General features: G+C 34.8%; 2 protein-coding genes across 2 annotated transcripts; both read left to right on the top strand.

Annotated features, from left to right (window-relative positions):
- Window positions 1–30,830: 30,830 nt before the first annotated feature.
- LOC149190405 (uncharacterized) lies at window positions 30,831–35,042 on the top strand. Its single transcript, XM_089410504.1, has 2 exons — window positions 30,831–31,551; window positions 31,948–35,042. The coding sequence occupies exons 1-2, from the start codon at window positions 30,831–30,833 to the stop codon at window positions 35,040–35,042; spliced, it is 3,816 nt and encodes a 1,271-aa protein (XP_089266630.1).
- Window positions 35,043–79,539: 44,497 nt separating this feature from the next.
- Window positions 79,540–134,915, top strand: LOC149190404 (L-type lectin-domain containing receptor kinase S.4-like). Its single transcript, XM_089410502.1, has 4 exons — window positions 79,540–79,648; window positions 133,743–133,978; window positions 134,077–134,561; window positions 134,606–134,915. Exons 1-4 carry the CDS (start codon window positions 79,540–79,542, stop codon window positions 134,913–134,915), a joined length of 1,140 nt encoding a protein of 379 aa, XP_089266628.1.
- Window positions 134,916–144,179: the final 9,264 nt, after the last annotated feature.

The following is a 144,179-nucleotide window of genomic DNA, read 5'->3' as shown; positions in this document are numbered from 1 at the left end:
TTAAAAGAAACCATATCACCTAAAATCACTTTAAATTATCTAAGATGATAGTTGGTGAATTTTGAAAGCAAACGTCACTTTGCTACTTATTTTGTATTCTCTAAATATATTTCAAATGTAATTCAATTTTTATAATTAGAAAAATTTAAAGTTAATTTATTACAATCAACATAGAATATTTCTTTTTGAAATTTGTGCACTTAACTTGTGTAGACATTGATTTATGAATGGGAATGTTCGGTACAAGGGTTGGAATTTGAGGGGCATTTTTCTTTTCATGGGGCATTTTGTTTGTCATGGGGCATTTTTCCTATCAAATATGTTTAAAAAAATTTCATGATCGATTGTCATGTGTTTAAAAATGTGTAAAACATATTTTTGACCGTTCTGTTTTTTAAATAAAAAAACATATTTAATATCATATGTCAAGCCCCTGAAGGGTACCACCACCTGGACATGTTCCTATCCTACGTCATAATGTCCTACGTGGAAGTTGGAACAATGAAAATGTCATTTCAAGTTTTCAAATCTAGTCTACATGATCTCTAAGTTTAAACAGATCATTTAACAATGGCACGTCATAGGAGTGTTTGATCCTAATAGTTGAAAAAATGGCACTAGCAACTCGCTACACTCTACTACAGTCCAACACATTTATTTGTTCAATGTTCTTGAGAGATACAGAAATATTTTCCTTGGTTTATTTGATCAATGAAGTTACTTCTTAACGACTGTAATTCTCTTATTCACATAAGTGCACACAATATGATCACTTGACATTCCACAACACACAAAGTTATGTTAAATTAGGTGAGTCCTTTATTGATTTCATGGGTTTGAAATGGAGTTTGAGTGATGGCATTCTCACCATCAGCCTCTCATGGAATAACATTATGTCATGTAGGAGGTTTTCGTAACAAGACAATCTCATTTGTTAAGAGCTTTAGTTTCATACCTAACATTGTTGCTACATAAACTATCATAACATCAATACCATCCAATGTCTTGACAACTCAAAACCACAACTACTCATATTTTTATTTTCTTGAGGAGTTTTCCACCAATGTGAAAACCCTAACATAAGCCTAGAAACTTCATTAAAAAATTATCTTAATCGGAAATGAGAAAAAGTATTTTTCGGGATTAAACTTATTAGTACTTCTGCAAATTATGGCCATGTTATAGATGCATGCCAGTTGTTTGACAAAATACCATAATCAAAATTAAATATTTCTCCATGGAATGCCTTGATCAAAGGATATCCCATGCACGATCGCTATGGCAATGCCCTTGGAATCTATTACCAAATGTGATCATAGGAAATCCTCCAACCAAATTATTTCACCTTTCCCTTTGTTATCAAAGCCTATGTTGGCATGGTAGCTCTGCAATAGGGCAGGACATCAATGATTGCATTATTAAAAGTTAGAGAGAATCTAATATTTATGTGGGAAATAATTTTGTAGACATTTGTACAAAATGTGGAATTTAAGATGATGCATGCTAAGTGTTTGACATAATTTCACAAAGAAATGTTGTGTCATGGAATGCCATCATTGCTAGATATGCTCAAAATGGGGAAGCCAGTGAAAGTGTTGCAACTTATTCCATAGATGCAAGTGGCTGGCATGAAACCCAAATTTGTTGCTATGACAAGAGTTCTTCTTGCATATACCATCTTATCAGCAATACATCTAGGAAAAGAATTCCATAGCTACATGAAAAAATATAGGCTTGGGTTTGATATCCTTGTTAGGAATTCCTTGCTAGGCTTGTATGCTAAATGCTGCAACATTGGATTTGTGCAACAATTGTTTGACAAAATGTCAAAATGAAATTTAAGCTCGTGGAATTCTATGATTGTAGTTATACCAAAATGGGAATTGCATTGAGGCGTTCAAATTTTTTGATTAAATGAAAGTATAAAGCATAAAGCTAGACTCGATAACTTTGAATGTTATGATATTAGGGTGTTCCTAGAATGGATATCTACATTGTTAAAGATAGCTAATTACTCCTGCATAGATAGTTATCTAAAATTAGAGAGTCAGTTAACTTATTCAAGTTGAGTCAAGTCGAGTTAAGTCATATTTTGGGTAAAGTCAAATTTAGTGTGTGTTTGCATGTTGAGTTATTTTGGGCGTGTCACTAGTCGAAAAAATTTAAATACCCCTCGTTGGGTTCATTGTAGTCATCAAGTTTTGTGTGATCAATAGAAGAGTTGCAACTCGTGTGTGTGTGAAATTTTGTGCCTTTCATCCTCTACCTTTCCAACAAATTGGTATTTGTTGGCTTGAACAACTCAACCCCAGGTTCAGAGTTAGCTACACTAACCAACGAAACCCTTTATCACTGGCCCTTTCGGCAATGATCTTCTCGCACAGACCACAGTGTCACTCGAAGAGATATTAGGGGATGTTGGAACGAGGTTTCTGCATCTATAAGGATTATGAAGTGTGGTTCTTGTCTTATAGATCTATTCCTGCGCTATGCGATCCTACTTAATATTATACTGTATCTGATCTATTCATACAAAAATACCAATTTGCAGATCTAACACTCTATCGACTATGCATAAATCAATGGACCTTAATTGTAATTAACGGTAACAACATTCATATATTAATTCTAATCTTATATCTTACTTGCGCAGCACAAAAGTAAATAGTATTTGCATAAAGTAAAGTATAAAATGCAAGTACAAAAATCTACCTTCAAAATCTTCTTTATTATCTTGAGATATTCACAATTACAATCCTTCTTACCCTGCACACACAGCTGAAAACTTACCAAAGTATCCACACGCCCATCTGCAAGAGCCTTCCCGTTCAAAATATTCTTTATAGTCTTCATATTTTCACAATTACAATCCTTCTTACCTTGCACACACAACTGCAGGGGCCTGCGCACACAACTGTGGACTTACCAAGGTCTCTACGGACACAGCTGCAGGAGGCCTCCTCTTTGCTATAACATTGAGAGATATGACAATTACAGACCTATAAACACAATCAAGTTTATGATCTTTGACTTAATAAGACAATCCTTTATATATATTTTCCTCTTACAATACCATGGTCTGCAAACCATGGGTGAAACTCAAAACATACAAGTTAATCCCATAATTTTGCAAAATAATGGGCTTTGACCCTCCCTAAATCCCCTATGACTCCTAAAACACTATGCGAAACACATTCCTCTCCTCAAAATGCGAGCTCTTTACAAACATTTGACAAAACATTAACCTAGGGGGACCCTACCCAATAGTATCAGAGTGAGGTTATAAAGAGCTATGAAGAGCAAATTAGTAGTAATTTGTGAGTGAGAGAAGAGAAATATTTTTTGTCTTGTTTGATCTATAATTCACCTTGCAATGGTACATAGGGCGTTGTAATGCACAAGGGCTCAACAGTGAGTTGCATTACAAACTGTAAACTTACTACACTTTGCAATCACACAAGTTTCCTTTGTCATCAATGGCGTGAGAGAACTAACACAGGTCTTCTTATCATATCAAACAATAATATGTGGCCTCAATACATCACAAGCCACATCAATAAAGAAGAGATCATTATTTTTTAAAATACCAAGCTGAAAGCATATCATATGGCAAGTTAATAGTCATGTGTTAAATTGAATTCTTATTAAATACGTGAATGTTTTTTTTTGAAAAGATTCTTTTTAAAAGGGAGTACATTAAAAAAGGGTTTGTTAAAGTCTTTTCAAAAGGGGTTTTGTAAGCCTTATTAAAAAGGATTTTATAAAGACTTGTGAAAGGGTATATTAAAGGTTTTTTTTTATTAAAAAAGGCATTTTTTGAAAGGGCTTATTATAAAAGTATTTATAAGAGGGCTTTGTTAAGAGATTAAAAAAAAAAATTAAAGGAAGCGTTTTCATTATTATTGGAAGAGAAGAGTTTTTTTGAAGAATATTGTTTTATCAAACTTCCAACCACAATTTCCTCCATTTACAAGGAAGGATTATGATGTGTGGGCCACTAAGATGGAGACCACATTGAAGACTCATGATGTTTGGGAATATGTCATGGATGAATTTCCAAAACCTAAAGATCAAGAAGCTAAATGAGCCCTCAGTAATGTAGAGAGGGAACAATGGAAGAAATACAAAAAGAAGAATGCACAAGTGTTGCAACTTATTGAGCAAGGAGTGGACCGAGAAGTGTTCAGAATATTATGATCACGTCTTCAGCAAAGATGTCATGAGATAATTTGGTGACAAGCTATAAAGGTATGACCAAAGTCAATATTGTTAAGTTGCAGAATACTAGAAGAGATTTTGAAAGTCTATAGATGAAGAAGACAGAGGACATTGATTCATTCATGAATCGGGTGATGACTGCTGTAAATCAGTTAAAAATTTATGGTGATGATATTAAAGATCAAATAGTGGTTGAGAAGGTCCTCAGATCTTTGTCTACTAAATTTGATGTTGTGGTAGTGTCCATAGAAGAAGCCAAATATTTGGAACATTGAAAGTTGATGAGTTTATGGGATCACTTCTATCCCATGAGGCAAGGATAGACAAAAATAAATATTCCACCTTGGAAAATACTTTTGAAAGCCGGGTTTCTATTTCAAAAGATAGAGGTCAAGGAAGAGGTAGATCGAGAGGCAGAGGATGAGCCGGAAGACATGGTGGTGAGAGAGATGGCAGAGGAGAAGGAACATAAAAGTGGAAGAAATAATAGAAGCTTCAACAATAATAAAAGAGTTGAGAAATCAAATGTGAGATGTTATTATTGCAATAAATTTGGCCGATATGCTCTTGATTGCAGGAAGAATATAGTTGAACAAGGAAAGCAGAGAGATAATTTTACTATAGAGAATATTGACTCTATGTTCAGATCTTTCCACGCCATGCATGAGCCTTCTGATAATGTGTGGCTATTAGATAGTGGTTGTAATAACCACATGATAGACGACAAGAATTTGGTTGCAAACCTAGATCAATCTGTGAAGACAAAGGTAAAGTTGGGAATTGACAAGACTGTGGATGTAGATGGGAAAGGAGTGGGAAACATTATGTCCAAGAAGTGGGAGTCGAAGACAATTTCAAAGGTATATTATGTTCGTGGTCTCAAACAAAATATGATTAGTGTTGATCATTTGATGTAGAAGGGATACATAGTTACTTTTCAAGTACAAGAGTGTGTTATATATGACAATCCAAGGACAAGAGTGTGTTATATATGAAAATCCCCCAAGAAAGTAGTTGATAGCAAAGGTGAAGATGATGAGGAATAAAATCTTTCCTCTTGTCATGAATTACAGTGATCAAGCCAGTTATTTTATAGTTGCTTGTTCTAATGATTACTAATTATGGCACCTTCGTTTTGGACACTTGCACTTCTCTGGCTTAAGATTTTTCTAGTAGAGTTACATGATTAGAGGTTTACCTCCCATCAAATACCCTTCTAGTACTTGTGATTTTTGCATCTTGGGAAAGAAACACCATGAGAATTTTCCAAAGGGAGTTGCATACAAAGCAAAGCAGCCTCTATAGTTGGTTCATACAGACTTTTGTGGACCTATTAGGACATAGTCGATTGGTGGAATTTGTTAATTCCTCACTTCCATTGATGATTATAAAATAAAGGCTTGGGTTTTACTTCTCGAAGCAGAAGTATGAAACTTTTGCAAATTTTAGAGAATTCAAATCCTTAGCAGAGAACGAGAGTGAAAGAAAGATCAAGGTATTGAGATCAAATAGTGGTGAAGAATATGACTCGAATGCATTCCATGATTACTGCAAACAACATGGAATTAGAAGGAAGTTTACAACTAGATACACACCACAAAAAATGGTGTAGCAAAGAGAAAGAACATGACAATTGTGAACATGGAAATGAGCATGTTGAAATGAAGAAACTTGTCTAATGAGTATTGGGCAGAAGCAATTGCTTGTGGTGTTTATGTGATAAATAGATCCCTTACCAAGAGTGTGATGAACAAAGTACCAGAAGAATCATGGTCAGGTATATCTTGTAGTCTATATCATCTTAGAGTGTTTGGATGTGTATCTTATGTACATGTTCGTAAAGAGATAAGAAACAAGTTGAATGAAAAAAGTTAAAATGCATATTTACTGGTTATAGTGAGAAATTAAAAACCTACAAATTGTATAACCATGTCACCAAGAAGACCATAATCAATAGAGATGTTTTTTCAAAGAAAAAGAGTCATGGAATGAGACTATAGACAAGAAAATTGATTCAAGAGTGCCACTATTGGAAGAAGAGGATGTAGCAGAAAATGAGTAGCGCGGATCACAAGAGCATACACCAAATAGAGTCATGCCAATAAGGACTCCAAGGTATTCTGAACAACATGGATCTTTCAGTTGATCAAAAGATCAAAATTCTCCTACAAATCAATCAGGTGATGAATCAAACAATGGTAAGAGAAAGATGAGAAGTCTGAAATATATTTATGATGATTTGAATGTTAGTTCAAACTTTGCATTGTTGTCATTCCAACTTCTTTGTTTGAAGAGGAAATTAGAGATGAAAATTGGGTGGAAGCCATAGATGAAGAAATTGAAGCTACTGAAATGAATGATACTTGGGATTTTGTTGATTTTCCAAAAAAAAAAAAAAATTAAAAAAGAAAATTAACATAAAAAAAAATCCCATTGTTGTAAAATGGGTGTACAAGACAAATTTAAATGAAAAACGTGAAATTGACATATTTAAAGCAAGACTTGTAGAAAAGGATTCTCACAACAACCAGGAATAGCTTTTAAAGAAACTTTTGCTTTGGTAACCAAATTGGATATTGTAAGAGTAGTCTTAACCACAATAGCTCACAAAAAGTGGAAATTATATTATATGGATGTGAAATAAACCTTCTTGAATGGAATTCTAGAAGAAGAAATTTATGTGTAGCATCCTCTAGGATATGAAGTTGAAGGAAAAGAAGATAAAATTTACAAGTTGAAGAAAGTGCTATCTAGACTCAAGCAATCGCCTAGAGCTTGGTATAACATAATTGGAAGTTACATGATCAAGAATGGATTTTTCAGAAGCAACATTGAGCATCCCTTCTACACAAAGGTAAATAAGCATGGACAGATTTTGATTGTTTTCTTATATGTTGATGACATGATTTATAATGTTGATCTTGATTTAGATGAATTTAAAGCAACCATGAAGAAAGAATTTGAGATAAAAGATCTTGGTCTCATGAAATATTTTCTTGGCATAGAAGTTGAGAAATCTAAAAAAGGAAATTTTATTTGCCACAATAAACATGCCAAAGATTTGCTGAAAAGATTTAGGATGGAAAATTGCAAGTCTATCCCTACACCAGTTGCAACAGGTACAAAATTAAGAAAGGATGATGAAGGATCAAATGTAAATACAACTATATTCAAAATATTGGTTGGCAGCCTCATGTATCTCACAGCTATAAGACCATATATTATGAAAGGAGTGAGTTTGATTTCTAGATTTATGAAGACTCCAAAAGGCTCACATTGGAAAACAGAAAAAATATGTTTTAGATACATACCAAGGACAATATATTGTGGCAAAATGTATGCAAGTACAAAGAAGAAGGATTTGATTAAATATACAAATAGTGATTTTGCAGCCAATTTGGATGACAGGAAGAGCACCTCTAGTTATGTGTTCCATCTTGGTTGAGGTGTGATTTCATGGGCATATAAGAGGTATCCTATTGTGACACTTTCGTCAACAAAAGAAGAATATGTAGCAGAAACATCAGCAACATGTCAATCAATATGGTTAAGAAGAGTATTGGATGGACTCATGCAGAAACAACAAGTATCAACAACAATATATTGTGACAACACCTCAACCATTGCACTATCCAAGAATAGTGTGTTTTGCCAAAAGTACAAGCATATTAATACAAGATATAACTTCATTAGAGAACTTGGGAGTAATGCAGAAATCCACTTGAAGCCTTGTAGATTGAGTGATCAATTGGATGATTTATTCCATAGAATTAAGGAGTGTTACACTGAAAAGGAATTGCAAGAAGAGAACTTCAAGCAAAGCATTGCATTGGGATGATATATTAATGAAGGGATAGTATATTAAAGCAGTGTGTTCTAGTGAATATATAAGATAACAATATCTTGAAGAGAATATTTGGTGATTACATCATAATAAATTGGGTTGAAAACCATAGAAAGGTAGCATTAAGAAGTCATTTGAGGAGTAGCATTAAAACGAATACAAAGGCTAACATCTAATTAAAGTGTGCTTATAGACTATATCCAAATACATTTTGTTTTTGCATTTAATTGTAGTGGATTGGAGGAATATATCAAATTTGGTGGATGGATATCAAAGTGTGCTTATAGATTATATCCAAACACATTTTTTTGTTGCATTTAATTGTGATGGATTGGATGAATATATCAAATTTGGTGGATGGATATGAAAGGAGTGCATGGACAAATATATTAAATGTGTTGTGAATTGGGAAATTTAACATAAGTAGCATTAAATTTCCTAATATTTATTAATTTAACCTCCATATACCACATAATCATATTCATGTAGATATTAATGTAGTCTATTATAATGATTAAGTTGTGGTATTAATGAAGTACATTGCAAGGATTATCTTATGATATAACAATCTGTTGTTTTATTAATAAATAAGTAAAATGATTTTAGATTAATTTTAAATATGAAAAAAATTAATATATAAGAATGTGTTGTTTTAGAAATTTAATAATATAATTTTAATTTGATATTTCTGGATTCATTATGATTGACTCAACAAAAATTTGTCAAATTCCAACCAAAATTTCTAAAACATCTAGGTTTTAGACAACCCATTAGAAATATTTATAAATATATAGAGCAAAGATAGTAATATAGTTTTAAGATTAATATCAACCTATATATCATTATTTTTTTAAAAGCAGTGAAGACATATAGACTTAATTGTTTTAGAAACGCATTTTCTTAATGGTGAAGAACATTTAAATTATAATTATTATGATTACTCTATGATTAAAAATTACATTATTAAATAAGAAACACCATCTTAATAAATATTAAGAAATTCAAATAATTAAAAAAAATATAAATATATAAAATTATGTTGAAAAATCTCACAAACTTAAAACATACTACATTTTTTATTATTCAAATTTCCCAATATTTATTAATTTAACCTCCATATACCCCATAATCATAATGAGTGGTTAACATTGAATAAATTACAATTTAATGTATAATTATGACAATGATTGTGAGAGTGCTTGTCTTATTGCAATGATGCATGTCACTATGCTTGACTTATTGCGACGATGTTTGTGAGGCTATGACATTCGATAAATTTTTGTACCATTCCAATGTGAGAATATTAAACCTAACATATTAGTAAACACAAGGGACTAATAATATTATAAATTGAAGGGATTAATAAACCTAAAGGATTAGTATTATAAACTGAAAGGATAATGAACCCATTGTTTCACTATGGCTAACCATAGTTGATTATATTTGTCCATGTTCACCATGTCTAAACATCACAAACTATGTTTTAAGTATGGTTGACAATTATATGTCTATGGTTTACAATTGTGTGATTATGGTTGATCTTGATTGACCATGGTTGACCTACATTTTCCATGGCTAAACACAATTACCCATTGTTTCACACCATACTTTTCTATCATAGATTATGATTATGAATTTTGACAATGGTTTACCACATTCAATCATAAAATACATTAGTTGATCATGTTCAATCATTCTAATATTTAATATTATTATCATTAACTTTAATAACTTTATTATTATTGTTAATTTTAATATTAATCAATATTAATTTTAATTGTTAAACTTTATTATAAATATCAATAAACCTTTAATAATAATAATATTAACTTATTTGTTATTACTATAATTATTATTAATTACAATATTAATATTAATACAATATACTAATATTACTATTTAATATAATAATATATTAAATATTTATTAATATTCACATACTAATATATATTAAATTCTAATATGAGGTATGAGTAGAGACATATTTATATAACAAAGTATAATAATACTTAACATATTAATACTATGAGTATACTAATATTTAATATAAATATTTATTAATATTAACTTTAAAAAATATTATTATTATTATTATTATTAATAAATTTAATAGTAATTATTATTATATATTAATATTAATAATAAGATTTAATTAGTATTAATATTAATAACATTTAATTAATATTAATATTAATTTTAATAACAATGTTAAAATTTATTATTAATTTAAATAAATCTTTATTATTAGTGTTATTATTAACTTTAATAAGTATTATTATTATATGATTATGAATGGTTATGTTTTACAATTGTTTCACCATGGTTGACCATAAACGATTACCCATTGTTTCACACCATACTTTTCTATCATAGATTATGATTGTGGATTTTGATAATGATTTACCACATTCAATCATAAAATACATTTGTTGATGATGTTCGATCATTCTAATCTTTAATATTATTATCATTTTATTATTATTGTTAATTTTAATAATAACTAATATAAATTTTAATTGTGAAACTTTATTATAAACAACAACAACAACAACAACAACAACAACAACAACAACAACAACAACAACAACAACAACAACAAATATTATTATATTACTATAATTATTATTGATTATAATATTAATATTAATATATTTTTAATTTTTAATATTAATACAATATACTAATATTATTATTTAACATAATAATATATTAAATATTTATTAATATTCACATACTAATATATATTAAATATTAAATGCTAATATGAAGTATGAGTATAGAAATATTTATATAACAAAGTATAATAATATTTAACATATTAATACTATGAGTATACTAATATTTAATACAAATATTTATTAATATTAATCATAAAATTTAATTAGTATTAATATTAATAACATTTAATTAATATTAATATTAATATTCACATTAATATTAATAGTTATTAATATTAACTTTAATAACAATGTTAAAATTTATTATTAATCTTAATAAATCTTCAATATTATTATTATTATTAACTTTAATAATTCATTATTGTTATTGTTATTATTATTAACTTTAATAAATATTATTAATTAATCTGTAAGTAATTTCATTCTACTACAATGATTCTAAAAGCAAACATAGCAGAGAACTATTATAGTTAAGGAACATAGGAGAAACGAATAGACCACAATTTCAAGAAATAACAATAAAATAGTGGAACAGTCATGACAAATCACCTCAAAAATAGGGCCTGCTATATTTTATTCCAGTGCAAGACCCACTGAAAGCCTTGTGATAGCGAAACAACCATTAAAACTTGCATAAATCCCAGAAGAGCAAGGGATTGTGTTATCAAAGAATTAATTTAAAGATAAGAGACAATATTAGCACTGGAAAGTAATTTATAAAGAAAAACATTGATAATGTCCATGTTACGAAAACCAATAGAAGGTTTCTAGTGTTGTCTAAGCAGGTAAACATTCATAAAAACACGCTCGAATGAATTTGATAGAAGGGTTTCCAGAATCCCCTCCAACACAAGAACAATAGAAAATTACATTGCGGTTTTCGAAAAAGAAAATAGGCAATACAACTATATACATACTACGCAATAGAAGAGTAGCAACTATCAACATTTATAGCTTGTGAAATAGTAGAATTTCAAATAAAATATTTGTGCCAAAGGTAGCTAACAAATACAATCAGTCCAACAAATAAAATTAATGAATGCGAAGCTTTACCGCTAAATAGAGTCTGATACCCAGAAAGGGATTTACAAAGTTATGCATTCACCTTAAAAACATTACACCATGAGTTCTCCGCTTCAAGTTGATGGATTTTAAAATCAAAATAACCACAGAGTCTGTAACAACTTACGGTCATCACGGTGAAACTCACATAGCCGGTAAAATGTCGAGGACTCTGTTGTCACAATGGTGAATTGAAAAGATCCCGAGCGTTCTGTCCAAGAGCTGAACCATCCTGCATTAAAACAAGCATAGAAATTAGACTAAGGAATCTTTGCATTTCGAAAACAATTTTCATGGAAAAGAACAGGGAGGGGTTTGATAGAGGATGTCACCAATGATGGGTACTTGTTTGAGTGTCGAACCAAGCAAGGCAATACTCTCCATAGCAAGATGCAAACTGACGACAGGCTACAGCAACCCGAAAATGTAGTTCACTCTAGTAACAAACCCTGAAGAGTCTGAAGTCGAACTTGTAACCATGAAAAGAAATCCATAGGTAAGATTTCCCTTACCAGAAAGGAGGCTACCCATCCAGCCCGTAGACTAGGCGAGCACTCAGTAGTGATACCAAATGACAAATTTTCCTTTACAGACCACACTATGTCCATCAAGACGGAGTTCTGGCCGTTTGATCTGGAGGAGGACCAGAGGCTGTAGATCAGACACAATTTCCCGCATGAGGACTACAACTGGAGGCACCAAGACATTCACCTCAGAAGCAAACCATAGCCCTAGGGCGATCAACAGCCCGAGAACCATTAATTCCACCGTAATGTTGAGTTATGGAAGTTTGCATAGTTAATACGAACAAGATATGGAAGGACTGCGAATTGCAGTAAAACCAAGTATTGGTACCATAAAGGCTCATATATGAATTTAAATAACTCCAATCCTCAGGGTTCACTGACATTTAAAACAAATATGTAATTATTGTAAATTGAAAACCATAGATTAGTTATATATCATTTTGATGCCAACTGTATTGATAATTTAAAATTGTTTTATGATATTAGTACTTCATAAATATTCAAGGGTTGTAACATTCATATTGTAAATAGATTTTTTTTTACTATGGGTTATTCTAATTTTGGGTGTGTGACATGTGGTATCAGAGCACTTAGGTTACCAAAACTGAGGCCTCTGGAAAGACAAGAATTGATAGTATTTGTGTAATGTGCACAACAAAGAACCAGGAACAGGCATAGCTACTATGAGAAGAATGGGAACCATACCGCATTGGACTGTGAGAGGACCAAGAGCATCAACATTTTAGGAGACGAATCCTGAAGTATGGGTGCAGCTGGGAGAAGAACCGTGAAACACTAATCCCATGATCTTAGAAATTGTGCAAGAATTAAAGGCAGAAATGGCTCAACTTCGGGTAGATAATGAGCGACTGATGCAGGAACAAGAAAAGACCATGAAAAGCCTGTCAAATAAACAGAACCAGAGACACTCAATTCCTAGTCCTGAACATGGAAATATGACTGAAGAACACAAGTACCATACAGAAAGATCATAAACTGAAGGTGGTAAAGAAAACCGAGAAGAAGAATTTGGAAATGCATCAGAACACAACAAGCACAAGAGACAAAAAGTAGAACTTCAGGGGGAATTCCGAAAGATTAAGCATCCACTTTTGATGGCGAACAGGAGGAGGTAGCGGAATCTTGGCTCATTAACATGAACAAGTATTTCCAGCTGTATGAATATGATCACAATCTTAAAGCTTGATTGGCAATCTTCCAGTTGCAGGGAAAGGCCACCTTATGGTGGGAGGAGGTAAAGACAGTTCGTGGTGTAAACGAACAAATCATAACTTGGAATGAGTTTCAGAATATTTCAAAGAAAAGTATCTAATTGAAATATTTTATGATGAGAAGGCAAAGGAGTTTCACAACCTTCGTTTGGGACAATTATCCATAGATGAATTCATAACCAAGGTCACCTCCTTGCTGTGATACGTCCCATACATATGGGAAGAAAAGGCTAAGGTATAGTAGTTTGTCAGCAGTTTGCCACTATTTATGAAGGAAATCCTTGAGTTCGATAACCCAAAAAATATGGATGAGGTCATACGCAAGGCTCGGGTATGCTATCAGCAAAATAAGTAGAAAAGGGAAAGAGGAAAGAAATGGAATGAAAAGAAAGGGAATAAATTCTCCTATGGTCATAAAATAAATAAAATTGTGATCAATAAGATTCCTAGAGGACAGATGAATAGAAATCCACCCATATTCAAAATCCCCAGTGAAACCAAGACTAATGAACAATTAGTAAGGACTGAAGTGGATATGGCAGCCAGACCACCAGTATAGTGCTAGGGATGCGGAGGGCCTCATTATTTTAAAAAATACCCACATCAAGGGGAACTAATCAGGTAGCACAGGTTCAAGAGGCATCAACAGTCGAAGAAGTGGTAAGAAGCATGCAAAAAATCAATGCTGCTCTTGAGGACCACCAAGCAGAGTACCAGCCAACTATGATAGAGTTTGATGGTAAGATCTTCAACCAAACTGTGTCTATTTTAATTTACCCTGGAGCTATCTTAAGTTATGTTAGCCCCAAAATAATAGAACAATGCAATCTTCAGACTGTTAAGATTAAGAATTCCTAGCTAGCACAATTGGCTACTGGCACCAAAAGAAGACTGTTGGCCAAGGTCAGTAATTGTCTTCTACAAATAGGAGGACAACATATTATGGCAGACTTAAATGAGCTACCCTTAGGGTCATACAATGTCCTCATCAGTATGGACTAGTTGGAGAAACACTAGTCTCTCCTTAACTGTAAAACTAAAACCATTAATTATATGGATGAGGATGGGATAAGGCAGGAAATTCAAGGGATCATAAGACTTGTAAAGCCGAGTCCCATGACAGCTTCCAAATTGGCCAAACGTATCTAAAAAGGGTGCCAAATTTATGCCATTCAAGTAGGGTATTTTGATTCCAAAGAAAAATATGCCGCCATAAAGGATATACCAATAGTATAGAATTACCTAGATGTATTTCCAGAGGAAATCCCAGGACTTCCACCAAAAAGCGATATAGATTTTACAATTGAATTAGTGCCAGGAGCTACACCTGTATCTCAACCTCCTTATCATATGAACATACCTGAATGAACAGAGCTAAAAATGCAATTTCAAGAATTCCTTGACAAGAAATACATCCGACACAGTGTATCACCTTAGGGAGCCCAATACTTTTTGTTAAAAAGAAGGATGGAACCATGCGAATATGTATGGACTACCATCAATTGAATAAGTTAACCATCAAAAACAAGTATCCCCTACCTTGTATAGATGAATTATTTGACCAAGTAAAGGGGGAAACCGTGTTCTCCAAGATTGACCTTCGATCGAGCTATCATCAAATTAGAATCAAGGAAGAAGATATAGTGAAAAATGCTTTTAGAACTCGTTATGGGAATTACGAGTTTGCGGTGTTACCTTTTGGGCTAACCAATGCATCAGCAACTATCATGTGCCTTATGAACAACATATTCCATCAATATTTAGACAAGTTTGTGTTAATTTTCATTGATGATATTTTAATTTACTCACAGATGGTGGAGGAACACAAGGAACACCTCCGGATTGTTTTACAAGTTTTGAGAGAACACCAGCTGTATGCCAAATACAAAAAATGCGACTTTTCTAGGGAACAAATCCAATATCTCGGTCATGTCATTACTAAAGAAGGAATAGTTATGGACCTAGAGAAAATAAAGACCAGAATGGAGTGGCTAGTACCAAAGGATGTGGCTGATATAAGGTAATTTATGGGCCTAGATGGGTATTACAAGCACTTCATTGAAGGTTTTTCATTGGTAGCGTACCATATTACCTCATTGCAAATGAAAGGTAAGATATTTAAATGGAGTATAGAATGCCAAAACAGCTTTGACTGACTTAAACATTTACTCACCACCTCACCTATATTAAGCATCGCTGATCCAAAGAAATATTATGTGGTGTGTACTGATGCTAGCAAAGAAGGTGTAGGTGGTGCACTAATGCAAGAAGTTAGAGTCAATGCTTACAAATCCAGAAAGCTTAAAGAGCATGAGCAGAGGTACTCTGCCTACGATTTGGAACTAACAACAGTTATTCATGCCTTAAAAATGTGGTGGCATTACCTATTCAGTAAGAAATTTTTGCTAATGACTGACCATCATAGCTTGACTAATTATTTTAAACAGCCCACCTTGAACACGAGACAAGCATGCTGGGTTGATTTTCTGAGTGGGTTCGATTTTGAAATTAAATATCTAAAAGGAAAAGAAAATCATGTTGTAGATGCACTAAGTAGAAAAGCTAACTGTTTATATGAAATATCATTTAGTGAAGCACAAAACACATTTAAGGAGAAAATTAAGGAGGCAGCAATGCATGACCTAGAGTATCAAACTTTGTGGCAGCAAACAAAAATTCTGAACAACAAAGCACAACAACTTGGGTATGAAGTAAACCAAGAGGGTTTGCTGATTTATAAAATAAGAATGTATGTACCCAATATAAAAACCATTAAGGATTTAATTTTAGATGAGTATCACAAGGTTCCATATGTCGGCCATCCTAGATATCAGAAGTTGATAACAACTCTTAGAAAATAATAGTTTTGGCCCGGCATGAAGAAGGAGGTGGCTGAATTTTTGGCCCACTGTTTGGAATGCCAGCAAGTTAAAATAGAACACTGACATCTAGCTGGTTTACTCCACCCATTACCCATTCCGGAATGGAAGTGGGAAGTTATTTCCATCAATTTTATAACAGGCCTACCCAGGTCAAGAAAACAGAATGACTCAATCATGGTGGTCATGGATAAGCTGAGAAAATATGCCCACTTCATACCGGTACAATCTACTTATAAGGCAGTATAGATTGCTAATATATTTATGCAGAATATTTTCAGGTTGCATGGAATACCGAAGGTTATAATTTCAGATCGTGATGTAAAATTTACATCAGCATTCTGGAAAGCCTTGTTTGAAGGGTTGGGTACTCAACTACATTTTAGTACTTCTTACATCCTCAAACGGATGGGAAGATAGAGCGAGTAAACCAGGTGGTGGAGGATATGTTACAGTCTTATGTAATACAAAATCCATCTAAGTGGGAAGAATACTTGCATCTTGTAGAATTCTCTTATAACAACAGTTATCACATTTCTACACAAGTGAGCCGTTTTGAAGCTTTTTATGGGCGTAAATGCAGGACTCCCTCAAACTAGGGTGGTCCGTAAGATAAGTTAATGTTCGGGCCTAATATGTTAGCATAAATGGACACAGATAGGTGTCCCTCTTATTGGAATTGAGCACTTCAATCATTTTACTAATTAAAAAAAATTGATCTCGCAATTTAAATTTAAAGATGCCAGTATATTCTCGTCATTGCCACAATATCAATGGGTTGAATTCACACCACTAACTTCCCTGCATATCTAAATCGCATGATTAAACCTTTTTTAAATTAATTTTTTACAAAGCTTCATTAAAAATTTACCATACCATTTTTTAATTGACACCTACCAAGATTAACCATAATGGGAAGACTACAAAATGTAACACACACCTTACACATACACTTGGCATAGTAGTGGAAAGGTGTATTTCCAAATAAGATAATCATCATTTTCAAACTGTTGGTAACGTGTGTCCAGTTATAAGTAACAGGTGTCGGTAAGTTAAAAACTAACATAGGAAGGTAAAAGGCCTTTTCTATTAACAAGATGTTTAACACTTCTTTAAATTTCTTTGCAAAATACACTATTATACATTTAGTTAAAAAGGAGAAATTTTCCTTAATCTCTTTCTTATTAAGCTCGAAAACATATGTTATCATTTAATCTTTAATTTTTTCCCTAGCAATAAACTTTGTGAATGTAACTATATTCACATTCTTTTAGGATGAAAAGTTACAATGCCAATTAATTTGTATTTTTTTTAAGAAAGATTATTTCCAGTATGCATAAGTTTTTTTGGCATTCACTCATTTTATGAATCTCCTCATTTCAATTGACATTTAATAATTTCTTTTGTGTTGATTTATATTTTTCATTGTACCAACTATTACAAACTATCTTATTGTATATTTTTGTACCTATCATGAAAGCATTCCTTCCTTATCCATATCAAAAGATTTCATAAAATTGCATATATTTACACATAGGTAAATTTCACTATTTTTCCATAATTTACTTTATATATAATGTTTTTAGTAACTATTTTGTGTTTCATCTATGTTTAAAAGGAGAAATTTAACATTTAAAGAAATTTGAAAAGCTTATCCTTAATTATTAAATTCACAATTTAATTAAATATTCTCTTATATTATTTTCCAATAAATATAATCACTTTATACTATATACAAATAGCCCAGAGTCCCTCATTACTAAATTCACCATTTATTAAATATTATCTTATATTATTTTCCAATAAATATAATCACTTTATACTATATACAAATAGTCCATAAAGCTTTAGATAAACAATTATTAGATGCACTATCAAAACACTCCAAATATTAATTTATAGCAATTACTCTTTCTCTCTCCATGGGAATATGCATAGTTCATTACACTTATTCTAAATCGTTATTGTGAAAATAATCTGTATATTTGGAGCATATAAATTATGTAACTATAAAATTACTTCAAATATAATATAAAATATCATTAGATATTGAGATAAACTAATGATGAAATATTTTGAATATGTAGATATTGGAATAAAATAATGAAGAAATGTGTTGAACATGCATATGTAGATATTGATATATAATGATATGTCAATATATAATAATTTAATGACTATGAAGTTTTTAAGTTGTTCGAAAATTTAATTTAAAGGAAGGACAAATTAATTTTTAAGTTTATGGATGAACTAATATATTAATAAAAAATGATAAGGGATTTTAATTTAAGGTAAGATTAAAAAAAAAGAAAGGTTAAAGTTTTTTTTTTTTCCAAGGAAAAAAACGGTAACCTTTTATTAAAAAATTAATGAAAAGTTACACTAGCAGATGCAATGAAGCATTCAGTAATTGCCACATGGGCTCGCAACGTTAGAGGACTAACGTGCACAAAGAATAAGAGAAGAAAAGAGAAGAGAGAAAGAAAAAAAGGGGTGAAAACTTGAATTCCAGTTGTGAGTAAAACTCGCACTTCAAGTTTTTCTCCCCTTTTTCTTTTCGACCTTGCGCCACTCTCCCAGAGTGGGCTTAATCGAGGCAATAACTATCTGTGTTGTTTCATTTGGCGACCCTATTTCTTTGTCTGAGTCTGATGTGTCTGAATGATGCTGTCGTTTGATGCCTCCCATACTTTGATCCACGCTTATCATCTCTGCCTGATTTTGCTGGGTCTCTGCCTGATTTGAGTGGGACTGTGAATCCTTGTTGACTGCTATTTTTTCCTTCTGGTTCTCTATTTCAAATTCCTCTATGGTGGTATCATCCTCTTCTGTTTCTGTTCCTTCTTCTTCTGTTACCGACGAGGCTTTCTTTTCCGCGGCTCTCTTCTTTATGACATCGTCTATGTTCTGCCATCCTTTGGGCCTCCTTTGTTGTGGCTTGCTCTTGTTGGGGCTTCTGCATGCGTTGAACAGGTGTCCTGTTTGTTGACATCCCCTGCATCTGAATGCTGTATTCTCATAGTCCAATGGTTGTTTCCACTGAGAATTGTTAAAATTCAGGATGATGTTTTCCGGTAATCCTTGGCTAAGATCTATCTCGACACATATCCTAGCAAAGGTAAAGATTCCTTTTAAATGTCTCTCAGAATCAATCTTTAACATTCTTCCAAGAGTATTCCCTATGGCTGTTAAGGTCTTGAAGTGCCAAAAATGTATCGGAAGATTATGCAACCTTACCCATACTGGCATCCTTGATACTACCATAGTATTGGCGTCAAACTCCGGGAACCATGGGGTAACAAACAATCCCGCACTGCCCCAGAACCATGGTCCTTCACTGAGAATTTTTTCCTTTTCTCCTTCTCCGAGGAAGATGACTATGAAGAAACCCTTCGAGCATAGATGGATCTGGCAGTTTTTTGTCCAGACCGTGTGAATCCATTGGTACAAAGCATCTGTTCTAGGCCAGAAACCGTTAAATCTACAAATAACAGCTTTATTTTGTAGATCTGAGAATATGCATTTTACCTCTGGAGTATCCAGCAAGATGGAGGGGCTCTCTGGCATTTGATCCACGATATACTGCCCTGGAGGTATATTAACTGCTTTGGGTGCTTCCCCTTTTGGGGGTTCTTTCCCTTTGGCTGCATCGCGATAGTTGCCTGTAGATTTTGAGGTAGATCCTTTAGATCCGCCTCGCAATCGGTGATTGAGTATAATAGTTGAGTCTTTTGCAACCTTGTAATGCAGAAGGGTTTGATGATCCTGCAAACATATCCCAGAAAATATTAGAATTTGAAAAGCAACTGGAATTCCCAGTTTGTCCTGAATCTCTTCTTTTAGCTCCAAGACACTCATCCGTTCCCAGATCTGCACACAAACGTGTCTGCCTTCTGTTGATCTGATGAAGATTTGTTTCAGATCCGCTGTGTCTGCCTTGATCAGATCCCATTTTTCGGGTTGGTATTCTGGATCTGGCGAAGCTTCCTTTTGCTTCTGCCCTCTCTTCTGAAGTTCCCCAAATCCTTCCTACGCAGGGGGGATCTCAAGCTTCAGGACTAAGATCCCATGTCTAAATCTCAGCTCATTGCCATGGATCAGGGAGAAAAAAACTCGATCTGGGTGACAAGACACATTTTCAACGAGATCTACAACAAAAAATCCCGGATCTGAGAGAGGGCGCAGATCTGCAGCCTACAGACCCCTCCTACCTTTGCTCCATGCGATCTGAGCCTGGCATGTCCTGGTCTCTAAGAGCAGTGTGTCATTTTGACAAAACGCATAGATCCTTGAGACTGCAAACTCCACAGATACGCTGCCGCGTTGATTTGGAAAGTTTTGGGTCGATTGTCTGCGCCGTTTCACAGAGTATTCCTTTCCAGCGTCGTAAGGGTCAGCTCTTACTGTGGCTCCATACCCTGGTTTCCCTTCGGCCCATGCAAGAATCGTTGAACCAGCTGCGGCTGCTAGTAGATCTCTGCATAAACAATAACTAGCACTTGGATCTAGGGCAGAGAAAATATGCAGATCGCTGGCCTCGAGCAGCTTTGGACGCAGCAATCTGGCCCAGTACCAAGTAGAGGCTTCATGTTTTGGGTCTTCAACGATCCAGCTTCCATCCGTTCCAAACCAGCACAGATCTCTGCATAAACAATAACTAGCACTTGGATCTAGGGCAGAGAAAATATGCAGATCGCTGGCCTCGGGCAGCTTTGGACGCAGCAATCCGGCCCAGTACCAAGGAGATGCTTCATGTTTTGGGTCTTCAACGATCCAGCTTCCATCCGTTCCAAACCAGCGCAGATCTACAGTAGCCGCGGCGGCGCAGATCAAAACTTCTGAAACCCTAGCTCCGCGAACCGCCTCCATCGCTCCTCTCTTCCTCTCAAAGACATTGTTGCATTCTTAAAGAAAGGTTAAAGTTAATAGTGTGTATATTTTTAATTATTTAAGAAATTTCAGTGATAAGAGGGATAGTGTGTATATTATTAATTATTTAAAAAAATTGAGTGATAAGAGGGATAGTGATAGTGATAGTGATAGTCATAGTGATGAAAGATTGTTTTACCAATTTAAAATTTAGATATGAAAGTATAGTATATATATTTTTTGGATTTAATTATCTCCGAGTAAGATTATCATTCGTTTCAAACCATTGGTGACATGTGTCCAATTTGAAATAACACTGGTCAGTAGTTTCATTAAATTGTACATCAATTTCACCCTTTCCTGCTGTTAATAATAACTCCAAAAAATAGGTGTCTGTAGTTTCATTAACTTGTCCATCAATTTCACCATTCATGCTCTTAATAATAACTCTGCCACTCCATCTCTGATTATAACATGGAGGAATAATAGAATAACTCTGCCACTCCATCTCGGATTATAACCTTGAGGAATAATAGAATAACTCTGCCACTCCATCTGGGATTACAACATGGAGGAATAATAGCAACTTGAGAGTTTCAAATTGTCATTAAATATTTATTTTACTTATTATTCATTACCATTCCATCTATTATAAGCAAAGGCTCCGTGGATGCATGAATTTCTTAGCGCTTGGGTTGTTGGAATTGTTGAAGGATTACTATTGTTCGAAGGATTACTGGAATGATTTGAAGGGGCTTCTCTTGGATTCTATCTGCTAAGAAATGTGCACAATCTTTCATAGCCTTCCTTTTCTCTACCTAGTGCTTTTTCAGTGTTTCCTTCAAGATGCATTGGAGGAACCATTTTGGTTGAAAATGGTAATGGTAGCAGCATGAATTAAAATTCATTTATCATGAGGTGCACGAGTAGATGGTGATAGGGGGATGTGGGGAGGAATCGTAGTTTTATTTTAGAGTAAGTTTATTGTATTTTCTTGTTGTTAAAAAAAAAAATTAAACGAACAGAGTTGGCAATGCCTCAAATCTCCCCCTTTACATTTTGAAATTTATAATTGAGCACGTCTTTGGAGCATGAGAGGCAAACACAGTTGAGCCACTGTTTTTTTTCTGAGTGGCATCCATAAACCCTAACGCCTCCTCCATTCTAAGTGTGGCTCCATGGCCAAATGGACCCGGGTTCAAACTCGACACAACCCAGTGGTTGTACAATTGAGCCTTTCCCCTTACGTTCTCTGTAGCACCCTCATCTTCCATTGGCTGCCTCCTCGCCCAAATTTCAACACTATTCGAATCACTCTGATCGTCATCCACATTCTCACACAGTCGGCACACAGTCCTTCCAGGCCTCCTCCTATATCTTCCGAGTCACTCTGCAAGCATATATCGACCCGCAAACCCTTTGCCTCTCTTTCTGGCTGCAGCCATTTTTTTTGTGTTGCCTGATATTCTTTGCACCTATTGAGTTACTCTTTCCTTGGAAATAAAGAGCAGCTGGCTTCATACATGCCCTAGGATTTCATTTTATTTATTTTGTTTTTCCTTTTAAATAAGGTAGGTTTAATATCACTATGTTGAATTTGCATAAATTTGGAGCATTCTGTAAAAAAAAATTTGAGATCGCTAGCGAACTGAAATCAATTACAGATTTTAGTTTGAATTAGGTTTTAAAAATTATTAGTTTAAACTTTAAATCCATATCAAAATATTTCATATATTTACACATGGGTATATATCACTATTTTCCCGTAATTTACTTTATATATAATGTTCTTAGTAACTATTTCTTGTTTCATCTATTTTTAAAAGGAAAAAATTAGCATTTAAAGATATTTGAAAAGCTTATCCCTAATTATTAAATTAACCATTTAATTAAATATTCTCTTATATTATTTTCCAATAAATATAATCACTTTATACTACATACAAATAGTCCAGAAAGATTTAGATAAACAATAATTAGATACACTATTAAAATTCTCCAAATATTAATTTATAACAATTACTCTTTCCCTCTCCATGGGAATCTACATAGTTCATTAGACTTATTCCGAATCGTTCTTGTCAAAATAATCTGTAGATTTGGAGCATATAAATTATGTAATTATAAAATTACTTCAAATATAATATAAAATATAATTAGATATTGAGATAAACTAATGATGGAATATTGTGAACATGTAGATAGTAGAATAAAATAATGAAGAAATGTGTTGAATATGCATATGTAGATATAGATATATAATATCATAATTTAATGATTATGAAGTTTTTAAGTTGTTAGAAAATTTAATTTAAAGGAATGACAAATTAATTTTTGAGTTTATGGCTGAGCTAATATATTAATAAAAAATGATAAGGGATTCTTATTTAGGGTAACATTGAAAGAAAACAAAGTTGTGTATATTTTTAATTATTTAAAAGTTTTCAGCGATAAGAGGGATAGTGTGTGTATTATTAATTATTTAAAAATTTTGAGCGATAAGAGGGATAGTGATAGTGATGAAATATTTTTTTACCAATTTAGAATTTAGATATGAATGTATACTATATTTTTTTTTTATTTAATTATCATGAATTTAATTTTTCTATTATTAACAGTCATATTCATCGTGGAGCAAAAAAAATGTAGGATTATTAGTTACTTGGAAATGTATTAATAGCTCTTTTCCAAAAGAATAAGGGCCAACACAACCTACATCTTCCATACATTCTTCTAGCTTATCAATGTATATGCCAAAAAAATTAAGGTATAAGGTACACCCTTACTTGATTCCTATATAGCATTCAATTTCTTCCAACCAATCCTTAGTAGTCCTAAGTTTAACATCAACTCTCAATTTAGAAAAAATCATTATCTCTTTGAGCTTCTTGGATAACTTCATCTTAAAACCTATGCAAAAAAATAAAAATTAGGTATATAAAAGATAATTAAACAATAGTTCACTTATGTAATTATAAATAATGTATTTGAAATTTTAAATAACATTATTGCAAAATTATAAACTTTGAAAAATGAATGTCATCAATTTATTTGTAAATTATAATTATTATGATTAAATATATACCATTTAAACCTAATTTTTTCCCACCAAAAGAATTATGTTTGAGATTTCTTATGCAACCATGGCATCACTCTACATGGACCACTGAAGAAAAGGGATGGATTTTATATTTTAAAAGGTCAAAGTTCTTTAAAGGGAGCATTGTATGAAATTGAGAACTACACTAAATATCATAATTATTTTAACAATCGTTGTAATGTTATAATTGTTCATATTTTCTTAGAAATCTAATAGTTGTTCATATTTTGAATAATTGTGTATTTGAAACCATTCAAAGACAATATTAAAACAATCACAAAATATGTTCAATAAATAGTGTAAATCTAATTTTAAAATTTATTCCATAGAGTTAAGGAGTGTTACACTGAAAAGGAATTGCAAGAAAAGTACTTCAAGAAAAGCATTGCATTGGGATGATATACTAATGAAGGGATAGTATATTAAAGCAATGTGTTCTAGTGAATATATAAGATAGCAATATTTTGAAGAGGATATTTGGTGATTACATCATAATAAATTGGGTTGAAAACCATAGAAAGGTAGCATTAAGAAATCATTTGAAGAGCATCATTAAAATGAATACAAAGGCTAAAAGCTAATAAAAGTGTGCTTATAGATTATATCCAAATACGTTTTGTTGTTGCATTTAATTGAAGTGGATTGGAGGAATATATCAAATTTGGTGGATGGATACCAAAGTGTGCTTATATATTATATAAACACATTTTGTTGTTGCATTTAATTGTGATGGATTGGAGGAATATATCAAATTTGGTGGATGGATATGAAAGGAGTGCATGGACAAATATATTAAATGTGCTGTGAATTGGGAAATTTAACATAAGTGGCATTAAATTTCCTAATATTTATTAATTTAACCTCCATATATGGCATAATCATATTCATGTATATATTAATTAGTTCAATACAATGATTAAGTTGTGGTATTAATGCAGTACATTACAAGGATTATCTTATGATATAACAATCTATTGTTTTTTTTTTTTTCTAGTTAAGACTAACCTAAGTACCCACGGGGGATTTGAACCGGTTACCTATCGCAAGGAGTGCCTTAACAGCGCACCCATTCACCGTCAATCCAAAGCCCCGTGGGCACAATCTATTGTTTTATTAATAAATAAGTAAAATGATTTTAGATTAATTTTAAATATGAAAAGAAAATTAATAAATAAGAATGTATTGTTTTAGAAATTTAATAATATAATTTTAACTTGATATATCTGGATTCATTATGATTGACTCAACAAAAAATTGTCAAATTCCAACAAAAATTTCTAAAACATCTAGGTTTTAGACAACCCATTAAAACTATTTATAAATATATAAAATAAAGATAATAACACAGTTTTAAGATTAAGATCAACCTATATATCATTATTTTTTTTAAACAATGAAGACATACAGACTTAATTGTTTTAGAAACACATTTTGTTAATGGTTAAGAACATTAAATTGTAATTATTATGATTATTGTATTATTAAAAATTACATTATTAAATAAGAAACACTATCTTAATAAATATTAAGAAATTCAAATAATTAAAAAGAATTATAAATATATAAAATAATGTTGAAAATTCTCACAAACTTACAACAAATTACATTTTTTATTATTCAAATTTCCCAATATTTATTAATTTAACCTCCATATACCCCATAATCATAATCATGTGGATAACAAAATCCAAGTTTCCTACTAATTGGTAATGTCAAATCTTATGTGTGTGTGGCTGCTTGAGTGAGGAAATTTCGTGGGCTTCAATAAAAGTGTGTGAGGTATAATTATGAATATTTACATGTATATTGTTGAATAAAAATTTCATTGAGTAAACAACAAATACTGGTTTTAAATGTAATTGGTTGTTATTAATATTATAGGAATTTGGATAATGGATATGTGTAATATGGGTTTTAAATGTAATTAGTTGCTATTAATATTATAGGAATTTGGATAATGTATATGTGTTTAGATAGAATGTGTTAATTTAAATAATTAAATGTATTTAATATGTTATTGAGAATTGTTTAAACATTTTTTTAACTTTTATGAAAGAAATAGAATTATATAATTATATAAGAGAATAATGAAAAAAATCTTCTCATTATATTACATACATATTAAATAAGATATGGATTTCATAAAACTATATTATAAAAAGTTATATTAAATCTCTTAGTGTATGTTTTTTTCTAATTGTTGCATAAATTAAAAAAAAAAAAAACATTGTATAATAAAAATATGTATCAAAATAGATTAATTAAATAAAAAAATTCTTTTCAATTTTTTTCAAATAAACTTTAAATACCTTACCTAATATATGTTTAAATTCATGTGTTGTTAGATTTTATATTGTTTATAATTTGGCAAATATTGTTTGGAATTACAAGTAAATTTGAGTTGTAAACTCTTCACGATAAGAGTGTATGCACCCAAAACCCCATTCTAAACAATAAAAATTAAGATTGACTCAACAAAAAATTGTCAAATTCTAACCAAAAATTCTTAAACATCTAGGTTTTAGACAACCCATTAAAAATATTTATAAATACATAAGATAAAAATAATAATTCAGTTTTAAGATTAAGATCAACTTATATATCATTATTTTTTTAAAACAATGGAGACATATATAATTAATTGTTCTAGAAACACATTTTCTTAATTTTTAAGAACATTTAAATTATAATTATTATGATTAGTGTACGATTAAAAATTACATTATTAAATAAGAAATATTATCTTAATAGATATTAAGAAATTCAAATAATTAAAAAAAAGTTATAAATATATAAATTTATGTTGAAAAATCTTACAGACATAAAACATACTAAATTTTTTATTATTTAAATTTCCTAATATTTATTAATTTAACCTCCATATACCACATAATCATAATCATGTAGATATTAATGTAGTCCATTAGAATGATTAAGTTGTGATATTAATGCAGTCCATTACAAGGATTATCTTATGATATTAACAATCTATTGTTTTATTAATAAATAAGTAAAATGATTTTAGATTAATTCTAAATATGAAAAAAATTAATATATAAGAATGTGTTGTTTTAGAAATTTAGTAATATAATTTTAATTTGATATTTCTGGATTCATTATGATTGAGTCAACAAAAATTTGTCAAATTCCAACCAAAAATTATTTAGGTGGTTATTACACCTTAAAGGCTACTCCTTACTTAGGTGGTCCTTAGACCTAATCACAATTCACAATAGTTAATTATGATTCACATTACATACATAATTAAAACATATAACTAAAATAAATTCACTACTATACAAAACAAGTAGCCATGTGATCTTGAATCTAGAAAAAAAACCAAGTTGTTCCCCAACTATTTTTTATTAGTTAAAATTTCACTCTTACACAACCATTAACATTTTTTATCCTTAACACAATGGAAAATTGTGTAGTCCAACAAAAAGATAACATGGTGTTTTCTAGGCAATTTTTTGTTGGCATTATGAATTAGGTGTTGTCCTTCATGGCAACCTACCTAATGAGTTGTTCTTATTTGATATTATAAATATATTTGTAGAAACATTATAGCATCGATATTAAACATAGACCTTAATATAAACATAATTATAGGTTTACTAACATTAATAATCTTGGATTATAGAGATTAGGTTTAAAAAATTGTGGAATTGTGTTTGGTGTTGTAACAATGTTATGATCACTCATTTGATTTTATGCAATGTGTATATGTGAAGTGTTTTTGTATGTGTAAATGGTAAATTATGTATGTATGTTACTTTTAAGTTTATTCAACATTAAATTGTTTTTTTGATATCAAATGTGTTTTTTTTATTGTTAGGTGATTTCATTGTTTAATCATGGATCGAGCTATTTGGAGTTGTCTTCCATTCGTAGTTCTTGAATTATCTTCCTGTGGCTCCCTTCATCGATTGTGATAAAGTTTAGCACTGTTTGTAAGAAATGGAAGAATGTTTTTCAAAACCCTTCTTTCTTGTTACATTGCAAGAATGTCTCTATGAATGAATTTGGATTTCTCATTCCTTTCCTCAATAGTGAAGACAATTGTTTTGTTGCTCAATACCTTAATCAGAATGGGCACATATCTCAGTTTCATTTGCGATTCATAGATTCAAGATATAGAGTAGAGTGTATTGTTGAACCAATGGTGGTTTTATCCTTACCAACAAAATGCTCCCATACACACAACTATTTTGTAATGAATCCATTTACAAAGGCATTTAAAAACATAGGGCCAATACAAATTGGAGACTGGGGATTCTTTTCATTATTGGAAAATGTAAGGAATAGGAAATATGACTCGGTTGTTCTAAAACACATGTATAATAGAATGCAGTCTAAATTTTATGTTTGCAGTAGTCTTGATAGGGTATGAAAAAGGGTTTTTGTTCTATTTGGTGGCACTTATCTTCCATTTTGAACAGCCCATGGTCTAGTTCTTATGTGCAACTACAATGAAGTTCCTCTCCTATTATATGACATGATGGCTCGCATCTGTTTTCCAATAGATATTGATAATTCAACTAATAAACAAATGTCTCAGATGGAATTTTTTGCGATCGATGAGCCGATGAAGAGCTCTGCAACTGCATCCAAACCCTAACCAGCCGCCGCCCTGTTTTTGCGCCCTGCTACAGCCGTCGAGTCCTTGCTGGTCGTTAGCAATGGATATGGCGGGAGGAGGGGAGAGCTCTGCTCCCCCTCCAAAACATTCTGAGCACTCTGACGCCACCAGGCACACTCAGCATACGCCCCCTTCTGACGCCGATCCAGAACCAGGACAAGGTGCAAATCAGAAAGAGGAAGCAAGGACCCATACGGCCCCTACAGAAGAAGCAGAAGATGACAAAGAGACGCCTGCTAAAGCCAAAACGAATCAGCATAAGGTTACATCAGCCACCTGCATCCCAAAAGCAGCTGAACCCATCAAAGTGGACCTGCCCAGCCATCGCATCAATGGTGAGATCCAGTACATGCAAGACCATGCACTCATCGGAAAATTTTTAGGCTTCTGGCCAACGGAAAGGGCTTTACAAGGCTGGATAGCCTCCAAATGGAAACCCAAAGGTCAAATAACTCTGCAACTAGGACCAAAGGGCTTCTTCACTGCTATATTCCACTGTGTGGAGGACAGAGTGAGAATATTTGAAGGAGGGCCGTACTTCTTCAATTCTTCAGGCCTCTATCTCACTGAATGGAAGCCCAGATTCAATCCTGACAAGGAGGACTTCAGCTGGGCGCCAGTCTGGATCAGGATGTACTCCCTCCCTGCAGAATACTGGAAAGAAGAAACACTTGCAGACATAGGCAACAAACTTGGCACCTTCATCAGAGTGGCAGCTGAGACAAAGACTCGCAAGTACACCTCTTACGCCAGGATCTGCGTCCAGATGCACCTCACCAATGCTCTCGCGGATACGGTAAAGCTCTACCATGATGATTATGAATGGACTCAATCTTTAGATTATGAACACATTCCCTTTCGTTGTCGCAAGTGTCATGAGCACGGTCACCTTTTTCGTGATTGCCCCTTAAATGTACAGACCAAAGCAGCTGCTGCTGGCTCTGAAATGGACTCAGAAGGTTTCATTAAAATACCTAACCGCCGCAGGCATGCCAAAAAGAGCCAGCCAGCCATTGAAAGCACTCCCAAAGTGAACCACCAGAACAAATTCTCCGTTCTTGCAACGCAAGAAAATATAGGCCAACCCAGTTCTGATCCCCCTCACTTTCCCTCCCCGCCCTCTCCACCTCACTCTCGCCCAGATCCCATGCAAGAATCCGTCCCTGATCCAATGAAACCCACACCCAGTCCTGCCATGGAGAAAGGCAAATCCATTTCCAATTTCAGTCCCTCCTCGTTCTCCAAAGAACATTCCCCAGAGGCTAGCCAGCAGCAGGACACCGATATGGAAACCGATGTCTCTCTTGCCCTCAGGCTTCAGCAAGAAGAGGATGAGGAAGCTCTAGATGACAACGTTGATATGGTAGAAGATCAAGCGGAAGTCAATATTGATGGATTAGACATCTTCACACTTGAAACGGCATGCAAACAAAAGGAATACAACTCCATTCAACCCTGGCAGATCGACAAGCTGGAAGGAGTTCTAGCCAAGGCGCAGCATAACAAAAGCCTGGGAATCCAGGGAGGTAGCCCATGGGATGGAAAAAAGCTTCTCAAAGACCTCAAGAAAAGAGGACGGAAGACAGAACTCCAGCGCACAATAGCATTGGGGGAAATACTTATGGAATCGGGGCGATTCCCTAAGTTGACTAAATTCTACAAACCCAAACAATAGTTTCCATGAAGTTAATATCATGGAATGTGAGAGGATTCAACAGTCCCTCAAAACACAGAATGATCAAACACCTGATTCAGCAAGAAAAACCAACCATAGTTTTTATGCAAGAAACTAAAAGCACCACGGATGCTATTGAACGAATCCGAGGCAAAGTCTGGGCAGGAAGCAGAGCCATCTCTGTTGATGCTTCTGGAGCCTCAGGAGGCTTAGCCATCTTTTGGAACCCTCAGATAGTCACATTATACGACTTTCATGCTACACTTCATTTCATTCAAGCCTCATTCCATCTCATTGGCACTGGCATACATGGCCACCTCACAAACGTCTATTTCCCTCAATTAGTTCAGCAAAAGATAGAACTCCTGGAAACGATTGCTCACCTCAATGAAAGCAGACAATTCCCACTATGGATAGGGGGTGGCGACTTCAACATAATCACTTCACTGACGGAGAAACAGGGAGGCCGAATCGGGCTCGACAGCGACAGCGAAAGCCTCAAAGATTTCATTCGAACCAACCATCTCATGGACATCCCCACCTCTAATGGAATTTTCACCTGGACAAACAAGCGACGAGGCATACAACACATAGCCTCCCGCCTTGACAGATTCTTCCTCTCTGACAATGCAATCCATCTTGGAGGGGATTTTCATGCTTCCATTCTTCCTCAAGGAGGGTCGGATCACTGGCCAATTCTGCTACAATGGACCAGACCAGGCAATCAAAGCAACAGACCCTTCAGATTCGAGGCATTCTGGTTCACAAACGCCACTTTCAAAAAGGTGGTCCACGATGCATGGGCAGCCTACATTCCGCCGGAGGGTGCCAAGATGTATCAATTTCAGCAAAAATTAAAGAACCTGAAACATGTCCTTAAAATATGGAATCGCACAAGTTTTGGCAACATTCAGGAGAAGCGCTTACAACTAGAACAGCAAATGAATAAACTCCAACAAACCCTCATCCTCCAAGGCAGAACAGAAGAACAAGCACAACAAGAACAGGAATTATGGAACCAAATCGAAGAGCGCAGGAAGCAAGAAGAAATACTCTGGCGGCAAAAATCCAGAATCAACTGGCTCAAAGAAGGGGAGAAGAACACAAAATTCTTCCATAAGACCACCATTCAACGGCGAATGCATAATAACATAGCATTCATCAACAACCAACAAGGTGAAAGGATTGAAAAGCATGAGGATATGGAAAAGGAATTCACAGGGTATTTTAAGGAAATATTAACAGAGCCCATTGAAAACAGAGAAGCAGCCATCCGCGCCATCACACAGCACATTCCAAGCATAATTACTGAGGATCATAACAACAGATTACTACAGCCCACCACCATGCAAGAAGTCGAAGAAGCCATGGCTCAACTCAAAGATGGAAAAGCGCCAGGTCCTGACGGTTTCACGGCTAACTTTTTCCATGAATTCTGGGACCTCATCAAGCAGGAAGTCTGGAATCTGGTTGAAGAATCCAGAAGCATGCATTGGATTCTTCCGTCTCTCAATACAACTTTTCTAGCTCTGGTCCCCAAAGGCGAAGAACCCAACAGACCGGAGAACTTCAGACCCATCGCTCTCTGCAATGTGATATACAAGCTCATCTCAAAGGTCATTGCAAATAGGCTTAAGCCTCTCCTCCCTCTTCTCATATCTCAGGAGCAGACAGGCTATGTGGAAGGACGGCAAATTATGGATGGAATCATTCTTTCCAACGAGGTCATACATTCTCTAAAGATCCTCAAGAAACCAGGTATGATTTTAAAACTCGACCTCTCCAAAGCATTTGATAAGCTTAGTTGGAATTTCATCCAAAAAATGCTTCTAGCCTTTGGATTTAATGCCACATGGACCAGGTGGATAATGAACCTTATCACCTCCCCTAGCTTCTCAGTCCTTCTGAATGGATCCCCCTCTCCTCCTTTTCGACCCTCTCGTGGCATAAGACAAGGGGATCCTCTCTCCCCTTTTCTTTTTGTTTTAATGGCTGAGGGGCTTAGTAGACTACTCAAAGCAGCCACAGCCTCTCGCAAGCTTAAGGGCATCTCCATTCATGGCCTCAATCCGCAGACCCATCAACAATTCGTGGATGACACCATGTTATTTGGCCACCCATCCTCAAAAGAAGCTTCCATGTTTAAATCGCTCCTCTCCCTCTACTCTGAAGCATCCGGCACCTCCATTAACGCCTCCAAATCGCAGCTCTTCTTTTTCAATACCCCCCCCTCCACTCAAAGGAACATAGCAAGAATCCTGGGATTCACCATCTCTCATCTGCCCTCCAAATATCTTGGCGCGCCTCTTTCGGCCTCTGCTATTAAAAATACCTCATGGCAATCCCTCCTTGATAAGCTGGAATCAAAACTCTCTTCGTGGACCTTTCGTGCTCTCAATATGGCTGGCAGACTGGTCCTCATCAAGTCTGTCCTTCAAGCTATGCCGCTGTATCTCTTCTCCACTCTGGCAGCTCCAAAATGGGTCCTAAAAGCTATTCGCAACCTTCAACGAAACTTCCTCTGGGGCTCCTCGGGCAAAAACCGCAAATGGGCCCTCGTGAACTGGAAAGATGTCTGTAAACCCAAAACAGAGGGAGGCCTTGGGCTTCGAGATCCTCTTCAAAGCAACAATACTATGGGAGCCCGCATGTGGTGGAATTGGCTCTCCAAGCCTCACACACCTTGGGCTCGCTTATGGCAAGCAAAATACGCAATGGGCAGTCAATGGCAAGAACTAATCAGAATCAATCCCAGTGCCAAAGGCTCTCCAATCTGGAATGCGGCAAAGATACACAGCAGCTTCATACAGGATCATAGCTTTTGGGAAATACACTCAGGAACGTCAGCCAGGTTCTGGGAGGATTCGTGGCAGCAACTCCCCAAGCTGACTAATCTATTCCAGATGCCACTTTGGCAATTGTATATGCATCACGAAAACCTCATTCACGTGCATCACTTCTGGCAGCAAATGCCCCATCAAGAATACCGAACTTGGAGATCTGCCAACAGCTGGCAAAGAGACTGGGCAGGGGAAACATTCTCAGACTTGGACCAGGAACTGGTGCAACGGAAAATACGCCACTCTGACCAGCAGGACAAGCTCAGATGGGGTCACAGGCACAAGGGCACTTTTACCACGCAAGAGGCGCATCAGCTGCGCTACTCTAATAGCCAAGAGGTTCAAGACCAAATCTGGGCACGGGTCTGGCATCCTGGGCTCTGGCCCAAAATCTCAACATTCCTTTGGCTGCTCAGCAAGAGGCGTATTCTCACTTGGGACAACTTGCTAAAGAGAGGATTCGTCGGGCCCTCTAGATGCCCGAACTGTAACCTCCACACTGAAACAATCGGCCATTTAATGGAGTCCTGCCCACTAGCAAAGCAACTTTGGAAGCGGGTGGAGCACTGCAACAAAAGAGCAGCTCCACGGAGCGAAGATGTGACGGACAATATAAGGAACTGGGCCAAGAATCCGTTTCAATGCCAAATACTCAACTCCTTATGGGATCTCACTCCGGGTTTCATGTACTGGCTGCTCTGGAAAGAGCGCAACTCTCGCATCTTCAACAGCTCCTCCAGATCAATAGATGCCCTGTGGCTCATATACAAAAGAAATGTCCAGGAAACCCTTGCCATTCGAACCTGGTATGACACTGATATGCCAGCAACGCAACAAGAAAAGGATATCTTAAAAGCTTGGAATCTTGACCTTTCAGCCTTTGCAAAGGTCACCACGCGTCCCACCCGTGGCCCCACCTCTCCTTCCTCTTGGTCCCCTCCGGCTCTCAACTCTTTCAAGCTCAACTTTGATGGGGCGGCCAAGGGTAATCCTGGTCCGGCAGGCTATGGAGGAATCATTAGAAGTCACACAGGTAAACCCGTGCACATATACTATGGCTCTCTAGGCAAAGACACCAATAATGTTGCAGAAATGGAAGGACTTTGGCATGGGATCTGCTTCGCAGAGCAACTTCATTTCCTCCCTCTGGAGGTTGAAGGCGATTCCCTCATCCTTATCAATGCAGCCAAGAAAATCCAAGCAGGAAAAGCAGCAGACAAGGTAGCAACCAGCTGGAGACTCTTGAGTAGGTTGGAAGCCCTGGAAACAAAGCTTACAAATCCACATAGCCTCACCTTTCAGCATGTGCGAAGAACAGCTAACAAGGTAGCCGATAGACTGGCTAACCAAGGCGTTTCCCAGACTTCAACTCACTTCTCAGGACCCCTGGACACAGTTGAAGATGAACATCTCAAAAAAGAATGCATCACCCTGGTGCAACAAGATCTCTCTCCCCCGGATGCGGGTGGTCGCTAGACACTTGGCATACAAGGCTCGTCCAAAGGGCAGGTGTCCGCCCGGACGAGCCAAGCATGACGGAAGGACACACCATCAATCCACCAACCTGCAGCATTTAAGGAGGGGAGTAAAGGAGGTTGACAGAGGCGTCCTGTCGACATTCAAGGCGAGTCTTGAGAAGCGCATCATGGCGCTTCATAACAGCATTCTCTCGGACATTCTTCCGCCATTCCTTTCTGCAACTGTTTCGTTCTCGCCGGAGGTGACGGAGGTTCTGAACTTCGCCTGCCATTCTTGCCCAGAATGTGAATGTGGGTGTGTTGCTGCTGAAGAGTGGGGCAATTGGCAAGCTCACAAGCAAGCCAATTGCGCCTCTGAGAATTTGGTAACGCCTATCTGTCTGCGTCGTTCGTTCGCTCCTGTTCTGGCTTCGTTAGAAGGTAAAGGGGCACAGAGTTTCAGCTCGTATCCGCGTCTTTTGTCAGCTCCTGTTCTGGCTTCGTTAGAAGGTGTGGAGGCACAGAGTCTCAGCTCTCAATCAAGCATTAAGAAAGAGGGTCAAGGCTCTGCGGCCACTGCTCTTGGCAATTGGGAAACTCAGACCTGGTCTGGGAGTATTTCTGGGCCGACAACGTTGTTACATTGTGGAATTGAGCGCTCTGCTCATAAGACCAGCATGCATCGCAATCGCGGAAGGGGCAGCAGTGGAAGGGGAGGTTATAGTGGCAGAGCCCCCTCGACTTCTTCCTCAATTGAGGAAACCTCTGAATGCAGAAGGCCGAGGGGAAGGCCTCCGGGCAGAGGCAGATTGGGGGAACCTCCTGCGCGCATGGATTGTGGGCATACGGAACACCCAATGGTGAGATACCGCCTCCCCTGCACCTTAGCCAATTCTACTTTCTTTGTGACTGTCTCTGTGGAGCATTGCAGCAATCCCTGGGAAGATGAGGATGACAACCCTCGGGCCAACCCTCCGCGTGTTCCCGGGATTGTACCCATGGTGGATATGGAATTCCCTGCTGTTGAGATGATGCGGCCCTTACATGACCCGAGAGCGAGCCTGAGAGAGCCTGTTTGTGACTCAGGCGCTGGCCCAAGCGACCGTGGAGCGCGCAACCTTGGTAAAGCTATCCTACAGCCTCCACGCTGCAAGGCAGAAGATGATCCGCAGACCACTGATGAAGATTGACATGCCCAGCTCACGCTCCAGGTTTTACAGCAAGAATTTTTCTCAGTCAGCTTCCTACGCGGTTATATATGAGTCTGTCACTCTGTCTCTATGTAATGGTGTCGGTTTTATGTTATCTCGGTTCTGTGTCGATGTTCTTCAAGTGTTTATGTCCATGTGTCAGCTGCATGAGTGTGGCTCTAAGTCTTTATCCATGTGTCCTATGTCCATGTGTCCTATGTAATTCTGGCATGAATTCTCAGGCATCTACTGTCTGTCCTCGGACAAATTTTACAGGGCCGCGGCCCCGTTGTAATTTTCACAATGTAACTCTGCTCTTGCTGTAATATAATAGTTTAGTTTTACTTAGAAAAAAAAAAAAAAACAAATGTCTCGTTTTTGGTACCCAACATTCGAGGATTGCAATGATTTGATTGAGTACGAAAATGTTTTTGCAATTGCTCCCCATATGGATTCTATTGATGAGATTCCACCATTGGATATGGATATGCGTTCTTAGGATATTAGTATTCTTAGGAGTTCCTATAAATATTTCCATTTTATATACTCTCTATGGTTGTGGAAAATATTTCCATTTTTGTCTCTATATGTACTATGGGTCTTTATGGTAATACTTTAAAATTATGTTTGTATCGATCTTTATGATGTAAAATATTTCATATTTTTTCCCCTAAAGTTTTCTTATTTACATCTAAATGTGTTTCAATGTTATGAATTTTTCTTTGCTTACATAATTATAATTTCTATGAGTTATTTTATACATGTTATTTGTATGGGTTTTTGTCATTGATTCTGAAACAATGTTATATGTTTATGTACATTTTAATATTTGCATTTATATTTTGATAGCATATAATTCCAAATTTTTAGATATAATTCCAATTCATATAATTCTTAGAGTACTGTGTCCCAATAGTATGGGATTTGTTTTGATTCTAATATGATACATGGAAATTTAGACTTTTTTGTTTAATCCATTTGGAAGAATTCATATCTTTTTTTTGCCATTTTGAAAAATTCATTTTTGTTTTCAGCCATTTGGAAAAAGCCTTTTACATTTTGATAAGCTTATATGGTTGGAAAAAAATAACATATACACTTTTTATGTTTTTTTACGATTTCCAAAAAAAAGTTGTTCCTTTTTCATTCTTTTTTGTTTGTTTATATTAGATATTTGTTATGTTCCATGTTTATGATTCCATAATGAATGTTTTTTTATTCATTGTATACATGTCATCTGAAGGCACAAGCAAGTGTACAAGAAAATGAAATTTGTCACCAGAATCACGTGAGGGGTCTAATGAAAGTCATCGTTTACGGTATCAACAAAATAAGGATGCCTTAAATGAGTATAGGAGAGCTACATATCATAGAAAAATGAGTGAAGGCACTCTTGAAAATGATTTTATAATTCCTCGTAAGTAAGGTATTATGGATGATATAATGGAAAGAAAATTTCATGTTGATAGTTCATTATTAGGATATGCTCCTCATTAGCATAATCGTGTTGTTCAATGCTCTCCTGAAAATGTTCATAACATTGGGGAAACATCTTGCAATCGGGAAGAACTCCATATCGATAATGTGGATGCAAATGTCCACCCTAACCCTTCCTTGTGTCCAATTTCATGTTTTGATGGCCAAAGGTTGTAAAACATCCATGGTGGAGGTAATGATGACATTGTGTGTGATGGTTTGGATGATAGTTTACTTGGCCATTTGTTTGATAATTTGGAGCCAGTTGTTCGAAACATCGAATCTTCAAATCCCTCCTCTCAAAGTAATGTGGTCCCACAAAGAGAATCGATCATCCCTCATAGCATTTCATGTGGAACAATGGAGGTAACACAATGATATTTTTATTTTTGCTACAATAGTGGTTGTTTTATTACATTCCTATATTTACAAAGTTTTGTTTACTAAACTTATAAGTTATTTTATTCTCTTGGAATAGGATACAACTCGTTTTAATAGAGGTCTAGAAATTAATTACCAAATTGTTCCATCTACTAATCTGAGAAGTGAAGATGAAGCATTTCATAACCTTCTTGTGCATTCTCCTCGACGATCATATTTCCAGACTAATGTAAATTTTGAATGTTTTTGATTTTCTTTTCCTTTTTTAAATTTCTAGTTGGTTGGACATTGAATTTTATGTTTTTTTTTTCTTCAAACATGACACAACTCATTTCAATAGAGGCATACAAATTAACTTCATAGATGTTCCATCTACTGATGTCAGAAGTGAAGAGGAATCATCTCATAGCGTTCATCCACATCGCCAAACAAATGTAAATGTTGAGTGAATTTGATATTTTTCTCATTCTTTCATTTACAGTTGCTTGGACATTGTATTTTGTAACCTTTTAAGGAGAAACCATGATTTCATCTCATTAGGTTGGAGAATTGGAATCCAAAACATAAAATTGTAAAACTAGTGTAGATGTTCAATGTATTTGATTTCTTTTCCATTTTTGAATCTTTCTTTTTTGGACATTTAGTTTTATAATGTACTTCATTTTTTTGAAATAGGAAACAACTCATTTGAATAGAGGCATATAAACTACATCCCAAAATGTTCCATCCACTGATGTTATAAGCCAAGAGAAACTGTCTCATAACCCTCATCCACATCAAGACACAAATGTAAATTTTGAATGCATTTGATTCTTTTTCATTTTTTTCATTTATAATTAGTTAGAAATTAAATTTTATAGTCTTTTATGACAAAGAGACCTTTACATCCTCTCACATTTGCGAAATGCACACCATAAATTTGGAAATACCTTCTCATAGATCCATTCCACATGCTTCAAATTTGCAAAGGGAATCTCATGTTCCTGAAGATGAAGTACATGTTAGAAGAAATTTTACTCTTCCAAATGGTTTTCAACATGGTTCGTCCAGTAGAGATCATATTCATTTTGATGAAAACATGATTGCAGTGCATAAAATATTTCAAGCAAAGATAGATAGCTTGTCAGTTGTCCAAATGTGCCACATTTGCCAAGAATCATATCCCAGAATCCAAGTTTTGAAACATTCTGAAGGACCTGTTTTAGACGGTGTAAGAGTGAAAGAGGAGCCCATCGTTTTGGTCAATATAATAACATGGATCCTGGTGAGCAACCTCATATTTTAAGGTTTCTTACTCAAGTTGAAGAAATGCTAATAGCACGTTTGAATCTTATTTTGCAAGTGACACATGCTCATGGTGGGAAATATAAGTATAGTGGTCATACAATTAGCTTTCCTCAATATAGTTCTACAATTGTACAAAGTATTCCCCGACATGTTGAAGATATTGACTTTCTAATTGTGAGGAGACATGCCACTCAGTATAAATATTATGAATGTTAAGTCAAAAGATCTCTAGTGATGGCTGCATTTCTTTTCAAAATCCAACATGATCAATATTATCGAGATGTTGTAACTGACTATGATTCAGTGAATGCTCTGCCTGAAAGATCAACAGAGGTCTCCTCCATGCTTAAATTTGTTGATTATGATATTGAAGAATATGAGATCAATGAAACTAATAATGAAGGGTTGTCTGCTGAGCATTTTCCGTCTCATCCTTCTTCTTTTGTTACTCGCTTACCAAACGAATGAAGAGAAGTGGAAGAAATTAGAGCAATTCTTGATGAGGTTGATTCTTCAAATGTTCAAGACATGGATTGGCCTAGTATTGGAACCTCTCCAGTGAATGAATATAATACTGAGGACTTATTAGAAATGGAATTCCCAACATTGCTCCCACTAGTGGTGCTGATTGGTTGCAATCACGTATTTGTAGTGTTGAACTTCATCGGTATGCATTGCATTTTCTTAGGTACTATGATCATAGATTTTGAATCCATCCTCACTTTCAATATTACCTATTGAACATGATAATGCAGCATTGGAGCCAAGCAACTGTTGTAGTTTTTGCAAAGAAACATTTACATGATAACTCACCTACAACAATTGAAGAGTTGCATCACCAACTATCTGATTTACGAGATAATAAGTTGCCTGAGCATCTTATCCGGTCTGGTTCTTCTCTAAGAGGTACAAGGGCATACTAGACTAAGTGTCGAGATGAATTGATTGACATGATTACTCAGTTAGGATGTCCATCTTTATTTTTTACTTTGAGTGCAGCTGACACAAAGTGGACACAGTTGCATAACCTCATGCCCATACATTCACATTCTCGTTCTTCAAATGTGCATCGTATCAAAATTGATAATGTTATCCAGTACCCTCATATTGTTGCCACATTTATGCACCACAGATTCAATATTTTTCGAGAGGAAGTTATCCAAAAATATCTTAAAGCTAAAGACTTATGGTACAGGTTTGTGTTGTTGAATTTGGAAAGATATTCTTTGACAAATATGTATCTGCATGGAATCCACGTGACATAAATCATCGCAACATAATGGTTCCACAATGCCTCAATGATGACCCTTGCCTATTGAATATTGGTCATATTTTCTCTTGTAATCCTCATAATGATTACGAAGGATTGTTAAACTATGTCCAAAGGCACACAAAGTTTACTGTAGATTCTTGTTTGCAGAAAAAGGGCACTATTCTAACATGTCAGTACAATGCTCCATGGGATCTTTGTGATGAATCAAGATTGTTAATAGATGATCAAGGAAGAAAAAAATATGAGCCAGCAAGAAATGATGATAGACTTAATGTACATAACATTGACCTTATAACAATGTGGCGTGCAAATGTTGATTGCCAACCAGTGCTTTCTCGTTATGTTGTCTTCAAATATATTGCTAAGTAGGCATCAAAAGCAAAAAAAAGGTCTGAAAGTTATCATCATATGTTAACTAGAATTTCAAATTTTGTTGGCTCTTAGGATTATGCTTTATGTGCATATACAAGGTTTCTTGTAGAAATTATTGTTGACCGTGACATTAGAGTGCAAGAAATGTGCCATATGTTGCTTAAGCTACCTCTTGTTGTTTGTAGTCGAAAATTTGTTTCCTTAAATGTTGGAAGAAATGTTTTTAGGAAAATCTCAAGGGATGGCTTGCAGTGTTCATCCAAGAATACTTTTGTTCAACATTATCAGAAGAGACCTTTTTCCTTGAACATCTATCTTTGATAGAAACAACAAGATCTTGGACATTTGATAGCAAGCGTAAAGAAGATCCATGGAAGCCTATAGATGTTCATGCTATTGTTCAGGTTTGGCCACGGTTTTATTCTATTCCTGGTGAGGCTTTAGAGGAATTTGAAACCTTTTTTTGGACATAATTGCTCTTGTACAAGCTATTTTGTGACATTCCTACAGAAATTGGCCTTTCAACTAAAATTATTATTGAAAATTGGAGGAATTTTCGATATCAAGCATGTCATCTTGATTGACATCTATCAATTATAGGAAATATTGAAGATGAAGAAGATGACAATTTTTATAACCAGGAAATCAATCTTGAAGATGATTTTTAAGAATGGCAGATTTTCTCTCGCTTGGTTCCACCAAATGATGTGAATGTTTCTGATCTTCACACCCTTGGTCGAAGGGACTTTGATATATCCTTTGACTAGGAAAGTACAACTATTTCTGATGATGTTGTAGAAGAAGATATTAATTTTATAAGGAATGAAAAGTCAAGGGGTGATATTGTTGACCTTTCAAAAAAAACATTTGCATCTCTAGATTCTTTGTTAGAAAAACAACAACTTGATTTTGAAATTTTTTTAAGGCACTTTGTTCAATATGAGGTTCGTGAAGCTATTCTTATGATTGTTCAAGGCATTGTGGGCACTGGGAAGTCTTTCCTTATCCATTGAATTTTTGAAGCTCTTTCAAATTCATCAAGTAATGGAAGAAGCCCGTCGTTTCTTCTTGCCCCAATAAGAATAGATGCTTTTAATATACATGCAAAAACAATACACTCAGCTCTAAAAATCCAATTAAAGATATGCAGCCACTACAGGGGCAGTCACTTGCAGTATTCCAAGAAGAAATGTGACATGTTAGATATATATTGATTGATGAAATGAGCTTTCTAGGATCAAGGTTTTTTATGCAAATAGATGCTCGATTACGAGAAGCATTTCCAGAGAAAAAAAATTGTCCTTTTGGTGGTAGATCCATCATCCTTATGGGTGACCTTGGCCAACTGCCTCCTGTGAGAGATAATCCTTTGTATGAGGGTAATACAATAGGGAAAGTCTTTTGGAATAAATTCAACATTGTTGTCACTCTTGACACAAAATTTAGCCAACAAGGGAATAATGAGAAATAATCTTGTTTTCGTAGAGTCCTAAATAACATAAGAAATGTAGAACTTGTTCTTGAAGATTGGGAGTTTCTTATGTCACAGGCTGATATGAGGTTGCATCCTAGAGAAAGAGATTTATTTAATGCAATAGTTCACATGTTTCCAACAAAGAATTTGGTCTCCTTTCATAATAGTAATATGTTAAAATCATTAAAGTATCCAATTGCACGATGTGTTACAGAGCATTCAAGGCATTCAGAAATCATTGGTGTTGCTGATGATCAATTGGACCGTGAAGTTTTGTTTTGTCGTGGTCAGCGTGTTATGTTGACATGTCATTTATGGGTTGAAGCTGGATTGGTGAATGGTGCACTTGTTTATGTTAAGGATATATTTTATATGCCTACCTCTAAGCCACCTCAACTTCTAATGTTCACAACTGTTGTTTTTGATAAGTATGTTGGTGTTCCCTTTGATGCAAGCAATCCAAACATTGTCCCTATCACACCAGTGATAAGAGGAAATCGAAAACAAATTCCTTTGAAGATGACATGGGCTCTTATAATCCACAAGTCATAGGGATTGACTTTATAATGACCATCAGTTGATATCGAGAATAAAGAGCACCAAGGCCTTACCTTCACAGCCATATCAAGAGTGAAATCAATAGATGGTTTACACATTGCACCACCTTTCTCTTTTCAACATTATGCCAAGATGAAAGATAGTGCATATGTTACAATTAGGAAGAAAGAAGAGGAGCGATTGAAGTCCATATCACTATGACATACAACTAATAACATTGTGACCTTATTTATAGTATGTTTTTTGAATTGATTTTATTGTCCTCTTGATTTACTTTTAATATAATAATCATTTTCATATATTTATGAGATTAATAAATTCATCATATTCATAGTAATATTTGAGAAAGTTGTTTACATCGTTTTTCATGTTGTTCAATTTACTTCTTTTTTTTTAAGTGCCTATTGTTATTTTCTTTGCAATATACCATTCAGACATAAACAACGAGTTATATGAACGAATCATTCAAAATCATTTTTATAACTGGTTCATATTGATATTAATATTGTGGATTGATATTACATCATGAAATGCAAAAATGGAGGTTTTGAATACTTGCCATCACCATGACCAATATTCATTTTTTTAATATTGGCCATGATTTTATTCTATTTCCACGGTTTTTTTCTTTTGTATTGTGAAATGAGGCTTATATTTGTAGAAATTTTTATATCATTTGGTTCATGTAACACTAGATTGTTTTTTTCACGTAACATTATAACATTAAGTTTTTTAACATAAATACGAATGGGGTGTTATGTTTTATGTATATATGTGTGTGTGTGTGTGTGTGTGTGTGTGTGTGTGTGTGTGTGTGTGTGTATTCTTATTTATTTGTTCATGTCTTTATTGATTTTTCTTTTGTTTTTTTGTCTTTCAAATGCAAATATGGACAATAATGATGTTATCTATTATTCCAGAACAATGCGCAATATTGTTGGATCTATAAGTTTTCTTTCCTATATTCAGAACAAGTTTGATAGAAAACATGGGTTCTGTTAGTTCCTAGATTTACCTTAGGCTGAGAAAGGTAGGATCCAGGGCCAACATCAAACCACGCTTAACCTGGTAGCTAGCCCTACTAGGTCGGGAGAGGGCTCTCTCCGGGTCAATCTTAGCAAATTATGATCGATGAGGGCTTGAGATGACTGATAGAAATACTGATCTTAGGCTAGGTATATGTGTGAATAGTTTGATTGAATAAAATGATGTTTTTGTTGGCTCAGATGGAAAGGTAGATTTTGGGTGCAAGGAATGAGGCTCAGTCTTGCAGAGATCTCAATGGGGCAAGGTAGTTAATTGTTTTTGGCACTTAAAATTGAATGAGATGGAAGGATTAGATAGGTCAGGAGCTGAAGAGGGCAAGAAAAATCATGGATCCTCTCCAAACAACTGAAAACATCAAAGACTAAAGCAAACCTCAAGTAGAGCACTACAATTTCAATGGATTCTACTTACACTCTTGTTTGATTTAGCTGAGAAGAAATAAGAGAGACAATGGCATACAATAACATAAATAAATTCACAATTACAAAGGAAAGCATTGTACCAAGACAAATTTCCACATGGATCCCAAAGAGTGCTGCAAATCCTAACCTCAATTCCTTAGCCAAAATGCTGATATGAGTGTACAATGAAGCTCAAGGCTTTCTCAAAAGTCCAACCATGCTAATGACTGAAAAAACATAAGATATAGGCAAACAAAAACTCATCCTAGCCTCTAGGGGTCGAGCTCATGAGTTTAGGAGCTGTTCTAACTAATTCTAAACTAAGAACTACAAATTAGGCAGTGGAACAGCTTGCCTCTATAAACTAGGGAACTGATTCATTCAGTTGCAAACTACCTTTTCATGGATGAATCTACCTCCATAAGTGAAAATTTGACATATTTACATCATGATCCATCAATGTACATTAAATTACATCACAAATTTGACATTAAGAAGGTAAAAATGTCAAACTGGCAAAAGCTAGGCGAAAAACAGAGCATACTTGGTCAAACTGGCAAAATTTTCCCTATGCGTCGCGCCTGATTCTCTATGCATAGCGCCTGTTTGGAGCCACTTTTGAAGGCCTTTCTGGTATCCAAATTCACTCCAAGTGTACTTATTGGAAAGGTCTTCCTATCTACTATCCAACCCAAGTGGAATTTTTCAATTTTTCCTCCATTTTCCCCTCCAAAATTTAGTTCTCCCAACACTGCTTCCTGTGTGTCAAAATAGGGGCAGTGAGGTCATTTTTTGAGTGTTGTTTTGAGGGCTCAAAACTTGTCAAAATTTCTTGGCCATTGGTAGGCAAGAATATTTTTCCATGCCAAATCCAAAAATACTGATTTTTTGTCATTTGGAGGCTCCAATCAAAAGCGAGCACCAGGTGGTGCAGCGCATAGGGCAGATCTGTGTTTTAGCCCAAAATTTTCAAAAATGCAAAAAGTGTCCCAATTTTTTTGAAATTTAGGCTGAGTCTTCTCCATCAAGTGTTGTGATGGGCCAAGGAAGCCTCAGCCATGATCTGAAGTTTATCTTGCGCTTTTTTCCTCCTCGATATCTTCTTCAATTTTGCCTTCAAGCTCCTTATTCTAGCTCGGCACACCATATTCTTTGTCAAATAATGATATGCCATGTTTCTTAACATATTCTTCTCATTGATGGCTTTCTCCAACCTCCTCTCCAAGTGCATATTAGTCCTCTCCAACCAAGAGTCACAATGCTTGCTAATGTGTGAGTTTTCTTGATGAGTATGAAGAGATTTATGGTGATTTTAGTTTTCTGCCACCAAGGGTAAGAATGTATGAGGGACTGTGGAGAGAGTGTGTATGAGGGGTTTAGGAATGTTGCTGATAGGTGTTTGGGAGATAGAAGGGTTTTAGGGGATGATATTTAGATTTGGGGAATAGAAATTAGGGTTTTGGGATATTTGACTAGGGTTTGGGATTAGGGAGTGGGTAAATAAGAATGAAAAGGGAGGAAGAGCTATGTGAGTGAAGTGTAGTGAGAGTGATGGCTTGGGTGCAGGCGTTAAAGAAAATCTCCCTAATCTACTTGCAAGTTCTTCTATATCTTGATCAATTTCCCTTTCCTTAGTTCTTGGCGCGTCAGTCATTAAACTGATATTTCATTTCTTTTAAAAGAACACCACGGTCATGTTTTATTATCAAACAGTGGCTTTCAGGAATTCTTAAAAGAAATATCCCTTTTTATGGACTTACGCATACAACAAATATATATTCACATTATATATTCCTCTTGCATCGGTGACGTTTATAAACAGAATTTTACCATGGGCAAAGGCTTGTGTATATGTATCGCATCGGTGATAGTTATGTATCGTCGCCCTCTATGCTAGTTTTGCCAATATATATATAAGTCGCAATCGCCAAAGCGATGGACTTCTTCCCTTCGAATCAGCGGATCCGATGCACTAATACACGATCTTTAATAAATCGATGGTTCCGCTTTTCGGCAGTCGACTCACTTAACAACTCTTCTACCTCTGAGATAATGGACCTAGCGATACATATATGTTGCAATTTATATTAATTCGGCTCCAAATTCGGAACTCGGCCCTTTGTCACGCTATGGCTCTTTTCGGACCAGAAGGCTTTGTAAATAAGGCATTCAACTATCAGTTCCAATGAACCTCTTGACGCCGATATGGTCTCGGATCAACGTGGGTAAGAAATTACAGTTATAAGATTTCAAATATACCACGGCCACTTAATGAAATTATGCAAGAGTTCTTTCTATAAGCAGAGACATATGCACTATTATAAAATCGAGCCTGTATAAACCATAAAATGAAAAGGGAAACGATTCAATGATTAACATACAACATTTGCAGTGTGAGGAAATAGGAACCTTTCAACACCGTCGCACTATCCAATAATCGACAAGTACATATTACTCTACACATGCATATCACAGAGTTGTTTAATAAGAGACACCGAGAGAACAAATTTTCCCAAAATAATACTATGGCGCTCGCCCCTCTCTTATGTCTGATGAGAGCTTTGCTGCCTCTTTATTTATAACTAAGGATAGGCCCTCTCGGTCCTTATCCGATACAAAGAAAAGCATGATTTACAGGATGATTTAAAGCTTGATAAGCTCTGTTACAAATAGCATGATTTGTTGCTAGAATTTATTCTATTTTTAACTAAGAAAGCATAGAAATTGCAGGCTAAAGGACCCCACTCCCTTGCGTGTAAATTTTTTTTGGATTTTTTGAATAATTTGGAAGATTTTTCCCCTCTGAGTCACATGCTCCCACATCAGAAAATTGAGGAAAAAATTCTTCATGGGCTCCTGTCCATGAGCTCATCTACAGATTTGCCCAATTTCTGTAGAATGTCTTCTGTAACCCAAGTAGCTTTAGCGATCGGCTGTCCCTTCTGTTTCACCAGATACTAGAAATACTCTCGTGCCCTTGTCTTCTTATACACTTTCTTGTCTAGAATTCTTTCTGGTTGTAAATTCTTGGCTGTGGGTAACTGTTTTACCCAGTCAATCTCTGGAGTCTCTTGATTCTGTGTTGTATCATCTACAACTTCATTCCCATACTTGTACAGGTCTGCAACATTAAAAATTGGTGATATTCCCACACCAGGTGGTAATTCAATTTCATAGGCATTTGCAGAGAATTTCCTCAGTATCCTACATGGTCCAATTTTCTTGGATTTTAACTTATTATACTTTCCCTTTCGAAATCTCTCCTTTCTGAGGTGCGCTAAAACCAGGTCTCCAACTTCAAAGTTCATTTCTCTTCTCCTCATGTATTCTCTGGTTTTATATTGAATCTTGTTGTCCTGTAGCTGCTGTTTCACTTGTTCATGTATCGCCTGCATTCTTGAAGCAAAGTCTTCACCTTCTGCACTTCTCATTTCTTCTTTTCCGAAATTCCTTAATTCAGATATTCCCCTTGGGTGCATTCCATAAACAATATAGAATGGGCTCTGTCCTGTGCTCCTGTTTGGTGAGTCATTATATGCATATTCAACTTGTGGTAACACTTGATCCCATTGCTTTGGATGTTCTGCAGTAAAGCTCCTCAAAAGATTGCCTAAACTTCTATTCACAACTTCAGTCTATCCATCAGTTTGTGGATGATAGGTAGAACTGAAACTTAATTTAGTTCCCAGATTCTTCCATAGTGTTCTCCAGAAATGTCCAACAAACTTTGAATCCCTGTCTAAAACAATGCTTTTGGGCAATCCATGTAATCTTACAATTTCTCTAAAAAACAAGTTAGCAATATGAGAAGCATAACTAGTTTTATAACATGGAATAAAGTGTGCCATTTTTGAAAATCTGTCCACTACCACAAAAATTGAATCATAGCCTCTTTGAGTCTTTGGAAATCCTAGCACAAAATCCATACTTACCATATCCCAAGGCCTATCTGGAATTGGCAATGGATTATACAACCCTGTGTTCTGGCTCCTTCCCTTTGGATACTGGCAGACTTTACAATTTCTTACATATTTCTCTACTTCAGATTTCATTTTCGGCCAGAAGTAAAATCTGTTGAGCTGTTCAAAGGTCTTCTCTCTACCAAAATGTCCTGCAAGTCCTCCACTATGCTTCTCTTTGATTAAATTCTCTCTCATTGAACAATTGGGTATGCACAGCTGATTTTTCTTAAATAACAATCCATCTTGTATAAAATAATCCAACCACTTGCTCCTGTCTACCAAAACAGGATTTTTACAAGCCTCAAATGCCTCCTTAAAATCTGAATTGGTCTCATATAATTCCTTAAGAAAATCAAAACTTTCTTGCAGCAATACACTTCTCCTACTTAAGGCATCTGCGACTTTGTTTGACTGTCCAGTTATATGCTTCAACACAAAATGAAAGCCTTGAAGATATTCTACCCATTTAGCATGTCTCTGGCTGAGTTTGGGCTGCTGCATTATAAACTGCAATGCATGGTTATCTGAATAAAGAATAAATTATTTCGACATTAAATAATGCCTCCACTTCTTTAGTGCCTGCACAACTGCATAAAACTCCTTATCATAAGAAGAATAATTCCTTTTTGCATCATTTAGCTTTTCACTGAAATAAGCTATTGGTCTATCTTCTTGGCTTAAAACTCCTCCAATTGCTTATGCGCTGGCATCACACTTAACTTGAAAAGTTTTGTTAAAATCAGGAAGAACCAAAACAGGCTTTTCAGTTATTTTCTTCTTTAACAGCTGAAAATTCCTCTCTGCTTCAGCAGTCCACTTAAATGGTTGTTTATCTTTCTTTATGGTCTCAATAATAGGTTCATTAATCTTACTAAAATTCTTAATGATTTTTCTGTAAAAACTAGCAAGACCATGAAAACTCCTTACCTCAAAAATACTCTTGGGTGAAGGCCACTCCACAATTTCTTTGATCTTTTATGGATCCATCTTCAATCCTTCAGCTGAGATAACAAATCCCAAGTACACCAGCTCCTCTTTCGTAAATAAACACTTCTTCAGATTCAACAATAATTTTTCTTGCTGCAGATTCTGTAGAACATAATTTAAATGCCTCAAGTGTTCCTCCTTGGATCTGCTATAAACTAATATGTCGTCTAGATATACTATTACAAATTTACCAATGAATTCTTTAAGAAATTCATTCATAAGCCTCATGAATGTACTTGGTGCATTGGAAAACCCAAAAGGCATCACTCTCCATTCATATAATCCTCCATTGGTCTTAAAAGCAGTTTTCCATTCATCCCCTTCTTTTACCCTTATCTGATGATAGCCACTTTTAAGATCTAACTTTGAAAAATATTTTGCGCCAGACAAGCAATCCATTAAATCTTCAATTCTGGGTAATGGAAATTTGTATCTGATTGTAATCTTATTGATGGCTCTTGAATCTGTACACATTCTCCAGCCTCCATCTTTCTTCGGGCTCAGCACTGTTGGCACTGCACAAGGACTCAGGCTTTCTTTGATTAACCCCTTGTCAAGCAATTCTTGCACCTGTTTCTTAACTTCTTCATTTTCTGCAGGAGTCATTCTATACGCTACTTTGTTATGTAGACTTGCTCCAGGAATCAAGTCTATATGATGACTGATTTTTCGAATTGGCGGTAATTCATTAGGCAAATCATCAACAGTAATATCATAATAATTCTCCAGCATTTCTTGAATTTCAATGGGTAATTCAGAAATTTTAGTAGAAGTCAATATTACCTTGGGCTTGCAAATTACGGCAAAATTTACCTCATTTTCTTCAATCTGCTTCAAGTATTCCTTCCCTCCAAGTAAGAGAGTTTTTGAATCAGTCTTCTGTCCCGGTACATCTTCTTCTTGCAAAGGCAACAATGTATGATTAACACCATCTTTTCCAAACTTTTAGGTGTTTCTCTTCCCGTCATGTATGGCTCCTCTGTCGTATTGCCAAGGCCTCCCAAGAAATATGTGACACACGTCCATAGGCATCACATCACAAACAATTTTATCTTTATACTTGCCCACTTCAAATTCCACTTCACACTGTTCACTTACCAACAGTTGATGTCCCTTTTGTAACCATGACACCTTATAAGGTGTTGGGTGCTTCATTGTCTTCAGCTTCAATTTCTCCACTACTTCTGTAGAGACCAAATTATCAGTGTTGCCACTATCAATGATCATCTGGCAACATTTTCCTTGGACTTTGCACATTGTCCTGAATAAAGTTTTTCTTTGTGGCGGTTCAGCAGCCACCTCCTTCATTGGCTTAAGTAAGACTTTATTAACCACCAGAGATTCTCCTCTTTCTGGTGTATTTTCTTCTTCTGCTACCGTTGCCGCTGGTGCTTCTTCTTCAGTTGCAGCAACAATTGCATTCCTCTGCTTTATGTCTGCATTCTCTGGGCACTCAAAAGCTTTGTGTCCCAGCTTGTTACATCTGTAACATCTTATTTCTCTACCTCTTCGTCTGCCTCCTCTTCCTCTGGAAAAACTCCCTCTGCCTCTTGCATCACCTTCTCTGGGTGCATGCTGGGTTGAGCTACTACTAGCTCCATCTCTAGGTGATGTAGATCTTCCTCTACCACCTTCACTTCCTTTTCCTTTGAAAGTCCCTCTCCCTTTGGCAGACTGCTTCCTTATGAGTTTTTCCTCAGCTTTCAGCGCTATCTGATAAGCTTCCTCTATTGTTTTAGGAGACAACAGACTTATCTCATCCTGAATGTCCATCGTGAGGCCATTCATATATCTAGCTACCTTCTCATCTGTGTCTTGGGCTTCTCCAGCTCTTATGCTTACTTTATAAAACTCTTATGTATATTCTTTTACTGTTAAAGCTCTCTGTCTAAGATTTTGCATTTGTCTAAACAATGTTTGCTGATAATTACTTGGCAAGAACTTACCTCTTAACTTTTCTACCATTCGGCTCCAGTTCTTGATAGGATGTTTACCAAGTCTCTTCCTTTCCACCTGCACACCATCCCACCAGAGTGCTGCATGGCCTTTTAACTTGGTGACAGTAAACTTTACTTTCTTCTCATCCTCTGTTTCCTCGTAATCGAAGAATTTCTCCATGCTATTAATCCAGTCGATCAATTCTTCTGGATTCAGTCCTCCTTGATATATCGGTACTAATTGGTTCCATGGCCTAGCTATGGATTTCAACACGGACTGAAAGAATCTCATCTCAAGGGTAACCTGTACAACTTCCTCCTCTTCAGCAGCTTCAATTTTGGGCTCACTGACATCTCCATCATCTATATTACTATCCGAAGTTAATGCATCCACTCTAGCTCGTAGCTCTTCTACTGTTCCCATTAGTTCAGCATTTGCAGCAGGTCGTCCTCTTCCACCACGTCCTCGTCCTCTTCCAACTCTGAAAGCCATCCTTCTTCTGCTCCTGAGATTCAATTCAGTGTCAGTTGTTGGCTCTGATACCACTAATGATGGCTTGGGTGCAGGCGTTAAAGACAATCTCCCTAATCTACCTGCAAGTTCTTCTATATCTTGATCAATTTCCCTTTCTTCAGTTGTTGGTGCATCAATCATTAAACTGATATTTCATTTCTTTTAAAAAAACACCACAGTCATGTTTTATTATCAAACAGTGGCTTCGGGAATTCTTAAAAGAAATATCCCTTTTTGTGGACTTACGCATACAACAAATATATATTCACGTTATATATTTCTCTTGCATCGGCGACGTTTATAGACAGAAGTTTACCATGGGCAAAGGCTTGTGTATATGTATCGCATCGGTGATAGTTATGTATCGCCGCCCTCTATGCTAGTTTCGCCAATATATATATATATAAGTCGCAATCGCCAAAGTGATGGTCTTCTTCCCTTCAAATCAATGGATCCGATGCACTAATACACGGTCTTTAATAAATCGATGGTTCCGCTTTTCGGCAGTCGACTCACTTAACAACTCTTCTACCTCCGAGATAACAGACCTAGCGATACATATATGTTGCAATTTATATTAATTCCAAATTCGGAACTCGGCCCTTTGTCACGCTATGGCTCCTTTCGGACCAGAAGGCTTTGTAAATCGGGCATTCAACTATCAATTCCAACGAACCTCTTGACGCCGATATGGTCTCGGATCAACGTGGGTAAGAAATTACAGTTATAAGATTTCAAATATACCACGGCCACTTAATGAAATTGTGCAAGAGTTCTTGCTATAAGCAGAGACATATGCGCTATTATAAAATCGAGCCTGTATAAACCATAAAATGAAAAGGGAAACGATTCAATGATTAACATACAACATTTGCAGTGTGAGGAAATAGGAACCTTTCAACACCGTCGCACTATCTAATAATCGACAAGTACATATTACTCTACACATGCATATCACAGAGTCATTTAATAAGAGACACCGAGAGAACAAATTTTCCCAAAATAATACTATGGCGCTCGCCCCTCTCTTCTGTCTGATGAGAGCTTTGCTGCCTCTTTATTTATAACTAAGGATAGGCCCTCTCGGTCCTTATCCGTACAAAGAAAAGCATGCTTTACAGGATGATTTAAAGCTTGATAAGCTCTGTTACAAATAGCATGATTTATTGCTAGAATTTATTCTATTTTTAACTAAGAAAGCATAGAAATTGCAGGCTAAAGGACCCCACTCCATTGCCTAAATTTTTTTTTGGATTTTTTGAATAATTTGGAAGATTTTTCCCCTCTGAGTCACATGCTCCCACATCAGAGAGAAAAATGAAAATGGGGATACAACAGCAAAACTACAATTTTTCAAACCCTAGGCAATTTTCTCAACACAAATTTGCAAGGAAATAAGGTTTTGTTTTTAACCGATTGAAACACCATAAACTTTGATGGAAACTCATACATTGGCAATATGGAGGTGTTAACTTACTTTTGGAATGAATAATTTTCAATTTGGAGGGAGATTTGAATGGATTTCAGGCTTTGTAGCCCAATGTACCACACCAGTTCATTTTTTACACTGCAGAGGGTTGCCCAATGCATAGCGCCATTTCAATTCATAGCACCTTTTTGCAGGAGACTTTTGGAGGCCTTCCTAGTGTCCAAATTGGGTACGGGATAGCTCGTTGGAAATTTTATTGAGTGTACATTCCAAAACAACTAGAATTTTTCAATTTGGAGTTCATTTTCCCTATCAAAAATCAAATCTCCCAAGACTATTCAAAATGTGCAAAATGAGGCTGCCTAAAGGAAGAGTGCTGTTGCAGTCAACTTTTGAAGGTCTTCCTCAACTCCAAATTGAGCTCATGATAGCTCATTGGAAATATCTTTGTGTCTAGTTATCATTGGACTTATCTAGCAAGTCATTTTTCCAACCAAGCTAGGATAAAGCTTGATTTTCCCAAGGTCACTTTAGAGGTGCACCAATTCTCCCGAGGCAACTGTATTTTTGAAATTTCTCTAAAACCATGACACCTGTGTAAAAAGTGAAGGAGGTTTTTCTTCCTTGGAATATTGTGCAAAAAAAATCTCTCAGTTTCCCAAATTCATCTTTTCTTGCTCGGAAACATCATTGGAGTAAAACCTATCTCGATGTGTGGAACAAGGGATTTGTCGAAATGAAGTGAAATGAAGGGGATAAGGGGCTTCTAAATTCTTGAGAAAATTTTTGGAAGTAGGGAGGGATGTTAGGAAGCAGGGGAAAGTGGAATTTCAAAGATTGAGTGAGGGGAAAGGGTCCAAAAGGGGTAAACACAGGCCCAACCTAGAAAATTGTCAAGTTGTAGCAAGAAACTAGGGTTTGTGGGAAAATGAGGAATTTGGGGGATCTCATTGATGGGAAGTGTTTAATAAGGTACATTAAGGATAGGGGAAGGTATACGAACATCAAGATACAAGTTTTACTGATGATTTGACCATCCAAAAGAAATTACCTTCAAAACCCTAGGAGAGGGAAATGAACCTTACCTAGGTGAAACTGAAGCATGAACAAGGTGTAAAATGACCCATTGGAACTTGACTTGATAATGAAAACCCTCTGAATGATGGTACACTCAGTTGAATGGTGACATGGACCGAAATTTGGAAAACTTTGAAAGGAGTAAAAGCAAACCCTAAACCTAATACCTAGTGACCAAATTTTACTCGAAGACTCACTGAAATGACAAAATTTGACCTTGACACCTTAAAATCACTTTGTAAGAGCATGTTTGATCACTGTAGGAAGGTTGCAAAGACTGACACTAATAGGTTCCATCATGCTTTTATTGATTCTCATATTCGTGAGCTAGATGAAACAGAAACACATATAAAATACTTGTTACATGCGCACTAGAGGGAGTCTAGGAGGAGCACAAGAAGGAATTGGTTGGAAAGCATCAAGTATCATGATCGTTATCCAGTTGATTTGAATTGGTGCTGCTTTTGTCATCGGTCTAATTGTGTTTTTGAAGAGGCCACTCCATAGATGAATTTTGATGGAGTGTTTAAGTTCAATTTTGTAGTGGAATTATTTGATGTAAAGAAAACTAAAAATATATGTTAAGACTTAATGTTATTTCTATAGTTGCAATGTTGGTGAAATTGAATTTTTTTTCTCGTTATTTTTTTTATGTAGAAAAATGTATATCTCTGGTCTTAGAATGTACTATTATGTTGTTCTTATTTAAATCCAATGTGTGCAATTTAGATGTGTTTTTTGCATTTATATTCCTTTGCTCCAATGGCGGTGTTACTATTTTTTTTTCTTGCATTTGTGATTGTTGTGGTATTTTGTGTGGATCCCTTCACTTTGTTCATGGCTTTCATAAATGAAAATATTGTTTACATTTATAATATTATTGTTGGGCTTTCATGTTCTAGCTATTTATATCAATATTCTTGAGATTTATACTATTAATACATTCATGTATTGATATCAATGTATTTATGGCTTAAAATTTATTTATATTTATAATGTGGTGATATAAATTTGTTATTATTAATGTGATGATGATTTATCATGTTTTTATGCTTTATGGTTTACAATGTGGTTCTTATATTGGTTGTGGTTTATGTTTTTTATTATTGTTTTGTGGTATAGCATTCTTTATGTTTATAATATTGATTCCATGGATTTAGGGCTTAGAGGTTTTAGAATATTTAATATGACATATATTCTCTCATTTTCAAAACCAATCATCGTGAGCATTGTCGAACATTGCGTTATACCAAATATTGTCTTCAGATGAAAACCATAATCAACTATTGTGAATCATGGTCAAGCATGGTCCAACGCTGCATTGTAACAAATATTGTCTCAATATGAAAATCAACGATGGTTAAGGATGGTCATTGATATTTATTTTTCAATTTATAATATTTATCGTGGGGTTTAAACAACTTTGATTTATAAGATTAATCCATTGGGGTTAAAATATCAATCCTTTCCATTTTTAATATTCATCCCTTGCATTTTTTGATCCCTTAGGTTTATTAGTTCCTTGGGTTTATAAAATTAATAATCCCTTTGGTTTATTAATCCATTGAGTTTAAAATATTAATTCTTAGGGTTTATTAATCTCTTCAGTTCTTATATTGGTTTGTTGGGTTTATTAATTCATCGGGTTTATTAATCCTTTGTGTTTATAATATTACCTTGTTGGGTTTACTATTTCCCTTCAGTTTACTATTTCCTTCGGTTTATAACATTAAATTATTAGGTTTATTTGTTGTTTAATTTTGTAATATTAATAATTCCTTGGGTTATCATTTATTCCCTTTGGTTTATTAATCCCCAAAATTAAGGTTTAAATAATAGTCCTAAGGTTTAATATTAATACCTTACGTTTATAATGTTTATCCCTTCAATTTATTAACGCGTTTCTTTTATAGTATTAATGATCCCTAGGGTTTATTGATCCCTTAGGTTTATAATATTCATAGTCACATGGGTTGATCAATCCATTGGGTATAAAATATTTATTCCTATGTTTTATTAATCCCTTCTGTTTTTAATATTGATCCCTTGCCATTTTTTATCCCTTGGGTTTTTAATATTTTCCCTTGGGTTTATTAATTCCTTAGGTTTATAATATCAAATGCTTGGGTTTATTCATTCTTCAAGTTTTTAATATTAATAATTCCTTTGGTATATCATTTAATCTCTTGGTTTTATTAATCCTGCGACGTTAAAATATTAATTACTAGGGTTAATTAATCGTTTGGGTCTTTAATATTAACTCGTTGGGTTTATTGATTCGTTGGGTATATTGATCCCTTGCATTTATTAATCATTTGTTTTTATAATATTGATTCCTTGGGTTTGTAATATTAATAATCCTTTCGTTTTATAAAACCCCAATATTAAGGGTTAAATATTTGTCCAACTATTTATGATTGTGTCAATATCACAATAGATTAATCTGATATGGAAATCAACCATGGTCAACCATGTTTATTTTAGGGTTTATAATAGTCATGGTAGGGTTTATATGTGTTGAGTTTATAATTTTTATCCCTTAGGTTTATTATTCCCTTGGGTTTATAATATCAATCTTTTCGGTTTATTGATCTAAGGGTTCATGTTCCTAGGGTTTAATATTATTCAAAAATAGTCAACAATAAACAACCATGTTCGACCATGATCAACCATTTTCCAACATCAATCGCTTGGGTTTATTATTCCCTGGTCAACGTTGGTTTATTATGATGTCAACCATGGTCAACCATGGTCCAACATGGAATTGTGATAAGGATTGTCTCAATATGAAAAAAATTATGGTGAGTCATGTTCATTTTAGTGCTTATAATATTTGTATTAAGGTTTATATACGTTGTGTTTATAATATTAGTCCCTTGGGTTTAATATTATTCCCCTGGGTTCATAATCCCTTGGGGTTTTAGTGTTAGTCCCTTGGGTTTATTATTCCTTTGGGTTTATAATATCAATCCCTTGGGTTTATTATTCCCTTAGGTTTACAATATCAATCATGTTCAACCATTATCAATCATATCCAACTATGGCCAACCATGGTTGAATGTCACATTGTGACAAGGATTGTCTAACCATGAAAATAAGCCATGTTTATTTTAGTGTTTGTAATATGTATATTGGGGTTTACCAATGTTGGGTTTATAATATTAGTACCTTGGGTTTAATATTATTCCCTTGGGTTTATTATTAGGTTGGTTTTATAATATCAATCATGGTCAACTTTATTAATCTCTTGTGCTTGTAATATCGATCCCTTGCACTTTTTGATCCCATAGGTTTTTAATATTTATTCCTTGCGTTCACTAATTCGTTGGGTTTTTAATATTAAACGGTTGGGTTTATTAGTTCCTTTGGTTTGTAGTATTAATAATCCCTTTGGTTTATTAATCCCTTGAGTTTAAAATTTTAATTCTTAGGGTTTATCAATTCAACCATGTTTATTTTAGTATTTTTAATATTTATCTTAGGGTTTGTATACCATGGGTTTATATTATTAATCCCTTTTGTTTAATATTATTCCCTTAGTTTCATAATCCATTGGGGTTTTAGTATTAATCCTTGGGTTTATTGTTCCTTTGTCTTTATAATATCAATCTCTTGGGTTTATTATTCCCGAGTCAAACATGGTTTGTTATGATGTCGACCATGGTCCAACATGGAATTGTGATAAGGATTGTCTCAACATGAAAGTCAATGATGGTCAATAATGTTTATTTTAATGTTTATAATATTTATCTTAGGGTTTATATACATTGAGTTTATAATATTAGTCCCTTGGGTTTAATATTATTCCCTTCGGTTCGTAGTCCCTTGGGGTTTTAGTATTAATCCTTTTGGCTTATTATTCCTTTGGGTTTCTTATATTAATCCTTTGGTTTTATATTACCTTAGGTTTATAATATCAATCATGGTCCATCATTGTCAATCATAGCCAACAATGGTCAACCATGGTTGAATGTCGTATTGTGACAAGGATTGTCTCACCATGAAAATAAAACATGTTTATTTTAGTGTTTGTAATATTTATATTTGGGTTTACCAATGTTATGTTTATAATATTAGTCCCATGGGTTTAATATTATTCCCTTGGGTTTATAATCTCTTGGGGTTTTAATATTAATCCCTTGGGTTTATTATTTCTTTAGGTTTATAATATCAATCCCTTGGATTTATTATTCCCTTAGGTTTACAATATCAATCATGTTCAACCATTGTCAATCATAGCCAACCATTGTCAACCATGGTTGAATGTTGCATTGTGACAATGATTGTCTCACCATGAAAATAAACCATGTTTATTTTAGTGTTTGTAGTATTTATATTTGGGTTTACCAATGTTGGGTTTATAATATTTGGCCCTTGGGTTTAATATTATTCCCTTTGGTTCATAATCCCTTGGGGTTTTAGTATTAATCCCTTTTGTTTATTGTTCCTTTCGGTTTATAATATCAATTCCTTGGGTTTATTATTCCCTTAGGTTTATAATATCAATGATGGTCAACCATTGTCAATTATAGCCAACCATGGTTGAATGTCACATTGTGACACGGATTGTCTCACCATGAAAATATACCTTATTTATTTTAGTGTTTGTAATATTTATATCTTGGTTTACCAATGTTAGGTTTTTAATATTAGTCACTTGGGTTTAATAATATCAATCATGGTCAACCATAACCAACCATGGTCAACTGTGGTCAATCATGGTTCGATCTCACATTATGAAAAAAATTATCTCCACTTAGGGTTTATATACCTTGGGTTTATAATATTAGTCCCTTGGCTTTAATATTATTCCCTTAGGTTCATAATCCATTGGGGCTTTAGTATTAATCCCTTGGGTTTATTGTTCCTTGTGTTTATAATATTAATAATCCCTTTGGTTTATTAATCCCTTGAGTTTAATATATTAATTGTTAGGGTTTATTAATTCAACAATGTTTATTTTAGTATTTTTAATATTTATCTTAGGGTTTTTATACCTTGGGTTTATAATATTAGTCCCTTTTGTTTAATATTATTCCCTTGGGTTCATAATCCCTTGGGATTTTAGTATTAATCCTTTGGGTTTATTGTTCTTTGGGTTTATAATATCAATCACTTGGGTTTATTATTCCCCAGTTAACCATGGTTTATTATGATGTCAACCATGGTCCAACATGGAATTGTGATAAGGATTGTCTCAATATGAAAATCAATGATGGTCAATCATGTTTATTTTAGTGTTTATAATATTTATCTTAGGGTTTATATACGTTGGATTTATAATATTAGTCCCTTAGGTTTAATATTATTCCCTCGGGTTCATAATCCCTTGGGGTTTTAGTATTAATCTGTTGGGTTTATTATTGCTTTGGGTTTCTGATATCAATCCCTTGGGTTTATTATTCCCTTAGGTTTATAATATCAATCATGGTCAACCATTGTCAATCATAGCTAACCATGGTCAACCATGGTTGAATGTCACGTGGTGACAAGGATTGTCTCGCCATGAAAATAAACCATGTTTATTTTAGTGTTTGTAATATTTATATTTGGGTTTACGAATGTTGGTTTTGGGTGTATTATTCCCTTAGGTTTATAATATCAATCATGGTCAACCATTTTCAATCATAGCCAACCATGTTCAACCATCTTTGAATGTCGCATTGTGACAAGGATTATCTCACCATCAAAATAAACCATGTTTATTTTAGTGTTTGTAGTATTTATATTTGGGTTTACCAATGTTGGGTTTATAATATTGGTCCCATGGGTTTAATATTATTCCCTTGGGTTCATAATCCCTTTGGATTTTAGTATTAATCCCTTAGTTTTATTATTCCTTTGGGTTTATAATATCAATCCCTCGGGTTTATTATTTCCTTAGGTTTATAATATCAATGATGGTCAACCATTGTCAGTTATATCCAACCTTGGTCAACCATGGCTGAACATCGCATTTTGACAAATATTGTCTCACCATGAAAATAAACCATGTTTATTTTGGTGTTTGTAATATTTATATTTGGGTTTACCAATGTTGGGTTTCTAATATTAGTCACTTGGGTTTAATGTTATTCCCTTGGGTTCATAATCCCTTGGGTTTATGTTTGTCTTGGGTTCATAATATCAATCCCTTGGGTTTATTAATAACTTGGTTTATAACATCAATCATGGTTAACCACAACCAACCATGGTCAACTGTGGTCAATCATTGTCCGATCTCACATTATGAAACAAATTGTCTCCACTTAGGGTTTATATACCTTCGTTTTTTAATATTAGCCCCTTGAGTTTAATATTATTCCCTTAGGTTCATAATCCCTTGGGGTTTTAGTATTAATCCCTTGGGTTTATTGTTCCTTTTGGTTTATAATATCAATTGCTTGGGTTTATTATTCTGAAACCAACCATGGTTTATTATGAAGTCAACCATAGTCAACCATGGTCCAACATGGAATTGTGATAATGATTGTCTCAATACGAAAATTAATGATGGTCAATCATGTTTATTTTAGTGTTTATAATATTTATATTAGGGTTTATATACGTTGGGTTTATAATATTATTCCCTTGGATTTAATACTATTCCCTAAGGTTCATAATCCCTTGGGTTTTTAGTATTACTCCCTCAGGCTTATTATACCTTTGGGTTTATAATATTAATCACTTGGGTTTATTATTCCCTTAGGTTTATAATATAAATCATGGTCAACCATTGAAAATAATAGCCAACCATGGTTAGCAATGTTTGAATGTCACATTGTGACAAGGATTGTCTCACCATGAAAATAAACCATGTTTATTTTAGTCTTTCTAATTTTTATATTAGGGTTTACCAATGTTGGCTTATAGTGTTAGTCCCTTGTGTTTAATATTATTTCCTTGGGTTCATAATCCCTTGGGGATTTAGTATTAAGCCTTAGGGTTTATTATAAACTTGCGTTTATAATATTTATCATGGTGAGCTTTATTACTCTCTTGTGTTTGTAATATCAATCCCTTGCACTTCTTGATCCCTTAAGCTTTTAATATTTATCCCTTGGGTGCACTAATGCCTTGGGTTTATAATATTAAATTTTTGGGTTTATTAGTTCCTTTGCTTTATAATATTAGTCCCTTTTGTTTAATATTATTCCCTCTGGTTCATAATCCTTTGGGAGTTTAGTATTAATCCCTTGGGTAATAATATATAATGTTATTATTATAATAATATAATAAATATATTATATTATTATAAAAATAATACAATATAATTTTTATTATTATTATTACAATAATATAATATATTTATAATAATAATAATAATAATACCGCATTCAACCATAGTCAACCATGGTCCAACATGGAATTGTGATAATGATTGTCTCAATATGAAAATAAATGATGGTCAATCATGTTTATTTTAGTGTTTATAATATTTATCTCAGGGTTTATATACATTGGGTTTATAATATTAGTCCCTTGGGTTTAATATTATTCCCTGAGCTTCATAATCCCTTAGGGTTTTAGTATTAATCCCTCGGGTTTATTATTCCTTTGGGTTTATAATATCAATCGATTGGTTTTATTATTCCCTTAGGTTTATAATATTAATCATATTCAACCATTGACAATCATAGCAAGCCATGGTTAGCCATGTTTGAATGTCACATTGTGACAAGGATTGTCTCACCATGAAAATAAACCATGCTTATTTTAGTCTTACTAATATTTATATTAGAGTTTACCAATGTTGGGTTTATAATATTAGTCCTTTGGGTTTAAATTATTTGCTTATGTTCATAATCCCTTGGGGTTTTAGTATTAATCCTTTGGGTTTATTATTAACTTGGGTTTATAATATCAATCATGGTGAGCTTTATTAATCTCTTGTGTTTGTAATATCAATCCCTTCCGCTTCTTCATCCCTTAGGTTTTTAATATTTATCCATTGGGTTCACTAATTCCTTGGGTTTATAATATTAAACAGTTGGGTTTATTAGTTCCTTGTGTTTATAATATTAGTCCCTTTTGTTTAATATTATTCCCTTGGGTTCATAATCCCTTGGGTGTTTAGTATTAATCCCTTGGGTAATAATATATAATAATATTATTATAATAATAATATAATATATTTATATTATTTATATTATCATTATTAATTAATTAATTACTTAATTAATTAATATTACTAATATTATTATGAGTTTATATTATTATAATAATATTAATATAATAGTCCTAAATATATAAATATATAAGAATATCATTGTTATTATTTATAAAGTTATTAATAATCATAAATAGTTGGTCTTTAAAAAATTACACATAATAATTCCCTTATCACAATTCTAATTATTATTGGATCATGGTTGTTATTATGAGTTAATATTATTATAATAATAATTCAATATAATTGTCATTATTTTTATGAATATTATTTTATATTATAATAATAATAATAATAATAATAATAGCTATTATATTGTATGAAGAGTTTTTCAGAAGACGTCATATTGAAGATTTGGGTCGACGGGTTTTGAACCAACAAGTGTGGTTCATCTTCAGGACACGATGAAGAAATAGATCCAAGAAGACGGTTAAATAGGAAGATAGTCAACCTAACAGCTAGAAGAAAACGGCTATGTTTGACTCTGGGAGGGAGAGGGGATGGGCTTATATATATATATATATATATATATATATATATATATATATATATATATATATATATATATATATATATATATATATATATATATATATATATATATATATATATATAATAACTAAAGATTAAAACTGATAATAGAGATTAAATATAATACACACACACACACACACACACATATATATATAATAAAAAGGGTTCTTAGTAAAACACATATCCATACTAATAAATAATATTAATATTATACTGAATATATATAATAACAATACATATATAAATCACTATATATTAAAAACTAAACATTTATATTAATATTAGAATTACTAGTATTTATATATTATATTAATCAACTTAACGGGATTAGGGTCTTAATAAAATTCCATTCTTTTTATTTTATTTTATATACCTAATGAAGATTAAAAGAAATAATGAATTTATAATATTTCCACAAAAATATTTATAATGCAAGTATTAATTCTGTCACAATGATAATACATATTGTTTATATATATATATATATATATATATATATACAAAAAGAAAAAAAAAAGGGAAGAAAAGGATGGAGAGAATTAAGAAGAGAGGGCTAGAATCCAACAACTAATATTTATTATATTTTTATATTATTATAATAATATAATGATAATATAATATAAGATTATTATTATAATAATATAATAATAATTATATTATTATGATAATATAATGATAATCTAATATTGTTATGAGTTATTATTATTATTAATTAATATTACTAATATTATTACGAGTTTATATTATTATTATAATATTAATATAATAATCATATAATAATATATATAAATATTTATGTTGTTCTTATTATTTATATAGTTATAATAATCATAAATAGTTGGTGTTAAAAAGATACCCATAATAATTATTAATGTGGTTGATATAAGCCTATCGGCGTATATCAACCACATTGGTAAATGTGGTTGTGCTAGTTGATAATAGAATAGTGAAGATGCCTTGATAGAATCATTGAGATTGCCTACTGAAGTTGATACTTGCTATTTTCATGTAGATCATCTATGAATAGTTCTTAGGGCAGTGCAAATCTAAGATCAAAATATTATTTGTAGAGTTATAAACACCGTTGACTTTTCGATAGGAATCCATTTACAGAACTTGGAACAACAAGTGCAGAAAAAAAATCATTGGAACTAGTCATTTGGACCTAGTTATGATATTTATTTATTAAATTTTGAAACAAGTTGTTCATAAATTATGATGTACTAAGTTGGTTCAAACAAAATAAAATAGTGTATTTCTTACAATGAGGATGGCATAATAGATCTATGTCACTTTGCAACTACTCACTCCTTGCTACTCACTCGCATATCAGGTCCTAGTCCTCCCCATATATAATTCCTAAAAACTGAACCAGCGATAAGTTGATCCTTGCATCTCAGGTCTTAGTCCCCAAAATTCCTAAAGAATAACGAGTTGTAATCCTGTAGAATATTGCTCTCTCCGATTTATAAAATTTCCCAAATGCTGAGCAGTGCCAAAAACCAAACCAGAAACTAGTGTTCTCCAGCTTAAGAAACTAGTGTTCTAAGTTGCCTAGAGTGAGGTTATTTCAAAAGCACTAGAGGATTGATTGTTGATCTCTGAAGGAAACATGAAGTTGTTGCAGGGTAATTGAAAGCTAGAACAGAATTAGGAGATAAAGAGAAAAAAAAAGCAAGATGCCCTTTGTCTCATACTGCAAGTAGGCTAGGATTCTATCTAAAATCAAAATGAAGATTAAGATTGTTTGTTGTCGATGGAGTTTTTGTGAGTGAAGTCCATGAAATACCGTGCAAGATACTTTTTTGGACAATGAAGAGGCGAAATCTTACAAGTTAATATCATTCAAACAGAAATATTTTAGAGACAAATTCTGTATCAAAATTTTCGTTTATATTAACATCTATCTTTTTAAAGCCTTCAATGCCTCGGAAGCTATTAAAATTAGATACGAAACATTTGATATCATACAAGCCAAAATTGAGAGGAACAAGAAATTTCATAACTGAGCTATCCGACTATAAATGAGAACTTATCAAATCTCTTTTAAAATCTTGATAAAATTGTGACCAAATACTGATTACAGACTAGTATCCATTTTGATTCTAAGAGAAGACGTCCCATAGACCAGGTAGGTCTCAAGGATATTACAAGAAAACATGAACGAAAGGAACCTTGGAGTCCAAGGACATTTTCTTTGTGATAAAGAAAATCAATCTAATCAAATCTAATCAAGGTTGTTTAAAACAGTTTAGTCAAAAGCATTGGGTTTTTATGAGTACTTCGGGCGTCTCCAAATGAACCAAATTGATATCATCAAAAGAACCAACTTGATACTCTTGTCATTGAAATGATTTCAAAATATCAAAACGATCAATTTGATATCTTCAAATGGTATGACTTGATACACTAAATGAGTTGATTTAAACAATCCAGCTTGATACACCAAGTGGACTTATTTACTTGTTATGTAACATCAAATACAAAGCAAACTTCTCCTAGACAAGGTAATATGGGAGGTAGCGAACAAAATAGAAGGATGCTTTAGGTTTTTCAAGTTGCTATACAAGTTCAAGATAAGAATGTCAGGTAGCATTGCAGCTCCAGCCAAGGAAGCATTGTTGATAAGGTGTAACCTAAAATCCTGAACTGGAGAGCCAATGGAAGTCTTGTAGAAAGAAACATAGACTTTAGGATCATGTGCTAAACAATATGACAAAATAAATTAATAATTATTTTTTTTTGTTTCTAAATATGTTTGTTCACATTTATATCTATAGATATACATTTCTGGAAACAAAACTGATTGTTGACTTGGGAAGGTCCGTCATTGCCTTCGTAATTCATTTGTTGAACAATCAAGACTCACAATGAAAAAGGATCCAATATTCAAGATAACCATTTTAAAAACCAGATGGGGCATATTGAAGATTGAAAATTAATTAAAAAAGTCGGTTCGTGTCAACGAAATTTGAGGGTTAGAACCCGAGGCAAGCTGAGCAGATTGGTAATTAAGGTTCAGTCCCATTTTTTCTCTGCAAAAAAATTTGTTTATTAAGCAAAGGTGGTTGTTTTGTGTTATGTGGTCGCGAATGGAAGTTATCATTCACACAAAATAGTTAGGGGAAAGAATGGAACTTTTTGAAGTAAGAAATAGTATCTAAAAATGGTTAGCTCAACGGTCACCGACTATCAGGAAAATTGTCTGCCACCGAGTCAGTTAGCTCAACAGCCGCCAACTATCAGGAAGATTGTCTGCCGCCAAACTGTCTATCAAAGAGCTTCTCTTTCCAGCTGTCAATAATTAAGGAAACCATCTGTAGTTAAATTAATTTCTATTTGGAAGCTCCTGGAGTGGTCCATTACTCCCTTTGCAGTTCTCTACCATAATCTGTGAAACACTTGACACATAGCCAACAGAAGCTTGATGGAAGCTTGGCTATAAATACTTCTATTTGGTCCCCAAGCTCACTCAAGTCAATCCCCTTCAGGCTTACACCATCAAGTTAGAGTGAGCAGAGCTTGGAAGTGCCATACGGTTAATGTTCTCTCACGCAGTGGCTCGAAAATGGCGTAATTACAGCTTTCATGTCATGCATGGAAATGTGAAAGAAAGAGCCATTGTTGAAATTATTCATTCAATTCTCCATCGATTATAGGGAAAAGAGCATAGGGAGAATATTTGGAGGCATGCAGCTGTAGCGTCTTTTTGACTCACCCTAGTTTACTATTTTCTTTGTCATCCAGCATTGATCCTCCCCTGAGTGAGCCTATCGCTGATCATTATGAAGGATTGTTATGTGCATTTAAATATTTCCAATACCACCACGCTATGATTTCTTGCTATGATTGAAACTGGTGGGCCAGAGTCTCTGGTTTGAGTGTAGTGCCTTCATTATCATTCTTGAATGCTCGCAAGTTCTTTGATGGTGGTAGTCCTGCATAAGCTTTGGCTGAGGTTTAGTTATAGGTTCTCTGCATCAGCATAAATCTCCACAGTTCATATTTGAGTTGCAGAAAACAAAAGGAAGTGGACTGCCTCAAGCATAGCAGAAAGTTTGGTTTTGGAGTGTGAGCAGCATCAATGGCCGAGGGTATGATTTCTTGGGTGTTAAAGTTTTCTGACTATTTTAAGTGTTTATTCCGCATTATAGAATTGTTATTCAGCTGACATTTGGTATCAGAGCAATTTTTATCTCTGCCTTGGTGTTTATAGACATGCTCTGTCTGGGTTAATGCCATATTGAAGAATTTTCTGAATTAAGGAATTTATTTGGAAATATATCTAAATTTTTTGCTCCACTTTTTATGCTTATAATATTTAGTTTGGTTTAATTATATGCAATTTGGATAATTGTTGTGTAAATTTATTAACTATGCTCATATTTAATTTGCATGAACTGATTATTTCTGCTCTAATTAAAACATGCTATTTTGGATGAATATACGAGACCCATCGTTGAATGATATGCATGAATATTATAGTTTTATTTATGCAATTTATAATTATTCTCATATCAAGTTAATTTTTATGCATAAGAGAAATAATGTCTAAGTGATCCATAGAATTTTTAATTGATTAGAGAATAGCCACAACATCTCTAATTAAATAATATTATATATTATGATTGATTAGGATCACATAAAGAATATTTAGACATTAATTGTAATTAATTATACTAAATATAATAATTTTTTCCCACAGAATTTTTTATTATATTTATATAATTAATTAGGATAAAATATCAAATTATTCATAACTTACCCATATGAATTATGAATTAATAGTTTTATCATAAAGTTCAAATCTAAGATAGAATTTATATCAAATTATAATCATAATATACCCTTTAGAATTATGATTTAAGTGAATAATTTGATAAATTCTATCATAAAGAATAATTGAATCTGCTTGAATTGAAAATTTAGTCCACAAACAATTTTTATGTCATTAGATTCAATTTTAAGCATGATTTACATTGGTAAAGCATGAAATTTTATTTAGGCTTCAATTTTTTAACATAAGCATGTGATATTTAGTTTTATGCAGTTGTACAACTTGAAAATTTCTCTAAAATTCGTTGTGATATCCCTGAACTTAAGGGAGATAACTATAAGGTATGGAAGGAGAGAATTCTCCTTCATTTGGGGTGGATGGACATAGACTATGTTATTAGGAAAGATGAACCACCATCGCTCACTAATACCAGCACTGCAGTGGACATCATGCTTTATGAACGTTGGGAGTGATCTAATCACTTAAGAATGATGTTCATTAAGACTAATATTTTAGCTGGTATTCGTGGTTCCGTTGATCAGCATGAAAAGGGCCGAGACTTGCTGAAAGCCATTGATGATCAATTCGTCACTTCAGACAAGGCACTAGCAAGCACCCTAATCATGATGTTCTCATCCCTAAGGCTCACCAATGTGAAAGGTGTGCATGAGCACATCATGCAAATGAGGGACACTGTGGCTCAATTAAAGAAACTTGAGGTTGAAATATCGGAGTCCTTCCTGGTGCACTACATTCTAAACACCCTTCTGCACCAATACGGACCCTTCAAAATCTCATACAACACATAAGTATAAATGATCAATTAATGAACTCATGACCATGTGTGTTCAAGAGGAAGAGTGATTGGTGGTGAAACTAGGAGAAAGTGCAATGTCGGAAATGCGTGGAAAGGGAAAATCTCAAGCCAATCGGAAAGGGAAAGGTAAAGTACCTCTCCAAGCCGATATCAAGAAGGATTCCAAGTGTTTCTTCTGTAAAAGGAAGGGACACATGAAGAAGGAATGCGCCAAATTTCAGAAATGGCTTGCAGACAAAGGTAATCCAATATTGTTTGTTTGTTATGAATCTAAGATGGTTAATGTCAATATCAACACCTGGTGGATTGATTCTGGATCAACAATTCACATTTCGAATTCCTTGCAGGATTTGCAAAACCTAAGGAAGCCAGTGGGAAGTGAGCAAAGCATCTTATCAGGAAACAATATGGGCTTGCATGTGGAAGCTATAGGAGCATGCTATTTAACTTTAAGTGGTGGCTTTGTTTTAGAATTAGAAAAGACCTCTTATGTTCCAAGTTTTCTAGAAACTTGATTTTAGTTTCAAGGCTTGTACCTTTTGTATATTCCTTTAACTTTTCAGAAACATCTTTTAGTTTATTTTATAAATCTGATTGTGTTGGGAATGGTATTTTGTCTAATGGTCTTTACTGCATTAATTTACAAAAAAATGTCACTTATGATTCAATGCATGTTCACACTGGCACTAAAAGATGTGTTATTAATGAAGATTCCTCTAAATTATGGCACCAGAGATTAGGTCATATCTCCATAGAAAGAATTAAAAGATTAGTAAATGAAGGGGTACTTAATACTCTTGATTTTACTGATTTTGAGACTTGTGTGGACTGCATAAAGGGAAAGTAGACCAACAAGTCAAAGGAAGGTGCCAATAGGAGTTCAGACATATTAGAGATCATACATACTGATATATGTAGTCTAGACATGGACTCACATGGTCAGAAATACTTCATCTCTTTTATAGATGATTACTCACGATATATGTGTCTCTACATGCTTCATAAAAAGAACGAAGCATTAGATTCCTTTAAGATCTTTAAGGCTGAAGTAGAGAAACAATGCGACAAGCAAATTAAGATCGTAAGATCAGATAGAGGTGGAGAATTTTATGGTAGATACACAAAAGATGGACAAGCACATGGGCCATTCACAAAATTTCTTCAAGAGCATGGGATTGTTGCCCAATACACCATAACTGGTTCATCCGACCAGAATGGTGTAGCAGAAAGAAGAAACTGAACATTATTGGACATGGTGAGGAGTATGCTTAGCGGCTCCAAACTTCCTAAATCATTGTGGACTAAAGCACTTAAGACGACAGTGTATATATTAAACCGAGTTCTAACCAAGGCTGTTCCTAAAATGCCATTTGAATTATGGAAAGGTTGGAAACCGAGTTTAGAACATATGCGTGTTTGGGGATGCCCGTCTGAAGTGAGAATATATAATCCACAAGAGAAGAAGCTAGACCCAAGGACCATTAGTGGGTATTTCATTGGATATTCTGAAAGGTATAAAGGTTACAGATTTTATTGTCCATCTCACAGCACTAGTATTATGGAATCAAGAAATGCAAAGTTGCTTGAAAATGACTTGATTAGTGAGAGCGATCAAACCAGGAACATAGTTTTTGAGAAGGATCATTCAGAATCTCAACCTTCCACCTCAGGTGATAGATTGTTCATTGTTAACGGCACCCCTCAAGTACAAACTGGTGTTGAACAACAAATTGTTGAAGTTCCACAAGATGCTGACGACATTCCAGTAGATTAGGTAGTTCAAGAGTTGCCAAGAAATTTTGAACAACGAGTTGAACCACATACTTCTTAGGAAGATGATGGTACAACATTAAGAAGATATACTAGACCAAAGAGATCAGAAATTCCTAATGATTATGTTGTGTATCTGTAAGAATATGACTACAACATTGGAGTCGAAAATGATCTCGAGTCTTTTTCACAAGCCATGAGTTGCAAAGAATCAGAATTATGGTACGATGCCATGAAGGAAGAGATGAATTCTATAAAGAGTAACGAAGTTTGGGATCTTGTTGAGTTGCCTAATGGTGCAAAAGCCATTGGATGTAAATGGGTCTTTAAGACAAAGAAAGACTCATTGGGCAACACTGAGAGATACAAGGCAAGACTTGTTGCTAAGGGATTCACTCAGAAAGAAGGAATTGATTGCACAGAGACTTTCTCTCCTGTATCTAAGAAAGATTCCTTGCGCATTATTTTGGAATTAGTAGCCCATTTTGACTTGGATTTGCAACAAATGGATGTGAAAACAACATTTCTCAATGGAGATCTAGAGGAGGAGGTTTACATGAAACAACCTGAAGGATTTCCCTCCAGGGATAGTGAGCAATTGGTTTGCAAGCTCAAGAAATCCTTATACGATTTAAAAAAAGCATCCCGCCAATGGTATTTGAAATTCCATAATGTAATTTCTTCTTTCGGTTTTGTAGAAAACATTATGGATCAATGTATATACCTGAAAGTCAGTGGGAGTAAAATTTGTTTTCTTGTTTTATATGTGGATGACATTTTGCTAGCGACCAATGATAAGGGTTTGTTGCATGAGGTGAAACAATTCCTCTCTAAGAATTTTGATATGAAGTATATGGGTGGGGCATCTTATGTCATTGGCATTAAGATCCATAGAGACAGATTTCGAGGAATCTTGGGTCTGTCTCAGGAAACCTATATTAATAAAATTTTAGAGAGATTTCGGATGAAGGATTGTTCACCAAGTGTAGCTCCCATTGTGAAGGGTGATAGATTCAATTTGAACCAATGCCCAAAGAACAATTTTTAAGGTTAACAAATAAAGAACATTCCATATGCTTCTGCTGTCGGAAGCCTAATGTATGCTCAAGTCTGCACAAGAACTGACATTGCATTTGTTGTGGGAATGTTGGGACGATATCAGAGTGATCCGGGTTTAGACCACTGGAGAGCTGCAAAGAAAGTAATGAGGTACCTTCAAGGAACCAAAAACTACATGCTTATGTATAGACAGATGGAAAATTTGGAAGTAATTGGCTACTCAGATTCTGACTTTGCTGGATGTGTTGATTCACGCAAATCAACATTAGGATACATTTTTATGATGGTCGGTGCAGTTGTATCATGGAGGAGTGCCAAGCAGACCTTGATTGCCACTTTCACTATGGAAGCCAAGTTCGTCTCCTGCTTTGAGGCTACTTTACATGGTGTATGGCTTAAGAGTTTCATTTATGGGCTTAGAATTATGGATTCTATCTCTAAGCCATTGAGAATGTATTGCGACAATTCAGTTGTTGTTTTATGGCTAAAAACAACAAAAGTGGGAGTCGAAATAAACACATCTACATTAAGTATTTAGCTATAAGAGAACGTGTTAAAGAAAAGAAAGTGGTCATTGAGCACATCAGCACTGAATTGATGATCGCTGATCCTTTGAATAAGGGCATGTTACCATTTAAATTCAAGGATCATGTAATGAATATGGGACTTGGTTCTATTATGTAGTTTCTCATTGTATGGACAATGTTATTTTAATGAAATTCTTAATTATTGTGATGTTTTCCTCATATTTATGTGCACATTAATTTGATTTGAGAGAATTCATCTGTGTAGGACCAAGAATAAACATAAGGTTTATTCATTAAGAAATTGTTTCCACATAAGTTTTAATAGAAATAAATACATAGTAATACATGGAAGATAATACTCATCATTAGAGGACTTATCGCCATGATTCATGTATCTATTACTTAATACAGATTATCAATGGGTTTTAAGATGAGACATTAAGATTGGAAGTATGGACCAAGTAGGAGATAGCTCAACGACCGTCGACTATCAGGAAAATTGTCTGCCGCCGAACTATCTATTGGAGATCTTCTCTTTCCAGCTACCGATAATTAAGGAAACCATCTACAGTTAAATTAATTTCTGGTTGGAAGCTCGTGGACTGGTCCATTACTCCCTCTGCAGTTCTCTACCATGATCTATGGAACACTTGACACATAACCAACAGAAGCTTGGCTATAAATACTTCTATTTGGTCCCCAAGCTCACTCAACTCAATCCCCTTCAGGCTTACACGATCAAGTTAGAGTGAGCAAAGCTTGGAAATTCCATACGGTTAATGTTCTCTCATGCAGTGGCTCGAAAATGGCGTAATTACAGAGTTGTTTGCTAGTTGTCTTTTCATGTCATGCCTAGAAGTGTGAAAGTAAGAACCATTGTTGAAATTATTCATTCAATTCTCCATCGATCATAGGGAAAATATTTGGAGGCATGCAACCGTAGCGTCTTTTTTACTCAACCTAGTTTAATATTTTCTTTGTCCATCAGCATTGATCCTCCCCTGAATGACCATATGGATGATCATTATGAAGGATTGTTATGTGCATTTAAATATTTCCAATGCCACCACGCTATGATTTCTTGTTGTGCTTGAAAATGGTGGGCCAGAGTCTCTGGTTTGAGTGTAGTGCCTTCATTATCGTTCTTGAATGCTCGCAAGTTCTTTGATGGTGACAGTCCTGCGTAAGCTTTGGCTGAGGTTCAGTTATAGGTTCTCCGCATCAGCATAAATCTCCACAGTTCATATTTGAGTTGCAGAAAACAAAAAGAAGTGGACTGTCTCAAGCGTAGCAGAAAGTTTGGTTTTGGAGTGTGAGCAACATCAATGGCTGGAGGTATGATTTCTTGGGTGTTAAAGTTTTCCAATTCTTTTAAGTGTTTATTCTGCATTGTAGAATCGTTATTCAGCTGAGAAAAAAGATAATAGTTAACCCTATCCAAAGAACAGTTAACCATATTGTGAGAGCAACTAACTCTATCAAACAATTAACCACCTGCAAATAACATTTAACTGTATCCAATAGAGTAATTGTGAAAAAATATATTCTGAATCTAAAACATTTAATAGAGGCAACGATTTTTAGTGAAAATTGAAGACAACTTCCAATGTGCAAGGCTCTAATTGCGGCAGGAAAGAGAGGATCCTATGTGTTTGGAGTCAGAAAATTTTCAGGGTGTCTAGATCGTGGGGATCCTTCCCATATATTTTACCAATGCCCCTAACTCAAATGCCTAAAAAAATACTTTGAACCTAAATTTTAATGGTGGCAACTCTCAGTTCACCTACAAAACCTAAATCCAAATTCAAAATCCAATGCAAAACTATCATTTATGAGCCTAACACTACCTTGCAATTTGGGAAACCTTGGGACTACTGTGAAGCAAAACAAGAATTTGCATTATTCACCTTGGCGCTTTGATACGGGGCTCTACCTTGACCTTCACTGATACTTAGGGGTATCGATTCGTTAGCCTATCATGAACCCTTTCCTATCTATGCCAGGATGACCATTCAAAAATCCTCTCTCGCTTGAATCCTGGTAAAAACCACTAATCCCATATATGTCAGTGCCTCCCTGCTCATTTCTCATTATTATAGGAGAAGTAGATATTAAAATTAACCTTACATTTACACCGACTCCGAGTCCTTAAGATAGACACTTGGCCAAAAAGAAAGTTTATAATCCTTATTATTTTTACTCCTGACAGAGTCGAGCATTTGTTCTTTGTTCTGCTCAATCGTAACAGAGTCCATTTCACTGATCTGGCTTCTTTATAGTCTTCCACAACCTCTAAATGAGTTTCTCATCCTTCTCTCTCTCACTCTCATGTCAAATGCTAGATTGTTTTTAATTGCTAGAAAACCTACCCACAAAGAATGTATTTAGAAATAATATTTCAATGTTGTAAACTTGCTAGATTATTTTTCGTTACTAGAAAACGAATGCACAAAGAATGTATTTAGAAATAATCTTGCAACCATGTCAAACTATGTCGTTACAAACATCTTGGCTCACATTTATTGGGGATAGTATTTATGTGCATCGAAATATTACCCATCATTCATGTCCCAAAGGGATTTTTCTTTGGAAGAAATACTCTAATGCCCACCTTTCATATCTCAACTTGATAATTTCCCACTTAATTTAATCATTTCTTAGATTTCTAAAATGTGAAGTCTATTTAAAGAATCCCAAAATTCAAGGATAGAAATTTTCTATGAAAATTTTCAAATTATTATAAAATTACAATACTTATAAAAAAAATCATTAAATTTAAATTAAAAAACTCACTTCATATAAAATTAATTCACCATGAGATATATATATATATATATATATATATATATATATATATATATGGGGTGAATCTTTGTAGAGATTTTTCTGAGCATACATCCTGCGATGAATATTTGACATGCCATGAACATTTATCTAGTCATATGTGTACTCTGTGTTCTACATCATTGCATCGGTAAGAACGCCACAACATGATACCGACAAGAAATTTGTGGGAATATATTGCATGGAAATATACTTGGTTGTTCATATGCCATGTACATAATTTTATTTTATATATTTTATTTTTTCTTACTTATTATTTTTAATTACCAGCACTTCACCACATATCACAAAGCTTCGTCCTAGCAAGGGGAAGTGAGGAAAGTCACTCTAGAAAGTTCCCATGATTATATATATTCATTAGAAAAAATGAGAGAAGAGAGAGTAGCATAATATAAAATAGAGTTAGTTGCAATGCTTGACAACATATTCAAACTATTAATAGAGAAGTCAGAGAATAAAATATCAGGATCTAAAACTAAATTGCAAAAGAACGAAAGATAGGCTATATGAAATGGAAATAAAAAACAATCAACATTTGAAGAAAAATGCACATTGAAATATTAGATTAAAGAGTTGAAAAGAAAAACTAAATAATAATTTTTATTTAGTAGTGTAGAAAATAAATTAGACATCAAACCCATGAAATAGGAAAATAATAAGCTAATTGAATTGGATCATGAGCCCAATAAATGAGCCTTGAATATTATAATTGTTGGTATAAAAGAGTAGAAAGATGAGGAAATGCTAGCAATGGTAAAAGAAGAATTAAAATATAAGTCACAAATTGAAACAAATTATCTCATGGAAGTAAGAGGCCGGGAAACATACTTGAGCATGAATATATATTGATCTAGCAGTTAGTGTAAGTTCTAGAAATCATAAATTTAACATACTCATTAAATCTCCAAACTTTAAAGGGATAGGAATATTTATAAATGATGACCTCATTCCAAAAGAACAAGCTAAGTTAAGGTAGGATGTTCAAAAGGTAAAGGGTTTGAGAAAGGAAGGAAAATGGGTTATCATTACAAATAGGAAATCTATTATCGAGGATAGAGAGAAAAATGAGAGTAATAAGTAGGAATGTGAAACAATTTGGATCCTTTTATGGAACTACCATGAATTTCCACGATGTTAAGTTCTTATGCTAAGTTGGATCCCAAGTGACATTCATATTATCGTTTAGTCAAAACTTGGGAGCATGATGAGCCTAAGGTCCCTCACATAGATCAATTCATTTTGTGGTTAACATGGAACAACAAATCCTCTCAAAAAGGGATTAGAGGAATCACGTGTTATATAATTTTTTCTTCTTACATTCATATTTATAATATAAACCCTCTCAAACAACACATTTAGAACGAAATCCCTTAAATTGATGCTAAGAAAATTTACATTGAAATTTATTATTTTGTAAATATTAACTTTACCTTTTATAAGAAAAATAATCTAAATAAAAAATTATCTTATAATACCCTAGAACAAGTTATTCACAATACGAGGAATGAAGGTGATATTCTCTTGTTAGGAGAGTTTAATGTTAGAACCACAACTACTGAGCTATTCTTCTAAGCAATGATTCCAATCCTATTCCTCTTTGGTTCAATAGGGACATTATCTTATCTAGTAGATACAAACGAAACTCTAAAGACTTGACGAAGAATTTATTTTTTGCCAAGCTAGTTAAGTTGTATAGTTCTCAAGTCATTATAATTTGCAATAGCATAATCCAAGGCCATACTCAAACTAGATGACTTGTATTCATGGGATCGATAGTAGTGTCATGGATTATGTCATATATGCTATCCTTTTTTCCAACTAAATGGTAAATTTTGACCTTTTAAATGGCCATGAGCTTGACTTTAATCATATACATTTAACCTTAACTCTAAACTTTTACATGCACAAAAGAAACTTGCAAGAGAATTGTGAGAATCAAAGGCACCTATTTTTCGATAAAAGTAAAAGTGATATCTTCTTAAAGGATCTAAATAGGGATTTAAACCTCTTAAATTATAAGTATAACATCAAAAACCTTTATCATAATTTTACTACAACCCTCTTCACTTCTATTAGTAGGTTCTCTATCGAGATGTCATATAAAAATAATAATAGAACTACCAACCTTCAATATGATAATAATTGTAGAATCACTATAAAGGAAACTAAGGGTACTTCTAATGAATATTTAAAACTTGATAATATAAATAAAAACAAAGCTCTTGTTAAAAGGAAGGAAATGTATTATATAAATAGAAAGTAAAAACAACCGCTAAACTTATCTAAATTTGATCCTAGAAAGTTTTTGATGTAAATTTTAATTCATAAACTAAAGAAAATAATTTGATTCCCTTGAAGAACTATAATTTTTATCTTAAAATCCTTTATGAATCCCCTAATACCATGCACACCATTTTGAATTCCCCTGTGGAGATTGATATGTTTTTTCTAGAAGACAATGGGATTAGGGTTAAGGGGATCACTAATGGGAAAGATAAGGATGTTGAAGGCTACCAAGCTAAGTTTTTTTAAAATGGGATGGTGTATCTTCATCCCACACATAAACAAGCTCTTCAATTTGGAAATGAAGCAAGGCTTCCCTAAGCCTTTGACACAAAGCCTTATTGTTCCTATCTTGAAAAAGTGAGGACAAAAGCATTCCCCCTAATTATAGGAACATTATGATTAGCCAGATTTTAGCTAAACTATGTAAAATTATTTTGGAAAAGAATATTGGCCTATGGCTAAAAAGAAATTGTAAAAGAGCTAATGGGTAACCTAGATTTAGGAGAACTCATTCAGTTGTGGGCCACCTTTCTTCTCTGAGGATCATTGCAAAGGAATGCTCCAATAATAAAAAATTTCTCTTCTATTGTTTTATTGACTTTAGAATTTTTTTGGACATTGCTCCCAGGACAAAATAGTGAAATACGTTGGAAAAGGTAATGGTTCCTCTCTTGTTGAGGGTTGTTGTGATAATGTTGTGTGAGAATTTTATTTCCAAGTTTGGGACCACTAAGGCTTGGTTAGAAGAAATAAATGCAATATTAGAGTCAAGCAAGGGTGCCCCTCATCCCATACCTGATCCAGGTGGATATTGGTGGCCACCTGCTTATTCCACTTGGACCCCCACCATTGTTTATTTTAGTTTTTTATTTTCCTTAATTGTAGCAGAGTTTACTATTTTTGGCAGTTTTTTGGATCCTAAAATTTCGAAGCCGTTTTGAGGCTCTAAATGACATTTTTTTGGAAAACAAGCAAATGTGAGTCAAATGCACATTTGCAGTCAAAATTTATAGTCCTTAGATAGATATTTATAACGAGGTATCATGTGCATCAAATGGAGATCGTATGCCAAAGTCACGACCCTAGGAAATTGATGTACCAATTTACCCCAACATGGCCCATAGTTTTGGAGCTTCATCTCCTAGGGTTAGGTTTTTGGTTGTTTAGGGATTTTCATTGTTTCTCAATAATAAATAGGCCTTTGAGCCTCATTGTGACACAGTTCAGAGGCATGTAGCCGCCACATCTCTTCTAAGAGATAAATTACCATCGCTCAAGCTAGTTTATTTCCATTCTGTATGCAAGCATATTTCAGTTCTTGATATTAATGAAACGAAGTTTTATTTCTGTTGCATCTTTGTGTTTATGTTTATATATGTATTATGTTGTGTTCTTTCATAAGTCTGGATAAGTGGTATTAGAGCAGTCTACTCTTTCTATGTTTTTCTTTACATGTCCCCAACGAGGTCAGGGTGTAAGGAGTTAGGGCTCGAACTAGTTTAACCTTTGCAAGGCCAACCTCGCAAACCCCAATGACCTCCCATGGAAAAAGAAAATAAATATGAGGGAGCAGGAGATCCCTTCAAAATATTGCTTGAAGAAGTCCTCAAGCAACAGAGGAACGTGATGATGGAACACTTTGCCCAGATCCTTTGGAAAATGCCCACAGGCAGCAAATCTTCATCCAACATCCACTCTAGAGGCACCACTCCCTTCAAGATAGAAGCCAACTTTGACATTCCCATATTTGAAGGCTAGATAGATCTAGACATCGTAGATAAATGGTTAAATATGTTGGAAGGTTATTTTTCAGTTCATTTTAATAGAGCTCCATATCTTTCAGCATCTTTCCAATTTCTATCGCAGGTTCACGTCAGGGTTCTCTCATATCACTTGGCCTTTCATTCAAGTCACCAAGAGTGGAACAAAAGAAAATTTATTTTGGTTTGAATCCAAATAGAAGGCGTTTGTTGAGTTGAAGCATTTCCTCTACTCTACACTAGTGCTCACATTACCAGAGCTGCAACAACCATTTGAGATTGAGACAGATGCCTCCGACTATGCTATTGGTGCATTTCTTACTCAATAGGGGCATTCAGTGGTATATCACAGTGATACACTTTCAGACACAATCTGGAAGTATCCCACCTATGAAAAAGAATGTATTCCATTATGCAGGCCTACTGACAATGGAAGCATTACATTCTAGGGAAGGAAATGGTCATCCACACAAACCACCAACCCCTACAGTTCATACATATAGAAGGAAAGTTGTAGAACGATTGCCATCTAAAATGGTCCACATACTTGCAACAATTCTATTTGAACATTAATTACAAGAAGGGAAGCACCAATAATGTTGCAAACTGGCTCAATCGACCATCGGTCATGGTGCTGACCACTGTGCTCGACTCTTGTGGACACGAGACTTCGAAATGGACAGATATTTACAAGAGTGGTCCAGAATTAAAAACCATATATCAGATGCTCCTAGAAGGTAAGTAAGTTCCAGAATTTCACCTCCAAGGCGCATTATTTTTCCACCTAGGACACCTCTATGTTCCTTCAAGCAAGCATTCCAAGATTATTTGGGAGGTGAACTACAACCAAGACACTCGACATTTTGGGATAGAAAATATAGTGGCAGTGTTGCAGAAGTATTTTTATTGGCCAAACCTTCGATAGGATGTTGGTAAGTGCATCAGATCCTGCATTTCTTATGCCATTTCCAAACCTACAGTCAAGAACAAAGGTTTGTATACTCCTTTTCCTACTCTTAACCGACCCCGAATCCGTCTCCATGGATTACATGTTGGGCCTTCCTTCTACCAATCATGGCAATGACTGTTCTTTCATGGTCGTCAACGGATTCTCCAAGATGGCCATTCCGATGGCCTGTAAGAAGCATATCACAATAGAAGCCACTGCCAAACTCTTCTTTGAACATGTGGGTACACTTTGGGATCCCACAATCCATTATCTCAAATCGGGACAGCTAGTTCCTAAGTGCATTCTAGTCAGGCCTCTAGTCATTGTTAGATACCAAGCTCACTAAGCCTGCGACCTTCCAGCCCCAAATTGATGGCCAGATAAAGGTTGTCAATAGGATGATCGTGCATATCCTGCGCATGTACAAATTGAAGCATCCATGCACATGGGACAAAGGCCTCCCCTATATCTAGTACAACTACAACATAGCTCTCCACAGCTCAACTAGCGACAAACCCTTTCAGGTGGGACTAGGATTCTAGCCACTATGTCTCATTGATGATGCCATACCACTTGCATCTACTCAGGTAGATTCTTCTCATGTCAAGTCCGAAGTCGTTAGATCTAACAACTTCATTGAGCGCATTCAACACATCTGCCAGTAGGTCCATGACATATCAAATAGAGAAAAGGCTAAGTACAAAGAACATCATGACCAGCATCGAGTGCCACACAAGTTTCAAGTGGGTGACAAAGTTTGGTTACATTTGTAGATGTTATGAAACCAACTCAAGAAAAGATAGAAAAGATATATCAATGCCTTATAATTCAGCCTCTTCGAGGGGGCAACCTCCTTTACATTACATAAATGAACAATTCTTGGATGATTCAAATGACAAAACCTCCTTTCTATATATAGGAGTCTAAGGAGTCACAATATAATCTAGCCGACCTAACAATAATAATATAAAGCCACAAAAATAACAATAGAGGGATTCTATGGGGCACAATAATAACAATATGGGGGCAATAGGGGCACAACAATATTAATAAGGGGTATAACTACAATAGTAATGGGGTAATCACTAGTATTATAGGGACCCACCATGCCCCTCTCCTTCAAAAAAGTATTGTACTCAACGCTTAAGTAGTTCTGGATACTTCTGCATAAAATTCTCATCCTCCCATGTGGAATCTTTAGCGGATAAGTTCTTCCACTTGATAAGATACTCTAAAATTGATCGATTTCGTAGCTGTCGAGTTCTTGTTTTTGTGACTGCTTCCGGTTCCAATATAATTTTTCCTTCCTCGTCAAGTTCTGGCAATATTGCTTGAACTAGGAGCTTGTCGCCTATAACCTTCTTTAAACATGAAACATGGAAAACTGGTTGCAATTGAGAAGCTGCAGGAAGCTCCAATTTGTATGCCATAGTACCAATCTTTTGCAACACCTTGTACGGACCATAATACTTTGGCGATAATTTATTATCCTTATTAGCTTGCTTGAGGGACATTTTCTTATATGGTTGTAGCCGTAGGAATACCCAATCACCTACATCAAAACTTCTTTCACTACGATGTTGATCTGCCTATTGTTTCATTCTATTATGTGCCAACACGAGGTTATCCTTTAGGAGTTGGAGGACTTGTTGTTGATGTTCGATGTGATGTTCCACTGCCTAAACCTTAGAATTTTCTCTTAAATATGATGTGACGGATGGTGGTTGATACCCATAAAGTGCCATAAATGGGGTCATTTTTGTTGTTGTATGGGAGGAAGTGTTATACCACCATTCAGCTAGAGGCAACCATTTGACCCATTGTGTCTATTTATCAGATACAAAGCAACGAAGATATCCTTCCAAACATTTGTTTACTATCTCAGTTTTCCAATCAGATTGAGGATGATAAGATGAGCTATGAGCTAACTGAGTACCAAGACAAGAAAATAATTTTGTCCAAAACTTTCCCGTGAAAATGGGATCTTTGTCACTTACAATAATCTTTGGGTTTCCATGTAGCTTTTGAATTGTTTCCATAAATGCAGTAGAAACTATACTGGCTTTAAATGGATGTGATAATGCACAAAAGTGTGCATACTTTGTAAGTCTGTCAACTACCACCATGATGACACTCTTTCCCTCAGACTTGGGTAAACCTGTGATAAAATCCATTGAAACCTCCTCCCAACGTTGGCTTGGAATGGATAAAGGTTGTAATAGACCCAGTGTCTTAATTGTTTCAACTTTATTTTTTTGGCAAACCAAACATTCCGCCACAAAATTTTGAATATCTGATTTAAGGCCATCCCAAAAAAATTCCTTCTTAACCCTGTGGTAAGTTTTTAAAAATCCTGAGTGCCCTCCTAAGGGAGAAGTGTGCAATTCCATAAGAATCTTTTGTTTTAACTGGGAATTCTTACAGAGGTATAAGCGATCTTTGTACCATAACGAATCATTTTGCCAGCTAAATGTATAAGACGTACTGGAATCTTGTTGTAACTTTTGAATAAGTGCCCACACTTCTTCGTCATTCTTCCATTCCTCCCTTGCTTCGTTTATCTAATCAGGTTGGATAATAGAAATGGTGCACAACAATGCTTCCACATCTTCATCCTTTCTTGAGAGTGCATCTGCCACCACATTTTGCTTCCCTTTTTTGTAGATGATTTCAAAGTCATAACCCAACATCTTTGTGACCCACTTTTGTTGCTCTTCAGAGGATAATATTTGTTCTAAAAAGTATTTAAGGCTATCATGATCCTTTTTTACTTGCTCTTCAGAGGATAATCTTTTTTCTAAAAAGTATTTAAGGCTATCATGATCCGTTTTTACCTTGAAGTGTCTTCCCATTAGGTAGGGTCGCCATTTCTTAAGTGCATGGAGTATTGCCAACATTTCCTTCTCATAAATAGCTTTGCTTAAAAACTTTCCCTTGATTGGACGACTTTCAAAAGCAATGGGTCTTTAATCTTGCATTAGAACAACACCAATTCCATTTCCTGAAGCATCACATTCCACAATAAAGGTTTTCGTGAAGTCTGGTGTAGCTAAGACCGGTGCTTGACACATTGCCTCTTTAAGATGTTCAAAGGCCTTTGTTGCTTCTGGAGTCCATGAAAATGCAGCTTTCTTCAATAATGTTGTTAGATGTGCTGCTATTCTCCCATAATTCTTTACAAACTTGCGATAATACCCTGTCCACCTGTGAAATCCTCGCATATGCTTTATGGATGTGGGGATTTTCCATTCCTTAAGGGCTTTAATTTTGCTAAGGTCTACCTTAACTCCTTCATGAGATACAATATGACCCAGATATTCCACCTCCTGGACTCCAAAGAAACATTTGGATCTTTTTTCATATAATTATTTCTCCTCCAATAGTTGTAGCACCCTGTCAACATGTTCAACATGATCCTTCCAAGACTTGTTGTAGATTAGTATATCATCAAAAAATACTAACACAAATTTTCTAAGGAATGGTTTGAAAATTGAATTCATCAAACCTTGAAATGTTGAAGGTGCATTGGTAAGGCCAAAAGGCATGACCAAAAATTCATAATGACCCTCATGAGTTCTAAATGTTGTTTTTGGAATGTCTTTAGTCTTCATTCTGATTTGATGATATCCTGAACGAAGATCCAACTTGGTGAAGTAAATTGATCCATGCAATTCATCCAGTAATTCATCAATGACAGGAATGGGGAACTTATCTTTAATAGTGAGCTTGTTGAGCTCCCTATAATCTAGACACAAGTGCCATGATCCATCCTTCTTGTGCACCAATACTGCTGGAGCAAAGAAAGAACTTTGACTCGGTTGAATTATACCAGCCTCTAGCATTTCTGCAACCATATGTTCAATTTCACTCTTTTGGACATAGGGATATCTGTATGGCCTGATGTTTGGAGGAACACTTCCTAGAATCAGATGAATAGCATGATCATGATCATGCATAGGTGGGAGACCATTGGGAGTCTCAAAGACCTTGGAATGATTGTCCAAGAATTTTTGGAGATCTGGAGAAATAGATGATTCCGATTTGGAAACATCTAGTGAACATAATTGTGCAATTACACCTCTTTGATCCTTTTTTAGAAGCTTTGTCATACCATTATAGCTGATTATCTATCCTGGTTTCCCTGCAATACCCCTTAATTCAAATTCCTTTCCTTCCGTAGAAAATTTGATGAAAGTTCTTGAAAATTAAAAGCTATTGTACCCAAGGATTGTAGCCATTGGATTCCTAGTACAACATCAGCACCTCCCATTGGAATGGAAAGCATTGGGCTCATCAATACATATTCTCCCATGGATAGCTTGATATTATGGCACTTTCCAGAGAAATTTATTGTTCCTCCATTTGCAATCATCACTTGACATTCTGGTGCTGGATAGAGGAAGCAATTCAATTCTTTTGCTACCTTACAATGAATAAAATTGTGGGTGCTTCCTGAATCAATCAACATTATTACCTTTTTCTCCTTGATTTTTCCTTCTATCTTGATGGTTTGAGGAGTGGTAATTCCCACCAATGCATTACAAGATATGGTCGGATTTATTTGTTCTTCATCTAGGATTTGTTCCTGGAGTATATCCTCTTCTTTTGACCTTTCTTGCTCCTTTTCTTCTTCCTCTTCACAATCTATGTAGAATAATTTCTTCTCAGCACACTTATGACCTTTAGTGTATTTGCTATTGCAACTGTAACAAAGCCCTTTTGCTTTTTTTTCTTCCAATTATTGTGGTGTCAACCTTATAAGTTGTGGAAGACTAGGGGCAACAAAACTTTCATCTTTACAGTTGTGAGTGGTATGCTTCCTGGTTGCCATAATTTTGCTTTCCATTTTTCTTGCTAACCTGAATGCCTTCTCTAATGAATCAGGTTCCCAAAGGCGAACATCATGTTGGATATTATCCTTTAAAGACCCTATGAACACAACAATCCTATGCTCCTCTAGAATATATTTTACCCTTATGCTAAATTTTTGGAATTCCTCAATGTGCTCCATTATTGAACCCTTTTGTTTGAGACTTATCAATTGGCTAAAAAAGGTGTTGCTTTTTGTATCCTCATAATGTGCTATCAATTCTTCCGTAAAAATTGCCCAAGTGATAAATTGTTTACGATAGCAAAGCCATTGATACCATACAAACTGATTTGGTTCCAAATATAAAGTTTCCATACGTACCTTTTGTGTGTTTTGCACATTATTGAGATCAAAGAATTGCTCCATCTGTAATATCCATGTGGCCGGATCCTTGCCATCAAACTTCCTCATATCGATTTTTGGAATATGGTGGGTCTTTGATCCAACATTAGAGTCTATGGAATCATGATTAACATTTCTTTTGTTCACATCATGAGTTTCCTTTACAACCTTTTCACCATTAGTAAGTATTTCCTGTAGAAAATTTGTCAAATCTGTCTTCAAATCTGCCATGTTTGTCTTCAAATCTGTCTTCAAATCTGTCATGTCTCTCTTCAAATCTATCTTTGAATCATCCATCTTATCTTCCATGCCATTTATCTTAGATTCCACGCCATTTATCTTAGCTTCTGTTAGCTTTTGTGAGTGTGACATTTGTTGCACTTGTTCTTGTAATTTTGATACATCATGTAACATTTCTTCCTCTTCTTCATGAGTCATGCTAGAGCTTTCAGGTTCCTTACTAGGTGTTTGCATTTTCTTTCCTCGGGGCATCAGTTACTGATAATAATGCTTTACTATTCCCTTTGAATTCCTTCAAACCAAGCTTACGAAAAAACTTTAAAAAAATTACACACCTTTTTTCACTTTGTAGAAGCCTGATATTGAATCTGATGTATCTCTTTAAGTTAAGATCCTCCAGTTCTCAAATTGCGACCTGTAGAATCCTTTTGCATCCTCTTTCCAATGCCACAAGTTTGACCCAAATTGGATTCTCCAAGGAAGAGTTATGTGAAATCTCCCACAGTAACTTGTCAATTATAGACTAGTTCATTAGAGCGAAAATGTACGACATGCCACGAGTCACTGTTTCTACCTTTGGATCTGAAAAATGTATACAAGAAACTACAGTCCATCCTCTTTCCTTACCTTCTTACGAAATTTCAATCCGATCCCCAGAGAGAAAGTTATGACGATTTTCCCCAGGTCACCTGTCTGGAATGTAATTTAGGAGTCTGCAAAAAGACCAACTTCCTCAGATCATGTCTCTAAAAATATAGAGCGAAAAGCTCTGAAATTCGGACCCGAGGTGTAGCGTGATTTCTTCTCAAATGGGTTTTGTTTGAAACTTCTGAAACATCGTAGAAAAAAATTTATAGCAAAAATGCCACGATGACCTGTTTGGAGCAGCGAAACCCTAGAATCCAAAGCTCTGATACTAAATGTTATGAAACCAGCTCAAGAAAAGATAGAAAAGATAGATCAGTGCCTTATAATTCGGCATCTTCGAGGGGGCAACCTCCTTTACATTACATAAATGAAAAATTCTTGGATGATTCAAATGACAAAACCTCCTTTCTATATATAGGAGTCTAAGGATTCACAATATAATCTAGCCGACCTAACAATAATAATATAAAGCCACAAAAATAACAATAGAGGGATTCTATGGGGCACAATAATAACAATATAGGGGAAATAGGGGCACAACAATATTAATAAGGCGTATAACTACAATAGTAATGGGGTAATCACTAGTATTATAGGGACCCAATAGTAGAAGTAGTGCCTCGTTGGGGCCTATTGGAAGCTTTGCCTGCTCTAATATGGGCCTTACAACATCACTAAGGCTATGGGGGAAAATGATTTCGATCTCAACATTCCACCATTCCTTAGCCTGCACCCATTATTCAATGTGGACCGGTTGCGTCCACACTTTCCCCCACTGCTGGACAAATCAAACATAGCGGAGAAGTTGACACCAACATAGCTCAACCCAAGCTGCATCGAACAAGCCAAAACTCATATAATCATGGGCACACAAATCAAGAACACTCACCAACAAAATATCCAACTATATTGGGTTGTCAAAGTTGACCAACTCTTGCACCAAGGCAACTCGCTCACCAAGGACCAAGTTTAGCAGAAGTTTCCCTATCTCATGGAGGCACTCAATGCAATGAGGAGCATTGTTTCCTAAGGGGGGAGGATTGATCCAACTAGATATTTGTGGCCACCTACCTATTCCACATGGACCCCCACCATTGTTTCTTTCATATATTTAATTTCCTTAATTGTAGCACAATTTACTATTTTTGGAAAATTTTCAAGTCCTGAACTTCCGGAGTGGTTTTGAGGTCCTAAACGATTTTTTTTTTGAAAACAGGTAAACATAAGGATTAGAGAAACATTTTAGTTGAAATTTATAGTCCTCAAGTAGATATTTCCAACGAGGTATCGTGCACATCAAACAGAAATTGTATGCCAAAGATACGACCCCAGGAAATTGATGTACTAATTTACCTCAATGGGGCCCATAGTTTTGGCGCTTCATCTCCTAGGGTTAGATTTTTGGTTGTTTAGTGTTTTCCATTATTTCTTAATAATAAATATGTAGGTTTTAAACCTATACATAAATTACCTACAAACAAATTCTTAAAAGACAGAAAATATACAATGGTGAGAAACAAAAAACAAATACACAAAGATTTCCCCTAGATCCCAAAACCGGGACTACCAAATTGATTTTTCATTATATTCTTCTCAATGTTATAACACATATATATATATACCGAATCATTCATAAACCCCAATCCATTAACCCTGGATTAGAACATAATTGTAGTTCTCTTGATCAGATCTATAAGATACTATGGGCAGAAAACCATCATACCCAAAACCATGTGAAAAACCCATGCACAAAACCATAGGTAGGTCCGCACCTAGGGCTAGTCATGGAAAGAATATAATACACACCCAAAATTATCCCACTTTTTTGTTTTCTTTTCCACATAGGGGGTCACATGAGAACTTGGTCATTGGTTTGGCCCTACAAGGCCCATTGTTTCTCTACACCATGAAAACCTCCCAATGCTCACAGACTTCATCAATGCATCTGTGACATTCTTCAAAGTGACCATATTTACCAACAACACCTTTCTTTCCTCAACCATATCCCTCATAAAGTGATACTAAACATCAATGTCCTTTGTCTTTGAATGATAAGCAAGCTTCTTTGCCAAGAAAATTGCACTTTTGTTGTCACAGTCTATCTTTATAGCTCACTGTACTAACCCCATACTTTAACACAATCTCTGCAACCAAACTACTTCCTTTCTTGCATGAGTGGTTTCCATTTATTCTGCTTCTTTAGTTGAAAGTGTCACTACAAACTATCTCTTTCTCATCCAACTGACTACACCTCCAAGTAGGTTAAACACATACCCACTTGTAGATCTTCTTTGGTCTAGATCTCCAGCCCAATCTGCATCAACAAAACCACGGATGTCCAAAAATATGTCCAATCTTGGTCTTCCTTGGTAGCATAAACCATAATCACTAGTTCCATGAAAATACTTGAAAACCTGCTTCACTGTTGTCCAGTGCTCCTTCCCTAACTTTTACATAAACCTGCTCAATACTCCCACTGCATGTGAAATGTCTGCTCTAGTACATACCATTGTATACACCAAACTCTCGATTGCACTTGCGTATGGAACACGAGACTTGTCCTATTCCTATTCTTATGTCTTGGGACAATTTTCAATAGATAACTTTACACCTACACGAATAGGAACCTTCGCTGGTTTACTATCATGCATATTAAACCTTTGCAATATTGTCCCAACATACTTCCTTTGGTTTAACTAGAGCTTCCTTTTTTTCCCAATCTCATTTAATTTCCATGCCCAGAATATAGTTTGTAACACCAAGATCCTTCATGTCAAATTTTGAGGACAATTGGGTCTTCAAATCCTAGATAATTTCTTCTTCATTTCCAGTTAACAACATATCATCCACATACAGGACCATATAAATAACATGGTCACCAATTAATTTAAAATACACACAGTGATCCACTTTTATTCTGGTGAAGACAAGTCCTCGTATAAATGTATCAAATTTTTGATTTCACATCTTTGGTGACTACTTTAACCCATATAGAGACTTTTTTAACCTGCATACCAATTCTTTCTTTCCCTTTACCACAAGCCTTCAGGTTGCTTCATATAGATCTATTCTTCCATATCCCCGTGAATAAATATTGTCTTCACATCCATTTGTTCTACTTCAAAATTAAAAGCAGCAACAATAGATAAAAGTAATATAATAGAAGATACCTTGGTAACAGGAGAAAAAATATCATGAAAATCACTTCCTAGAACCTAGGAATAACCTTTTGCTACCAATCGAGCTTTGTGTTTCTCCACCTTGCATTCTGCATTCATGTTCTTCTTCAACACCCATTTTCTTCCAAAGGGTTTCCTTCCAGCCGACAACTCCACCATATCCCAAGCCTCATTTTTGTCCAAAGATACCATTTCGTCAACCATGACCTCTTTCCATAGTTTTCCATCCTCTGAATCTATTGCTTCCCTGACAGTTCAAGAATCATCATCAGTAATAGATAAAGAAAAATTTGAATAGAAATCAGATGGACTATACCTTTTTGGTTTCCTTCTATCTTGATATGATCTTCTCACAAACAGAGTTTGTGGCTCTTCATCTTTTGATTCCTCTTCTACTGTAAAGTCTGATTCTTCCTCCTTTAGCTCAAACTCTATCTTCTTAGGTTCCTTTGGTAGGACTTCATTTTTAATAACATATTTCACCTCTCTAAACACTACATCATGGTTGTACACAATCTTCCTTTTTTTTGGGTTCCAAAGCTTATAACTTTTTAAACCATCCTTATACCCAATAAAGATTGCACCTTTCAAATTTACTATCCAACTTGGTTCTTTTCCCCCTTGGAACATGTACATATGCATCATATTCAAATACCCTCATATCGGAAATAAAGTGTTTCTTACAAGTCCATACCTCATGTGGAGACTTATCTGCCAATGCTGATGAAGGTGATCTATTAACCAAGTAACATGCAGTCTCCACCACCTTTGCCTAGAATTCCTGTCCTAACCTGATACCACTGAGCTTGCTTCTTTCCTTTTCGATCAACATCCTGTTCATTCTTTCTACAACTTTGTTTTGTTGAGCTGTGTAGTCTTCTTTCGTGCTATACCACACTTCTTATAGAACTCTTCAAATTCTTTCTTGTAGAACTCTCGACCATTATCTTCTTCTCTGTCTAGTTCTCCATCGGAGCCTTAAATTCTTTAAACCTGTCAAAGACTTAATATTTCTTCATGAGGAAATATATCCATGTATTCGTTGAGAAGTCATCTATAAATGATACATAGTATACAAACTTATCAAGTGATGGAACCGACACAGGTTCAAACACATCACTGTGCACAAGCTCTAATATCCATTTCATCCTCTTAGCACTGAGGGAAAGCTCACTTGATTCTTCTTCCCCTATACACAATGTTCACAGAAATCAAAATCTAGAGAGAAATTAGACATACCTTCTACAATACCATTACCATGAAGTATTCAAAGTCGCTTCTCTCTAATATGTCCAAGCCTTTGAGGCCATAACATGGTCTTTTCTCTAGAAACGACTAGATTTTTGCTCCACTTTCAGAAACCACGGAACTGTTGCACCCATCAATAACAGTACTACCCAAAAGCTTATACAATGTTCCAATCCAAACTCCCCGCATTAATACCAGTGCTCCATGAACCATCTTGCAGTTATCTTTCTCGAGCACTGTTTTTACACCTGTATAATCCATCTTGCTTACAAAAATCAGATTTGTGGCCAATGCAAGAATATGCATAGCACCCGAAAGTGTTCTAATCCTTCCACCTTACAACTTGAACTTGATTTTTCAGCATCTGATAATTCTAGCCTTCTTGACATCCCCTAAGAAGACATCACCACCATCATATTTCTCATATTCACAGAACCACTCCCCATGCGGAGTGAAGTGAAAGGATGCACCTAAGTCAATCAACCATGCCTCATGATCTATATGTGTACTTGAAGAAGAAGCCAAGTACACATCCCCACCTTCATCTGAGGCATGGAAAATTTTAGGGGCGAATGTTCGCCCTTACACGAAATTAATGGGTTTTAAATTTTTTGTGGGCGAATATTTTGTATCATAGTACATTTTTACAAATCGCCTCAAATAGCCCACCCTATTTTAAGGGAGAGGGTAAAAAAGGTAAATTTAGCCCTTGAAATTAGGAGTTACAACCTTCCATTTGCCCTAATTTTCAAGAATAGGTTTTATTTAAGTGAATCCTATGGGCCAAATACCATATTTATAAAAGAGGTATGGTCAATTAATAAAAATATAAATAAAAGAGAGGTATGGTAAATAAATAAAACATTTTTTATATTTACTCCATAAGTCACCTTATATACATGCAAGGGTGTAAACAAATAAAAATATAAATAAAGTGGAGGTATGGTAAATAAATAAAACCTCTTTTTATAATTACTCATAAGGTATGGTAAATAAATAAAATTATAAATAAACTAGACGTATGGTAAATAAATAAAACCTCTTTTTATATTTAGTCCATAACCCTTTCTATTTATGAAGGCTCAAAAAAGGGGTTTTATTTAAGTGAATCCTATGGGCCAAATACCATATTTGTAAAAGAGGTATGGTAAATTAATAAAAATATAAATAAACGAGAGGTATGGTAAACAAATAAAACATTTTTTATATTTACCCCATAAGTCACCTTATACTTACGAACACTCAAAAATATTTACGAACACTCAAAAAATGCGTTATATTTAGGTGAAACCTATGGGAAAAATACTATGGGCCAAATACCATGGGCTAGATTATTATTAATACCATGCAAAAAAACATTATTAACCCTAATATTAGTATTAATAAAAATAAAAATGGCACATGGTATTGACCCATGGTATTCACATGGAATGTAGTCTATTTAAATGGGGGAATTAAACCAACATAGATCCATCTTTACTCTGGATCTACTAAGCCCCGAGAGGGATCAAATATCGTGATATGCAAACTAGCATAGAGTGAAAAAATATTTGATCCCTCTTGGGGCTTGGTGGATCAAGAGTAAAAATGGATGTTGTAATTTAATGTATGTTAAACATTTTAACTTGGTTAAAATAAAAAATAAAATAAAAAACAATTATTAATTTTATTATTTTTTATAAATTACTAATAGTAATTTTTAACCTCCAGGTTTATGATAACCCATGGTATTCATGTGAGCATAGACTATTTAAAGGGGAAATTCTATCATCTTAGATACATCTTAATTATGGGTCTACCAAGTGCTCAGAGGGATAAATAGATTTCATCCCCCTAAGAATGGTAGATGTGGAGTTAAGATTGATATAGGTTGGTTTTTATGATAACAAAGATATTAAACAGACTTAGGAAATTATATTGTAAAAACATCTTAAGGTGAATCGTTAAAGCTACATTTAGTCACTTCACAAAATTTAGTAAAAAATACCAATATCTCCGTTAATATTGGTTTTTAACTTTTTCTAATTTATCAAAAAGAATTCAAAACAATGAAATCTTATCACTCTTTCTGCATCACCCTCGCAGAAGATTTCTCACCATTTTTCAAACATTCTCAATATGATATCTTAATGAAAAAGTTTAGGTACTGATGTTGGATTAGTTGTTTGGAAAATAAGCTAGTTTGTACAACCTTTTATCTTCTGTGCTATTCTTAGTTTGTCCTAATGATCTGTAGGGGTCGGAGCCACTGCCCCATATTTTCCTAAAAGGTGGAGATTGTTCACCAAAAAGGAAATTAATCTACATGTTACAATGTTGTTAAAAAATGTGAGACCTATGAGGGTAGTGAATTATGCTAATAAGAAATTTAGATTGGGAGAGACGTATTTAAATTTTATTATTTAATTGAAGATTTCCAATTAAAATAATAATAAATCTAAATTTATATATTCATATATTGATTAGAAGGATTCTCACAATGGTCACTTCTTTCAATTATACCCCCTTCAAGCCTTTGGGATACCTAATACTTTCTTATATAATATAGTTCGGGCTTGCTACATGTTGGTGTGTTGGGGTAAACAAACTTAATGCATTTTTTTTTTTTTTATCTCGCATTTGGAGTCTATGGAATAAGAAAGAAATTTGATAACTTGAAAAAATTGGTAGCTTGACAAAAGTTGTAGAGAAAAGATTAATCTCTCCTACCTTACAAAACTCATTGTCAATATCAACACCTACAAGAACTTTGTTGTGGAATATTATCAAAACTAATAGAAGCATATGAAAGAGTGTATTGTAAGAACCTTGACAAACATAGCCACTGAAACTTGGAAAATTGTTTGTAGGAAGAGAAAATTATGTTTATTTTTTCCAAACATGTATGTTGTCAATATCAACACCTACAAGAACTTTGTTGTGGAATATTATCAAAACTAATAGAAGCATATGAAAGAGTGTATTGTAAAAACCTTGACAAACACGACCACTGAAACTTGGAACATTGTTTGTAGGAAGAGAAAATTATGTTTCTTTTTTCCAAACATGTATGTTAGTATATTACAGTTTAATGAATATGTTTTCTTATTATCATATGTGGTTTCATACTTTAACATAACATTCGCCAAGACTTCACAATGTTTTATTATTCAATAAAAGACTTGTCAAGATCTTACAAAATTTTATAATTCAGTGAATGATTCTCCATCACGGTACAAGATAATAAAATATGGTGAGAGATTCGCCAAAAAAATTATATATACATATTATATTATTGATAAAATCGCCTCCCATTTTCTTATGTATCATGGGGATTAACCCACTTATTATACATATAAATTTAGGGTGGTTCTTAAAATTCTCCCTGATCTGAGGTGGTTTTCACCTTTGCATAAGGAGAATCATCAGATCTCTTTCCTTTCTCAGGAGCTTTAGATCTAGAGTCCTTTTTGAAGTGTCTTTCCTTTCTACATTTCTAAAATACCTATACAGGTTTTCCTGGAGATTTAGATCTCCCACTAAAGAACATATTTTTGTTTATATTCTGGGACCATCCTCGTACAGACAAGGCATCTCCATTCTGTCCCTCCATATTTTTCCATCTCATCTCCTCTGGCAGCAAGGATGAGACTATTTCATCAAACTTCAAGGTTGTTGTATTGCTACCTATTGCAACAACTAGTCTATCCCACGAATCTGGTAGAGAATACAAAAAATTGATGCACTTATCTTCATTTAAAATTTTAATATCAATAGATAACAATTGGCATACCACAATATTAAAGACATTCAGATGCTCTGTCACCGAGTCTGCATCCTTCATCCTCATGTTATACAACTTTTTTCATAGGAATAATTTGTTCACTAGAGACTTAGATTGGTACAAATTCCCTAACTTGTCCCACAAAACCTTCATCGTAGCTTCCCCTAATACATTCAACAATAATGAATCTGAGATACACAACCGTATTGTGCTCTTTGCTTTTCGATCCAACTTCACCCAGTCTTCCAGTGACATTTTCGTTGGTTTAGTACCTAGATCTACCGCGATCCACTGATCTTTATCCACCAACAAATCCTCTATCTTGAGTTTCCACAATTCAAAACTATGACCATTAAATTTCTCAATCTCTATCTTTCTACTGCTCGCCATCTTCTTTCACCGCAAGAATCGATCTCGCAGATCTCCCACTGAACATGGTCTACCACATACCTAAGCAAAACCTCTCAATAGCAAAGGCATCCCCTTGAAGACGAAACAACTCTGATACCAAATGTAGCTTTTAACCCTATACAAAAATTACCTGTAAATGAATTCTTAAAATATAGAAAATATACAATGGCGAGAAACACAAAACAAATACATAGAGATTTTCCCCTGGATCCCAAAACTGGGACTACCAGATCGATTTTTCATTATATTCCTTTCAATGTTACAACACATATATATACATGCCGAAGCATTCATAAACCACTATCCATTAACCCTGGATTAGAACATAATCATAGTTCCCTTGACCGGATCTATAAAATACCATGGGAAAAAACCATCATGCCCACAACCATAGGTAGGTCTGAGCACCTAATATAGGGTCCAAAAAAAAATTATGGGGCATTGTGCTCTGTGCAACGAAAGGTGGGGCTAGTCGTGGAAAGAATATAACACACACCAAAAAAAATAGGCCATATAACTGCCACATCCCTTCTCAAAGATAAGCTGCCATCGCCCGAGCTACTTTATTTCCATTCTGTATGTAAGCATACTTCAATTTTTGATATTAATGAAATGAAGTTTTATTCTTGTTTCATCTCTGTGTTTATGTTTATATATGTATTATGTTGCGTTCCTACATAAGTATGGATCACTACCCTTTTTGGTACATGCATTGATAAGCTAGAAGAGTGTTTGGAAGATCCAGGTTTCATTGGCCCCATGATCATTGGTATAGTCATAAATCTTCACCTTTATGCTAAAGATATTTTTCTTTTTGTGAGTAGCCATTATGATGTCGGCTAGAAACTAAGAATGCCCCAATATGAGTATGATTGTTAATACTCACAAAATTAAAGTCATGATAATTAAATCTAGAAAAATCACTTATGATACTTTCATATAGGGCAACAAAAACTTGAAAAAAGTTCTTTCATACAAAATATCTTGGAATCGATATCCATCATAAGCTCAATTCGAATCATAAAATTGAGAAAAGGATAAATGAAAATGGAAAACTTATTAAGTACTTGAAAACCAATATAAGTTCGCAGACAATTGGATATAAGATTTCGAAAAACTTCTTTGATACTTTCATCACTTCTATTATTTTATATGGATGTGAGATTTAGATTTACAAAATCTTAAAAAAACCATGAAAAAAAATAAATAAATCCAAAAATAATTTATAACCTAAAATCTCACTATTAAAATAAATACATTCCCAAGATTAATTAATCTTGATATTTCTTATGATACGACTGCAAATTCTGCTTTGGGGTTTAAAAATATATCAATACGGGTTACACGTGTATTAAATAACTAAACACTTGTGTATACGGTACTCTGGCTAGCAGTGAAATGGCTAGCAGTGAAATGATTGATCACTTAAACGTGTATACGGTCCTTATGGCGCCATTGACTGAACATCTATGCGTCGCAGAGACAAGGTCTTCCTATCGATTGCTGACGTGGAAACTTAAGCTTTAATGGTGGCTTAATGTTTTCTTTAGAATATAAAAGTCATTTAGAGTTATCCTGACAGTGATAGAACGGCAACTTTCTAACTGTAGATTGGATTGTGTGAACTGTACCACCAACTTGTTGGTTCTTGCAGGACAAACCAGTGTTAAATACTTTCTAAAGGAGGTTTTGGATGTGAAAAAATGTAAAATAAATAAGGGAGGTTTTGGATGTGAAAAAATGTAAAATAAAGAAAGACAAGAAAGACGGCTACAACATACCTTAATCTATGCAAGCTTTGTTATAAGCACTAAAATATTTAGGCCACGTCATCCCACGGAAATCCGAATCATTTGCTTACATATGTATGACGTGGGCATTGACTGACCGTAAATGCCGAAGGTTGGGTGCCTCCCACACCAATAAACAACAAGAGTATCAAATAGTAATTATGGTACGAATATGTCACCTTTCCTCGTGGCTTATTCGTGGCTAAAGACGTTGACTGGAAGTAGCAGTCTATGTGCAGTTTAATTAAGACATCTTTGCTTAAATCAACTTTCACTTTACTAAATCAACTTTGCAGATCTTAATCTTCATTTTATTTCATTTATGTGTTGGTAGGACCATGGATGACTTACGGGTAATTGGAAACCTAACCATGGTCAATCCTTTTCGTTCATTTCACCTTTTCCAAATGTGGTTCTCCCATTGCATTGAAAAATGGATTCATTAATTTGACCTTTTCTAAATATGGTTCTCCCATTCGACTAAAATATATGGATTGCAAGTTGTGTTGAAGGAAACAAAATGGTCAAATCATTCTAAGCGGTGTGATCCACAGTGTCTAAAGTGGTGTCATAAAGAAGATAAAGGAAAATGCTATTTTTGATGTAATTGACTAAATTTTTCTAAGAATTAAGTTGACACGGTAGGTATATATATATAGGCAGTTCCTATTTCCAATCCTATTGAAATATAAATGCGTCTGACATACGAGGGGAATAGGAGTTGTCTTGCTCCTAACATGCCAAAGTCAATTTTGAGGGAAATATAAATGCAAGGCAACTCCTCCGCATTTATATTTCAATAAGGTTGGAAATAGGAACTGCCTATATTATATATACTACTTTTAACATAGGATAAATATAAATAATTAAATATTTTTTTAAAATATATATTTTTATAATATTTTTCAACATTAATTATAATATTTGATATGAGAGAAACATTAAGTGATTGATATGACTGACATAAGTAGTATAAAAAATCAGTTATGAAATTTATATACATTTAATTATTTAAATTATTCTACTATAAATATAGCCATGTGGTGTTAATGTCATTACCTTTATATTTTTTGCATGTAGTTTATATGCAAAAAATACATCTATATAAAGAAGCAAAAGTAGTGATATTGCTACCTGGTGGTTCTTTTTATGAAGATATGTGATGTAATTTATAAATAAACAAAAACATTTGTACACAAAACTCTACCTTGAAACTGGCACCTCAAAACATTAATTGAAAAACAATGAAGTATCCTACCATATAAGCTTTTTTTTTATTAGTTAGTATTTTTATTTTGTTTTCTTATGTTCCAAAGGTTATCATAAAGCATTTGTTTAATAGAAGGATATATCTCTTTTTATTATTTTGATGTTTATTTTCTCTGTTGTTCTTGACAATAGGTGGTAATACATTGACTAATTCATTTGGAATCATTGTGATTGCTACCTTGCGTAGCAACAGGGGGTATTTAGTCTAGCAATTATGGCATTTGGTTTCCTTTTGAATGACAGTTGAATACTATGGACAAGAACTAAGAACATGTAAAACTTTTTTTTTTTTTTTTGAATCAGTGACCGGAGAATCCACAGTATGAACATTTTTATACCAATGTTTCAAATCCCAAATGGGATCCATCATCAGGACTAAAGAATGATGATAAAAGAAGAGCTTCTTAGAAAGAATAAATAATAATGAGGATTATTGTCCTGACAGTTTTTAAGAAAATGCAGATCTGCAGCTCTTCTTGCTATCCTCACTCTAAATCTTTCGAGTAAAAGGATTTCACTCCAAGTATCCCCTCCGTACAGGGACAAGATTTTGGATTTAAGAGATCTGTGGTTTGTATCTTTTGAATCAGTGACCGGAGAATCCACAGTATGAACATTTTTATACCAACGTTTCAAATCCCAAATGGGATCCATCATCAGGACTAAAGAATGATGATAAAAGAAGAGCTTCTTAGAAAGAATAAATAATAATGAGGAAAACATGTAAAACATTTTTCTCTAATGGAAAGTGTTCTATTTTTTTCTCATATATATATATATATATATATATATATATATATATATATATATATATATATATATATATATATAATATTCATTTAAAAATGTATATTTTATCAGCAATATTGAAAATTTGTAATATTAACATAGAACAAGAAAAATTGTTTATAAACTTTTATTTTATTTGATAGATTATGTATATGAAAAAAAATATTCTCAGTCTAAACTAGTTATAACTTTTTTTTAAAATAAAAATATTAAAAACTCTATTTCAAAATAGACCACACCCTGTTTTCCTAACAACACTAACAAACTAATTGTCACACCATGTCCGCCTAACAAGCCTAACACAATCTGCCTAATAACACTAACACACCAACTGTCACACCTTGTCCACCTAACAAGCCTAACATACTAACTATCACGCCCTTTCCACCTAACAACCATAGTACACTAACTATCCGCCTAAAAAGCCTAACACAACTACCATTAGTAACTTTGCGAAGAATTAGTTAGGTGTGGAGTGAAACCTTAACCTTCAAATATCTAATCATGACGAAACAAATGACTAACTGAATTGAAAACTTGATTTGATGATCAATATGATTGAAACAATGATTATGAAAAAGTGATGGCAGAAACTATATATCCACTTAGTTGTGCAAATTTATCTCTAGAACTATGATGACAACTTCTGAAATTGTCATCTAGATGTACCGAGCATTAGATGACACCATGGTGTGTAAAAAAATACACCTTTCTGCTTTGAATTAATGACTATTCTCAGTACCCTCTTTGTTTATAACTACGATGCTTTCTCAATGTTGGTAAATACCAGAATGGACATCAACATACGTACTTCCGTATAACATTTTCCACACAATTTCCTCATTTTTCTTGGGTCGCAACTAGCTGAGAATAATAGAACATTTTCCCATTGGTTTCCTTCATTTCTCTTCGGTCGAACATCATTGATTATGATAATAAAGAAAAGTCTGCGTGGAATGTTTTCCACATCCTTTCCTCACAATATGATGTACTTTTCACACATATATAATGGTAAGGTTTACAACTCCTATCAAATGCTTCAAATTTTAGAATGAAATTTTAATAAACTAGGGGAGAGATGTCTAATGCTATGCAGGGACTAGTAGTTGTTATGGTATTGGTCCCCCCATGCCATCAGAAATTGAGACATGTCAACCACCTTTTAAACAAAAATATATAACATTAAGTGAAAATATCTTTTAATTATGTCCGAAATTTCTCAAAATATAGAGTGGGACCAGAACTATCCATAAATAGTCTTTTAAATACCAAGAGTACAAAAAATCTTGTCCCAACTATGAAATAAATAACACTATAAATCCTTCCAAAACTGTCTATTCCAAAAGTAAAAAGTACCCATCACTTCAACGCCCATTGAACTGACCTGAAGCTATGTATCACAAATGCACATTCATACTTCCACATGTAAATTGGTGATTTATGGCAACCATAATTGTTGTATTATTCAACAATTCAACCCATTGTGTTCAATAAATGAAACCCAACCCATTAAATTTCCCAGTAAAACAGATCAGATTAAAGCACATGGATCAACCATAACAAATTCCCAACCATTGGATCACATCCAAATCAATCCAGATCGCACATTCAAAACTGAGATATTTCAATCCATGTCAATCCTTGTTACCAATCAAATTCAATTCCAAAAAATTATAAAATAAGCTCAACCCTTGTTGAAGTTGCATTTGTAACATTCAAACTATTCACCAGCCTTAGAGATACACCATCATAGAACATTTCACAGTATATTCAAGTTATTTATTTCAATTTGTGCAAATTTTAATTAGGGTAATTATCACAGTTTTGTTTTCAGTTTCTCATAATGGTGAATCTTTGTCCAAACTTATTGAAGCTTACCAATATTTATTTCAAATTTATATATTGATTAATCGTCGTTCTTAGTCATTTCCTATTACTTCTCTTATTATTCTTATTGCTCATTGAATTTAAAAAGAGTCAAAAGATGAAAAAGTGTTCTAAAGTATCTAGAGAAAACAGTCAACACCAATCTAATATGACTGCTATAAACAAACAAATGACTACTATCAACAACTGAATCAGAAATTTCACTTCAAATTTTAGACCTCAACATATTTTTAACATTATGTCACACTATTATTGATATCTTTCTTGCTAATACCATTGCAGTTCATATTGATCAATACCATTTGCAAATGATCTTACCTGATGAACATAAATATAATATATCTCATGGAGTGGCGGATGTTACTTTGTGAACCACGTAATTGAAACAAATTATCACCACAACTAGTTATCAACTTGCAACAAGGAACGATACTAGCATAATTGACATTCGAAATATTTACCAGGATGTAGTGTATAATCATCTAATAAGGTTACCAATTGGTTATATCTTGTAGAATATTTCAAGATTCTAAAATCATCAGATAGTTTAAACTTGTTATGGTCCGAGTAGATAAAGTGGTTGCATTATGATATTTATCTCATTTAGTTTATCTTTTTCTGGTTCTAAATTTCTTTACATTTACACCTATTAGGTTGTGTTGGTGGAAACTACTCTCAGACCCCATATTTTCTACTATGATACTTTTGCAAGAACACAAATTTTGGAAAACGCCGTAGAACTATTTCATAACCACCCATTTTCTTCCGTTGTGCATTGGAAATATTTCCTTACCATTTTTAGAAAAATGATTAAAGAGGATTGTTCCAAAATCAGTTTAATATTTGTTACAAATCTTGCAAAATAGTTATACAAAAGGTGATAATATCCTTTGCAAGGGGGGTCCAAAATTTTCTTCTTGTATAAAGATTGAAAAGGACACCTAAAAGAAGACTAGCTTTGCAAAACATGAGAAGACCAAAAGTTAATAAAGGGAATTCCTACTCATTGTTTTCTTCATCACCTGAACTAATAGACATTCTGATTTTGGAGGTGGCTAACTGAGGGCTCCTAGACAAATTTGAAACATGTTGATGCAAAACACCAAACTCGGCCTCTTGAGTTTTCAATCTGTCCCTTCTACTACATTAGAGATTCCATTATAATTACAAGCCCACTCTTATGGTTTTCCTACTGAGCATGATTTTCTCTTTTTGTAGTGAAAACAAAGGTCCTATTATTTGCAAAAAAATCCTCATCCTAATTCAAGTCATTCTAATCTCTAAAGAAAACTACCAAGAATCCCCCTTAACTCAAGTCATCCTCTATATTATCCTCAGTGAACCACACTTCCACTACCACTATAAGGTTATGTGAGAATGTAATTGCCATGTTAAAGAGAAATGAGGGGTGGTCGAAAGATAATAAGTGTAATATCAAAGTTAAACAAGGTTTCCCCCTCTCCCCTACCCTATTTGGCATTTACATCGACAAGCTAGAAGGTTGTTTAGAGGAAGGAGGCTGTGCTAGCACGATCTTAGTGTTTAAAATGCCAACAAGAAATGCTAAAAATAGAAGTTCTAAAAATAGCACTGCTATAAATAGCAGTTCGGGTACCAATGTTTGACATAGCAGCAAGGAATGAAAAATGGAAGTGCTAAAAATAACATTGCTATAAATAGCATTTCTGGTTAGATTCCTATTTTAGTTAGTCCCTGAACTAAAATAGTGAAGTAAAATTCGAATTTGATCTTACCAGTTGTTTGTAAAATAATTAATTAACTCATCTTGAGTTAATTAGTTAAGTAAAATCAAACATGACGTCTATGTGGGGACATGCAACAGTTTCTCCATTAATTTAGGAATTTATCCATATATTAAAGAGATAAGGATGAGTTGTAATTTGAGTTGTACTTACTTGACTTAGTTAACTGAGTCAAGTCCAGTTAGATTAATTCAAACAATTTTTTGAATTAATTGTTAGTTCAGTTAGTTAATGCTTGCATGCATGTAACTACTACTCTCCAGATAACTGAATATTCTCTCATAAATAACTCATGCATGTCAGTTCTATTAGGTCCCTATAATACTAATGATGCCCCCATTACTATTGTAGTTGTATCCCTTATTAATATTGTTGTGCCCCTATTGTCCCCATATTGTTATCACTGTGCCCCACAAAATCCCTCTATTGTTATTTTTGTGCCTTTATATTATTATTGTTAGTTTGGCTTGGTTATATTGTGACTCCTTAGACTCCTATATATAGAAAGGAGGTTTTGTCATTTGAATCATCCAAGAATTGTTCATTTATGTAATGTAAAGGAGGTTTCCCCTCAAAGAGGCTGTATTCTAAGGTGTTGATCTATCTTTTCTATCTTTTTGTGAGCTAGTTTCATAACATTTGGTATCAGAGCTTTGGATTCTAGGGTTTCACTGCTCCAAATAGGTCATCGTGGCATTTTCGCTATAACTATTTTTCTGAGATTTTTTAGAAGTGAAAAGAAAAACCCATTTGAGACGAAATCACTTTGAACCTCAAGTCAAAATTTCAGAGCTTTTCACGCTATATTTGCAGAGATATGATTTGAAGAAGTTGGTCTTTTTACAAACTCCTGAATTACATTCCAAACAGGTGACGTTGGTAAAATCTTCATAACTTTTGTTTTGAGCATCAGATTGCAATTTCGTAAGAAGTTACAGAAAGAGGACAGACTTTAGTTCCCTTTGTATATTTTTTACACTTGAAGGTCAAAATAGTGACACGTGTCACCTCATACAAGTTCGCTCTTCTGAAAAGGTATATAATCAGGTCATCTTGGGAGATTGTGCATAACTCTTTCTTGGAGAATCTAAATTTGATCAGACTGGTGAAGAATTATTATCATTAATTGATGCCCCGAAGAAAGAAAATGGAAACACCTAGTAAACAACCTAAAATCTCTAGCATGACTCATGAAGAAGAGGAAGAAATGCTACATGATATATCAAAATTACAAGACCAAGTACAACAAATGCCACTCTCACAAAAGCTAACAGAAGCTAAGATAAATGGAGTGGAATCTAAGATAAAGGGCGAGGCAGCTAAGATGAATGGTGTGGAAGCTAAGATGGATGGCATGGATGATAAGATGGAAGAATTGAAGATAAATTTGAATAAGTTGCTACAAGAAATGGTCACTAATGGTGAAAGGGTAGTAAAGGAAACTCATGATGAGAACAAAAGAAATGTTAATCATGATTTCATAGACTCTAATGTTGGATCGAAGACCCACCATATTCCAAAAATCGATATGAGGAATTTTGATGGCAAGGATCCCGCAACATGGATACTACATATGGAGCAATTTTTCGATCTCAATAATGTGCAAAACACACAAAAGGTACGTATTGCAACTTTATATTTGGAACCAAATCAGTTTGTATGGTATCAATGACTTGGCTCTCGTAAACAAATTATCACTTGGGAAATTTTACGGAAGAAATGACAGCAAATTATGAGGATACGAAAAGCAACACTTTTTTTTAGCCAATTGATAAGTCTCAAACAAAAGGGTTCAATGATGGAGCACATTGAGTTCCAAAAAATGAACATAAGGGTAAAAAGTATTCCAGAGGAGCATAGGATTGATGTGTTCATAGGGACTTTAAAGGAGAATATCCAACATGATGTTCACCTTTGGGAACCTGATTCATTGGAGAAGGCATTCAGGTTAGCAAGAAAAATGGAAAGCAAAATTATGGCAACCAAGAAGCCTACCACTCACAACTATAAAGATGGAAATGTTGTTGCCCCTAGCCTTCCACAACCTATAAGGTTGAGACCACAACAATTGGAAGAAAAAAGAGCAAAAAGGCTTTGTTACAGTTGTGATATCAAATACACTAAAGGTCATAAGTGTGCTGAGAAGAAATTATTCTACATAGATTGTGAAGACAAAGAAGAAAAGGAACAAGAAACGTCAAAAGAAGAGGATATACTCCAGGAACAAAGCCTAGATAAAGAAGAAATGAATTTGACCATATCTTGTAATGCATTGGCTAGAATTACCACTCCTCAAACCATCAAGATAGAAGGACATATCAAGAAGAAAAAGGTAATAGTTTTAATTGATTCAGGAAGTACCCATAATTTTATTCATTCTAAGATAGCAAAAGAATTGAATTGCTTCCTATATCAAGCACCAAGGTGTCAAGTGATGGTTGCAAGTGGAGGAACGATAAATTGCTTTGGAAAGTGCCATAATATCAAGCTATCCATGGGAGAATATGTATTGAATAGCCCAATGCTTTCCGTTCCAATGGGAGGTGCTGATGTTGTACTAGGAGTTCAATGACTACAATCCTTGGGTACAATAGCTTTTAACTTTCAAGAACTTTTCATGAAATTTTATGCGGAAGGAAAGGAAATTGAATTAAGGGGCATTGCAGGGAAACCAAGAAAGATAATCAGCTCTAACGATATGACAAAGCTTCTAAAAAAGGAACAACGAGGTGTAATTGGACAATTATGTTCGCTAGATGTTTCCACATTGAAATCATCTATTTCTCTAGATCTCCAAAAATTCTTGGACAACCATTCCAAGGTATTTGAGACTCCCAAAGGTCTCCCTCCTATTCGGGATCACGATCATTCTATTCATTTGATTCCAGGAAATGTTCCTCCAAACATCAGGCCATACAGATATCCCTATTCCCAAAAGAGTGAAATTGAACGTATGGTTGCAGAAATGCTAGAGGCTAGTATAATTCAACCTAGCCAAAGTTCTTTCTCTGCTCCATTAGTATTGGTGCACAAGAAGGATGGATCATGGTGCATGCGTCCGGATTATAGGGAGCTCAACTAGCTCACTATTAAAGATAAGTTTCCCATTCCTTTCATTAACGAATTATTGGATGAATTGCATGGATCAATTTACTTCACCAAGATGGATCTTCATTCAGGATATCATCAAATGAGAATGAAGACTGAAGACATTCTGAAAACAACATTTAGAACTCATGAGGGTCATTATGAATTTTTGGTCATGCCTTTTGGCCTTACCAATGCACCTTCTACATTTCAAGGTTTGATGAATTTCATTTTCAAACCCTTCCTTAGAAAATATGTGTTAGTATTTTTTGATGATATACTAATCCATAGCGAGTCTTGGAAGGATCATGTTGAACATGTTGACAGGGTGCTACAACTACTGGAGGAGAAACAATTATATGCAAAAAGATCCAAATGTTTCTTTGGAGTACAAGAGGTGGAATATCTGGGTCATATTGTATCTCATGAAGGAGGTAAGGTAGACCCTAGCAAAATTAAATCCATTAAGGAATGGAAAGTCCCCACATCCATAAAGCATTTGCAAGGATTTCTCGGGCTGACAGGGTATTATCGCAAGTTCGTTAAGAATTATGGGAAAATAGCAGCACCTCTAACAACATTATTGAAGAAATATGCATTTTCATGGACTCCAGAAGCAACAAAAGCCTTCGAACATCTTAAAGAGGCAATGTGCCAAGCACCAGTCTTAGCTACACCAGACTTCACAAAAACCTTTATTGTGGAATGCGATGCTTCAGGAAATGGAATTGGTGCTGTTTTAATGCAAGATGAAAGACCCATTGCTTTTGAAAGTCGTCCAATCAAGGGAAAGCATTTACACAAAGCTATTTATAAGAAGGAAATGTTGGCAATACTACATGCACTTAAGAAATGGCGACCCTACCTAATGGGAAGACACTTCAAGGTAAAAAATGATCATGACAGCATTAAATACTTTTTAGAACAAAGATTATCCTCTGAAGAACAAAAAAATTGGGTCACAAAGATGTTGGGTTATGACTTTGAAATCATCTACAAAACGGGGAAGCAAAATGTTGTGGCAGATGCACTCTCAAGAAAGGATGAGGATGTGGAAGCATTTTTGTTCACCATTTCTATTATCCCACTAGATTGGATAAACGAAGCAAGGGGGGAATGGAAGAATGATGAAGAAGTGTGGGCACTTATTTGAAAGTTACAACAAGATTCCAATACATCTGATACATTTAGCTGGAAAAATGATTCGTTATGGTACAAAGATCGCTTATACCTCTGTAACAATTCCCAACTCAAACAAAATATTCTTCTGGAATTACACACTTCTCCCTTAGGAGGGCACTCAGGATTTTTAAAAACTTACCATGGGGTTAAGAAGGAATTTTTTTTGGATGGCCTTAAATCAGATATTCAAAAGTTTGTGGCAGAATGTTTGGTTTGCCAACAAAATAAAGTTGAAACAATTAAGACACCAGGTCTATTACAAACTTTATCCATTCCAAGCCAATGTTGGGAGGAGGCTTCGATGGATTTTATCATAGGTTTACCCAAGTCTGAGGGAAAGAGTGTCATCATGGTGGTAGTTGACAGACTTACCAAGTATGCACACTTTTGTGCATTATCACATCCATTTAAAGACAGTACAGTTTCTACTGCATTTATGGAAACAATTCAAAAGCTATATGGAAACCCAAATATTATTGTAAGTGACAGAGATCCCATTTTCATTGGAAATTTTTGGACAGAATTATTTTCTTCTCTTGGTACTCAATTAGCTCATAGCTCATCTTATCATCCTTAATCTGATGGGAAAAATGAGATAGTAAACAAATGTTTGGAAGGATATATTCGTTGTTTTGTATCTGATAAATAGACACAATGGGTCAAATGGTTGCCTCTGGTTGAATGGTGGTATAACAGTTCCTTCCATACTGCAACAAAAATGACCCCATTTATGGCACTTTATGGATATCAGCCACCATCCATCACATCATATTTAAGAGGAAATTCTAATGTTCAATCAGTGGAACATCGCATCGAGCATCAACAACAAGTTCTCCAACTCTTAAAGGATAACCTTGTGATAGCACATAATAGAATGAAACAACAAGTAGATCAACATAGTAGCAAAATAATTTTTGATGTAGGTGACTGGGTATTCCTACGACTACAACCATATAGATAAATGTCTCTCAAGCAAGCTAAGAAGGATAATAAATTATCACCAAAGTATTATGGTCCGTACAAGGTGTTGCAAAAGATGGCATACAAATTGGAGCTTCCTGCAACTTCTCGAGTGCACTCAGTTTTCCATGTTTCATGTTTAAAGAAGGTTATAGGCGACAAGCTCCCAGTTCAAACAATATTGCCAGAACTTGACGAGGAAGGAAAAATTATATTGGAACTGGAAGCAGTCATAGAAACAAGAACTCGATAGCTATGAAATCGATCCATTTCAGAGTATCTCATCAAGTGGAAGAACTTATCCACTGAATATTCCACATGGGAGGATGAGAATTTTATACAGAAGCATCCAGAACTACTCAAGTGTTGAGGACAACACTTTTTTGAAGGAGAGGGGCATGTTAGGTCCCTATAATAGTAATTATGCCCCCATTACTATTGTAGTTGTATCCCTTATTAATATTGTTGTGCCCCTATTGTCCCCATATTGTTATTATTATGCCCCATAGAATCCCTCTATTGTTTTTTTTGTGCCTTTATATTATTATTATTAGGTTGGCTTGGTTATATTGTGACTCCTTAGACTCCTATATATAGAGAGGAGGTTTTGTCATTTGAATCATCTAAGAATTGTTTATTTATGTAATGTAAAGGAGGTTGCCCCCTTGGAGAGGCTGAATTCTAAGGTGTTGATTTATCTTTTCTATCTTTTTGTGAGTTGGTTTCATAACAAGTTCAGTCAGAGACACAATTGAGATCAGAGGAAGGGACAGTGTACTATCAGTTGGAGGTTTTTCCTATAAAGTAAACTCATCCATGCAAAAGGAATCATCTCCTTCAGGTTTGTGTAGTTATTTCAGAGATCAAAGCAGTGTGTGAGGGATTATTACACACAGGTGGCAACATTGGACCCCAGGAGAAATTGCGCAAGGAAATAGGAGGCTTGGAGGGCAGAGGAGAAGGTTTGTGAGAAGCCTTTGACTGTCTATGAGTAATAGAGGAATTGTACTGAGAGCTTGATAGCTTGTGAGCTAAAGCTTTGTGTAATCTAGAGATAATTCCACTTGTATGATAATACGGAGATTGGGGTTTTAGGCTGAGGCTTTCGCAGAGTATTCTTCTGTGTTCATGTTTGATTGATTTCTCATTCTCTCTTATATGTGTTCTATTTGATCTTGCTCAAAATTGATTAAGCTTCCGCAAGTTTGTTTGTAGAAGTAGATAAAGTATTTTTCTTTAGTATATTGCATTATCAGGTGATCCACACCGAGAATTTATACGTGGTATCAGAACCAAGTTTATCAGAGAAAAGTTTATTGAAGCAGTGAACAGTATACGAACAAGAGAATTCGAAGTAAAAAAAAGAAAGTAAAAAAAAAAAAACTGGGTTTCGCGTTTTCAGAGCATATCTGAACAATTTTGTACAAAATTTTTAGAAGCAAATAGAAGATCTGGATTCCTTGTGGAAAAAGACCCAAATTAAAAAAGCAAATTGGCTGAATCAAAGTTTGGATGAGGGAGATATCGCTGATTTAAAATCAGCTCTTTTTCTAGAAAATTTCGTGACAACGAGAAAGATGAAACATATTGGTGTGCTAGCCAAGAACCTGTATGCTCTTGAGGTTCAAGATGCATAAAAATCCTTGAGGAGCAAGGCAAAGGTTAGATACTTGGTGTTTGACAGGGAGAGTACATTACCTCTCAACATGCAGCGTCAGCAGAAGTCTCGGACAATTGTGGAGGAGCCACAATTGGTGAAGTAGCTTCAGGAGGTTGTGGAGTAGCCACAACTAGAGAATCTGAAAGGAGATCAAGTGGAGACATCCACTCATGCAGAGACCTCCAATAGGGGGGGATTTTGAGCCAAATGGGCATAGGGATCACATGCATCCATACCTCCAGGTCGGAGGTGGGTCGATGTCGAGTGACAGTCCCAAGAAGGCTAGAATAGGGGTAGGATCATTGAGGTACCCAACCTCTTTGATTAGAACTTGCTAGAGGAGCCCCAACGAGGAGTAGTAGCACTGGCTGTGTGGGTAAAGACAGATGTGGATGGAGCAATAGAGAGAGCTACAGTGTAGGAGTCCCAAGACTGTGTAGAGCTAGTAAGCTATAGCAATGCGAGAGGCACAGGAGTGTTGCACCAGTGTAGGATAGCACAGAGAGGTGTGCAATGGTGCGAGATGCATGGAGTGTTGCAGCAACTCAGAGGTCATAGAGGGAGCACTTGTCAGCAACAAAGGGAGCTTCAGCATCAGAGTATGTTTCTAGCCCAATAGAGAGGTCAGTTGCGAGATTTTTTGTTTCTAGAGTTGTTGGAGCAACCACACTTGGGAGAAGTGTTGCATGCAGAACATTCCAAAGGTTCAGGATCGGGTTCAAGTTGAATGCCTTTCTTGTTGAGAGGGAGTGTTGAAAATGGCAATAAGAAATGCTAAAAATAGAAGTGCTAAAAATAGCACTGCTATAAATAGCAGTTCGGGTACCAGTGTTGGACATAGCAGCAAGGAATGAAAAATGGAAGTGCTAAAAATAACATTGCTATAAATAAAATTTCGGGTTAGATTCCTATTTTAGTTAGTCCCTAAACTAAAATGGTGAAGTAAAATTCGAATTTGATCTTAGCAGTTGTTTGTAAATTAATTAATTAATTCATCTTGAGTTAATTAGTTAAGGAAAATAGAACATGAAGTCTATGTGGGGACATGCAACAGTTTCTCCATTAATTGAGAAATTTATCCATCAGTTAAAGAGATAAGGATGAGTTGTAATTTGAGCTGTAATTAGTTGATTCAGTTAACTGAGTCAAGTCCAGTTAGATTAATTCAAACAGTTTGTTGAATTAATTGTGAGTTCAGTTAGTTAATGCTTGCATGCATGTAACTGTTGCTCTCCCGATAACTAAATATTCTCTCATAAATAACACATGCATGTCAGTTCAGTCAGAGACCTAATTGAGATCAGAGGAAGGGATAGTGTACTATCAATTGGAGGATTTTTCCTATAAAGGAAACTCAACCATGTAGAAGGAATCATCTCCTTCAGGTTTGTACAGTTATTTCAGAGGTCAGAGCAGTGTGTGAGAGATTATTATGCATAGGTGGCAGCATTAGACCCCAGGAGAAACTGCCCAAGGAAATAGGAGGCTTGGAGGGCAGAGGAGAAGGTTTGTGAGAAGCCTTTGACTGTTTATGAGCAGCAAAGGGATTGTACTGAGAGCTGGATAGCTTGTGAGCTAAAGTTTTGTGTAATCTAGAGATATTTCCACTTGTATGATAATACAGAGATTGGCAATTTAGGTTGAGGCTTTCCCTAGGTTATTTCTTTTGTGTTAAGTGTGATTGATTTCTCATTCTTAGTTATATGTGTTCTCATTGATCTTGCTCAATTCGATTAAACTTCTGCAAAGTGTTGTAGAAGTAGATCTTGTATTGCGTTTTAGTATATTGCATAATCTGTTGATCTACAGTGGGAATTTCTACACTTAGCTGGGATAGTCATCATCCTTCTTCTCTATGCTGATGATATTTTTCTTCTTGCAAGGTGCCCATTTGATCTTGATAAGAAACTTAGACTTCTTAAGGATTTCTACTCTACCATGGGTATCACTGTTAACACCGACAAAACAAAAGTTATGATTATCAAATCCAAGAAGGACACTTACGCTAATTTTATGTATGATAATAGTAACTTGGAGGAAGTGTCTTCTTACAAGTACCTAGGAATTGCTATTCATAACAAGCTCAACTAGAACTATAGAATTGAGAAAAGGATTAATGGGGGTTGGAAAGCTTATTTTGGTCTCGAAAATAATTTTAAAATGACAAACCTCGCAATGTGGATAGAAAGAAGTTCCTCTTTGGAACTTCAGTCACTCCTGTTATCTTATATGGATGTGAGGTTTGGGGTTGCAGCATCTATAGAGAATCCTGGAGAAAGATTGAGCAAATCCAAAAGCGTTTTATAACATATAACCTCAAAAATAAAAGCAATACACCCTATCCTATTCTCCTTATAGAAGTGGGTCTTTCCCCTATCAAGAGCCTAGCTATGACTAGGATTTTGTTGTACAAGCACAAACTCAACAACATAGGAGACCATACACTTCCTAAGCTAGCTTTAAATTCTGGCCAAAACCACCTAAGGCTGAAACGAGGTTGGTATAAAGACACTAGGGCCTGGTTAAACCATTGGGAGACCGAAGATAATGTTGCATTGCAAAACATTAATAACATTAAAAATATTGTTACTTCTAAGTTCAAAGAAAAAATGTGGTGTGAGAAAGATTTAGCAGCTAAAAGAAAATTAAGATATTATAAGGAGGTCATCAACCCCACCCTAGAACATCAAAGGTATCTCTCTGTTTTAACTAGCTCAAAGAAGAAAATTAATATGGCCAAGATTATAACGAACTCTCATGAGCTCCATAGTGAAACAGGTCATTGGGTAGTTCCTAAAACACCATGGATGGAAAGGATCTGCCATCTCTGTGAGAATATGAACATCGAGGATGAAAATCACTTCCTCTTAGAATGCCTTGCATACAACCAAATTAGATCGCAGTTTCATAATCTTTGTTGCAATACTGACCATCCTAGTCTTTTATGATGTCAAAATTATGGCCAGCTCGGGAGGCTTCTCTCCAAGCTTTTTGAGCATATGAATAAAATCTTAAATCAAACTACATAATTTGTTTCTTTAGGTTCGAAACGGACGTTAACCATCATCATCATCATCATCAATTAATTAAAAATATTGAAAATTTGTAAGGTTAAGTTAGAAGTGACCATTGAAAAAGAGAAATGGTTTATAAATTCTTATTTATTGAAAAAAAATGTTTATAATTTATTTATTTATTTATTGGATTATGTATATGAAGAATAATATTCTCATATTATTGAGCCTAGAGACTTATTTTACAACTCAGTATGAGGGGATGTGTAAGTTTTTCCGTGCGCATGGGCCCCTTTAAAATTAAAATAAAAATTATACATAAAACTAATGTCAGGTATAATAAAAAAAATGTATGTTCTGTAAAGTAATTAGAAGTAAAAGAAGTGTGTCAGTGAAATGTTTAAATCTTATACTTTTAAAAAAATATGTCAACAATAGATTGAAATATACTATTTGAAAATCTATGTTAATTAATTTATGTCGATATCAACTTCATTTATATCTATATATATAGAAAAATGTTAAAACAAAATATTTTAATGTTGTATATAAAAAATATTCAATGTGGGTTATCAATAAAATATTTTAATATAGATTAATATTGACATATAGTTAAAGATATATTAATATTAAAAAAAATTGCATTATAAACTGTCTCGATGTATATCTCATGTAAAATATTTTAATGCCAACCATGTATATATTATATATCATTATTTATTTATTTATTTATGTATATGAGGTGAAAAATTAAAATTTAATGTTTGAATGATATATTTGGTCATATATATATTTTATATAGAATTGAACAATATAATTTAAACAATGAAAAATAACACATTATATTTTACACTTTGAAAAAATTTAATCTCCTGAAATCATATTAAATCCATACTTGAAATAAATCTATACTGGTTAATTCTAAATTATTTATTACAAAAATTTAATAAAAATTGCAAAATAGAACACCTATCTATTTAACTAACCTAACCTAGTTAGTAACACACTAATTTTCATTATTAACTTAACTATCGGCCTAACACACTAATTTTCATTATTAACTACTAACTGTCATTAGTAACTTTGCGGTGAAGTTAGTTGTGGAGTGAAATCTTAACATTCATATTTGAAAACTCATTTTTAAAAACTGCAAGAGGTTTTTCTTCCTAACATACTTAACTACAAAAACCTCTCTCCATTTCTTTAAATTCATTATGAGGTGGGAGAAATTGATGACTCAACTTGCACTACGAAACTGCTGAAAGTCATTGAGAGAAAAGCTTTGTTTTCTAGTTTTAGTAGTTCACTTCATGATCAATTTCTGACCAAATTAAAAAGTCTTTTAGAATTCGGAAAGAGGTTTCTCTTCATAAAATCTCCATATACAATAACCTCTGTCACTTTCCTCAAACGTGTTACCAATTGAGAGAAACAAGGATTTCTTTGAAGCCATATTTTGAGAGATCAGAATTTTCCAGCTGTACACATTGTTCAAAGACAGTTTCTGGACAGTTAGGTCATAGATCAGCAGGGTTGGTGATAATGTCGGAGGCATCATAAAGGTTGAAGACATGGATTAGATACTGTCAAAGAATGTATTTAAGTCTTAGATAAGGTTTGTTGAAACATGTTTTAGGAGTTTTACTCCTATTTGTATTAGGACTCCTAAATCACAGTTAGCTGTCAGTTTGTAATTAAGAGTTTGTTTTATGAGTAGATAGGTGTCAATTTTAGAAATTTGAATTCTCCTAAGAATGGATCATAGAACCCAAGGTTGTAAAGACTCTATATGAAGCATGAGGTCGAATTCCTCAGGGTTGGCATTTGTATTAGCAAAAGAAGTTGTGTTATGGGAGCAGACTGTGTGTTTTTTCAACTTAATACAGAGATCAGTTTTACTACTCAAGATTCATAAAGGGTTTATGTGTTAGATGTTTCTATGGCCTTTTCAAATTATTTATTTGCAGTGGTATGAGCATGTGTTACTTAGAATTCATTGGTAAATGCTCTAACTTCCTTCACATGCTTGTAAACTGTGTTCATTCACTGTGTTACTATTTTACTTATAAACCTAAACTCCAAGTGCCTTGACTTCCATGTTTAGTTGATTATGATGTTTTGTTGAAGACTTTCTTGACTCCATAGCGCAATAGATGTTTTCTAATCTTTGATTCAACCAGTTGTACATTTTTGTCCATTTTTATTCCTAGAGTTAGCCATCTAATCATTAATCAAAAATATTAAACCTATTGAGAGAGCCCTCTCAGTTTGAGGAGGCTAAGCCTCAACCAAAAGATTGGTTTGAAAGAGTTACTCAAAGTCTACTTAATCAGTAGCCTATCAAAGTTAGATTTTGTGATCACATTTTGGTGCATCTGCCAGGAGCCTGAAGATTACTCATTCTTGAGATCAAGAAGCTGAACTTCTGAAGATAGCAGGAGCTGAGGAAGCTGTTCGAGGATGCATCTACCTTCGTGAGTCCAGACATCAAATAACAAATTATAAGGTGACACCACTACTAGAAGATTAGTAGCTTGATGTAGTTTCAAGATGAGTGCCATTGCAAGAATGAATGTCAGGTATGCCCCTATGAATTAGTCTCATGTCCCTGGTTTTCCAAATCCTATGCCAAAGGTCGAATGGTTAGATGATCTTCCAATATTCGAAGATGAAAAGAAAGACAATTATGCTCGTCATTTGGTTAGGTTCCATATGCATGTACACAGTCTTAAGGTTCAGTTCCCTGAAGATTGTCTCATGAAGATGTTTATGACCACTTTAGAAAGAAAAGCATGGTCATGATATAAAGGCTTGGGAAATGGTTCATTATATTCTTTTGATAATTTCCATGTTGTATTCTATGAGATGTATAAAGAGTGTCATCCCTCCTTATTGCTGGTCAAACATTGTTGTAAACATTCTGTGAGTTTTATTCAATATTTGGAAGATTGTTATGATGATGATGAATTCATGGATGAAGAAATTTTAGAAGCTCTTCATAACAATACATTTTTACACCAAGAAGAAAGGATAACATCCCATAAAAAGCAACATGAAAATCAGCAGGGGTTTACTTATGAACACCATGTTACATCCTCTGAGATTAATGTAAATATGTAGCAAACTTGCCAGTGTTTTGATTATAAAGAGTATGAAACTCATTGCAAACACCAAGAAGAAATACTGGAAGATAGCTTTTATAACCCTCAGGCAGAGGAAAATGTTGATTTTATATGTCATATTTTGCAACAGTGTACATTAAAGAATGATCATAATAATGAGGAAAATCAAATTGTTTGTGGGAATCATTCAGAAAAGCAGTTGGATAGCATATCAAAGGAATTTTGTGTCATTGAGAATCAGTGTTCTAAAGATATAGAATGTTATGAGAATCATCAAACTAATCATGTCTTTTTTTATCCTATAGCTGATTACATGGAAAAGATTTACTGTTCAGATTTCCAATTATATTTTCATCTTTAAGATCAGTTACATCTCAAACTGACTTGGTTATTTCATTATCATGTTTATTTTTGCTTCAAGCACAGTCAAGAGATTCAAGTGTCAGATCAGATCAATGACTGGCTTCATTGGAAGTTTCATGTTCCTTGAGATACAAATGGAGATTGCCACTGATAGGGTAGGTAGGAGTGCGCGAATAAGCTCAAAATTGACTGAGCATCTTTTCAGTAGATACAAATTTGTTTCTTCTACAGTGATCATCAAGCTTGAGCCGGAGGTGAAGGCCATTAAAGCTTGAGGAGAAGCTTGGAAAAATTTCAGAGTTTTATTCAAAAGGATGGATAACAACACTGGAGCTATCAGTTCTTAGTGTACCACTGGGGCACACTATCCCTAGTGGAGCCACTGTTACCACCGAAAAATTCTCAAAACATCATTGTGTCAACTTTTCTTTTGGTCATGATTTCAAGGAGGTTTAAAGGTCATTTAGTCTTGATAAAAGAGTAAGTGATAGGGTTTGAAGTCTTAAAATGTCATCTTTCATTTCCAAATAAAGTCCTTTAGGTTCACTTCATGGTCAAATAGGTCACATTTTCCATTTAGAAGTCACTCCATTAAGTTTAGGATTAAATTTTTGCAATCATACTTGCAATTAATGAAGCCAGATTTGTAAGGATGATGAATGTTCAAGTGAGAGCTGCTAACAGGAGATTTAAGAGACAGGTTGAAGACCTAGAAATATAGTTAACAAAATATGAAGAGAATCTATAACAACAATGAAATAGGGTGATGAAAAAGGGCAGTAAAAGATATATCTTAAATCAGTTTTGATATTAAAAAGAAGATCATTTTTGAAGAGGAACATCGTATAAAGTTAATTTGTTTTGGTTCTTGGTGATCATATCAGTCCTTATGAAATTTTGAAAATCCCCAAACTTCAAATTTTTGAAAACTGTGTTGAAAAAAGAGCATACACAATAGTTTCGTAGCCCGCTATGAAACTGCTGAAGGTGAACTTTTAGCACTTTTTTTTTTCTGTTTTTAGTAGTCAACTTCCATGGGGGTTCCTGAGCAATTGAAAACTCATTTTTAAAAAATTAAAGACGTATTTCTTCCTCACATACTTAACTACAAAAACCTCTCTCTATTTCAATAAATTCATTATGAGGTGGGAGAAATTTATGACTCAACTTGCACTACGAAACTGCTGAAAGTCATTGAGAGAAAAACTTTGTTTTCTAGTTTTAGTAGTTCACTTCATGATCAATTTCTGACCAAATGAAAAAGTATTTTAGAATTTAGAAAGAGGTTTCTCTTCACGAAATCGCCATATACAATAACCTCTCTCACTTTCCTCAAAAGTGTTACCAGTTGAGAGAAACAAGGCTTTCTTTGAAGCCATATTTTCAGAGATCAGAATTTTCCAGTTGTACACATGTTGTTCAAAGACAATTTCTGGACAGTTAGGTCATGGATCAACAGGGTTGGTGATAATTTTGGAGGCATCATAAAGGTCGAATACATGGATTAGCAGCTATCAAAGAATATATTTAAGTCTTAGATAAGGTTGCTGAAACATGTTTTAGGAGTTTTACTCCTATTTGTATTAGGACTCCTAAAACACAGTTTGTTGTTAGTTTGTAATTAAGAGTTTGTTTTATGAGTAGATAGGTATCAATTTTAGAAATTTGAATTCTCCTAAGGATGGATCGTAGAATCCAAAGTTGTAAAGACTCTATATGAAGCATGAGGTCGAATTCCTCAGGGTTGGCATTTGTATTAGCAAAACAAGTTGTGTTATGGGAGCAGATTGTGTGCTTTTTCAACTTAATACAGAGATCAGTTTTACTACTCAAGATTCACAAGGGGTTTATGTGTTAGATGTTTCTATTGCATTTTCCAATTATTTATTTGCAGTGGTATGAGCATGTCTTACTTAGAATTCATTCGTAAATGCTCTAACTTCCTTCACATGCTTGTAGACTGTGTTCATTCACTGTGTTATTGTTTTACTTATAAACCTAAACTCCAAGTGCCTTGACTTCCATGTTTAGTTGATTATGATGTTTTGTTGAAGACTATCTTGACTCCATAGCCCAATAGATGTTTGCTAATCTTTGATTCAACCAGTTATACATTTTTGTCCATTTTTATTCCTAGAGTTAGCCATCTAATCATTAATCAAAAATCTTAAACCTATTGAGAGAGCCCTCTCAGGTTGAGGAGGCTAAGCCTCAACCAAAAGATTGGTTTGAAAGAGTTACTCAGAGTCTACTTGATCAATAGCCTATCAAGGTCAGATTTTGTGATAACACCTTATCAAAACTATTGCAAAAAGGGTCAGCAGAGTAGAGTGTTTGGAGGGGAAACCTTTTGTTTTGACAGACATTGAGTGAGGTGCTTTGTCAAATGTAATGACAGAGTTGCTATGTAAAATGGAGGAGAAACCTAGATTTGAAATCGACAGAAGAAGGAAGCAACCTACTAGTTCAAGTTGTAGAGCGGTGGCCGAACGGGTGGGGAGCAAGAATGACCTCGAAGCAGTGCGAGAGGTTATATGTGCTTTCCTCTACCAATCTAAAATCAGATCTGGTCATCTGTCAAACCTTAAGGCACAAGAGCCGATGATTTGGGCGCACCGTTAGCGAGAAAAGGATTAGCCATTTGGCGATATAATGCGGTTCTCGAGAGTTCACATTAAAAGCTTATATTTAAATAAAAAATGTACTCGTTTTTTAAATTGAGCCTTAATGCATGCATGTATGTTGTGTTTTTATATTTTATTTTAATCTTTACTTCATATCTAATTTTTATTGTTTGTTATTCGCGTAATAGTACTAAGTTTTTATTTTAATTTTATCATTTCGCTAGAGATGAGGATGGATAGCCATTTCAAAAAGGTATATTGGATTTTTAATGATTATGACATATATTGAATTCCAAAAAAATGATATTTAATATATTGAATGTTTTTTAGATATTAAATGTATTTTTCTCAATACTCGACGTTTTATTAATGTTATGAAATTAATTTGTTTTATTGTTTTTAGATGGTTGCTTTAAAATAATAAAAAGAGCTACAAAGCAACAAGTCTCTTGAAATCATCTTTATATTGAATGTATTTTTCTCAATATTTGTAATATAATTTTGATTAATGTTATGAAATTAACTTATTTTTGTTGGAACTACTACACACCTACATGCAGACTCTTAGTTAGAGCATGGGACTACATGCAAGATTCCTTCTGCATGATTTACTCCTTGATTTGCTCCTTCTTTAACTTCGCAACTAGTTAGTACTTCTACATGATTTACTCCCTGATTTGCTCCTTCTTTAACTCGGCAACTGGTTACTTCTTCTGCATGATTTATTCCCTGATTTGCTCCTTCTTTCACTCTGCAACTCGCTAGTTCTCTTCGGAACTTGTTGTAGGTGTCGAGTCTTCTCATTGATCACCACTATGGTGCATTACCTTGGGATATTCACCCAGTAATGCTATACCATGAGCATTGTAACCTATTTTCTAACGAATCATTCTTTTGTTCTTTCGATTTTCTTTTAGTGTTTTTTCTCTGCAAAGTTGTGTGTTCAACCTTTACTAGCTAGAGTCATTTGTGTAGGTTTTCTAACACATTTACATGGTATCAAATCCCACAGGTTGCTAGATAAAAGGAACACCAGTACTTTATTTTGCAAGTATTATAGCTTGGAGATCGAAGATCGACAGAAAAATGGAGTTTCCCAAAGCATCGATCCTAACATCGTACAACTATCGTGAATGGAAGGACCAAATGGCTTGATACCTTTGTCAAAAAGGGTTGTACAAGATTACCATGGCTGCAGAAGTGGAACCCACTTCAGCCATAGAGAAATTCAAGTACCTCAACCATATGGATGAGGCCCATGGATCCATATGCATGTGCATCTCTCCAGAGTTGCAGTTTCATTTATTTGCCCGAAATACTCCCAATGAGATTTGGAAAAAGGTTGAAGAACTCTACGGGAAATAGGATGAGATGAAAGGACATCTGCTTGAAGTGGAGCTGTTGTCATTATATCCATGAAACTATGATAGAATTCAAGACTTCTTCACCAAATATAATGATCTATTGTTGCAACTCAAGGGTTGTGGAATTGACAAATCAAAGGAGGAGAGTCACCAAATTATCTCTATTATGTCAAAGCTCGGGCCAGAATACTCCATCTTTGTGTCTACATTTCATTCAGTAAGGCTTGCAATAGGTAAATCCTACACTATGCCTTAAAGAGTTCATGGAGTCCCTTACTTTTGAGCAAGATAAACTCATTGGCATGGGGAAAATCAAACTTCCAAAAGTGCATGCACTTGCTGTGCATGATGGCAACCATAATAAAAATCATAGATCTGATTCAAATAAGAAAAATCAGCAACAAAAAGGCAAAGGAAAAGCGCATTCCCATCCAAAGAAGGAAGGGTACACCAAGCCCTTCAATGACTCCTCCGGCTCGAGAAATGAGAAAGGGAAGAAAGGAAATAGATGCGTCTACTGTCAAAGAGGATTCCATCCAAAATCCTCTTGCATGAAGAAGCAAATTGACCAAATGGCAGAAATCCTTCAGAAGAAAAACCTTGGGGACCACATCCCTCAGGGCCCCAAGAATAAAACCGAGGGTCCGCCACACGGGAAAGGTAACAATTTTTATGCTTTAGTTGCAATTAATTCTTCCCCTGATGCATGGATTATAGATTCTGGTGCATCACATCATATGGCTACTGAAAAGGAAGTCTATTCCTCTTTGGATGCATGTAAAGGACCTCCCATCCTCATGGGAGATGACTCACCTATTGAGGTCACCGGAAAAGGTAGAGTGGAACTTTTACATGGAAGCCTTGAAGATGTGCTTCATGTTCCAAAACTTTCAGTAAACCTAAAGAGGGTGGAATTCACTCCAGATGCAGTGAACATATATGACCTACATAACAGCTCCAAAATTGCAATCGGTGAGGTAAACAATGGAGCCAGACTGTATACATTTTTTGAATTTATTGAATCTGAATCCTCCTTATTGCTTACACATGCTGATGATAGTAGTAGGCTTTGGCATGAGAGGTTTGGTCACTTAAATTACAGGTATATGTAGCAGCTAATCAAGCATGAGATGGTGGAAGGCTTGCCAAATATCAGTTTCTCCAAAGGAGTTTGTGAAGGGTGTGTCCTTGGAAAACATCCTGGAGAAAAGTTTGACACTGGCAAGACTCACAAAGCATCCTCTCCTCTAGATCTGATCCATTGTGATCTCATGGGGCCTTTACCTCATCCTTCCATCAAAAAAGCAAGGTATGTGCTTACATTTATTGATTATTTCTCACGGTATACTCGGGTGTATCTTCTCATGAATAAATCTGAAGTTTTTGCGCACTTTTAAGATTTCAAAGCACTAGTTGAGACACAGTCAGAGAGAGAGATCAAAGCCCTCCATACAGATAATGGGGGGGAATATGTTAACACAACACTTCAGAACCTTTGCCTTGAGTCTGGCATACAGTTGCAATACATAGTTCCATACACTCCGCAGCAGAACAAAGTTGCTGAGAGAAAGAACCGATCTCTCAAAGAGATGGCTTCCTGCATGTTGCATGCTAAGTCACTACCTCATAAGCTATGGGCTGAAGCACTTAATTGTGCTAACTACATCCAGAACAGATCTCCTCATAGGTCTTTCAAGGATCAAACCCCCTTTGAGGCTTGGAGTGGCACTAAACCAAAGGTCACCCACTTCCGTGTTTTCGGCTCCCGAGCATGGGCCAGGATCCCCTCTTAAAAGAAGAAAGATCCTAATCCACAAAGCATTGAGTGCATATTTGTTGGATACCTGATGGTGTGAAGGGATACTGACTCCTAATTTCCTCTACGAACAAGCTCATTATTGAGAAAAGTGTCAAATTTGAGGAAAGTATCTCGCATGCACCTCAATTGCTGCATGCAGAAACCTTTTATCTACCTCATGTCCAAGATGATGACTCAATACACTCAAATGTAGATACAGAGAATGCAGATGCCGCGATAGAGCATGCTGATGCAGAGACAGAGTCTTCAGATACAAATCCAGTGCATGCATATTATGATCCACATCTAAGCCCAGATCGAGCTTCTAGCAGTGAATCAAATTCCCCTATCATAAATAAGAGAACAAGGAGCTTACATGAGATATATGCACGAGACCACCTAGCTGCTAGAAATGGTCTTGTGGGGGCTAATTCTGATCTGTAGAGGACTAGCTCAGAGTTTATTGAGCCTCCTCTTGTCCTCACTGCCACTAAACCATCGCCATCCTGGGATTGCCATTTGGTTCAGTCTTCTGATCCAAAGTCTTATGATGAGGCTGTTGGGCATCCATCTTGGGAGTCTGCCATGGAGGAGGAGTATAACTCCCTCCTCGAGAACCAGACCCGGGATCTGGTCCCCCTTCCTTCAGGAAGGAAACTTTTCCAATGAAAATGGGTCTACAGGACCAAGAGTGCTGGAGATGGGAAAATCACCAGATGGAAAGAAAGGCTAGTAGCCAAAGGCTTCCAACAAGTGCATGGCATTGATTATGATGAATCCTTTGCTCCCGTAGCAAAGATGGATTCCATATGCCTTACACTTGCCATTGCAGCTGCCCAGGGGTGGGAAGTACATTAGATGGATGTGAAGAAAGCCTTTCTTCATGGACACCTATCTGAAGAGATCTACATGGATCAGCCACATGGTTTCATTCAAGATTCATCTTTGGTTTGCAGACTGAAGAAATCTCTCTATGGCCTTAAGTAGGCCCCGAGAGCTTGGTATGCAAAGATGGATTCTTTTCTCTTATCACAAAACTTTGAAAGATGTAAGTCTGATCCAAATGTTTACAAGCTTAGGACACATGATTCTCTTCTTATCTTAGTTTTGTATGTGGATGATCTCCTGATCACCGGCAACTCAGTTTTAGCCATTGTTGCAGTCAAGAGGGCCTTGCATGATAGGTTATTGATGACGGACATGGGTCCATTACACTTTTTTATTGGTCTTAAGATCAGCCAGGATGCCACAGGCATCAAATTCTCTCAGGCTAAGTATGCACAGGATCTCCTCGAGAGATTTCACATGACTGACTGCAAGCCAGCACCAACTTTTTTTCTGTCTGGGGTCGACCTTGAGGATGGAGGTGAAAATCCATTAGTTGACAGCACTCTCTACCGACAGCTAGTGGGGAGCTTATTGTACCTCACCCACTCCAGACCAGATCTCTCATATGCAGTAGGGGCAGTTTCCAGATACATGCAGGAGCCATAGAGCTACACTGGAATGCTGTCAAGTGCATCCTCCGATATGTGCAAGGCACCATCACCTTCAGGATTCACTATGCAGTAGGCATTGCATTGAATCTCCTTGGCTTCACTGATTCTGTTTGGGCAGGCAACATTATTCATCGCAAGTCCACCTCTGGATATTCTCTCAGTCTAGGGTCTAGCCCTATTTGTTGGTCGAGCAAGAAGCAGGCTGCTATTTCTCTCTCTTCAACCAAGGCCGACTACAGAGGAGCAATCAACATCACCATTTAGGCTCTCTGGCTACAACACTTCCTCACTGATCTGGGCGTCCAGTTCCAGCAACCCATTGTCATATGGTGTGACAACCAGAGCACTCTCAAATTTTGCAAGCATCCAGTACAGCGACAACAAACAAAGCACATAGAGATCTATATGCACTACATCAGAGACTTAGTACATGATCGGGTCATTAATTTGCAGTTCTATCCTTCAACAGAACAGACTGCAGACATCTTCACCAAGACATTCACTGAGCAAAAGTTTCGCTCTCAGCACGATCGTCTTGGAGTGAAGGACACAGTTGCTTAGCAACTGTCTTTTCTTCCTCTTTTCTTTTGATTACATTGTATTTTGAGGGGGGGCTTTTCCCACGAGGTTTTCCCTCTTTCCTTAATTTTAGTACAAGTTGCACTGTATTTTGGGTGACCATTGGCCGTAGTTTCCAGAGCCCATTTTCTATTTTTCCCCATAGTGGTGTCCAGGGGGGGTGTTGGAACTACTACACACCTACATGCGGACTCTTAGCTAGAGCATGGGACTACATGCAAGATTCCTTCTGCATGATTTACTCCTTGATTTGCTCCTTCTTTAACTCCGCAACTGGTTAGTTCTTCTGCATGATTTACTCCCTGATTTTCTCCTTCTTTAACTCTGCAACTAGTTAGTTCTTCTGCATGATTTACTCCCTAATTTGTTCCTTCTTTCACTCCGCAACTGGCTAGTTCTCCCCGGAACTTGTTGTAGGCGTTGAGTCTTCTCATTGATCACCACTATGGTGCATTACCTTGGGATCTTCACCCAGTAATGCTATATCATGAGCATTGTAACCTATTTTCTAACGAATCATTCTTTTGTTCTTTCGATTTTCTTTTAGTGTTTTTGCTCTGCAAGGCTGTGTGTTCAACCTTTACTAGTTAGATTCATCTGTGCCGATTTTCTAACAAATTTACAATTTTATTATTTTTAGATGGTTACTTTAAAATAAGAAGAGTTGCAAAGCAGCAAGTCGAAAAGTGTTGGATAATAAATGCTGTAAAAACCAATTTGAAATAAAAAACTAGTACTCACAAATTCAGTTGAATCAAGAAAAATGTACGAGAACAGTTTGCGCAATCAAAGGCTTGTAAAAAGTTCGAACAAATTCGAAAACTAAAACTACTTCTTGAGACATGGTTCCATTTACTAAGTCATAGGCTTTTGGACAAAAAACAAAAATCATTGTTTTATGTATCCACTTGATAATTGTGAAAAAATAGAATCATTGTTTTATCCACCTGATAAAACAAGTAATGCCCTATCTCCTTATTGGTGATTGTTAAGGAAGCCTCGACTTCAAACAATATGCTAGCATTTTGTGATAGTTACTACTCTACTACTTAAATGACCTTGATCATCACAAAGGCATAGAAAAAATAGGCTTTGAGGATTTTTGAATCCCTTATATCTAATCAGAAAATATCTATTCAGAAAATAAGAAACCAACTTTGACCTGCACCATAGAGACTCCCTTCCGATTATGAATAGAGATGTGTAATAGCTTATTGTCCTATATATAGCTAATGAGATTGGACATTCAATAAAACGAAATGAACAAATTTACACAATTTTACTGAGATCCCTTCCAAACAAGTAATCAATTGTAATGAAAATATCTTGCAACATCCAAATAAAGCAGATCTTTTGAACTGCAAACGCCCTTTACATTATTAGATATAACAATTTCAACTATATTGCAAATTTTGCAACAAAATTGCAACCACCCTTCGCATTATTAAATATAAAAATCTCAACTATACTGCAAATTTTACAACAACCTAGTAGAAGCCCAAATAAAATATATCTTTTGAGCTGCAAGCAAATCAAGTTCACTTATGTAATATTTCTTTCCAATTATTGAATATAACAATTTTGTTTAGGTCTTCACAATAGTTATAGGATCACAATTTTGCAACCCAACAGTGATTTATCTAATACTTGTTCTATGAATGCTTATTTCTTTTTCCTAATGCCTGTTCTATCAATGCTTACTTTTTTTTTTGTGTTTTGAAATATGTTTTTTCCTCGCTTTAGTATTACTTCATAATATCAAGATCACCAATTGAGCTTAGCGCCTTGACCAAGTTCTAAAACATGAATCACCCTCAGCAAGTTACCATGAGAAAATTCAACAATAAATTAAACAAACCATTCAAATCTTCATGTTGATGGCTAGTTTCAAATCTTCATATTGACACCTTATTTCATGCATATGCATTAGGAACTACATGCAGCGCCACCTAGGTGATGATATGTTAGCCTATAATCGAACTACTAGTGCAGCAAATTTGGCAAAGAAATTTCTGTCGAGATACACATCCTCTTCCTCTTAATCACCTTCATCAAAATTCTGGGCATAGATCTGCACATCATAGCTATCTGCATCGATTTAGCCGTTGAACAAAAGTCCTAAAACTATGTTCATTTCCAGCATGACAGAGCCTCCATAAACAATTATTCTAACAAAGGACACATCATATTTCAAGACTAGGGGAGACTTTTAGATCTTTGAAACTGCTTGCGGCACCAAGAGAAGCACACTGATAATACACTTCTAAATATGGGAAAACATAATGCCGATGTTGAATTTCTACATAATCACCATGGCAACCCCACTTCTGAGAAAACAAAGGAATATGTTTTTGAAAGAAAAATAATGAAACAAGGCAACCAGTAGAGAACCACATCAGTAAAAATGCACTAGAAAAAAATGCAGGATAAATCTGGTAGCGGGGTGGACAAGTGATCAAGAGATGGGCCCATAAATTTCTTTATAATCAATTAATTCATTTACATGCACTTCAATCATTTTACTAGTTAAAAAAAATCAATTAATTCATTTACATGCACTTCAATCATTTTACTAGTTAAAAAAATTGATCCAAAGGTTTAAATTTAAAGATGCTCCTATATTCTCGTGGTTGCCACAATATCAATGGGTTGAATTCACACCACTAACTTACCTGTATATCTAAATCGCATGATTAAACTTTTTTTAAATCAATTTTTTATAAAAGTTTATTAAAAAATTACCATGCCATTTGTTAATTGCCACTAATCATAATGAGATGACTACAAAATGTAACACACACCTTACACATACACTTGACATAGTAGTGGAAAGGTGTATTTCAGAATAAGACAATCATTCATTTCAAACCATTGGTAACGTGTGTCCAATTATAAATAACATGTGTCGGTAAGTTAAAAACTAACTTAAGAAGGTAAAAGGCCTTTTATCTTAACAAGATGTTTAACACTTATTTAAATTGCCTTGTAAAATAACCTATTATATGTTTAGTTAGAAAGGAGAAATTTTCATTAATCTCTTTCTTATTAAGCTTGAAAACATATGTTATCATTTAATTTTTAATTTTTTCCCTAGCAATAAACTTTGTGAATGTAACTATATTCACATTCTTTTAGGATGAAAAGTTACAATGCCAATTAATTTCTATTTTTTTTAAGAAAGATTATTTCTAGTATGAATAAGTTTTTTGCAATTCACTCATTTTATGAATCTCCTCATTTCAATTGGCATTTAATAATTTCTTTTGTGTTGATTTATATTTTTCATTGTACCAACTATTACAAACTATCTTATTGTATATTTTTGTACCTATCTTGAAAGAATTCTTTCTTTATCCATATCAAAAGATTTCATAAAATTACATATATTTACACCTAGGTAAATTTCACTATTTTTCCATAATTAACTTTATATATAATGTTTTTAGTAACTATTTTTTGTTTCATCTATGTTTAAAAGGAAAAATTTAACATTTAAAGAAATTTGAAAAGCTTATCCCTAATTATTAAATCACCATTTAATTAAATACTCTCTTATATTATTTTCCAATAAATATAATTATTTTATGCTATATACAAATAGTCTAGAATCCCTTCTTACTAAATTCACCATTTAATTAAATATTATCTTATATTCTTTTCCAATAAATATAATCACTTTGTACTATATACAAATAGTCTAGAAAGCTTTAGATAAACAATAATTAGATACACTATTAAAACACTCCAAATATTACTTTATATCAATTACTCTTTCTCTCTCCATGGGAAGCTACATAGTTCATTGCATAGTTCATTAGAATTATTTTGAATCATTTTTGTGAAAATAATCTATAGATTTGGAGCATATTAATTATGTGATTATAAAATTATTTGAAATATAATATAAAATATAATTAGATATTGAGATAAACTAGTGATGAAATATTGTGAATATGTAGATATTGGAATAAAATAATGAAGAAATGTGTTGAATATACATATGTAGATATTGATATATAATGAGATGTCAATATATAATAATTTAATGATTATGAAGCTTTTAAGTTGTTAGAAAATTTAATTTAAAGGAAGGACAAATTAATTTTTGAGTTTATGGATGAACTAATATATTAATAGAAAATGATAAGGGATTTTTATTTAGAGTAAGATTAAAAGAAAACAAAGGTTAAAGTTAATAGTGTGTATATTTTTAATTATTTAAAAATTTTGGGTGATAAGAGGGATAGTGATAGTCATAGTCATAGTCATAGTGATGAAATTTTTTTTACCAATTTAAAATTTAGATATGAAAGTATAGTATATATATATTTTTGGTTTTAATTATCTCCGAATAAGATGATCATCCATATCAAACCATTGGTGACGTGTGTCCAATTCGAAATACCGTTGTCGGTAGTTTCATTAAATTGTACATCGATTTCACCATTCATGCTCTTAATAATAACTCCATAGTAGTTTCATTAAATTGTACATCAATTTCACCCTTTCCTGCTGTTAATAATAACTCCAAAAAACAGGTGTCTATAGTTTCATTAACTTGTCCATCAATTTCACAATTCATGCTCTTAATAATAACTCCGTCACTCCATCTCTGATTGTAACATGGAGGAATAATAGAATAACTCTGCCACTCCATCTCGGATTCTAACCTTGAGGAATAATAGAATAGCTCTTTCACTCCATGTGGGATTACAACGTGGAGGAATAATAGCAACTTGAGCATCTCAAATTCTAATTAAATATTTATTGTACCTATTATTCATTACCATTCCATCTATTATAAGAAAAGGCTTAGTGGATGCATGCATTTCTTAGTGCTTGGGTTGTTGGAATTGTTGAAGGATTACTATTGCTGGAAAGATTACTGGAACGATTTGAAGGGGCTTCTCTTGGCTTCTATCTTCTAAGAAAAGTGCACAATTTTTCATAGCCTTCTTTTTCTCTACCTAGTGTTTTTTCAGGGTTTCCTTCAAAATGCATTGGAGGACCCTTTTGGTTGAAAATAGTAATGGTAGTAGAAAGAATTAAAATTCATTTATCATGAGGTGTACGAGTAGATGGTGATAGGGGGATGTGGGGAGGAACCATAGTTTTCTTTTAGAATAAGTTTATTGTATTTTCTTTTTGTTAAAAAAAAAAATTAAACAAACAGAGTTGGTGGTGCCTCAAATCACCCCCCTTATATTTTGAAATTTATAATTGAGCACACCTGTGGAGCCTGAGCGACGTACACAGTCGATCCACCGTTTCTCCGCGGCCTTCATAAACCCTAGCACCTCCTGCATTCTAAGTGTGGCTCCGCGGCCAAATGAACCTAGGTTCAAACTGCGCATAACCCAGTGATTGCACAGTTGAGCCTTTCCCCTTACCTTCTATGCAACACTCTCATCTTCCACCGCTGCCTCTTCAGCCATATTTCAACACTGTTCGAATCACTATGATAGTCATCCACATTCTCACACAGTCAACACACATTCCTTCCAGGCCTCCTCCTATATATGCCAAAAGCTATGTGGCATATTCTTGAAACATTTGCCGAGTCACTCTGCGAGCATATATCGACATGCAAACCCTTTGCCTCTCTTTCTTGCTGTAGCCATTTTGTTTGCGCTGCCTGATATTCTTTGCACCTATTGGGTTACTCTTTCCTTGGAAATAAAGCATTGGCTTCATACATGCCCTAGGATTTCATTTTATTTATTTTGTTTTTCCTTTTAAATAAGGTAGGTTTGATATCACTATATTGAAATTGAATAAATTTGGAGCATTTTGTAAAAAAAATTGAGATCGCTGGTGAACTAAAATCAATTATATATTTTAGTCTGAATCGGGTTTTAAAAATTATTAGTTTAAACTTTAAATCCATATCAAAATATTTCATAAAATTACATATATTTACACATAGGTAAATATCACTATTTTCCATAATTTACTCTATATATAATGTTTTTAGTAATTATTTTTTGTTTCATCTATTTTTAAAAGGAAAAATTTAACATTTAAAGAAATTTGAAAAGCTTATCCCTAATTATTAAATTCACCATTTCATTAAATATTCTCTTATATTATTTTCTAATAAATATAATCACTTTATACTATATACAAATAGTCTAGAATCTCTCCTTACTAAATTCACCATTTAATTAAATATTATCTTATATTATTTTCCAATAAATATAATCACTTTATACTATATACAAATAGTCCAAAAATATTTAGATAAACAATAATTAGATACACTATTAAAATATTCCAAATATTAATTTATAGCAATTACCCTTTATCTCTCCATGGGAATCTGCATAGTTCATAAGACTTATTGTGAATCGTTATTGTGAAAATAATCTGTAGATTTGGAGCATATAAATTATGTAATTATAAGATTACTTCAAATATAATATAAAATATAACTAGATATTGAGATAAACTAATGATGAAATATTGTGAATATGTAGATATTGGAATAAAATAATGAAGAAATGTGTTGAATATGCATATGTATATATTGATATTTAATATTATAATTTAATGATTATGAAGTTTTTAAGTTGTTAGAAAATTTAATTTAAAGAAAGGACAAATTAATTTTTGAGTTTATGGGCTAATATATTAATAAAAAATGATAAGGGATTCTTATTTAGGGTAACATTAAAAGAAAACAAAGGTTTAAAGTAATAGTGTGTATATTTTTAATTATTTAAAAATTTTGAGTGATAAGAGGGATAGTGATAGTGATGAAAGATTTTCTTACCACTTTAAAATTTAGATATGAAAGTATAGTATATGTTTTTTTTGGATTTAATTATCCTGAATTTAACTTTTCTATTATTAACAGTCATATTCATTTTGGAGCAAAAAAATTGCAGGATTATTAGTTACTTGGAAATGTATTAATAGCTTTTTTCCAAAAGAATAATAGCATTGGGGCCAACACAACCTACATCTTCTGGACATTCTTCTAGCTTATCAATGTATATGCCAAAAAAAATAAGGTATAGGGGACACCCTTACTTGACTCCTATATAGCATTTAATTTCTTCCAACCAACCCTTAGCAGTTCTAAGTTTAACATCAACTCTCAATTTAGAAAAAACCATTATCTCTTTGACCTTATTGGATAACTTTATCTTAAAACCTATGCAAAAGGGATATAAAAGATAATTAAACAATAGTTCACCTATCTAATTATAAATAATGTATTTGAAATTTTAAATAACATTACTGCAAAATTATAAACTTTGAAAAAAGAATGTCATCAATCTATTTGTAAATTATACTTATTATAATTGAATACATACCATTTAAACCAAAAATTTTCCCACCAAAAGAATTATGTTTGAGATTTCTTATGCAACCAAGGCGTCACTCTACATGGACCAATGAAGAAAAGGGATGGATTTAGTATTTTAAAAGGTCAAAGTTCTTTAAAAGGAGCATTGTATGAAATTGAGAACTACACTAAATATTATAATTATTTTAACAATCGTTGTAATGTTATAATTGTTCATATTTTCTTAAGAATCTAATAATTGTTCATATTTTGAACAATGTGTATATTTTTAACTATTTAAAAATTTTCAGTAATAAGAGGGATAGTGTCTATATTATTAATTATTTTAAATTTTGAGTGATAAGACGAATAGTGATAGTCATAGTGATAGTCATAGTGATGAAAGATTTTTTTACCAATTTAAAATATAGATATGAAAGTATAGTATATATTTTTTTTGGATTTAATTATCTCCGAATAAGATGATCATCCATTTAAAACCATTGGTGACATGTGTCCAATTCGAAATACAGTTGTGGGTAGTTTCATTAAATTGTACATTAATTTCACCCTTTCCTGCTGTTAATAATAACTCCAAAACATAGGGGTCTATAGTTTCATTAACTTGTCCATCATTTTCACGATTAATGATATTAATAATAACTCTGCCACTCTATCTCTGATTGTAACGTGGAGGAATAATATAATAACTCTGCCACTCCATCTCAGATTGTAACCTTGATGAATAATAGAATAACTCCGCGACTCCATCTGGGATTGCAACGTGGAGGAATAATAGAAACTTGAGTGTTTCAAATTGTCATTATATATTTATTGTACCTATTATTCATTACCATTCCATCTATTATAAGCGAAGGCTTCGTGGATGCATGCATTTCTTAGCGCTTGGGTTGTTGGAATTGCTGGAGGATTACTATTGCTAGAAGGATTATTGGAAATGATTTGAAGGGGCTTCTCTTGCTTCTATCTGCTAAGAAAGGTGCACAATCTTTCATAGCCTTCCTTTTCTCTACCTAGTGTTTTTTTAGGGTTTCCTTCAAAATACATTGGAAGAACCCTTTTGGTTGAAAATGGTAATAGCAGCAGCAAGACATTAAAATTCATTTATCATGAGTTGCACGAATAGATGGTGATAAGAAGATGTGGAGAGGAACCGTAGTTTTCTTTTAGAATAAGTTTATTGTATTTTCTTTTTGTTAAAAAAAAATTAAACAAACAAAGTTGGCTTTGCCTCAAATCACCCCCCTTTACATTTTGAAATTTATGATTGAGCATGTTTGTGGAGCTTGAAAGGCGTACACAGTCAAGCCACCATTTTTTTCTTCGTAGCCTCCATAAAACCTAGCACCCCCTGCATTCTATGTGTGGCTCCCTGACCAAACAGATCCTGGTTCAAACTCAACACAACTTAGTGGCTGCACAGTTGAGCCTTTCCCCTTCTCTTCTCTATAGCACCCTCATCTTCCATCGATTGCCTCCTCGGCCATATTTAAATGTTGTTACAATCACTGTGATCATCATCCACATTCTCACACAGCCGACACATAGTCCTTCCAGGTATCCTCTTATATATGCTAAAGCTACGTGGTATATTCTTCAAACATCTTCCGAGTCACTCTGCGAGCATATATCGACCCGCAAACCCTTTGCCTCTCTTTCTAGCTATAACCATTTTGTCTGTGCTGCATGATATTCTTTACACCTATTGAGTTGGAAAAAAGAGTAGTTGGCTACATACATGCCTCAGGATTTCATTTTATTTATTTTGTTTTTCCTTTTAAATACTGTAGGTTTGATATCACTATGTTGGATTTGCATAAATTTGGAGTATTTTGTTAAAAAAAAAATTGTGATCAGTCAGGAACTGAAATCCATTAAAGATATTAGTTTGAATCGGGTTTTAAAAATTATTAGTTTAAACTTTAAATCCATATCAAAGGATTTATTAAAATTGCATATGTTTACACATAGGTAAATATCACTATTTTTCCATAATTTACTTTATATATAATGTTTTTAGTAACCTTTTTTTGTTTCATATATTTTTAAAAAGAGAAAATTTAACATTTAAAGAAACTTGAAAAGCTTATCCCTAATTATTAAATTCAGTAATTAATTAAATATTACATTATATTATTTTCCAGTAAATATAATCACTTTATACTATATACAAATAGTCCAGAATTCCTCATTGCTAAATTCACCATTTAATTAAATATTCTCCTATATTATTTTCCAATAAATATAATCATTTTATACTATATACAAGTAGTCCAAAAAGATTTAGATAAACAATAATTCGATACACTATTAAAATACTCCAAATATTAATTTATAGCGATTACTCTTTCTCTCTCCATGGGAATCTACATAGTTTATTAGACTTATTCTGAATATTTCTTGTGAAAATAATTTGTAGATTTGGAGCATATAAATTATGTAATTATAAAATTACTTCAAATATAATATAAAATATAATTAGGTATTGAGATAAACTAATGATGAAATATTGTGAATATGTACATATTGGAATAAAATAATGAAAAATGCGTTGAATATGCATATGTAGATATTGATATATGATATCATAATTTAATGATTATGAAGTTTTCAAGTTGTTAGAAAATTTAATTTAAAGGAAGGACAAATTAATTTTTGAGTTTATAAGGTAACATATTAATAAAAAATGATAAGGGATTTTAATTTAGGGTAACATTAAAAGAAAACAAAGGTTTAAAGTAATAGTGTGTATATTTTTAATTATTTAAAAAGTTTCAGTGATAAGAGGGATAATGTATATATTATTATTTATTTAAAAACTTTGAGAGATAGGAGGGATAGTGATAGTGTTAAAAGGATTTCTTACCACTTCAAAATTTAGATATGAAAGTATAGTATATGTTTTTTTGGATTTAATTATCATGAATTTAATTTTTCTATTATTAACAATCATATTCATCTTGGAGCAAAAAAATTGGAGGGTTATTAGTTACTTGGAAATATATTTACACTGTAAGGCGTTCCCTCTGAAATGAACTCCCCTCTCTGCCCACCTATCATCCTCGTACGCCATAGGATCCTATGTTAGACGATTGCAAAAGTTTCAACCGTTCGATCAGGATGGTTACAAAATGACAAACCTGTCGAAGATGGAGGGGCGGATTGCCTCAAGTGGTTAGATAAGCAGCCGCCTTCGTCGGTTCTCTTCGTTTCTTTCGGAAGCGGAACCGGTCTCCCAAGGGCTCAGGTGATCGAAATCACCTTGGGATTGGAAGCAAGGCTGCCGACTATTGGAATGGGCAGGAATTCCATACAATTGGCCTCAAGAGCGGACGCAACATATAGGCTTGGATCGGTTACGACCATTTGAAAAGCCAGATCAAAGTTACCATAACGTTGGCCAGCTTGCCCAGACCGCAGAGGCCACTCATATCTTGGAAAATCAATCTGCAGATAGTTCTAGAAGAGAAGATGTTCGTTGGCTTTTCAGCAACTACGGGGAATTTCATTCAAGACCATTTTATTCTGGCATGGAGCTTCAGCACACAATACACAACGCACCCCCTCGATATCTCACGTCTCCCTTCGTTTGCTAAAATGTATTGGAAGCGTCCCAGTCGGGGATGGATTGCCGACGTAACAGTGGCCATTCTGGTTCTCTTCTCGGGGGTAGTCGCAGCCGTGCTTTTCATAAAATTCAAGAACAGAGAAATAATAGAAGAATGGGATAGTGAGTTCTGGCCCCATAGATTCTGCCACAAGGACCTCAACATAGCCACAAATGGATTCCAGGATGAAAACATTTTGGGCGCGGGGGGGTTCGGCAGAGTTTACAAGGGCGTTCTCCCGGGTAGCAGCCTGGAAGTGGTGGTGAAATCTATAACTAAGGAGTTAAACGAGGGAATGAAGGGGTTCATGGTGGAGATCTCGACGATGGGGCGCATGCAGCATAGGACCCTGGTTCCTCTACTCGGTGGTGCAGGATGCAGAAGCAGCTATTCATCGTTTACGACTACATGCCTAACTACAGCCTCGATATACTCATCTTCGGGAACCCGACCATCATCTTGCCATGGCCTAGGCGATACGCGATCTTGAAGGGTGTTGCGGCATGCTTGGCATATCTACACGAGGGTTGGGAGAAGAGGGTCATCCACAGAGACATCAAGTCGAGTAATGTGCTGCTCGATTCAGAATTCAATGGGAGGCTGGGGGACTTCGGGCTCGTCCTCAGTATCAACACAGTGAGAACCCTGGAACAACTCAGTTGGTGGCAGCGGTGGGGTACATAGTGCTTGAGCTCACAAAGACGACAAAGGCCATGCCGAACTCAGATATGTTCAGCTTTGGTGTTCTTTTGTTGGAAATGGCGTGCGGGAGGAAAGCCCTGGACCTATCCATGGATGCTGAACGACTGTTTTTGGTGGACTGGGTGTGGGAGCTATACGCCCATGCGATTCTGCTCGAAGTGGAAGATCCGAAGCTGGGAAATGAATACGATGAGACTGAAATGGAGAAGGTGTTGAAACTGGGATTATTGTGCTCCAATACGGAACCAAATTTAAGGCCGGGGATATGGCAGGTGTGTCAAATACTGGAAGGTGAAACTACTCTCCCTGAGGTCAATATGGATTTGTTTTGCGTTAATGGCTGTGCTGCTGGGGCATTGTTTAAGCATTATACGTTTTCTGAGGAGGAGTGGAGGCTGAGGATATCGCAGGTGTGTGAAATACTGGAAGGTGAAGCTCCTATGCATAACGTCCATATGGATTCGTTTAGCGTTAATGGCTTTGCTGGTGCTCCTGATCTGGAGGACAGGCTTCTTCAAGAAATTCAGAGCGGAAACCAATAAAACAAATGGCTCAATTCAACCCCTTTAGCGATCCATGTTGATAATGGTATGGAGTAAGTACAAAAAATATGGAGAAAGCTTTGTCAATATTGCGGTGAAGGTTTTATTTTAACTTTTTCCATTCGCTAACATTGAAGCAGGATGATGCCATTGGAATACAATAGCTTTTCCTTGGCGAGGAGAAAAGGTTGTTGGAATACAACAGGTTTTCCGTGACGAGGAGAAAATGTTGTTTATTGAATATGTATTTTTTTTCTTACGTGGAAATAAAAAAATATTATTATAATTTTTACACCTATTTTAATTATATAGGAATTATATGGAATATAATTATTGATAAATTTGGTAATTTAATATAAAGTTAGCAAATATAAATGTTTGCAATGTGATATAAGATAACAAATATAAAAGGGTTTCAACTAGAAATTGTTCCAAAAGGTACAAAGAGAGGCAGATAGACTTATGAAATTGGAATTGTTGAATTTCTATTAATGATCAAAAAGTACAAATATTTTTCAAAAAAATATTAAAAATTGAAAATAATGAATATTGGAAACCAAATGACATTTATAGTCTAAATTATTATATATATATTTACGCCGTAAAGCGTTCCCTCTGAAATGAACTCCCCTCTCTGCCCACCTGTCATCCTTGTATGCCATAGGATCCTATGTTAGACGATTGCAAAAGTTTCAACCGTTCGATCAGGATGGTTACAAAATGACAAACCTGTCGAAGATGGAGGGGCGGATTGCCTCGAGTGGTTAGATAAGCAACCACCTTCGTCGGTTCTCTTCGTTTCTTTCGGAAGCGGAACCGGTCTCCCAAGGGCTTAGGTGATCGAAATCGCCTTGGGATTGGAAGCAAGTGGCCATCGCTTCTTGTGGGTGTTGTGCAGTCCGTCGAGCAGCTTTTTGTCTATCGAGGAAACAGAGATTTCTCAACTCTTACCCAATGGATTCGAGAGTCGAACCCAAGACCGAGGACTTGTTGTTGCTTCATGGGCGCCTCAGTGTTCTCTCTCACCCATCCACTGGCGGTTTCCTTTTTCATTGCGATTGGAATTCTACACTGGAGAGCATCTCACATGGAGTGCCCATGATCTGTTGGCCTCTTTTTGCAAAACAGAGGATGAACAAGCTTCTACTGGTTGATGAGTTTAATTTGGGGATCCGAGCAAAGATGGAAAGCAATGATTTCGTAAAGAGAGGAGAAGTGGAGAGAGTTGTTAGGCAGTTGATGGAAGGAGAAGGCGAGATGAGGGTAAGGGCGAGAGTGCATTGAAAGAAGGGGGTTCTTTGTACAAAGCCATGGCCGCTACAGTGTCTGAGTGGGCAATGAATGCAGCAAACTCAATAGCCACAACAACTAAAACATGACTTCCATTCGGGACAAAAAACCTCTAGATAGGAATTTTGTATGTCAATGGTTATTATCAATTCAAATTTTACATCCCTTGCCTTTCATATTACGGCCGTTTTAAAAAATAGAAATGGAGGGGAAAAAAGATCAGAGTTGTGTAAAATGTTTCATGCCACCACATAAAGGCCACTGACGAAACGAGCTGTGAACCCATGGCAAATTAGTGGTGCTATGCTATTTTTTCTATGTTTTCATATTTCATAATATGACTAGATTTCCATTTTTATATGATAGTTTGTGACGAATATATATTTTGGCTTATCAATGTACTCATCATTCCCTGTTTTTTTTAAAGCAAGCATTTTTTAATATCTTTGCTATTGCAATTTTTCAAGATTTTTTCAATATCTTTGCTGTTGCAATTTTTGGGATTGTGGATGATTTAAACCTACACCCATAGTTTCCAAATGGATTGAAAAATTGGCATGAAGTTGATATCTCTGGTTTGTATCACCATTATCCTTACCTAACTACTCAGATTTTGCATTACCAATATTGTGATTGGGAGGGAGATCACACATACTCAAGGATCTATCACATATGGCAATTGTATCACCTTCGTCCTCTAGATTGGGGGGCATTCCATTTTTCAACAGAAATTTGATACATCATAATTTTGGATACCCTTTCTTCATTTGCTATGTCAAGCTTTATGAACATGCTTGAATGCAAACCCCAAAAAATATGTGCACCCATAATTTATCCACTGGTCAACACCATGCCTCGAATATACTTACCGCTGAATAGCGATTTGTCCCATGTCTGCAATCGATGCTTGTGTTACTATGCCTTCGCCCTCAAGGCCACCTCAACATCCCGTGCTTACGCCAATCAGTAAACTTGCCTCTTCCCAGGTGTGAAGACGCGCTCCAGCCGTGGGATCAGAGTATTCAACCTATGTCTATACCAATGCTCGCTATCCTTTTTTCTGCGCTTCACCTCCACGAATTCCTTGTCCTCAGACCCCACGCGATGGTTCTCTTTTCTCGATCTGGAGCTCGACAATATACCACCCTAATTGTTAGCGGCCACCTCATGATTCCTCCGCCAGATGCGATCTCTGTGGATAATTTATGCAGCGTTTGCAATACTAGTCCCAAGATGATATGAGACCTGCAATAACACAAGAATTTGTTCCCAGAAACAATCCCCACGAAACCCCTTTCCCAGAGAAGATTAAAATTGCACCAGCAATGGGTTGCGGGTTGCTGGCAAGGGTGAGACTGGCTTGGGTTGTGGGTTGCTGGCTAGGGTGAGACTGGCTCTCCCCGAATCTAGTGAGAGGATCTCGCCTGAAATTCTCAGAGACGAAAAGCTTTCCTAAGCTTTGGATCAAAATCACCAGAGAAAGATTCAAAATTCTTCCCATTCCCTTCTTGATTTCCTTCCTCTTTTTAAAGCCCTTATACTCCTTCCTAATTTTAAAGCCCTTGAAAGCTACTGGCAAATACCAGGGCGTTTAGTTCCTTTCGGCGAATACCATATGCTATCTATTTATTTATTTATTATTTTTTTTGTTATCGGTTGGGGATATTAAATAATTTAGAGCTGCCAACAGTTCTCAGGGGACCTAGGATACAATCTGTCACATGAAGTCTGTCAAGAAATACCCCTTGCAATGATGCTTGTCATAAAAAAATGGTGGCCCATCAAAACATAGTATCCTCAAAATTATCCTCTTCTAGATTTGTGGTACTTTCTTCAATGGAACCAACAACAAAACTATCTTTAAATTTAGGGTTGTCATGAAAATGCTCTTCATTGTTGGCATCACTATCTTCAAGGAGTGGAACAGGATCTTTTTCTATAACTACATCTTTGTCATAATCAGTCCTCCTTTTGTAGGGCTGCCAATAAGTCCTGGCACCATTGTGAATGTGTTGATTAGTCACCATGGCAACTCCATTGTTAAAAGGTACAAACTGAATTTATTATAAAATTTACATTTTCATGGTGGAAATTGTATGGGTGAAAGATAGCCCCTCAGGATTTGCATGAATTGTTATTTTTGCTGGACATTGAGAATATACCTCGATACCAAATAAGCCTCTTCCGAAAAATGATAAGAAGCCTCTAAATTACAATGGTGATTCTTTTGCGATGTTCTACATGTCTTAGCATTTATGAGCTCTATTTCAAAATTGAAGGAAAGACATGAAGATGCCATCATAAATTTATTTCTTGACATTTATGAGGTCTATTTCGAAATTTAAGGAAAGACACGAAGATGCCATCATAAAATTATTTCTTCTTTGTTTGGAGTACAAGCAGAAAGACGAGTTCAAGCACTTATGCATCTTGAAGAGCATATCTTCTGTGATAGCTCTCATTGAATGTTTTCTCAAATGTTGGGGCCCGAAAATGCATATTTTGGAGACACCCACCAACACTTATTGGCAGGCTTAGAAAAGGAAGGTCTTCTTGCTCACCTTGAAGGAGACTATTGGAAAACCTCCGTGTGATAAATCTACTACTCTGAAGGATAACATAGGCCCAAAATTGGGACTGAACAATGTTGTTTGCTCTAGGGATAAATATTCTACAATAAACTATCTTTCACCATCTTGAAGACAATAATGTGCCAGATCCAGGATGAAGCTATTAGGGTTGTCTTGCTAGTGAATGTGAACATAATGAAGAATCTGGTTGTGAATCTCATATCTTTTATTTTGATGGACAATTAATCTTTCATCATGCAATCTCTATGAGTTCATTGTATTCAACTTAAAGAAAGGCCCGTTTGTGTTTCCTGATGAGCACCTGTTTTATGATGCAGGCAGAGAACATGGACATGTTGCAGATTTGGAAAGGGGCTTCAAAATTCTTGATTTCCTTCCTCCTTTTAAAGCCCTTGCACTCCTTCCTCATTTTAAAGCCCTTGAAAACTACTGGCAAATACCAGGGCGTTTAGTTCCTTTGGGCGAATACCATATGCTGTCTATTTATTTATTTATTATTTTTTTTTGTTATCAGTTGGGGATATTAAATAATTTAGAGCTTCCAACAGTTCTTAGGGCACCTAGGCTACAATCTATCACATGAGTTCTGTCAAGAAATACCCCTTATAATGATGCTTGTCATAAAAAAATGGTGGCCCATCAAAACATAGTATCCTCAAAATTATCCTCTTCTGGATTTGCGGTACTTTCTTCAATGGAACCAGCAACAAAACTATCTTTAAATTTAGGGTTGTCCTGAAAATGCTCTTCATTGTTGGCATCACTATCTTCAAGAAGTGGAATAGGATCTTTTTCTATAACTAATTCTTTGTCGTAATCAGTCCTCCTTTTGTAGGGCTGCCAATAAGTCCTGGAACCATTGTGAATGTGTTGATTAGTCACCATGGTAACTCCATTTTTAAAAGGTTCTGAATAGCGATTTGTCCCATGCTTGCGATCGATGCTTGTGTTACTATGCCTTTGCCCTCAAGGCCACCTCAACGTCCCGTGCTTACGCTAATCAGTAAACTTGCCTCTTACCGAGTGTGAGGACGTGTTCCAGCCGTGGGATCAGAGTATGCAACCTGTGTCTATCCCAATGCTCCCTATCTCTTGTGCCGCGCTTCACCTCCACTAATTCCATGTCCTTAGACCCCACACGATGGTTCTCTTTTCTCGATCTGGAGCTGGGCAATATACCACCCTAATTGTTGGCAGCCACCTCGTGATTCCTCTGTTAGATGTGATCTCTGTGGAAAATTTATGCAGCGTTTGCAATACTAGTCCGAAGATGATATGAGACCTGCAATAACACAAGAATTTGTTCCCAGAAACAATCCCCACGAAACCCCTTTCCTAGAGAAGATTAAAATTGCAGCAGAAATGGGTTGCCGGTTGCTGGCAAGGGTGAGACTGGCTTGGGTTGTGGGTTGCTGGCTAGGGTGAGATTGGCTCTCCCTGAATCTAGTGAGAGGATCTTGCCTGAAATTCTCAGAGATGAAAAGCTTTCCTAAGCTATAGATCAAAATCACGAGAGAAAGATTCAAAATTCTTCCCGTTCCCTTCTTGATTTCCTTCCTCTTAATGCCCTTACACTCCTTCCTCATTTTAAAGCCCTTGAAAACTACTGGCAAATACCAAGGCCTTTAGTTCCTTTGGGCGAATACCATATGTTGTCGATTTATTTATTTATTATTTTTTTTGTTATCAGTTGGGGATATTAAATAATTTAGAGCTGCCAATAGTTCTCAGGGGACCTGGGCTACAATCTATCACATGAAGTCTGTTAAGAAATACCCCTTATAATGATGCTTGTCATAAAAAAATGGTGGCACATCAAAACATAGTATCCTCAAAATTATCTTCTTCTGGATTTGTGGTACTTTCTTCAATGGAACGAGCAACAAAACTATCTTTAAATTTAGGGTTGTCCTAAAAATTCTCTTCGTTGTTGGAATCACTATCTTCAAGGAGTGGAACAGGATCTTTTTCTATAACTACATTGTTTTCATAATCAGTCCTCCTTTTGTAGGGTTGCCAATAAGTCTTGGCACCATTGTGAATGTGTTGATTAGTCACCATGGCAACTCCATTGTTAAAAGGTACAAATTGTATTTATTATAAAATTTAAATTTTCATGGTGGAAATTGTATGGGTGAAAGATAGCCCCTCAAGATTTGCATGAATTGGTTTTTTTGTTGGACATTGAGAATATCCCTTGATACCAAATAAGCCTCTTCCAAAAAATGATAAGAAGCCTCTAAATTTCAATGGTGATTCTTTTGAAATGTTCTACATGTCTTAGCATTTATGAGTTCTATTTCAAAATTGAAGACATGAAGGTGCCATCATAAAATTATTTCTTGACATTTATGAGGTCTATTTCGAAATTTAAGGAAAGACATGAAGATGCCATCATAAAATTATCTCTTCTTTGTCTGGAGTACAAGCAGAAAGACAGGTTCAAGCACTTATGCATCTTGAAGAGCATATCTTCTATGATAGCTCTCATTGAATGCTTTCTCAAATGTTGGGGGACAGAAATGCATATTTTGGAGACACCCACCAACACTTATTGGGAGGCTTAGAAAAGGAAGGTCTTCTTGCTCACCTTGAAGGAGACTATAGGAAAACCTCCTTGTGATAAATCTACTACTCTAAAGGATAACATAGGCCCAAAATTGAGACTGAACAATGTTGTTTACTCTAGGGATAAATATTCTACAAGAAACTATCCCTCACCATCTTGAAGACAATAATGTGCCAGATCCAGGAGGAAGCTATTAGGGTTGTCTTGCTAGTGAATGTGAACATAATGAAGAATCTGATTGTGAATCTCATATCTTTTATTTTGACGGACAATTAATCTTTCATCATGCAATCTCTATGAGTTCATTGTATTCAACTTAAAGAAAGGCCCCTTTGTGTTTCTTGATGAGCACCCATTTTATGATGTAGGCAGAGAACATGGCCATGTTGCAGATTTGGAAAGGAGCTTCAAAATTCTTGATTTCCTTCCTCCTTTTAAAGCCCTTGCACTCCTTCCTCATTTTAAAGCCTTTGAAAACTACTGGCAAATACCAAGGCGTTTAGTTCCTTTGGGCGAATACCATATGTTGTCTATTTATTTATTTATTATTTTTTTCATTATCAGTTGGGGATATTAAATAATTTAGAGCTACCAACAGTTCTCAGGGGACCTAGGCTACAATCTATCACATGAAGTCTGTCAAGAAATATCCCTTATAATGATGTTTGTCATAAAAAAATGGTGGCCCATCAAAACATAGTATCCTCAAAACTATCCTCTTCTGGATTTGTGGTACTTTCTTCAATGGAACGAGCAACAAAACTATCTTTAAATTTAGGGTTGTCCTAAAAATGCTCTTCATTGTTGGCATCACTATCCTGAAGGAGTGGAACAAGATCTTTTTCTATAACTACATCTTTGTCATAATCAGTCCTCCTTTTGTAGGGCTGCCAATAAGTCCTGGCACCATTGTGAATGTGTTGATCAGTCACCATGGCAACTCCATTGTTAAAAGGTACAAATTGTATTTGTTATAAAATTTAAATTTTCATGGTGGAAATTGTATGGGTGAAAGATAGCCCCTCAGGATTTGCATGAATTGTTTTTTTTGTTGGACATTGAGAATATCCCTCGATACCAAATAAGCCTCTTCCAAAAAATGATAGGAAGCCTCTAAATTTCAATGGTGATTCTTTTGCGATGTTCTACATGTCTTAGCATTTATGAGTTCTATTTCAAAATTGAAGGAAAGACATGAAGATGCCATCATAAAATTATTTCTTGACATTTATGAGGTCTATTTCGAAATTTAAGGAAAGACATGAAGATGCCATCATAAAATTATTTCTTCTTTGTTTGGAGTACAAGCAAAAAGACGGGTTCAAGCACTTATGCATCTTGAAGAGCATATCTTCTATGATAGCTCTCATTGAATGTTTTCTCAAATTTTGGGGCCCGAAAATGCATATTTTGGAGACACCCACCAACACTTATTGGGAGGCTTAGAAAAGGAAGGTCTTCTTGCTCACCTCGAAGGAGACTATTGGAAAACCTCCTTGTGATAAATCTACTACTTTGAAGGATAATATAGGCTCAAAATTGGGACTGAACAATGTTGTTTGCTCTAGGGATAACTATTCTACAAGAAAATATCCCTCACCATCTTGAAGATAATAATGTGCCAGATCTAGGAGGAAGCTATTAGGGTTGTCTTACTGGTGAATGTAAACATAATGAAGAATCTGATTGTGAATCCCATATATTTTATTTTGGCGGAAAATTAATCTTTCATCATGCAATCTCTATGAGTTCATTGTATTCAACTTAAAGAAAGGCCCCTTTGTGTTTCTTGATGAGCACCCGTTTTATGATGCAGGCAGAGAACATGGACATGTTGCAGATTTGGATAGGGGCTTCAAAATTGAACAAAATAATGAAGGCTATTGGGGATGTAGTTTAATGACATCACTAACTCACATTGAACAAGTCATCCCTAATAATGTCATATGAATTATTTTATTTTTTAGAATGATAATATTATTATTTGAATTGGTAAATAAATTATATTTTTTAATATTATCACTAACCAATTCATTCATAACAACTTATCTTCAACCTAATATTATTATTTAAATAATATTAATATTATATAAAATAATTGTCATTTTAATCGATAAATATATTAATTGATTTTTAGATTATTATATCTTTTACCTAACTCACATTGAATAGGTCAACCCTAATAATATTATTTTATTTACATTTTCGATATGAAATAATTAATTATTACATATCGGCTATTTTCTAACTAAAT

This window comes from Pinus tabuliformis, chromosome 3_1 (genome assembly GCF_031772625.1).
Source record: "Pinus tabuliformis cultivar Carrire ecotype Pingquan chromosome 3_1, CPIR1, whole genome shotgun sequence".
NCBI lineage: Eukaryota > Viridiplantae > Streptophyta > Pinopsida > Pinales > Pinaceae > Pinus > Pinus tabuliformis.
This window is presented reverse-complemented; position numbering and strand designations above follow the sequence as displayed.

Excerpts from the sequence above, each read along its gene's own strand:
- LOC149190405 (XM_089410504.1), top strand. The coding sequence starts at position 30,831 with ATGCAAGAAACTAAAAGCACCACGGATGCTATTGAACGAATCCGAGGC. Across the intron at positions 31,552-31,947 it reads AGCCTACATTCCGCCGGAGG|GGTATTTTAAGGAAATATTA; the intron begins GTGCCAAGATGT and ends AGGAATTCACAG.
- LOC149190404 (XM_089410502.1), top strand. The coding sequence starts at position 79,540 with ATGGTGCTGACCACTGTGCTCGACTCTTGTGGACACGAGACTTCGAAA. Across the intron at positions 133,979-134,076 it reads CAACATATAGGCTTGGATCG|ATAGTTCTAGAAGAGAAGAT; the intron begins GTTACGACCATT and ends ATCAATCTGCAG. Across the intron at positions 134,562-134,605 it reads GTGGAGATCTCGACGATGGG|GATGCAGAAGCAGCTATTCA; the intron begins GCGCATGCAGCA and ends TCGGTGGTGCAG.